At 43.3% G+C, this 144,179-nt stretch overlaps 3 protein-coding genes across 5 annotated transcripts; 2 read left to right on the top strand and 1 right to left on the bottom strand.

Moving 5' to 3' along the window:
• Positions 1-32,296: 32,296 nt before the first annotated feature.
• On the bottom strand, positions 32,297-94,662 carry Cds2 (CDP-diacylglycerol synthase 2). Of its 2 annotated transcripts, XM_004661495.2 has the most exons (13): positions 94,463-94,660; positions 50,085-50,218; positions 49,099-49,195; positions 47,815-47,912; positions 45,070-45,209; positions 44,402-44,460; positions 42,903-42,985; positions 40,496-40,583; positions 39,308-39,376; positions 38,156-38,308; positions 35,964-36,083; positions 35,238-35,341; positions 32,297-34,659 (listed from the first exon to the last, which is right to left on the bottom strand). In XM_004661495.2, the coding sequence occupies exons 1-13, from the start codon at positions 94,517-94,519 to the stop codon at positions 34,527-34,529; spliced, it is 1,335 nt and encodes a 444-aa protein (XP_004661552.1). In that variant the 5' UTR covers positions 94,520-94,660; the 3' UTR covers positions 32,297-34,526. The 2 variants fall into 2 exon arrangements, with proteins under 2 accessions (XP_004661552.1, XP_045013114.1); XM_045157179.1 differs by lacking the exon at positions 39,308-39,376 and having other exon boundaries at positions 94,463-94,662.
• Positions 94,663-110,695: 16,033 nt separating this feature from the next.
• Positions 110,696-118,371, top strand: Pcna (proliferating cell nuclear antigen). Its single transcript, XM_004661494.2, has 6 exons — positions 110,696-111,073; positions 111,815-111,912; positions 112,068-112,135; positions 113,411-113,605; positions 117,809-117,932; positions 118,011-118,371. Exons 1-6 carry the CDS (start codon positions 110,853-110,855, stop codon positions 118,088-118,090), a joined length of 786 nt encoding a protein of 261 aa, XP_004661551.1. The 5' UTR covers positions 110,696-110,852; the 3' UTR covers positions 118,091-118,371.
• Positions 118,372-119,621: 1,250 nt separating this feature from the next.
• Positions 119,622-127,902, top strand: Tmem230 (transmembrane protein 230). 2 transcript variants are annotated; one of them, XM_045156938.1, is made up of 4 exons: positions 119,622-119,815; positions 121,585-121,700; positions 125,609-125,731; positions 127,200-127,902. In XM_045156938.1, exons 2-4 carry the CDS (start codon positions 121,602-121,604, stop codon positions 127,338-127,340), a joined length of 363 nt encoding a protein of 120 aa, XP_045012873.1. In that variant the 5' UTR covers positions 119,622-119,815; positions 121,585-121,601; the 3' UTR covers positions 127,341-127,902. The 2 variants fall into 2 exon arrangements, with proteins under 2 accessions (XP_045012873.1, XP_045012874.1); XM_045156939.1 differs by lacking the exon at positions 119,622-119,815 and adding an exon at positions 119,863-119,929.
• Positions 127,903-144,179: the final 16,277 nt, after the last annotated feature.

Here is a 144,179-nt window from a genome sequence, read left to right as displayed (position 1 = left end):
AAAGATAAACAATTTAAAAATGGGATTCAAAACAGCTGGTGTGGTGGTGCACGCCTTTAATCCCAGCACTCGGGAGGCAAAGGTAGGAGGATCACTGTGAGTTCAAGGCCATCCTGAGACTCCATAGTGAATTCCAGGTCAGCCTGAGCTAGAGTGAGACCCTACCTCGAAAAACCAAAAAAAAAAAAAAAAGAAAAGAAAAGAAAAGAAAAGCGATTCAAGCCCAAACCTGAGTCAGAAGCTCATGAACATGACCATAAATTAGAGTCTGTCCTATAAACTAGCTCAAAGATCACCAAGTGAAGACCTAGACCCTGGAGGCCATTCTCTTGACCCCCAGTAGGCCCTGCTCCTAACATCTTCCCTTACTCCCCAGAGGTAAGTCTGGGGTCTTTTCTAAATTACAATTCTGCTATTGGCCATGACTGATTAAAGTTGATGTCCCTCCAATTGTCTACCTTCCTGAAATCCCTGGGCTGTCAGCCAGAATGCCTTCCTGGAGTTAACCCTCCATTGTAATTGTCAGAATCTGACCTGTGAAAGGGATTGAGTGTAAGTGGCCAGTTATGTAATAATAAATTCCTTAATAAAGACATGATTAACTAAAGAGAAACCAGTCCCAAAAAGTGGAAAGGCAAGATACAGAGGAGAGGCTATGCAAGGGAGACATTTTAGGTGAAGCTCCAGGGTCATTCTGCTCTTACAGGGAAATTCTGGAACATACACACTATGCATCCCACATTGTCTTGAGACAATGGCCCTAGAGTCTTAGGGGCTCCAAAATGTCAGGTACCCCAAAATGACAGAATAGCATAACATTTTTCCCCAAAGGTGTAGGTTTCCACTGCCCCAAGATGACATCAGGTCCAGCTGTCCAGCCTCCTTGCATGGACCACAGAGGGGAAATACAATCTCAAGTCCAGAAATAGCCTGCAAGCAGAACCTGCAGTCCCTGAAGACCAATCCAAGAATAAGGAAGGGAAATAGGAAAGGCATCCCAAAGAAAACAAAATTTTCTCATATTCAGTGAAAACTCCTTGGGGACTCCTCCCTATTCTCAAAGGAGTTTTTTTTTTTTTTTTTTTTAGAATATTTAGTTAGTTAGTTGAGAGAGGGAGAATGGGCATGCTAGGGCCTGTAGCCACTGCAAATGAACTCCAGATGCATATACCACCTTGTGTATCTGGCTTTACATGGATACTGGAGAATTAAACCTGGGTCCTTAGGCTTTGCAGGTAAGCACCTTAACTGCTGAGCCATCTCTCCAGCCCCCGAAGGAACTTTTCTACCAATAAAAGCCTTGAAACACTTTGCTGCACCTCCATTTTCTGGCCTCTTCATTCTTTACATTAGCCGGGAACAGTCTCACCTTGGGCAACTAAGTACTTATACTCCCTTATCTGTCCTAGGCTAGAAAGAGAGGAGTTTGGTTGTAGCAGTGTGAAACTCTAGCTCCCTGGCTTGCAAGGTAAGGTGACTCCACTCAAAACAATCTTCCAAAAGGCACAGATATCAGCACTAATGATAAACCACAAGGAGCTGTGGGTTGGGGAAACACACAAAGAATAAATGAAGTGATCCCCAGGGACCCCATGGCACAAAAGCAGTGCCCACCTCTGCTGTGATCTGAGTGTGTCCCCAAAATTTATATGTAGAGACTTGCTGACCAAGATGGGAGTATGAAGAGGCAGGGCTATTATGAAGTCAGTTAGTCATGAGGACAAAGTATGCATGGATGAGCTTAGAGGCTTTATAAACAGACTTAAATGATTTGCTCTCTTTTACTCTGCCACCTATTTTAGATGTCATCTTGGAAGCAAAGACAACATGCCAACACTTTGTTTTGGACCTCAAAGCCTTCAAATTTGTGAGAAATAAATTCTTATTGTTTATAAATTACCCAGACTGTGGCATTTTGTTATAGCAACACAAAGAAAGTCAATACACATACCAGTTTCTTTCCTAAAGCTGAGCCAACACTTCTGCCTTCAAGGCAAGGAATACCTTGATCTTCCAGGTGCTCAGTCTTTTGGTCCAGCTCTGAGGGCCTTCTGACCTGTCCTGCTGACCTGTCCCTCAGCCCTGGTGTGAGCTTTTGTCTAACCCTTCAGAGTCGGCTCCCTTCTATCCTGCAAATAGTCCATAATCCTAGAAAAATTCTTTTGTACCTAACCCCAGGGTCCTCTACAAATGGCTGTTTCTCTCTAGTTCCCTCAGGAGTCTACAGCTTTCCCCCTCCTTGACCTGAGCTGCAGAACAAAGCTGAATGAATGAACAGCCAGGAGCAGCTCCCAGACCCAGCTGGTGGCCTGAATCCAGGCTCTCAGCCCCCTGCCGCTGAACCTTTTCAATCTCATCTCAACAACAAACCACTGAGCCTTGGTTTCCTTTGGCCAGCCTACTGTATGCTAGAAATAAAGAAGTTTTGCTTCTTCCAGGGGGTGAGGACAAATGTACAGAGTGAGGGTCATTCTGGGCAAGTTAAAGACAGAAATGGGACAGGACATCTAAAATGTTTCTGCATCCGCCGACTTCCACAATCAGCACAGTTTTCTTTCTATACTACAAAATTGAAATGCATAGCAGTTAGCTCTTAATAAGCCATTTCCTGTTTAACCTCTCATCCATTTCCCCCAACGTGCACACATACGGCCCTGAGGGGCACAGAGTGGACAGAGGACCAAGTGTTCCTATTTCAAAGCTGAATCCACGTGTTGTGTCTGAATGATGATTTTCTAAGTTAGAAAACCAGGCACAGAGAAGCAAGTCTCCCTGTGCAGGTCACAGACCATGTTGCTGGCTGAGGATAGTCTGGAATCCAAGTCTCCTGATTGTCCATTAAAAGACTTCATGGGAACTAGAGAGATGGCTTAGTGATTAAGGTGTTTGCTGGCAAAGCCAAAGGATCAGGTTCAATTCCCCAGGACCCATGTAAACCAGATGTACAAGGAATGCATGTGTCTGGAGTTTGTTTGCAGGGCTAGAGGGCCTGGCGCTCTCCCTTCCCCCCTACACACACCTGCTTCCTTCTCTCCCACCTCTCTCAAATAAATAAAATATTTTTTAAAAACGACTTCATGGTGGGTGATCATGATGTTTTACAGCATTCCTCAAGGGCTAGTGAGAAGGGTCAACAGCAAGCACCAGCTGGGCCCCATCTGTCAGGTTAGAATGAGATTTGTAGGGGAAAGAGCTCTGAAAACCTGGGATCCAGGTGTGGTGGCACACACCTGTCATTGCCACATTTAGGAAGGGGAAGCAGAAAGATGAGGAGTTCAAACCCAGGCTTGGTTCTATAGTGACTTTGAAGCCAGCCTCAGCTACATAAGATCTCATCAAAAACAAAAAATAAATGAAAATCTGGGTGATAATTGAGCACTGTGGTACATACCTCCAGTACTCAGGTAGCAGAGTCAGAAGGATCATAAGTTCAAGCCTAGACTGTGCAACATAAGGAAACTCTATCTCATAGTTAAAAAGAAAAATCCCAGGATATACCTCACTGGTAGAATTCTTGCCTAAATGCACAAATGCACAAGGTTCTGAGTTTGATACCTAGCACCACAGAAAGAAAAAGAAATAGGGTGACTGAAGAGATGGCTTAACAGTTAAGGCACGTGCCTGCAAAGCCAAAGGACCCAGGTTCAATTCCCCAGGATCCATATAAGCCAGATGTACAGGGTAGCACATGCATCTGGAGTTCATTTGCTGTGACTATAGGCCCTGGTGTGCCCATTCTCTCTATATGTGCCTCTCTCTCTCCCTCTCTCTCTCTCAAATAGATAAATTAAAATTAAATACATAAAAAAGAAATAAAGAAAGAAGGGATGGACAGAAGGAACAAAAGAATGAAGGAAGAGAGCTGAAGGGATGGCTTAGCACTTGCCTGCAAAGCCAAAGGACCCAGGTTCAATTCTCCAGTACCCACATAAGGTGGCGCATGCATCTGGTGTTCATTTACAGTGGCTGAAGGCCCTGGCTTGCCCATTCTCTCTCTTTCTCTCTCTCTCCCTTTCCCTCTCCCTCTCTCTCTCTCTCAAATAATAAAATAAAATAGATGCAATAAAAAAACTAGACTAAGCTGGGCATAGTGGTACATGCCTTTAATCCCAGCACTTGGGAGGCAGAGGTAGGTGGATTGCAAAGAGTTCAAGGCCAGCCTGAGACTACATAGTGAATTCCAGGTCAGCCTGGGCTAGAGTGAGACCCTACCTTGAAAAGCCAAAGAAACAAAAGCAAAAAAATAAAACTAGACTAGTTGTGGTGGGTTGATTCAGGTGCCCCCATAAACTTATGTGTTCTGAATGCTAGGTTCCCAGCTGATAGAGATTTGGGAATTAATGCCTTCTAGAGGCAGTGTATTACTGGGGGCAGGCTTATGGGTATAATAGCCAGTGACCACTTGTCAGTGTTAGGCACACTCTCCTATTCCTGTTGTGCACCTGATGTTGGCCAGAAAGTAATGTCCACCCACTGGTCATGCCATCATTTTCCCCTGCCATCATGAAGCTTCCCTCTCAAGCCTGTAAGCCAGAATAAACCCTTTTTTCCCCCAAAAAACTGCTCTTGGTTGGGTGATTTCTATCAGCAATGTGAACCTGACTGCAGCAGTAATGTTGGTACTGAGGGTGAGGTTGCTGACTGTGTGGCTTGGGCCTTTTGGAGCTGATTTTCAAGAGGAATGTGGAAGGATTTGAAACCTTGACCTTAACAATGCCTTGCAGTGCTGTAAGTGCAGCTTGATGGACTATTCTGGTCAGAATTAAAAGACCTGAATGCAGTAAGAACTATGGACTGTAAGGTTTGGTTTATGAGGGTGAGAAAGAGCTTTGCTTGGACTGGGCTAAAAGCTGTTTGTGTGAGAGGCTTGCTGTTATGGCTATGTCCTGAGAAGTTATGCAGGGTTGCATTGCATAGAAATGGACTAGTATGAACAGAGGGATATGGCACAGGAAAAAATGAAATCTTTGGTCCTAAACTGCTGCCCATTCACCTGCAATTGTTTGAAGGATTACAGCCCATTGAGATTGGGCCAGTTGACCAATATTGGGACAACAGAAAGAATGTAGTTTTTAAAGGGGCCTGAATGCTCAAGGAGTATCCTGTTCTTCAAAGTCCGCTTATTCCCCCCTGGATTAACAAATTGGCACCCTACCTGGTATTATGGAGTATAATAAATGCAGGAAAGAGAGGGTCATTAACTTTGTAACATGCTCTTGTGTGTTGGAAATAGTCATGGCCAGTATGAAGCAGGTTTCTTGGATACCTGCATGGAGACCAGATGGAGCCATGAGGATGAACTGTGGGTTGCAGTGAGACCCAGTGGAGATAGTGGGACCATGAGATGGCTGCTAAGGAAAGCTGCCAGCCCCAGGATAAAGTTTTCCAGGACTGTGAGTAATCTAGCTGAAGGAGTAGAATTAGAATTCCAGAGACTTGTTGCTGGTTGGAATTAACAGATTTGGAGATTTTTCACTGACTAGAGCTACAGATTTTGATGTTTGCTTTGTTTAAATTTTGTATTGGTTAAATATTTCTTTGCTGTTCCCAATGCCGTCTTTTGCAGTGTGTTTATTCTGTGCCCTTATGGGCTTTGTGGGGGGAGTGGATTTTTTGGTATTATGGCTCAGTTAAAAGGCCTTGTACTATGGGAGTGTTTGAGCATCATTAGGATTGATAAAAACTATGGGGACTCTTAAAGTCATACTGAATGCATTGCAATTTACATAGTGTATAGATATCAGTTTATGGGGGCCAGAGGCAGAATGTAGTGGTTTGACTCAGGTGTCCTCCCTAAACTTAAGTGTTCTGAATGCAAGGTTCCCAGCTGATGGATATTTGGTAATTAATACCTCCTAGAGGCAGTGTATTGTTGGGGACAGGCTTATGGGTATTATAGCCAATATCCCCTTGCCAGTGTTTATACTGTCCTGCTAATGTTGTCCATCTGATGTAGGCCAGGAAGTGATGTCCACCCTCTGGTCATGCCATCATTTTCCCTGCCATCCTATAGTACCCCCTTGAGTCTATAAGCCAAAATGAACCCTTTTTTTTTTCCCAAAAGCTGCTCTTGGTTGGATGATTTCCCAGCAATGTAAACCGGACTACAACATTAGTCTTTAAAGAGACCAAGTTTCAGGCCTTACAGGTCTCCCCATTTAGCTCTGAGTATTAAAGGGCTCTTCATGCCTTTCCCAGCTGTAAGCAAAATGTTGCATATATGTAAACTCCAGGTAATTCTATTAATGTCTCCTATGCTTTACAAGATCTACAACATTAGATGCAAGCCATGTCAGATACCATCAGTTTTTGTGAAAAGTCTATGTAAGATTTTTTGTTTTTGCTTTTCAAGGTAGGGTTTCACTCTAGTCCAGGCAAACCTGGAATTCACTATGTAGTCTCAGGGTGGCCTTGAACTCACAGTGATCCTCCTACCTCTGACTCCTAAGTGCTGGGATTAAAGGCATGAGCCACCATGCCCGACTCTTTTTAGTGATTTCTAGAGATATCACTTGTGACTTCTGGATATATCACATGAGACTTCTGGAGGTATCACTGTGACTTCTGGTGTTGCCATCAGATTCTGCTTCATCCAAACCTGGACATGCCTGGTTCTAGCCCTGTTAAGTCAGGATATATAATTGAAACTCTTAGCCATATGAGAACCCCATTCAACGACAGCTCATCCTACCTGTTGAAATAATTGATGCTCTTGATAAGAACCCTGTGAGGGCTGGAGAGATAGCTTAGTGGTTAAGGTGCTTATCTGCAAAGCCAAAGGGCCCAGGTTCAATTTCCAGTACCCAAATAAAGCCAAATGCACAAGGTGGTGCATGTGTCTGCAGTTCGTTTGCAGTGGCCAGAGACCTTGGTAAACCCATTCTCCCTCTCTCTCTCTTCTCTCCCTCTCAAATAAATAAATAAAACACTAAAAAAAGAACCTAGTGACTCTACATGGTCTAGGAGTATAATCTGAATCAACAAAGAACTCAACTATTTTCTGAGAAGCAATCCTGTTAAACGCATTTGAATCCATATTGTTAGGTAAAGTTCGTTCAAAGCAAGGATTGAGACAGGGCTCACGGACCTGTGATTTATTCAGAATGACTCTCAGGAACACTGGATGACAGAAATGGGAGGGGATGAGGGAGGAGCTGAGCAAGGATGAGCCACAGCTGGAGTCTAATCTTACTGATGGCTGTGTAATAATGAGAGAAATACTCTAACCTAAGCCTGACCAATAGGGCATGGTGGTTCATAGCATGAACTGCATGACAATGTCACTCCATCTTAAGGCAAGGGGACTGACCCTTTGTACTCCCATGTCAGGAGCATAGGGGCAGAACTTCCTGGGAAAGGAAGATCCTGGGCAAGAAAAAATACACACAGGGACCTGTTACCTGCTAATACCCATATCACCTGGAGGTGGCTGCCCCAGCTTATAAGGGGGATCACTGACACCAATGGCCTGAGCAAACCTCCTCCCAGCTGCCACTCAAATGGAGCATGTGTCAGCATCTACAGTCAATGACATGTATACAGAAGAAAACTATATCAGGTACGAATGGCCCATGCTCACTAGTTTTCCAAAGACTAAGATGCTTACTTAGCTGAAAGACTCCTTTTATAACCCTGCTGGAAAATTCTTCCCTGTTTTCTCTTATTCCCCATGTCCAGAGGCCATCAGTACAAACAAGTTGCCCAAGTGCTCTCTGACTACTAGAAACTCTTACACATTCAGATATCTCATTAGTTCATTTCCCACACCATCTCAGGATGGCTTATGGAGAAGAGAAGCAGACTCTGTTTTGCTGATGATTATAAATTTGTATTTTTCCTCATGAGGGGTGGTTTAAATAACAATGGGAGAGAAAAGCTATTAGACTAGGCATGCTTGTTGTCTTGTTTATAGAACATCTTCCCTCTGTAATGGTATTGAGAGATACTAAAACATAATTGATGGGCAAATGCTTTGTAACAAAATCTTAGTCAGAGACTTACTGATGGTTGGTATAACAGCTATACTCAAATAACTATTGATTTCTGTTTTGTTGTGAGGGGAGAAGATATATTGCTATGATTTGAACATTCTGTCCTAAACAATTTGCAGAACTTGCTCTTTGGTAGCAAACACCTGGGCCCTTGTTGGAACATTAGGTGGCCCTATCACTGTAGTGGAGTGGGGAGATGTTGCAGTTAACTGGGACCATCCTGAAGTAAAAGGAATTCCCTGGGACACAGGACAGAGACAAAACCCTACACAACTACCATCAGGGTGGGCCTGATGGGATTAACAGGTCACACAGAGCTCTTCAAAGCAGGGTCAGGGTAAGGACCCAAATCTCAGGTCCACTGATCTCTTATCAGCCACTCCACCGTTTGATCACCACTCAGAAGAGAAATACATTAATAGGAATGATGGAGCCACATCTAAAGTGGAAGGAAAAGTAGCTAGGAGAGGGAGTTTTACTTCAGACCATCTGCATCAGTACTCAGGAAAAACATTGTTGCTGTGTCTTTAATCCATTGTTCTATTTACAAAGATATAGGTGATGAAGTATCGTGGCACACACACCTGTAATCCCAGCATTTAGGGAGTGGAGTCAAGGGGATTGTCAGTTCAAAACTGGCCTGGAACTACCTAGCTAATTCTAGGCCAACTTGGGCTCTGTAGTGAAACTCTATCTCCACAAAAAAGTGATATGATTTAATTAAAATAGTATGAAAACACAAATATATCTCCCCCAAGTCTCATATTAACCTGTATCTAGAATGAATAGTCATGTCTACTCTTCCCATATTTATGTGTATATGATTTACATCTGTAAGTAATTTATGTAAGTGTAATACACACATGTTATTTCCAAATATAGTTATAATTTGCATCTATCTATTGAAAGATTACTTGTTGGCCATTTGGCTAAGCTCAGATGTAATTTACTGAGAGGCTGAGCGTGTAGTTCAGGGGTAGAGTGCATGTGTAAGACCCTGGGCTCTATCCTCAACATCCTTCAACAAAGGAACTGGGAACTGCTGTAAATCTTGCTTCCTAGTCCACTGTGAACACTTCTCCCTGTAAGTCAATAATCTTGGGAATTTGGCTGAAAGGCTGTGATGGAATCTATCCCACTGTCATAATCTGGCTACTAGCTGGATCCCAGGAGTGGACACTTATGTGGTCAGAGTGCCATCAGCTGCTTTTTGTCTTGTATCTGAGGCAAAAAGATGGTCTATGTGATCAAGTGGATTGAGGATTGAGAAGAGAGGCAAACCTCTGATTTGTGCTCAGTTCCATGAGGACCCTACTGGGGGAGCCCTCTGTGATACAGCACATGGAGCCTCTCCAGGCTCAAAACACATGATGCTGTGGGATTGGAGAAGACATTATTTACTTGAAACTCAACCTACCTCCAGGCAGGCAACTCATTTCCATGGACTCTCCTCACTGCTGTCAGTCAAAACATAAAGGCTAGCATTTGCATGCAGGAAAGTCAAGAAAAATTACAAAGTTAAGTGGATGTTTGAGTTTATTGACAATCTGAAGCTATATGCCAATTTTTTAAATAATAAGATCTAGAGACTTCTTTGTCCTATTCTTTTAGGAAATTTCCAAAGAAAAGGAACATTATTTGCTTGTATTATTATTGTTTTTTTTTTTTTTTTTAGAGAGAAAGGGTCAGAGAAAGGAGAGAGAGAATTGGTACTCCAGGGCCTCAGCCACTGAAATAGAACTCCAGATGCTTGTGCCATCTAGTGGGTATGTGAAACCTTGCATTTGCCTCACCTTTGTGCATTTCGCTAATGTGGGAATTGTGTCGAACATGGGTCCTTAGGCTTTGCAGGCAAGCACCTTAACCATTAAGCCATCTCTCCAGCCCTGCTTGTATTATTTGCCTGTATCTCTGCTTGTCATCACTCATGTGGCCAACAGTGTACCTTATCTGAATGAAGAGCACTTTCCAACAGTGCCATTCAGACTTCTTAGCAAATCTCTTGCTTTTGGAGTCAGATGTGATAAGGAAAATATATTTTTAACTGCTTGCTATCTGCGCAACCACTCAAACTCATATAAGGAAGAAAACTGCACAGACTGCCATTTTGCTTAGACAAGCTTCTTGTTCTTATGTTTTGTTTTTCAAGGTAGGGTCTCATTCTGGCTCAGGCTGACCTGGAATTAACTATGTAGTCTCAGGGTGGCCTTGAACTCATGACAATCCTACTACCTGAGTGCTAGGATTAAAGGTGTGCCACCACGCCTGGCTTAAACAAGCTTCTTCATGAATGGTGTTAAGACAAGGTAGAAATCTCTGGACATAGCTTAGGTGACAGAAGAGAAAATAAAGAGCAATTAAATTGTTCTGCATAATGATTTTGGTTTTGTTTGTTGGGTCTTGGGGAATAAACAATGGAAGCTATAGAAAGGGGAGTGGGAGGAAAGGGAACCCAGCAACATGGAGGAGCAAAAGGTCTGTAGGACATGTCTAACAGTAGATGGGAAAGTGGTGCCACTATTATGTCCTAGCCTGGAGAGAGGAATCCATTCAGAAAATTCAGGAGGTGCTTAGTAGATGACTGCAGAAGGCTAGTGGCTACATCTTCGATGAGTTTCCCGTAAGCTTTGCATATAAGAAATTGGTTAGGGAAGTGGCCCCAAGGACTGGGAAGAGCATATGTGATGACAGAAAGTATGAATAAGAGATGGCTTAGCCATTAAGGTGCTTGCCTGCAAAACCTAAGGCTCTAGATTCAGGCTTGATTCCCCAGAATGCACATAAGCCAGATGCACATGGTGGCACAGGCGTCTGGAGCTGAAGGCCTTGGCATGCCCATTTTTTCTCTATCTGGCTGTTTCATTCACTGTCTTTCAGATAAATAAAAATAAAAATATTAATAAAAGTGGGCTGGAGGGATGGCTTAGTGATTAAGGCACTTGTCTGCAAAGCCAAAGGACCCAGGTTCAACTCCCCAGGACCCACATAAGCCAGATGCAAGATGGTGCATGCATCTGGAGTTCAGTTGGAGTGGCTGGAGGCCCTGGCGTGCCCATTCTCTCCCTCTCCCTCTCTCCTTATTTCTGTATCTCTCTCTCAGAGATAGTCATCATAACATGAAGGAACTGGAATATTTATCCATCATTTTTTTATTTTTCATCCTATGGGACAATATCTACTTATTTATTATGAATTCTTTAAATTAGCATATAAATTAATGTGTTTCATTATGGCATTTTCTTTCTTTGATTGTATTTGGTTTTTTGAGGTAGGGTTTCACTCTGGTCCAGGCTGACCTGGAATTCACTATGTAGTCTCAGGGTGGCCTCAAACTTACAGCAATCCTCCTACTTCTGCCTCCTGAATGCTGGGATTTAGGGTGTATACCACCACACCTGGCATTTTCATACATGTTCTTATTCACTTCTCCCACTGCCCTCTCCTTTATCCACCAGTTCTTAGGCATCACTGGCTGAAGGCCAGTCCCTGGGCTACTTAATGAGTTGGTTTAAATGCATGCCCCCCCATAGTCTCAGGGATTTTTTATTAAGATTAAGCTTCCTACTTAAGTCTCTGGTGGACAGAACCCTTCTGGAGGAGGCATGTCACTAGGCACAGATCTTGAGCACAGCCCTAAGGTGTGTGGAGCCAGTTTGAGCTCTGGCTCTGTGCTTGCTGGCTATTGGTGGTACCTCTCTGCTATGCATCTGTGGAAACGAGCCAGCTTCCTCTGCCATGATGCAGCTTCCTCTGGAATCAATGAGCCTGAAATAAGCCCTTTCCTCCCACAAGCTGTTTCTGATAGCATGTTTGTCCCAGCAATGAGAAGGTAACTGCAATACGTATTCTTTAGTGCTTCCAGCCTGTCTATCACTGATGGAGAGAAACCTCAAGGCAGAAAGGCACAGGTACATGCAGTGGGATGCAAATGGTAAATTTGGAAAGTGAATTCCAGTATCAGCTGGTCACTGATGGTGTCCTTTATAAGTAGCTGAGACAGACTGTGGTGGTTTGATTCAGGTGTCACCCATAAACTTACCGTGTTCTGAGTGTTAGATTCCCAGCTGATGGAGATTTGGGAATTAACACCTCCTGGAGGCAGTGTATTGTTGGGAATGGACTTGTGGGTGTTATAGACAGTTTCCCCATGCAAGTGTTTGGCACACTCTCCTGTTGCTGTTGTCCACTATAAGTTAGCCAGGGGGTGATGTCCACTCTCTGCTCATGCTATCGTTTCCACCTGCCATTATGGAGCTTTCCCTCAGCCAAAAGGCATTGCTAATTATTCTGATACTATAGCCTAGCTTTGATAAAAATCTAGTTGCAAGTAGAACTTTTAAAAAATTTAAAAAGTAGGGCTGGAAAGATGGCTTAATAGTTAAGGGGCTTGCCTGAAGAGCCAAAGGACCCACATTTGATTCCCTAGGATCCATATAAGCCAGATGCATAAGGTGGCAGATACATCTGGAGTTTGTTTGTGGTTGTTGGAGGCCCTGGTGTACCCATTCTCTCTCTCTCTCAAATAAATAAATATAAATATAAATGCTTTGAAAAAAATAAAGAGTTAGAAGATGAAATTTAGGAAACTTAAATGATCAGTTCAAACCTATTATTTTATTGGAAACCTTGGCCCAGAGGGTTTGATGGCACCTTTTTGTGCATAGCAGAAGAAGCAGGAGAATGAGATGGGGGCCAGAAAGCCTGAGCGTCCACACACCCGAAACTTCATGAGGGAAATGATCTCATTAGCCATTCAGGATGGTTGATGATACATTCATGAGGAGCACTTCCAGGTCTCTACTTCTCAGATGTACTCACTAGCATGTATTTTTATGATAGTTACTATGGCCCAGGCATCTAGTAAATGAGGTACAACTATGAACAAAACAAACAAAGTCATCCCATCAGGAATCTTCCCTTCTAGAGGGAGACACCAACAACAAACCAAAGCTAAGTAAGGGCTGAGAGATGGCTTAGCATTTAAGGAGATTGCCTGTGAAGCCTAAGACCCATGTTCAACTCTCCAGATCCCATGCTAGCCAGATGCAAGCATGCAAGGTTGCACATGCGCACAAGGTGGCGGACATGGTCTGGAGTTCGATTGCAGTGGCCAGAGGCCCTGGCATCCTGGCAAGCCTTCTCTCTCTCTCTCTCTCTCTCTCTCTCTCTCTCTCTCACATACACACACACACACCAAAAAAAAAAAAAAAAAAGCTAAGTAAGGGCTGGAGAGATGGCTTAGCTGTTAAGTGCTTGCCTGTGAGGCCTAAGGACCCTGGTTTGAGGCTCGATTCCCCAGGATCCATGTTAGCCAGATGCACAAGGGGGCACACGCATCTAGAGTTCGTTTGCAGTGGCTGGAGGCCCTGGTGCATCCATTCTCTCTCTCTATCTGCCTTTCTATCTCTGTCTGTTGCTCTTAAATAAGTAAATAAAAATAAACAAAAAATAATTTTTTAAAAAAAGCTAGGTAAAATGCATAGTATGTTAGTAACAAGCACTAAGGGAACAAAGCCAGGAAGGGGGACAGGGAGACTGGGGATACCAATGTTTGCACATTAAATAGGTAGCCTAGTGAAGCCTGCTAAGAAAGAGATGTTTGAGTAAAGACTTGAAGAAGGGAAGGGAGCAGCCAGGTAGACACTGGAGGTAAAGGTGGTGTGGGCAGGGGAACAGCACATGCAGAGCTCAGAGATCGGTCAGTGTGGCTGGTCCCTAATGAAGGAAACACAAGGAGGAAATGAAGCCAGATCTTGCAGGCAACATATAGATTCCAGCTCTTACCAGCAGGCTCTAGACAGAGAAGGCCATATAGGAATTGAGGGACTGGATCACTCTGGTATATGAAGACAAAGGTAGAAGAGGTGAAGCCAATTAGGACGCTGGTACCATAAACCAACTGTAAGATAACAGAGGTACATTAAGGTCGTAGCAAAGGCAGGGATGAGAAGAGACCAAATAAAGCATGTTACATGTGACAGAAAGAAACCGGAGCAGAGTGTGGTGGCACACACCTTTAATCCCAGCACTCAGGATGGCAGAGGTAGGAGGATCACTGTGAATTCAAGGCCAGCCTGTGCTTGGGTGAGACCCTATGTTGAAAAAACAAAATGCCAGTCATTGGCCTGGGGAAATGGCTCAGCAGTTAAAGGCACTTGTTTGCAAACCCTGCTAGCCTCGGTTCAATTCCCTAGTACCCACATAAAACCAGATGCACAGTGCACATGTCAGGAGTTCATTTGTAGTAGCAGGATGCCCTGACATGCCCATATTCTCTCTCTTTCTTTCTCTGTGCTCACAAATTCATAAAAATTTTTTAGATGTTTGGCATTATTTTCTACTTAGTCCTTTTCAGGTTAATAGTTAAATGTCCTCAAAAGGACCAGTCTGGGGCTGGAGAGATGGTTTAACAGTTAAGGCATTTGCCTGAAAAGCCTAAGGACCCAGGTTTGATTCTCCATTACCCACATAAACCAGATGTACAAGGTGATACATGTGTCTGGAGTTTGTTTGTAATAGCTAAAGGCCCTGGTGCACCCATTCTCTCTCTCCCTCTTTCTCTATCTGCCTTTCTCTCTCTCTAATAAATAAAATATTTTAAAATTTTTTTCAGAAGGCTGCAGGGCATAGTGGTGCACGCCTTTAATCCCAGCACTTGGGAGGCAAAGGTAGGAGGATCACTGTGAGTTTGAGGCCACTCCAAGACTACATAGTGAATTCCAGGTCATCCTGGGCTAAAACAAGACCCTACCTCAAAAAAAAAAAAAAAATCAAAAAGGACCAATCCGTGTTTGGAAGCTATCTGGCAGCTTCTGGGACTAACCATAACTCTGGTATTTCCATATACATACAAAATACCAACACAGTGCCTTTATGATGCCCAACAATTGTCCTAGTGACATACTGTGGCTATAAATCATTCTTTCCTACATTTATTTTCCTGTCTGGCATGTTGACTACACTTCAGCCTCCACATCCCCAGGCCCTGGCACTTGTGTAACACGTGATCTGCACCAAAGTTCTCCGGTTGCACTCATATGAGCCAGGTATCCACAAGTAACTAAAGCCAGTCAATTTCTAGAAAATTACATTTATCAATTATTGAAAGAGTTTATAAGTTGTGAGGTTCTCAAGCCACGAAAATGCCACAGGCAACAATGGCAACCTTTGCATGAAGCTTAGGACAATAGTCTGCATGGCCCCCAAATACTGCCTGTGTCCAACAGCCTATGTCTTCCTCAAAAGCTGTTGTAATAGCAGCCAGTGCCATGACCACACACACACACCCCAACCCTGGCTCTCCCCATTCCTGTGCGTGCATTGTCTTAGGACTCACTACCTGAGAAGTACGTCTGGCTGAATGAGTGCTCTCAGCCTGCCAGGGCAGTGGGTAAACTCTCCTCAGCCAAGGACAGCAGCAGGTTGGAGGAACTGCCTCATCCTTGGTGGTGGCAATGCAGAGGAGGGCTCTTTTCAGTGTCTCACCTACAAAGACTCCTCTCTAATCTGCAAACTCAGGCCTTCTAATGGCCCCTTAGACCGGGCAAGCCAAGACTTTGAATCCCTGGATAGGCAGGATCTACATCCCTGCTGAGGAGAGAAGAAATCACAGAAAACAGAACTTCAGCTTTTGGAAACCCTGAATTTTAAGGGATCAAGTCTCAAAGGGAGAGATTGAGGCAGAATCATAGGAAGACAAGGAAAAGCATGGGCGCATGGGATAGGGAAGGAAGGGAGCCCATCCCCGGGAAGTCTGACTGAAGTAAGCCTTCTAGCACAATTAACATTTGTTCTGAAGGCTGTTGACATAGAATGTTCCTTTCACATGTAGATATTTTATGTTAAAACAGCAGTGAGCCAGCCTTATGGACTGAATGTATATGACCTTGGACAGCATTTCATTCCTTTTCTGGGACATTTTCAAGGAATCTCAAAAAAGACTATCTTACTTTTCTGTTTAAAAAAAAAAAAAAAGACTCAGGCTGGAGAGATGGCTTAGTGGTTAAGTGTTTGCCTATGAAGACTGGGCTACAAAACGAGTTCCAGGTCAGGTCAGTTAGTCTGGGGTTAGAATGAAACCCTTCCTCAAGGAAAAAAAAAAAAAATATATATATATATATATATATATATATATATACATACACACACACATACATACACACATACATACATACATACATACATACATACATACGGTGGGGTTATGGTTTGAATGTGAAATGCACCCCACACTGTTTTGAGCACTTGGCCCCCAACTGGTAACATGGCTTGGGAGGGTGGTGGAACCTTTGGGACACAGCTGGTACACTCAGCCACTGGAGGTGGCCTTTAAGGGCTATATGTAGCTCAACTGTTGTCTGCTTCCTGACCTGTCAAGACGTGAGGACCAGAATTCAAACTCGGGCACTCCCCAATTGCAACAGAAAAGACCAGCTATTCCACCTTTGTGGACTTGGTAGGAGGTCTTTGGGGGAAGGGCAGATCCATCATTGACCAAAAGCTGGAAAATATCCATCAAATGTTCAGCCAACATTCTAGTGTGCTTTTTTGTTTCAGCTGGCTCTGGGGTACCCAGAGTGAGTAAACTGTTACAGTTGTAACTCTGCCACCCTGCCCTTAATGCCCAAGAGTGCCCTTTCTTGCCTACAGCCCCATCATCCAATGCAGCTCTTGGCTTTCCTAGAATATGGATGCCAGTTTCTTCCTGGTATCCCTGAGAAATTCACTTCTCGGGCCACAGTGGTGACGTTTCTGATGGATGAGTATCAGTCATCAGGAACTATGCAAGCACCTCGTACCTTTTCTCAGTTACCCCCACTTGAGTGGTTGAGCGTTTTAGTGAAGGTCACTAAGCTAGAGAAGGCTGGGCCACAATCCCACCCTTGGTTCCTGCTCCAAAGTTCCTGAGCTTCACTCCCAGTTCACCACTGCCCTCTGCTGGACTTGTGGCAGCGCTGCCTGGCTGTAGTGGGCACTACCTGGCTGTAGTGGGCACTGCATTTTATATAGGCCTCTGGAAGTGTACAGTCCATCAGAGGGACAGGACAAGCAGAGACGAGGCTGGAAAAGTATTATCTGCCTCTACAAATCCCCCATCTGCATCACACAAGATTGCACATAGGACTGAGAATATATCCAGCAGAGCGCCTGCCTAGCATGCACAAGGCCGTCAGAACTGCAGCATTTCCCCCCCACACACACAATCACATACACACACAAATACATCTTACCACTCAATATGTCCTTTAGCAATAAGCAGGATTAGTTTTTTCATTTCTTAGGAAGAGTTCTGTGTGGCAAGGACTCAATGCAAAGAAAAATGACAATTCCTTATTGTTACAGTATATCTATGCAAATTATTAAATGAGTATGATAGTGTAAACCTAGCCCTTTTATCATATAAAAGGGGACCACCCCAGGTTTGTTCATTTTTTCTATAGTTAATAAGATATAATTTGTATTAAAAAATTATATCAACCAGAGGCAAACATTTAGAGCAAGATTCCAGATGCTTCTGAAGTCCATGCTAACTTCCGGGTCTATTTCATATATATGAAAGTCACATGTCTGTTGACTGGAAAGCTCCTTTTCTAAGCTGCTGCTCCTGCTTTCTTTATTTCTGTTTAGATTGTTAGGAAAAAGTTCACATTTAAACTAAATATTTAATATCAACACACTAAAATTACTCAAACATCAACTCACTGAGATCAGTTGGAAACCAGCTAGCAGATTTTTAATCTCTGAGAAAAATGGAAATTACATTCTGTGGAAATGTGCAAGAGTTTGATTTATGCCACTGGAAAATACCTTGCCTTAAGATCATTGTTTAATGGGTCCAACTTGCAAGATTTGTAGCCTTAAAGAAATCTTCATGATTAAAGTTTGGTTTAGGTCAACTCAAAATCATTAAGGGACTAATGCAGTGATACAGGAAACTGAGGCACACAGAACTGGCACCAGAGGCTGAGTGGAGAGTCAGGATGTTTATTTTTATGCTAGTGTGGGCCCAAGGGAATCTCTTCTAAAGCCTGCACCTTGATTCTTGGTGGTTCAGAGCTTATGTACCTTAACTACTCTCATTAAGTCTAAGAGTTCAGAGCCCTTGCCTGGTAACAGAACTTCAGTATGCGATATGCACGTTTTACAGAAGACAGAAAAACTGGTTAATTAGTAGACAGGTGCCTGCAGCTGTGCTATGGACATAAAAGGATGATTTTCAGTACACATCAGAAGCTGCAATGCAAATCATGGCCCTGAAACAATTAAAAAGACCAGAGTGTTAGGAAAAAAGGCTATACAGTACAACATAACCACTACAAAAGTCTAGAAACTACAGGACATAACTTTAGGGCAGGAGCTTCTGATTTAAATTTCCTAGCCAGGAACGGTGGTGCACACCTTTAATCCCAGCACTTGGGAGGCAGAGATAGGAGGATAGTCATGAGTTCAAGGCCACCCTGAGATTGCATAGTGAACTACGGGTCAACCTGGGCTAGAATGAAACCCTACTTCGGGAAAAAAAATAAATAAATAAAAATAAAAAATAAATTAAATAAATTTCCTTTCTCCAATTTCCATCTCAGGAGACTGGAATTGATACCAGTGTTAGGGTAGAGAAGGAGATACAACTTTTCAGAAAAAGACCCTGATACACACACACACACACTCACACACAAGATTATCTTCTACAGTAACTATCAGATAGGCCTCTGCTCAACAGTCTATGGTATGAGAACTGGTAAGTGTAGAATTAGGATTGTTCATTAAAATCCCAAAAGAACATTACTTCTCCAGTGGATGTTTAATGTTCTGCTTGTTTTGAGAAAGGGTCTCATTGTGAAACTGCCGGTCCTTCGCCTCTGCCTCCAGAGTGTGTGGTTAGCACCACTACTGGAGACTGCTGTCATGCCTAACTGCGTGCTTGATTATGGGCACAGCCCCTCAAATCAAGAACGCCTACTGTGAGGGGAAATAAGAATGCCTACTGTGTAATGTGTGCTTAGACAGATAAAGGAATGTTGTTACCCTTACCCCACATTAGATAAAGGAGTGGAATCTTAATCACAGGCCCATGCTCTGCTAACCTTAGCCAAACTCCTTCCTAGCAAACAAACCCCTTATCTTAAAACAACATTCCTGTAAAACCAAAGAGTTTTCTTAAGAGGTTGAATTATGTATCAGTCATTATTTGTGATGCACAGATTGAATAATACACACAGGTCTAACCTCTCTCATCCCAGCTGAATGTGCCCTGGGGTCCCCCTTTTGTGTTTCTGATTGAGCACAGGCCTCACCACCTCTGTCAGGATCCCAGAACTGTGCTGCGCGCTCAGCACATCACCACCCAGCCTTGACGCTCTTTCTTGGACTTTTTTTCTTGGACTTTTTTTTTTTTTGTCAACCTGTCTTCTTCATCCTTGTTGGGCTTCTTTATGAGAGCCCACACCACATGCCCAGTGCCTTTGCGTGTTATGCTTTTCTTTTGTAGTAACAGGATTTACGTTTTTGTTTTGTTTTGTTTTGTTTTTTGAGGTAGGGTCTCACTCTGGTTCAGGCTGACCTGGAATTAACTCTGTCATCTCAGGGTGGCCTTGAACTCATGGCGATCCTCCTACCTCTGCCTCCCGAGTGCTGGGATTAAAGGCATGCGCCACCACGCCCGGCTCAGGATTTACTTTTTAAAAAAAAAAATTTTTTTTAATTTGCTTGTGAGAGTATGGGACACACCAGGGCCTTTGAATTCCAGACCCATGTGCCCCTTTGCGCATTTGGCTTTACATGGGTACTGTGGAATTAGACCCAGGCTGGCAGGCTTTGCAACTGCCTTTAACCACTGAGCCATCTCCCCTGACCTTACTTTTTCAAAAATACTTGTTTATTAGGAGAAGGGCACATCAGGGCCTCTTACTGCTGCAAATAAACTCCCAGACACATGTGCATCTGGGTTTATATGGATACTGGGGAACTGATCCTGGGCCATCAGGCTTTGCAAGCAAGTGCCTTTAATTTCTGAGCCATCTCCACAGCCCTCAGGATTTTATTTCTGCCTCCTTTTTTTTTTCAGGGAATTAACAGGTCTTAACATCGTGCAGTTTTTAGCATGGATCAAACATTGGCTTGATATACTCAAGTATAAAGACAAAAGTAAAGCAGATAAGCATTAATGAATAAATTATATTTTCTTTGGCTTGCAAACACTTATGCTTATGCCCATATATTGGTGATACTCTCACTTTTGATTTGAGAAGCTTCCCCTTTCATATAGCAGTGACCCCTGGGATGACTCAAAATTCACTAAAATGCTGAGAAGTGACAGTAGAGTGTTCAGCACTGACACATCTCTATCACACCCACCAAGGCTCAAGAACCACTGTGGAAGAGGTGCAGGAAAAACAGTAAAAGCCAAAGGAAGGCAAGGAGTGCTTGCAATACTGTCTTTTCGATACCGAATAGTCATGGAATTCATGGCTTCACTGTAGCTGGCACTATCTACACAAGACCTGTAAAATAGGAGAAAAACAATGATGACATCAACTAGAAGACAGATTAATTGGAAAGAAAAGATTCAGTGGAGGGGGGATTCAGGAGGAGAAAAAGGATGGGTAGTGGAATGGGACTATAACTATGGTATATTAGCTATATTATGGAAATTGTCAATAAAAAGTAAAAGATAAAATAAAACCAGGAAAAAAAAGTTTTTCTGGGGTTGGGAAAATGGCTCAGGGGTTAAAGGCATTTGTTTGCAAAGTCTACCAGTCCAGGTCCAATTCTCAAGCCACCCATGTAAACCAGACATCAAAAAGTGGTACAAGCATCCAGTGTTCATCCAGAGTCCCTAGAGACCAAAATTATAGACTCCAACAAGAAGCTTCCACTAGCCAAAAGACAGACTACACTCACCTAAATCTCTCTTAATTCATTGAATCTCTGCTGACTTCAGTCACCTTTGGAGAATCTGTTTTTCTTTTTCAGAAGGCAGCTAAAATGAGGAAATAACCCCCGCCCCCACATCAGCTAGGGCCCAGGAGAAACTACAGAGGAACTGGTGAGATGAACAAGAGTACTGCTCCTGTAGCAAGCCTGCCAACCCACACCAGGCTGAAGGAGACAGACACTGAGGATACTCAATACCTACCCAAGGAGAGATCCAGAAGCTCTTAAGAGCTCAACACTGAAGTAGACTTAAAACACACCCAGTATGGCTCAGGGAATTTTGTACAAAAGGGGACAGAAAGATTGTAAGAACCACAGAGTGGAAGGGAATGTCCAGGGGCATTGCTCCCTTCACAATGACTGTCATGCTCTCACATCTCATAATCTGCAAACCTGGGAGAAATACCAGCAATCCCACTGAGGAGAGCCCTCAGCCCAACATGGGTAGAGAGGAGGAAAATGATGGTACTAACATGATGTATCCATATAATTTTCTACTTATTTAATAAAAAAGGAGTCCCTGGTGTGGCCCCAACACACATACATGTACAACTAAATAAATACAAATTTTTAAGTGTTACTATTAAAAAAAACACATTTTAAGCCAGGTGTTGTGGCAAACATCTTTAATCCCAGCACTTAGGAGGCAGAGGTAGGAGAATTGCCATGAGTTTGAGGCCAGCCTGGGACTACAGTGAGATCCAAGTCAGTCTGGGCTAGAGTGAAATCCTACCTCAAAAAAAAAAAAAAAAAAAAAGCATACTTTTTTAGTTAAAAGTAGCATCTCACTATATAGCCCAATTTGGCCTGAAACTCATAATCCTTTTGCTTCAGACTTCTGAATACTGGAATTACATGTACATATCATCACACCCAGCAAATAGAAATTTCTAATTATATACATTTCATAGTGAATGGCATTATTAGAATAATGTGAAAATCAAATAAGATTACATAATAAAAAGACATCACGTCTACAATTAACAAATGATTCAGAAAATGTGTAAAGAGAATGTGCATAAAAAACACAGTTATACATATAGGGTAAAATGTTAACATTTGGAAAATTTGGAAAAAATATATAGGGAATTCTTTGTACTATTCTTCCTACTTTTCTGTAAGTCTGAAGCTATGTCAAAATATAAACTTAAAAGCCAGGCATGGTGGCACATGCCTTTAATCCCACTCGGGAGAAAGAGGTAGGAGGATCACTGTGAGTTCGAGGCCACCCTGAGACTACATACTGAGTAAGTCAGCCTGGGCTAGAGTGAGACCCTACCTCGAAAAAAAAAAAAAAAATACGTGTGTGTGTGTGTGTGTGTGTGTGTGTGTGTGTTTTAAAGTCCTTGCACCTTCAAGAAGGTACTAGCCAAAATTTTCATGTAACCAGAGGCATCTACAGGAACATGCAGGTGTGATAGCTCCCCTCCTTGGCATCTCTCCAATACCACGTCAAGTAGGCAGTGCAAGAACCCTTGAGAGTCCTCTTGACGGTGGCTCCCAGGAATCCTCAGTGCACATGGTCCCATGCACACACATGTACAGGCAGTAAGAGGGCGGGAGGGACCCCTAAAACAGCAGCACATGCATTGAGACACTGGCCAAATAGTGAAAGGGGGCATCTAAGATGGGAAACTTGGCACAAGAGGACTAGTTAGCTAGAGGAGACAGGAAGCTCACAAGGAACATTGTAGATATTTGTGGTGTCACAGAGGAATTGATTCCATCTAAGAGATACAAGACATGATGAGGACTGGGAAAGGGGCTGGAGGCACACATTATTCTAGACCATGACTCAGCATTGAATCAAGAGTATCATTACACTAGAAGGGCCAGGACATCCTGGGGATTAGCCCTGGGGATGCTTCCAGAGGCTTCCCGTGGGGGAACTGGCAGTGTTCTTTCTCAGGAAACTCTTAAGTGGTGCTTGTAGTTCAGCATGCCATGGCTGGGCCAGTAGCCCTTCCTCCAAAGGTCCCTCTTCCCACATGCTTGGCCTCTGCATAATCACACAGGATAACACTCACTTTGTTTCCTTCTCTTCTTCCCAGAACACCAGTGGTCATGTTGTTCTTCCTCCTCAAGGAGAGGAAAAGACACCCCGGCTTCTAAAATCCTGTCCCATGCAGGCCTGAGAGCAGGATAGCCCAAGGCAGAAAAGACATAATTGGAAGGAAGGAACTGGTTGTCCTTGAAAAGGGCATCCCTGCCGGGTAGTGGCACATGCCTTTAATCCCAGCACTCGGGAGGCAGAGGTAGGAGAAGCACTGTGAGTTCGAGGCCACCCTGTGACTTCCAGGTCAGCCTGGGCTAGAATAAGACCCTACCTCCAGAAAAATAGAAAGAAAAAAGAAGGGAGGGAGGGAGGGAGGGAGGGAGGGAGGGAGGGAGGGAGGGAGGGAGAAAAGAACATCCCCAAGTCCAGAACAATGAACAGAAGGGTCAGCCTTTAAGCTTCAGTTCTTCCCCACTGGTGATGGCATCCAGCCTGGCTCTTGGTGCAGAATTCTGTCCACACACTGACAGCTTTCACGTTGTTTCCATCCCAGGCTGCTCCTCTGGGATAGGCATCCCCATTTTACAAACCTACTATGCCCAAAGTCAAACTCCTGATCTTCATTCACTCATCCCTCCTACCCCAGATCCATTGTCCACGGCCTCTGTGCCCGGAACAATCAGCTGGTGACCATTCTTCTATGGCCAAAAATCAGCCTTCGCTCTCTCCCCCACGCCCTGTCTAACCCTCTTACTCTGTGAGCCCTGTCATCTAAGCCTCCATCCTCTTTTTTGGACTGTTACCATTCCCTCCTCTCTTCCTGGGTTTCTGCAGCCTGTTCTTAATCCAGCAGATAAGGAATCATTTGAAAACAAACATCGGATCAAGTGACTCCTTGAGTCTCTTTCTCCAACAGTATCTAATCTTGCCTAGAGTAAAACCCATGGCCTTGGCCCTATGTAATTACCTACTCAATTTCCTGACCCTGTCCCCTCCACATTTACCACACACCTCTGAAGTTCCTCCTTGAGATGTTTTTAAAATTTTTTAAGGCAGGGGTCTTTCTCTTTCTAGTCCAGGTTAACCTGAAGCTCTCTCTGTAGCCCAGGCTGGCCTTGAACTCACAGTGGTCCTACTTCAGCCTCTAGAGTACTGGGATTAAAGTTCCAGCTTTTAAAATTTTTTGTATTTATGTGTATGTATGTTAATAGGATGCAGGTGAAGGTCGCAGGACAGCTTCAAGGTGTCTAGACTTCACAGACGTCTTCTTGCCACTACAAATGAACTATCAGACTGAAAATGAAAGACGAGCTGGTCCATGAGCTTCAGATTCTCTGGGCACCACCACCCATCGTCATAGGTTTGTTGAGAGCAGAGATGCATATGCTGCTTTGCATCTGGCTTTATTCTGGTGCTGGGGAGCTGAACCTGGACTGGCAAGCTTTGCAAGAAAGCACCTCTAACCACTGAGAAACCTCTCCAACCCTTCAAGCGTCTCTGCACTTGCTGTGCACCTGCCTGGAAGGCCAAGGGTAGGTGTCTCTGTGAGGAAGGAGTGGTCAGTGGCTCTGCTGGCTCGTGCACACCAGTGCCTACTTCTCCAGCCCCACACCAGGTCACCATTCTCCTGCTGCATCTTCCAAATCTACTTCTCACCTGCGGTGGTAGCACACTCTTGTTATCTCAGCATTCCAAAAGCAGAGGCAAGAGGATCAGGAGTTCAAAGCCAGCCTGGGTTATACAGTAAGACCTTGTCTCAAAACAAAACCAAAAACCAACCCACCCCATCAGAAAGCACACACAATCTAGAATTTAATATATGTTTATTTGTGCAGTAGGAACATTCAGGTATATAAATAAGGTAAATAATTTCCAATATACAATATATTGCATTCTTACACTGCTAAGAAGAATCTATATGTGCTATTCAACACTGGCTGTAAGTGCACAGAGAGATCAGCCACAGCAAAAACACTTAGTGAGACCCAAGAAAGAGAAATGCCACAGCAGGAATGTACAAGCACACGCCTATCTGGGAGACCTGAAGGACTGTCATGTGGACTCCACACACCCAAGCACTGCCTCCAGGTCCTCTATGTCTGAAGGCAGGAAAGCAGCCCGTCCTGTGAGACAACTGAATTCAACACCAAGGGAAAAGGCCAAGAAACTGCTCTTCTGTTCTGTTTCTAATACTATGACCTTCCACTCCTGTAGGACTTGAACATCAGTGAAGTTAAGATTTGGTATTAGCCTCAACTCTAGAAGATAATCAGTGAGATGTAGATCTCCCAGGAGGGGTTTTCTGACCCATTTTCAGGTCCCATGACCATGAGAGACATGGGCTAGGGAGTACCCATCTGGCCTCTTTAAGTCCATCTTGGGCTATAGGTCTCCAGACTCCCAGCCTTGCTCCCCAGTCTTTCTCCTCCTACTCCCCACGGCTACTCCAGAATTGCATAGCTGAACTGCTGCCTCCCAGCCCCTAACTTATTCTTTTGCCTCCTAGTCCTTGGTTTTCTTGTTCCCTGATGTCTGCTCACCTCTTTGCCTTTCAAATCGAGCCGATACCTAGCCAGTGTGACTGAAGACAGAAACAAGGACTTCAAAGAAACACCACACAAAGGACTCTTACAGTATGTGTGCACATTCGGCCCATAGAGAGAACATTCTTAACCCTTCTCTACACTGGCATTCCTTTGACAAAAGCCAGCAACCAGTACATGAACCTAGTAGTAGGTGGTTGAAAAAAAAGGGGCTCTAGTAACTGAGGACAGAGATGGCTGTGAGGATATGAATTGGAAACACAAGTCAGCTGAGACAACCGGGACAGGCCACCCAATGGCAAGCCCTCTGAGCACTGTACTCAAGTACAGTCTTCTAGGGGCTGCTGAGCCTATGACCCACAGCAGGGTCGGCCAGTGACCTAGTGGTCTCCTCCAGTGCTAAGCCTCCCTGTCTGGCTGAAGGGCTGTGTGGTGGTTTGGTTCAGGTGTCCCCCATAAACTTCGGTGTTCTGGATGCTAGGTTCCCAGCTGATGGAGATTTGGGAATTAACACATCCTGGAGGGAGTATACTGTTGGGGGCAGGTTTGTGGATGTTATAGCCAGTTTCCCCATGCCAGTGTTTGGCACATACTCCTGTTGCTATGGTCCACCTTATGTCGGCCAGGGTTGATGTCCACCCTTTGCTCATGCTGTTGTTTTCCCTATCATCATGGAGCTTCCCCTTGAGCCTGTAAGCCAAAATAAACCTTTTATTTTCCCACAAGCTGCTCTTGATTGGGTGATTTCTACCAGCAATGTGAACCTGACTGCAACAGTAAAGTGGTACCGAGGAATGGAGTTGCTGCTAGATGCATGACTGTGTGGCTTTGACCTTTTGGAACTGATTTTCAAGAGGAATGTGGAAAGACTTGAAACCTTGGCCTAAGAGATGCCTTGCAGTGCTATAATTACAGCTTGATGGGCTATTCTGGTCAGAGTTGAAAGACTTGAATGTAGTAAGAACTATGGACTGTGAGGTTTGGCTTGTGAGGGTGAGAAAGAGCTTTGCTTGGACGGAGCTAGCAGTTTGTGTGAGAAGGTTGCTGTTATGCTCGTGTCCTGAGAAGTTGTGCAGGGTTGCTTTGCACTGTATGAACTGTTTGAACTGTTGTGAGCAGAGGGATATGGCACAGAAAAAATGAAATCTTTGGCCCTAAATTGCTGCCCATTCGTCTGCAAATTGTTTGAGAGATTACAACCTTTCAGAATAGGCTAGCTGACCTGCACTGGGGCAACAGGAAGAATGTAGACTCTTTTGGAGGGGTCTGAGTATTCAAGAAGTGGCCTGCTCTTCAAAGTCTGCTTAATCCCCCCCCTGAATTAACAAATTGGCACCCTACCTGGTACTGTGGAATATAAGAAATGCAGGAAAGAGAGACATCATTGAGTTTGCAACACAGTCTTGTATTCTGGAAATGGCCATGGGCAGTGTGAAGTGGGTTTACTGGATGCCTGCATGGAGACCCCATGGGGCAATGAGAATGGACTGTAGGTTGCAGTGGAGACCCAGTGGAGATACCAGGACCACAAGATGGCTGCCAAGGAGAGCTGCCAGCCCAGATGAAGTTTTCCAGGACTGTGAGTAGCCTAGCTGGAGGGGTGGAATTGGAACTCCAGAGAGTTGTTGCTGGTTAGAATTATCAGACTGGAAGATTTGTCATTAACTAGAGTTGTTGGATTTGGAGCTACAGAGTTTGGTATTTGCCCTGTTTAAATCATGTATTGCCCAATGCCATCTTTTGCAGTGTGAATGTTTATTCCGTGCCATTACAGGTTTTTCTGGGGATTTTTTTGGTAACATGGTTCAGTTAAAAGACCTGAGACTATAGGGATGTATGACCATCACTCGAATTGATAAAAAACTATGGGGACTTTGAAAGTTGGACTGAATGCATTTTATTTTATATCATGTATGGATATCAGTTTATGGGGGCCAGGCGCAGAATGTGGTGGTTTGATTCAGGTGTCCCCCATAAATTTAGGTGTTCTGAATGCTAGGTTCCCAGCTGATGGAGAATTGGGAATTAACACGTCCTGGAGGGAGTGTATTGTTGGGGGTGGGCTTATGGGTGTTATAAATCCAGTTTCCCCTTGCCAGTGTTTGGCACACTCTCCTGTTGCTATGGCCCACCTTCGTTGGCCAGGGTGTGATGTCCACCCTCTGCTCATGCTGTCACTTTCCCTACCATCATGGAGCTTCCCCTTGAGCCAAAATAAACCTCTTTTTCCCCACAAGCTGCTCTTGGTTGGGTGATGTCTACCAGCAATGCAAACCTGACTGCAACAAGCCGCTTGGACCCATTAGATGGCACAATGATGGAGAAGTTCCAGGGCTGGAAAACACAAGTCCAAATGGGCACGGTAGCAAGACTCTCCCAGATTGAGGTTCCAGTCAGTATCAGGCTGTCAGGACAGCCACTTACAAAAACTTTCACAATCACCTTCTCCTGATTTCTACATTATCACTACAGTCTATAATTAGGTGAATGGGAATAGCAAGATCATTACTTAACATTCAAAAATGTACACTTCTGGAAATACTCCAGTCAAGCTAGAACTCTAAATATTCAGCTGACCTGAGAATTCCCTGGGCCTTGTTAGCCCATATCATTTATTAAAAGTGAAGACTTGGGCTGGAGAGATGGCTTAGTGGTTAAGGTGCTTAACGGCAAAGCATAAGGACCCAAGTTCTATTCTTTAGTTCCTATGTAAGCCAGATGCACAAGGGGGCACATGTATCTGGAGTTCGTTTGCAGTGGCTGGAGGCCCTGGCATGCCCATTCTCTTTCTCTCCCTCTGTCTCTAATAAATAAGTAAAAATAAATTTTAAACAAGACTCATCCAGCTCATACTCCCAACTTCCTGTGTCCATGCAGAAAACTAAAGCATTTTTCCTAAATCTAGTAGTCACCCTTCCTTCATGAATCATCCATCTGATCACTTGCTAATCTACAGCCCAGCAGAAAATCCCCCATCACCAGCCCTCGGTGGTCCCCCACTCTATCTCATCTCCACTTTGAAGGAAGAATGGAAGGTAGAGCAGGCAGAATGGTTATGGTGTCTGTGAGGGCAAGGCTTTGCACTTCTGCTTCTGAGCAGGTTTGTTTTCCTCACTCATCTCTGCTCCTGAAAACAATCACCTCTAGAGGGAAGTGCAGGTTCCTGAGCTGCAGAGTGTGGCCCCTGGCTGGGTGAAGTGGGGTCCAGAGCAAGGCAGGCACTCACAGAATGTTGATACACCGGGCTAGGGGGAGCCACCTCCTTCCTGAGGGACATCCAGACCACGCACATAGAAAGTGGGCAAAACACACGGGCCAGCCACCAACTAAGGACAAAAGGCTTCTAAGACCCTCCCATCATCTTCCCTGGTCAGTCAGGCTGGCCACCTCACTGACCAAGAAGCTGTGGGAGGGGCAGAAGAGGAGTTACCACCCAACTGCTGAACTGCTTCTCTTGGAAGGACAGTGTGGTCACTTTACAGGACATGCACACAAAGTTATGTGTAGGGTGGCGGCTGAAAACTGTCTTGGCATTTTACTGCTCAACAAAAACAGCTACCATTTACTGAGTGCTTACTATGTGCCAGGCACCATGCTGAATGCTTACAAGTACTAGCTCATTAAATATCCACAACCATCCCCGCAGCCTGCTGGTCAGACACAGAGGTGGCCAGCAGCCCAGTAACCTGCCCAGACCTGGGCTTATGTGAGCCCAAGGTCTGTCTTTTCCCATTTGCCCTCAGCTTCCAGCCCAGTGTCAGTTTCTCATCTTTAAAGTGGGGACAATATCACCTAATTTATCCAGGCATGGTGGCACACGTCTTTAAGCTCAGCATCAGGAGGCAGAGGTTGGAGGATCGCCGTGAGTTCAAGGCCACCCTGAGACTCCATAGTGAATTCCAGGTCAGCCTGAGCTAGAGTGAGACCCTACCTCGAAAAAAAAAATCACCTAATTTGAGGATGTTTGGGGGGCTGAAAGGATAAACTATGAGAACCCTTAGCATTTTGTCTGGCGTACATTAAGCATGTGTGACTGCAATTATTAGTAACACACTGCCGGTCTCTATTCATCTGGAGAAAAAAATAAAGGGGCTTTTAAGACATATATTTGATGAAGGGAAAGGGGAAGAAAAAGCTTCCAATAGCCAGTGGACTTGAAGCCTACTAGCACAAAAACCTGGTTTCCACATATCTGCCCTCTAGCCTCACAAACCACCCAGGTGTCCTAAAATCCAACACCAGTATCCAAAGCACACCTTCTAAACTGCCCTAAAGCTGGGATCTTTTGGCCTTTATAAACACCACCTCCATACCAGCAGGTGAATGTCTTACCCAATGAAGGGGCAGCTCAAGTGAGAAGGGCCCAGGTAAGAAACACTGCTGATCAACCTGAGGGGAGGTGGAAGGGACAGAAAGACAGGCTACATTCAGACAGAATCAGTCAGCTGAAGATTGCTCCTGAGCATGGGCTACCCTGGAGAAACAGGGGTGAGGAGGGTCCAAGACATGGCAAATGGGCCTAGGTTCCCTGTACTACCAATTGATCCAAACCCCATAAGGTCCTCTACTCACAAAGGAAACTGAGGAAAGAAATGGAAACTGATAATCTCTTTAACAGCTGGCCACTAGGGAACTGTGTGAAAAGTTGATTAAAAGAAAAAAAAAAAAAGGAAATTTTTATGTTTTGTTTTATGGGCTTCTTTTTTTATCCTTGTCTGAAAGTGACTAACAGCAGTGGCTAAATTAAGTCATGATGCTAAATGACCTCCAAAGGTCTGCTTAGCACATCAAAATTATCTTTTCTGGGCTGGCAAGATGGCTTAGTGGTTAAGTGCTTACCTGTGAAGCCTAAGGACCCCAATTCAAGGCTCAATTCCCCAGGACCCACGTTAGCCAGATGCACAAGGAGGTGCACGCATCTGGAGTTCATTTGCAGTGGCTGGAGGCCCTGGCATGCCTTTCTCTCTCTCTTTCTCTCTGCCTCTTTCTCTCTCTGTTGCTCTGAAATAAATAAATAAATAAAAGCAAACAAAAAAAAATTCTTTTAAGCATCTTTTCCGTTGATATGAAGAAAAACAGACAATGAAATGTGCACTGAAGTTTGGTTTAACCAAAGTAAGGAAGACACTGAGGCTCTGCCAAGCATTGGCTTCCTCTTCTCAAGACCTGACAGCAGTTTGTTCTGGCTGTGCTCCTGGTGAGCGCCCCCCCCCCCCATTTAACTATCTTGTGATATGCATATGACAGTCACAGATGTCCTCCCTGCTCCCTCCTCTCTACCATGACCTGGGAAAAACAGGAACTCTGGGTCAATATGAAACTGCCCCCTCCACAAGCCACTCTATTTTCTACACATAAGCAAAACACGCAAGAAAGGCAGGCCCAGACATGAGTTGCTCTGACAAAAAAAAGACAAGACCTAAGACATTATCAACACAAGAAGATGTTTTAGCAGTGATATGCCATATTTGGTAGTGAGGAAACACCTCTTGGGAACCCACCAAAGCTGACTTCATAAAAAAACATGGTGACTGCTGTAGTCTTCTGTGCGCTCAGTCTCCCCACCAACCCCACCAACAGCAGACATAAGCCTGCCAGCAGCCCACTGAACCCAGGGACCCTCGTAAATCAGGTTCCTGTCAACCCAGCAACTAGCCTAGACCCAATCATAGGCTCCATGTGGTTTCCCTAAATATATTGTTGGAATCTTACATAATATAGATCATATTAAAAGGCCAGGGGGAGGGCTGGAGAGATGGCGTAGCGGTTAAGCGCTTGCCTGTGAAGCCTAAGGACCCCGGTTCGAGGCTCGGTTCCCCAGGTCCCACGTTAGCCAGATGCACAAGGGGGCACACGCGTCTGGAGTTCGTCTGCAGAGGCTGGAGGCCCTGGCGCGCCCATTCTCTCTCTCTCTACCTGTCTTTCTCTCTGTGTCTGTCGCTCTCAAATAAATAAATAAAATTTTAAAAATAAATAAATAAATAAAATAAAAGGCCAGGGGGAAATTCTATAAAAACTGTTTCCAAGTCCACTTTTATAAGATTAAGTTACAGTTCATGCCACTGCAGAAAAAGTTCACATACATTATAGAACTATGCAACTTTAAAAAGAAATACAGTTTACATGTGGTAATATGAAATAGGCAAAAAGAAATATATGGAATTGCCCATTTCTTCACAAGGCTTCACTTGCAGGAGTAAAAGACAAATGTGCACTTTTGGACACTGAAGTGGTCAGGAGGGTGGGACATGCACACATAAAGGGAGAACTTGATTTCCCTGTGAGAAGTATGAGCAGAACTTACCAGGTGACAGCCTGGCTCCCTGTTTCTATGGGGCCCTCTAGTTCATTTACTCCTTATTTCACCGGTTATGCAACAGCTCAGGCAACGGTGGGGCTATGGGACTCATCCTTGTCCTGCAGGCAGAGTAACATGACAAGTATTTCGCCATTCCATTTCATGCCCTGGGGAAGCTCTGCCAGGTACACAGCTAGTGGATCTCATGTGGACCTCAGAAGCCTGTTCAAAATGGATGAGATACAAACCAAAAAGAAAAAATAAAACTGGGCATGGTGGCACACACCTTTAATCCCAGCACTTGGAAGGCAGAGGTAGGAGGATCACCATGAGTTCAAGGCCAATCTGAGACTACATAGTGAATTCCAGGTCAGCCTGGGCTAGAGTGAGACCCTACCTCAAAAAAAAAAAAAGAAAAGAAAAGAAAAGAAAAACAAAAATGTGTAATTCTGAACTACACAGAATGTATAACCACATAACCACACCAGGTGGGAAATATCAGCCTACACACGAAAGTTACAAAACTGAATCATAATGAGGGAGGGCACAAAGATTTAGTCATTTTATTTCCAACAAAACCAAACCGGGTCTTAAGCAAGGTATGAACACAATTAAGATCAGCATGGTGCATGTTAAGATCCTGCAATCCTGTCAAAATGGAACACAGAAACAGTGCGCTACATAGCCACAAGGTGGCGTTGCTCTCCTGGTTACTTGACTGGGAAATTCCTCCTCTTAGTTTCTACCAGAAAAAATTAAACCCAAGCTGTGCCTTTGGCCTCCTGCTGACAACTCTAGTGTGCACCCATTTTGGTTTTCCACCCACACCATCAAGACTCACACAGAAACACCAGCCTCAGCTGTTTCTGCCAAATTCACCCACGAAGGATTCTATAAGCCCCAGCTCCCCAACTAAAAGGCCTGTGCTCAAGAACCCCACCAAATACCCACAATGGACAATGTGAGAGAAATGAGGTGTCCTTCTATCAGAAGGCATTCTTCCGTCAGAAAGCTGCAGTCTCACTCCTAGTCACCATGGGCTCATCTTGGGCAGCATTTGGCAAGTGCCTGAGTGCACTTCATTCCAGGTATCCAGGACATGGCTCAAGAGCCACTGGTGGTATGAGCTTCTTTGCAGACTCACAGAATTAGTGGGCTTAGGAGACAGGTCAGAAGATGAGCCTTGAGAGCAATGCTTCCTACTCAGAGCCACACAGCCAAAACTGAAACCTCTGACAGTAACTCTTTCTTTTAAGGGGCACTTGGACCTGAAACAGGAAAGCCTCAAAGCGGAGATGGAGGTAAAAGTTCACAGAGAAGCTGTTGCAATGCTGTGCCCTGGCGAAAGGCCAGAGAGGAACATGTGAACCGAGACACTGCCAGGGCTCTGACTGCTCAACAACGCTCAACGGACAACAGTGAGCTCTCAGGGAGGCAGTGAGGCCAACTTGGAAACAAAACATTACAGAGCAAGGTGCCGAAGCAAGTCTTCAGGCCCTCGTTGGCAAGGGAAACCACCATGACATGGGATAATTTAGCATGCTTGAGCCATGTTCTCTCGCCTGTGCTCTTCCCAAGTCAATGTCAATCTATAAGATCAGGAATGAATGAATCACAGTTTATACAAACAGCAGGTCCCCAGTAAAATACAAACTACACTTTAAACTTGTCAGATTATGTAAAAACTGTACATTTAATCTTCAGAACAGCCAAGCCTCTCATTATGTTGGGTTTGCCACAATTTTAATTCTATGAAGAAGTCATGGTACAACTGAAATCACCATAAGAAACAAGTGACTTAAAACAAACACACATACATACACTTACCTCAAGAGTACTAAGCACACAACACAGCAGCGACATGGGCATTCAGGCAAAAAGTATGAACAAAAAGCCCTCTGTTCCCTGCCTCCCAGGAGAAGTCTCCAGGAAGGATTCAACAGCAGCAAGCCTACAGCATAAACATGAACAGCCTTATCCCTGAAAAGATACAGTCTGCTGCGCCACCCTCCAAGAGCCATGGGAGCATAGGGGCTAGGGCTCAGTTACAGTACATTCCACTGCATACCCCACACTATTACAGTAGGGTTTTTCTCTAGACTATTGTAAATAGTTTTCTTACTCCCTGAAAACAGTAGAATTTGAACCCTTCTTCCAGTTCATGAAGGTGAGACCATACCATGTGGCCTCGGGCAGGATCTCAATGTGACTAGAATGCTCACCTGATCAAGCTGTCCCTCAGACCCACAGAAGACAGCTCTCCATAGCTCCCAGGGAGACAGAGCTGAAGAAGCCCCAGTGAAAGGTGTCCAACACAGCAGAGGCAAACATCCATGCACTCCAGCCCAGGTGAGGAAACCCTCTGAACCAGTCACACAAAGATGATGTCCACTCTCTCACACAGCCCAGAAATAAATAGCTTGATTGAGGGGGATAGGCAAGAACCACCAGACAAACATCCTGAGCTGGTGTGTTACTCTCTTCCCTGCTACTTAATACTGATGTTGTAAAAACACAAATAGTTCTTCTATCCCTGTGACTTCTTTCAACTCAGTTTACTCACAACCCAAATGACAAACAGACCATATATACAGATTCTTTTAAACTCACAAATAAAAAATATACTTTACCAAAAGAAAAAAAAAAAAAAGACAGTGAGTTGAAGCTTGTCATTGTTGAAGTCACAGCAGCTGGGCTGGTCTTGGAGACCTGGCCCCCACTCAGTCCTGCTCTAGCTCTCTGGCCCTCCTGGCCCTGGGTGGCCCCTACTCATCCTCGATGGCAGATGTCAGAATTCCCTTGTCAGTCAGGTGGGACTTGAGTGTGTTAAAAATGTGCAGCTGCTGATCTGGCCGCAAGGTCAGGAACTGCTGAATCAGTTTACTTGGGTTAGGGCCCCTACAACAGAACACAAAGAAGCACTCTTGAGCAAGGTCCAGCTGCCCTGTGAAACCAGTTACCCAAATGGCTACTCTGATCTCTAATGGGGGTAAAGGATCTAAGAGAATCTGTAAAAACTCAAAACTGTGTTTGTATTTAAAATGTTTTTCAGAATGCAGGTGTAGACAAAATTCTAGGATTGCGCTAGGCATGGTGGCGCACACCTTTAATGCCAGCATTTAGGAGGCAGAGGTAGGAGGATCATTTGAGGCCGGCCTAAGACTACATAGTGAATTCCAGGTCAACCTGGACTAGAGTGAGGACCTATCTCAAAAAAATAAAATAAAAAATAAAACAAAACCAAAAAAATCTAGGATTGCATCATCCTTAAAAACCCAGCACCTGCCGGGCATGGTGGCGCACGCCTTTAATCCCAGCACTCAGGAGGCAGTGGTAGAAGGATCACTATGAGTTCAAGGCCACTCTGAGACTACATAATAAATTCCAGGTCAGCCTGAGCCAGAGTGAGACCCTACCTCAAAAAACAAAACAACAACAACAAAAAAAAGTTTTATTCAGGTGGAATGGCACTGTACCTGATAAAACTGGCAATGTATACGTTCACAAATGTAGCCATCAAGTACTGACAGTCAAAGCGATCCATGATGCCTCCGTGGCCAGGAATGGTGTTGGCAAAATCCTGTTATAGGAAGAGAAAGGATGGATGAGGCAGCCAAGTCCCAAACAGATCCACCCCAATGTCCAACTACTGTACTGAGGAGCTGAGGGTAATGGAAAAAAAGGACTGATTCAAATGCTCAGATCACAGCACATAATCTTAAATTACAAAGTGTTCTTTTGGGGCTGGAGAGATGGCTTAGCGGTTAAGCGCTTGCCTGTGAAGCCTAAGGACCCCGGTTCGAGGCTCAGTTCCCCAGGCCCCACGTTAGCCAGATGCACAAGGGGGCGCATGCGTCTGGAGTTCGTTTGCAGAGGCTGGAAGCCCTGGCATGTCCATTCTCTCTCTCTCCCTCTACCTGTCTTTCTCTCTGTGTCTGTCTCTCTCAAATAAATAAATAAAAAATTTTTAAAAAAAAGTGTTCTTTTGTTGAAACAGAATTAAAAAACTGAAGAACAACTTTAAATTTTCTCAGAAGAAAGTTCGTTTACCGACCCCTCTTGATTTGCCACATGGGTCAAGCAAAGCACACATCAACTGCATAACCTGGTAAGGGGGTGGCAGCTGATGAGGTAGGGAAGGAGAGATAAGAGCAGAAGAGAGACAAGCAGGGGTGAGGTATGAGGACATAAGTATTCCCTACTTTGATTTTAAAGGCTCGTTTGAATCCACTTGCAAAGAAACCTCCAAAGGGGCCAATGAGCGAAGCAAACGTGGAGAGGGCGATGCTGTGGATCTGAAAGGGATACATCCGGACTGTTTTCTAAGGAAAACAAACAAAGTAAGAGTCAAGGTGTGTACAAATCCAGCTTTATTACACGTTATTAGAAATAACTCAATAATACTAGCTCATATGTTCTAAATCAGTAAGGAGACTGGACACTCCCCCATTCTTGTACATTTCTAACACTGGCCTAACAGAAGATATTAATATATTCTGGCATGGCACAGTGCTGCAGGCCTGTAATCCCAGCACTTGGGCAGGACATGCAGAAGAATCCGATGTTCAAGATCAGCTACATACGAGGTTTGAGGTCAGCTGGGGTGACATGAGACCCTATCTCAAACAAAAAGAAACATTCTGTAATCAACCTGTTATGATATTTTGGTGGAAATACATGAAGAAAATTTAGCCTTGGCCTTACACAGATTTATAATTTAAAAGTATTTTAGTAGTCTTTGCAAATAATTATGGCATTCTTTGTCATTAAACCAGAAATTGACAGGTGGTTGCTTCTTAAGAGTCAGGTACAACCCCAGTATGGTGGCACATGCCTATAATCCCAGTATGGGAGAGGCTGAGGCAGGAGGATTCCAAGTTCAAAGCTACACTAGGCTACATAGTAAGACCTTGTCTTAAAAAATCAAAAGCCAAAAGGAAATTAGATGCAATGAGGAATGTAAAATCCTACTACCGAACCTACACTTCCTCACACTGAAGTCCACTTGTCTACACACATTGAGGATGTGTTACCCAGGCATAGCTGTGCAACACCACACACTGACCATTTACAAAACACTGGTCAAAACAAGCACAGCAGCACATGCCTTTAATCCCAGCATGGGGAAAGCTGAGGTGGGAGGATTGTGTGAGTTTAAGGACAACCTGGGCTACACAATGATAGCTTGCCTCAAAAATGCAAGTTAGAGGCTCAATTAAGGTATTTGCCCATGAAGCCATAAGGACCCAGGCTCAATTCCCCTGTACCCACAAAATGCTAGAAGCACAAGGTGGCATGCATCTGGAGTTTGCGGTGGCTGGAGGCTCTGGTGTGCCCATTCTCTCTCTGCTTCTTCCTCCCTCTCTCTCAAATACATATTTTAAAGCAAGCAAACAAACAAACAAAACTAACAAAAAATAAATAAATACTGGGCTAGGCATGGTAGCACACACCTTTAATCCCAGCACTGGGAAGGCAGAAGCAGGATAACCATGAGCTCGAGGCCACACTGAGACTACATGGTGAATTCCAGGTCAGCCTGGGCTAGAGTGACACCCTACCTTGGAAAACCAAAAACAAACAAACAAAAATTGGTCACTAAGCTATGCGAATCTTCGAACTGTAGCACACTTGTACCATCTAATGTTGACTATCTCTGGAGAAATCATCATGCTTCCCTAAACTCTGTCACTTGAAACAACTGCTGTCAGTTATTTGCTTTGAAGGAACCAACTCCATTCTTTTCAAGTAAACTGTCTATCTTATACCCAAGTCTGAAAAATTAGTTCTTTTCAATGAAAATTATGTTTCCAGAACAAAGAAGCTAGTCAGCTGACAACTTAAACAACTGTACAAACATGTCTTTTGAGCACACATTGTATGTCAGTATTCAACAGAAATATTTTTGTGTACTTTCCATTTTGGTGGAAATTAAATTTGAAGTATATGCACGGGTCAAGACTTAGTAAATTTACAATATCATCAAGGACAAGATCAATTGTCTCGCCTGCTTCCGACGGTATAGTATAAAGCAGGCAATGACCTGCTGGTCTAGGCAGTGTGGTAACTTTAACTCATATCCCATGCCAGAAGTTTTACACATCATTAATTCTGCACTATCAAAGCAAATGTTAGCAGAGCAAACTAGGTCCATGAAAATAATTGGGACCTCGTCAAATCTTCTAAAGAGATCTTAAGATTCTCAGGGAACATACAAAACATACTTTTAAAACCACTGAGCCAAATGATGTGAAGTTGAGAGGGAAAAGGCTCATCTTGCCCTCACATCCTGACTTGACTAAAACAATTCTCCTTCACCCTACAACTCTCATTTTGGAGAAAGGAGTCACTGTCCCACTATCCCAACTGCTCACCCCATGTGAGTGGTACATACCCAGCCAATGATAGACTGGATCACCCCCGGAATGTTGTACTCCTGCAGACGGAACAGATCAGATGGTTCACAGTCCACAGTGAAGCTGTTGGTATCATTGTTGTACTCCACAGGACAGACAAAGCATCTGTATCCGGACATCACATAGGAGAGCTGAGGATGAAGAGCAGAGATACAGGCAGACAGACCAGTTGTACCCATCCAACCTGGATGGCCAACACCTAGTTGGACAGTATCCTCCACCTCCCGCCTTGCACAATTGCTCACAGGCTATGCCAGAGGTTCATGTTTCATCACATATGTATTTTACTTGAACTTTTTAATTAAAAAGGTTCATATGTTCGAGTGGGGTCCCACACATGCACTCAAACACACAGGTCCTGAAAGACCTTGGGAAACATTTCAAAGGATCTGAGCAAAGAACTACAACACATTTCTTCCCACTTGGAAGAGTCCTTTTGCTTAGGATCCCGTAACTCGCTGATTTCTGGAGGAAGGTCATAGAGAGAAAATATACGGAGAAGCCACCAGCCAGCACTAAAGGAGCAACTGGCCTGGAGATCAGAAGCAGGGAATGATGTCCTCAAAGGGCTAGAAGATGGGCCCCTCCAGGCAGGTCACATGCAGAAAGTCTGGGTTAAAGAAGTATATCTCACCTCACCCCTTACTCTTACCAGTCGTCACCCTAATCTTAAAATACCAAATGCAGCCAGGCGTGGTGGCATACACCTTTAATCCCAGCACTTGAGAGGCACAGGTAGGAGGATTGCTGTGAGTTTGAGACCTGAGACCTGAGACTACATAGCAAATTTCAGGTCAGCCTGGGCTACAAGACCTTACCTCGGGGGAGTAAGAAAAAATGCCTAGCCAGTGACACTGCCTGCTAGTGTCATGATGCCTGGGCATGAGAAGACATACAAGGTACACATATGTGGCCCCTGTAGCCAAGACCCCATTTGAAAACTGGTGCATAAAGGACTGATGGTGCTGCCATGCCAGTTATACAGTGTGCTGTGCTCCTGCTCATTGTTGGGGCAAGGCTGTCCTTGGCAAGAAAGTCCATGGCCTGGGACTCTCTACTCTCCTGCTCAGGCCTTTAAGGATGACATGAGGCCTTGTCCACTCCCCACCTGGCTAGCTGCTACCACCTACCAGAAGACCAAACACCACAGTAGCAAAGAAGCCTCCGATAAAGCCTTCCCAAGTTTTCTTTGGAGAGAGCTGCAGACAGAAAGAACACTATTAGCAAACTCTGGCTGGGAGATAATTACTTGTTAAGAGTATGTTTACGTAAAATCCCCACGTGGTTTATCATGACAGCTTCTAAAACTTCCACAATCTTTTTTTCTCTACCCTATATGCTTCAGTTTTCTTTCTCATTCAATTGGTCACTCAATTTTTCTCTGGAGGGGGTTCAAGGTATGGTCTCACTCTGGCCCAGGCTGACCTGGGATTCACTATGTAATCTCATGGTGGCCTCAAACTCATGGCGATCCTCCTACCTCTGCCTCCTGAGTGCTGGGACTAAAGGCGTGAACCACTATGGCCAGCTCAAATATTTTATTTATTTATTTGAGAGAGAGAATAAATAGGCACACCAAACCCTCCAGCCACTGCAAACAAACTCCAGATGCATGTGCCCCTTTGTGCATCTGGTTTACATGGGTCCAGGAGAATCGAAAGGGATCCTTTGGCTTTGCAGGCAAATGCCTTAACTGCTAAGCCATCTCTCCAACCTTCAAATATTTTTTCCCAAATCTTTATATATTACAAAACTATACACTAATTTAATGACAATACTCATATCCAGATCAAAGCCTCAGAAGTATGACTAGCTTATTAAAAATTTCATTAGAATTTTTAAGGCATGTGTGTGTGCTCATGCATGTGGAGGCCACAGGACAACCTCAGTTGTTATTTCCCACAAATACTATCTAGTGTGTTTGTGACAGAGTCTCTCATTGGCCTGGAGCTCACCAATTAGACTAGACTGACTGGCTATTGAACTCCGGTGATCTCTGGGTCTCCTCCTCCCTAACTCTAGGACTGCAAATGCACACCATGATACCCAGCATTTTTCCATAGGTTCTGGGGACTGAACTCAGGTCCTCATGCTGACAAGGCAAGCACTTTAGCAATTATCTTCCCAGCCCTAGATTGTTTTTAATGAATAATTATCAATGTTTCCTTTGGATTTCCCTTCTTACATATCCCCAGGATAACATGAAAACAAGACCACAGTGCATACCAGCTGGACTTCCTCCCTCAAAATGACCTGCTCATATAGAACATGTTACCATGCCCTCACAGTGACATTTCATGTTGAGGTGATCCACATACCTTGATGAGTGGGGTCCGGCCAAAGAAAAACCCAAACATATAGGCCATGATGTCATTACAGATGACACAAGAAATAGGAACAATGAACCTAGAAAATGAATCCAAGTGAGGATCAACTCTACCGAGATGACAGGACCTCAGATGCCCACCACACAGACAGTCATAAATTTCAGCACCAAAGTAACTCATGTTATACTTGTAGCTCATAAGGTTTAAGTTGAAAAGAAAGAAAATAAGTCAGTTAAGGTTGCAAAAGCTTGTAACTCAAGCACTGGGAGGCTGAGGAAAGAAGATTCAAGGGTGGCTGGAAGGGGAGGAGAGGGGAGTGGAGGGGAGTGGAGGGGAGGGGAGGGGAGGGGAGGAGAAGAGAGGGGAGGGGAGGGGAGGAGAAGGGAGGGGAGGGGAGGGGAGGGGAGCAGAAAAGAAGGGGAGGGGAGAAGCCATACCTAGTACCTGATACTTGACAGGCATTTAGATAATCATTGAATGATGGACAAATACATGGACATAACATTTTATAAACATCATTTGTTCCTTTTTCATTACAAAGTAGTACACAATAAAATATAAAGGTATTTTAATTACCTCCATTTCCCAAAATAAACTTTTTAAAATTTTTTTTTGTTTATTTATGAGTGACAGACAAAGAGGCAGATAGAGAGAGGGGGAGAAAGAGAGAGAGAATAGGCGCACCAGGGCTTCCAGCCACTGCAAATGAACTCCAGATGTATGCGCCCCCTTGTACATCTGGCTTATGTAGGTCCTGGGGAATCAAGCCTCGAACCGGCATCCTTAGTCTTCATAGGCAAGTGATTAACCGCCAAGCCATCTCTCCAGCCCCCAAAATAAACTCTTAAAATCATTTCTAATTTTCCCTCTAATAATCTACCTTCATACACACATACACACACAGATATACACATATATGTATATGTATACACACACACATATACATACATACACACACACGTTTTTTGAGGTAGGGTCTCACTCTAGCTCAGGCTGACCTGGAACTCACTATGTCGTCTCAGGGTGGCCTTGAACTCACAGTGATCCCTCCTCCCGAGTGCTGGGATTAAAGGTGTGCAACACCATGCCAAGCTTCACCTTCATATTTTTAAGGATCTGTTTTATATCTATTTCATAGCTGAAATTTTTCACTGTTTGTTACTAGCACTAGCACACCTTGTCTTTCCCTTAGGATGACACTGACAAAATCCCCAAGGTGAAAAGCTACATTTCTTCTCTATCAGCCCCAATGCCAATCTGGTAACGTCCACCAGGAAGAGGAGCAGTTTTCACACTTATACCAATTTGCTCCTCTCATCACTCTGACACTTTATGAAGTTCCTCTATGCCAGTCTAACACAACATAAACCTCAACTTCCTAGCCCAGCAAGTAGAGGTGGCATGTCCCAACTTCCTATTTGAGGGAGGGGTTTAAAGCATCTGTAGCCTTCTTACTCTGTTTACCAACCAACTTCTACAGTATCAACTTCATTAAGGCTTTTAGCACACTCTCTGTTCTATAACTATTATTCAGTCTTCATTAAAATTTTTGTATTAAGTCACTCATGATCCAAGTGGTATACTTGGCCCTAAAAAAGGACTTAGTACTGTAGCACTCTTGGCATTATTTTAAATGTAGTAATGCATAAGGCAAAGATATGAAAAAGCTCTTTAAAGAGGAGGCAGACTCTGCGGTCTGGAAATGAGGAGTGTGGGATTGTCAACTGTACTATTCGGCTCCTCTCTCATCATATCAGGGTGTGGGCCTTTCCCCTCCCACTAAGATCACCTTCACAGTTGACCTGCTAACTTCTACCAACATTGCCATTTCCTGGAGAAACCAATGCACTTCTGAAATAAAATCCACTTGGTGGCAGCATGTCATTCTTTTGGTTCACTGCCAGATACTATTTGCTAATATTTATCTATATTCATAAAGGAAATCCATTTCTCCTCTCTATAAGCTTTGTTATAAGAATTAGATAATACCCAACAGTGTTTGGTCCAGTTTCTTTTTCTAAGTATTTCTTTCTAAAATCACCTGTATAATAATTCAACTATTCAAGTTTGGGACTTTGTTATTTTTAAGTTTGTAATTTATGAGGAAATCATGAATTATTTCCTCTATGTTTTCAAATCTGTTGCCACAGTTGTTTACCTGTGATGCTTAACTAGACTACTGGTTCTAGTAGGGCAGTTAAAGCAGTATCAAGTCACTTGGAAATGTACTAGAAATTCAAACCAGGCTCCACAATCAGCAGCTAATGCTGTAACTAGCCAGCAGGGAGTGCTAGTGGGCTCTAGGTAAGAAACACTTGGAAGGTGAGGCAGGGTTCCTAGCTGCCTGTGTGCGAGTAACAAAATAAAAAGGGAAATTCTTCCTACTGCCATTACTCACCAGATCATTCCTTCAAACAGGTTGTGGATAACAAGATGTGACTGGGTTACAACTATCAGTAATGTCACATGCGTCCACCCAAACTGCAAAAGAAGCAAAATCAACTTACTAAAAGGTTCTCCTCCAAAATAACTTCAAAGAACAATCATTAACACATAGAAAGTTACCTAGAAATAAGAAAAACACCTGCTTTTGTACCTGGCTTATTGGAAGTGAAAAGGTATTAGAAAGGGCCTCTGGGAGCAACACATTGTCCTTCCCTGATTAAGTCTCACCAAAAGGAGGGACTGATGTCCAGCATGGTGGTGCATGCCTTTAATCCCAGACCTGGGGAGGCTAAGGTAGGAGGATCACTGTGAGGTGAAGACCACCCTGAGACTACATAGTGAATTCCAGGTCAGCCTGGGCAAGAGTGAAACCCTACCTCAGAAAACCAAAATCTCAGAAGACAGGAAGATTGTAAATAGGTCATCCTGAGCTACCTAGCAATATCCTATGAGAAGAAAGAGAACATGAGAGGGGAGGGGAGGAGGAAGAGAGAGAGGGGAGAGGAGGGGAGGGAAAAAGAAGGGAAGGGAGGGAAAGAAGAGGGAAGAGGATAGGAGGGGAAGGGAGGAAAAAGGAGGGAAGGGGAGAGGAGAGAAGAAGAGGAGAAGGGAGGGAAAAGGAAGGGAAAGGGAGGGAAATGGAAAGGAGAGGAAGGAAAAGGAAGGGGAGGGGAAGGGAGGAGAAGGGAGGGGGGAAAGGAAGGGAAGGGGAGAGAAAAGGGGGAGGGGAAGGGAGAGAAAAGGAAGGGGAGAGGAAAAGAGGGGAGGGGAGGGGAGAGAAGAGGAGGGGAAGGGAAAGGATGGGAGGGAAAGGGGAGGGAGGGAATAGAAAAGAAAGGGAAGGGGAGGGAAAAGTTTGGGAAAGGGAGGGAAGGGAAAAGTGAAGGGGAAAGAAAAGGAGGGGAGGGGGAGGGAGGGGGAGGGAAAGGAAGGAAAAGGGAAGGGGAGGGAAAAGGAGGGGAAGGGAAGGGAGGGGAGAGGAGTGGAAAGCCTCTAATATACTAGGAGCCTTCCAAGCCCTGAAGCCTGGGTACGTTTTCTTTTCACATTCAGCGAGATATTCCCAAGTTGAGGAAGGGAATGATCAGCACTAAGTGAAGAATCTGTCTCTTACAGCAAGGACTCTAAAGTTGCAGCTTGGACCTTGCCTGAAGCCTAGCTTCAAGGGCCTGGCCAAGAGGAAAAATTACTCAGGTGTGAGTTAAATAACAGTGACTGGGTCTAAGAAGAAGAACTGCAGAGGCACTACTCATTCCTGTTCTAGTTTCTATACTCACACACAAACAACTTATCTAAATTTTGATCTGTCACACAAAGTAGGAAAGGCCTGTTTAGTTTCTACAGATCATCTGACCAGCTTGTTAGTTTCTGTAGAGCTTCCAGTAAACCAACAAATTTCCACTCCCCCACCAGCGCACGCACATGCGCACATACACACTCCCCTTCCCTTACCATGTAGAACTGCAGTCGATAATGCTTCTTGACCAGACTCAGTACAAACATGCAGAATCCTGGTTGGAAGGAGGTGGAAGGAGAAAAAAAAAAAAAATCACTCAGCATTTCTCTTCCTCCTACGCATTTAACTATGTTAAGTAGTCCATTGGCTAATTTTGCAGCTGTTAAACTATATATAATTTCAAAGCCTAGAGGAGAAAAAGTAGTTTGCAGTCAGAAGGAAAAACTATCACAATAGCAAAGCCCTTCAGTTTTAGCTCTAAAAGTTGAATTTCAGAAAAATGAAGTTCCTATCTCACCTCTCTAAGGTCAGTCTTTCAAACCCAAATCCAGGAAAACTTCTACCACACTACAATCACTCCCATAAAGATGGTGCCCAGATGGTTATTTTTCAGTCACACTGCAGAATCTTTGCCAGCAAGAGCTGGAACAAGTCCACACTCTGCTAACCTCCTAGAAATGTTGCAATCCAAGGATAGGTGACATAGGCAAGTGTTCCCCACAACGCAAACATTCTGGGTTTTTGCTGTTTAGAGCTGCTACAGTCAGTGTAATACAGAACCACAAGCTCCCTCCCTAGTGGCCAGTAACATCACAAAAATTTAACCAACTTCTACACAAGAACAGAGGAACACAAGGGAAATGGTGAAGCATGTAATACATACCTGTCAGGTACAGGGTAAAGGAAATAAACCGGTGGTATTTGCTGAGAATCCGCAAAGGCTCCTCTCTCTGAACCAGAGTGAAGAAGTAATCGGTCACTGTCTCACCATAGAAGAAATAGTTTACACACAGGAGAAAATACCTGGAAATGAAGACAGAGCAGTGCCACGGGAGCACGTGCAGGTTCTCATCATGAGGTTGTCAGTTCTAAGGACAAGACAGAGAAACAGCCCACCCCACCTCAAGACCTGGGAATACCTTAAAGAGGGACAAATGAACCATGATTCTCAGCTCCCCTCTGACATCTTTCATTCCTTCTCCATCACAAATGTGGGACTCAGTTTAGTCTTTTTGCAGGATTTCCATACTTAACCTCAGGACCCTCCAGGTCCTGCTCCAGGCAGAACCAGCCTCATCTTGTCTGTGTAGGCACATTCCCACTCTTTCCACAGGAACTCAACACTCCCATCAAAAATGGCTCTGGCTTCACTGGCCTGCTCTGCTCTACCTCTTCCTTGCCCACAACATCCTCTTCACTTACCTGTTTTTGTAAAATAAATAAAAATTTTAAAAAGTTATTTCTTTGTGTGGTGGTTTGATTCGGGTGTCCCCCATAAACTTAGGTATTCTGAATGTTAAGTTCCCAGCTGATGGAGATTTGGGAATTAATGCCTCCTGGAGGTAGTATGTTGTTGGGGGGGGGCAGGCTTATAGGTATTATAGCCAGTGACCCCTTGCCAGTGTTTGGCACACTCTCCTGTTGCTACTATCTACCTTATGTTGACCAAGAAGTGATGTCCACCCTCTGCTCATGCCATCATTTCCCCTCCCATCATGGAGCTTCCCCTCAAGTCTGTAAGCCAAAATAAACCTTTTTTCCCCACAAGCTGCTCTTGCTCGGGTGATTTCTGCCAGCAATGCAAACCTGACTGCAACATTTTGAGAGATAGCTGGAGAGAGTATGGGTGTGTCTGTGCCTCTTGCAGCTACACATGAACTGTGGACAATTATGCCATATTGTGCATCTGGCTTTAAGTGGGTACTGGGGAACTGAACCTGGACCAGCAGGCTTTTGCATGCAAGCACCTTTAACTACTGAGTCATCTCCCCAGGCCCCCCTATTTTCATCTGTTGCTCAAACACTATTTTCTTTAAGAAACTTTATATGATAACTAACATGCTATCTACCACCCACATTTATTTCTATAGCAAGTAGTACTTGAACATTTCCTTAAGCAATTAGCTGGGCTCTATCTCAGAGCCTCTCCTCCTTGGAAGCCTGGCTCTTCTGCTAGCATCAATTCTGCACTTAAATTCTTTTCTCAACTGGAGGAAGGGCGGGGGGGGGGGGGGCGAGGCCACAACTCATATCCCTTTGCACTATCTATGATGCTTCTGAGTATGGGACCATGCCATACCATCCCAACTCTCAAAAGGGATGCTCTTTTCTTAGTTGTAAAACTCAAGCTGAGAGTAGTGGCTCACACCTTAATCCCAGCATTCTGGAGGCTGAGGTAGAAGGATTTCTGTGAGCTCCAGGTCAACCTAGGTTAGGATAAGACCCTGACTCAGAAAAACAAAAAATAAATTGTGAAATTCAAAAACTCCCACATTGGGTTTATTTTCATTATATGAAAAATGTTTCCTTTGGTAAGTAACCACAGCCAGGATGTGGACCTCCTGAATACATTAACAAAATCCAAAACCCAAAGCCAGGTGTGGTGGTACAGACTTTTAATCCCAGCACTCAGGAGGCAGAGGTAGGAGGATCATTTTGAGTTCAAGGCTGCCAGAAGAAAAAAAAAAAAATCAAAACCCAACTGCCCAGCTATAGAACAGCCATGTAAGTGGACCTGCATCTTTACATAGAGGACAAACAAAGGTCAGATGTCAGCTTGAACTACTAGGTAAGAGGAAGACACATGGGAAAGGTGTCAGCTCCCTTGGCCATGACCAAGTTTCTAAGGTACAAAACACTAGTGTCTTGTCCACTAAGCCACAGGCCAATCCCTATGCCCCCAGCCAACAGGAGGCTCTGTATTTGCCTGAAATCTTATCAGCACTAGGCAGTGTTGTGCTCAGCTATTACCATCCAAGAACAGTGTGGCCAACAAAGCAAAGCTCAGGTCAGGAAGGGTCATAGACATCCTCAGTTCTTTTTTTTTTTTTTTTTTTCTATTAACTTTGGATCATCAATTCTTGATTGTGCTTTTGCTTATGGCATCACAGGCCTTTCCTAAGAGAAAGAGAAAACAGAGTTTCTCTGGAGGCCTAAATCCTGCCCATGATGGCACCCTGAGTGCCTCAGGAGAAGCAGGGCTCCCACATCACAGTTTAAAACTATGACACCTCAACAATCTGTTTTAGTGATAAGGAAATAAAGTTGCAGAGCTAGCAACACCAACACCAGAACCTGACAACTTCTCAGGTGACTCTAGAGGGATGCAGGCTATTTCAGCATATAAAAGACACTGCTCTAGATGGGAGAGGGAGCCAAATACCTCAGAAGCCTAAGGAATCCTAATAGCAAGGCATGCCCTGTCACAAACACTAGGGAAGACTCCAGACTCTCAAGCCTACAAAGGCAGCCCAGCCATACAACCCTATCTATGAAAGACTCAGTCTCAACTGTACTGTTCAAGTCTGCAATGATCACTTTATTTCTGCCCACCATCACTGCAAAATACCTGCCATAAAACACATCATCCAAATCAGGTTATGGCACCCTGTGGAGACAGAGAGCTTACCAGCTGAGGGTCCTGAACCAGGGCAGGTCATAGGAGTGGTACACATTATAGCCAATAGTGATTATCTCATGGAAACACTTTATCTGAACACACATCACCTGGAAAGCACAGAAGAGTTAGAGAACTCACCTTAGGATCTTTGGAAAGCGGAAAAAAATAAGTCACAGGCTGTGTAGTTTGAATAGATGCCCCCCAATATATTCAGTGTTTTATTAGTTTGTAATTTGGATCTACGGCCACCTGGCTAGAGGCAGTTTAGGGTCCAGCCCTAAGGTGTGGTGGTGGGTTTGAGATTTTAATCTAAAGATATGCAAAGTGTGCCTAGCTGGAGTTCCTGAAGTGTGCTGTGTGGTATGGCTTTTGGCTTGTACTTCTCTATCTCTGCTTGGACCTGTGAAGACATGCCAGCTTCTTCTGCCATTATGGAACTTCCCCTGGATCTGCATGCTTCAGTAAATATCCCTTCCTCCATAACTGTGCCTGGTCTGGAAATTCATCTGAGCAAACCTGAAGCTGTCTGCTACACAGGCCTTTAAGAAAAAATATATTAAAGAAATTTTCAGTCTTAACTCTTCCTTCTTTCTCTCTCATATCATTTGACAGCAAAACACATCTCTTTACATCACAGAGTACGGATCCAATTTTTCATAATAAAACAAACAGTCCCAATTAATGTGTCCCAATTAATCGTTTGTCCTAGAACCTCCAAAACCTCACCCAGTTCCCTAACCCTTCTAACTCTGGTTTAAAAATATTGTGACAGCTAGAAGTGATGGTATACGCCTTTAATCCCAACACTCAGGAGGCAGAAGTAGGAGGATCTCTATAAATTCAATGCCAGCCTGAGACATAATGAATTCTAGGTCAACTTGGGGCTAGAGTGTGATCCTACCTTGAAAAATAAATTATACATACATACATACACACACACACACACACACACACACACACACACAGCCTCAAATCCTTTGCTCAGCATTAGCTGCCATCAACTGGCCCTGGCCCTGCCCCTAACGGCAGAAAGACAAAAACAGCTCTGTGGAGTAGAACTACTTAATGGAAGTTCTAAGCCCAGTACTGAGGCCCCAGGACAATAATAAACAAATCTAAGGGATACACAGACACAGCCAGACTAAGAGGGGAGGGTATTAACCTTACTCAAAGATGGGAGTCATAGATGATCTAAGACAAAAGGGCTCTGAGGCTCCTGGGGCTGTGCATTCCCAGAACCAACCAGTTCAGGAGAAGCTGGAGGCAAAACTCAAAGTGCACAATGGTACTTACAATCATCATTAAAACCATTGGTCCCAGGTAAATGATGATGAAGAAAAATGCAATCATGGCCAAAGTCAGGATTCCTCTCACCCACCAGTTCTTCCATCTATGGGACAAAGTAGAGAAGGAGAAAACACCATTTAGGAGCCCAGAAAGAACCAAAACACAAACCCAAGGGAAATGGGCTTTTTCTGAAGCACAGGGCCTTCAACTTAGTCCTTTCAAGAGCACCTCCTGCACCTCAACAGAGGCACTTGCCCCATGCTGGTGGGAACAAGCCCACAAGCACCAAGGCCTCACTCACAATCAAACTCCGCAGGTGCAGAAAAACACCCAGAACACATCATAAGGATATTGTCGGGGAAAAACAACTAGGAAGATGTAGTGTCCTCTGCTTCTGGCTTCCATGGCTGTTCCCATTTGGAAAAATGACAATGAGCATCTTTCCTGAAGGTGGCTTCTACATGGCACAGCCCTGCATCACAGTGAAAATAACATTATCACAAGGCACTTTTATAAGCACCTTATATATTAACTAGCTCAATCCTCAACACAGTTTAATAAATTTTAATTCAAATGGCATATTTAAAATCAATAAATATATGTGATGAAATGGAAGCACAGGTCCTATAGAAAGCAAATGGTGAGGACAGGATTTGAATCTAGCAGCCATGTCTTTACCCACTGTAAAGTATAGTGTCACAAAAGGACAGCCGGGGAGCACACATGGAATCCTTTCGGATAATCCTTTGGGGACTTAAAATTTTTGTTTCTCATCTACCCACACAGCTGGTATTGGAGTTTTATCCCTGGAGTCACCAAAGTTAGATGTTTCCTATTTCTTCCTGTGGAACTAAAGGAATTATTTGCAATGGGTAAATGTGAAAGAGAGGAAGGATTCATTGAATTAGAAACTCCAAGAGCCTAAGTCTCCCATGGCATTGGAACACAGTGCCAAGCCCCTCACAAGCACTTGCATCACTAAGCCAGGTTACCTCGAGGACAAGTTGGAAAGGGCTCTGTTGAGGACCTCTGGTGTATCATCGGAGGTTGGCAGGGGAGCAGGTTCCACTCTGCTCTCACTGTCTGATGCAGTCTCTCCATCTACCTTTGCTTCTGATTCTGACTCCTATATAGCAAAAACACAGAAAAGGAAAACATGAAAAATGCAGAGTAAACTATTGAAGTGTGAGACTGGCATGGGAGCTCTGTAGAAAAAGATCCCCAAAACTGCCTGACACAGTCAGAGAAGAACCAGATGGAAAGCAGTGTCCTGACAACATGCCCAGACATCTGAACCTCGCAATCTGTTTACTTAGGGGGAGGAGGGGCTATGAAATAGACAGAAATAGCTCATTTGTATCCAAAGAAGGCAAAAGGGAAGTAATGACTGTTTCCTACAGGCTTATCCCTGAGCCTGCCCTTGCTTGGACCAGGCTCATCTGCCTGTCAGGCCTTAAGTACCCAGGAATATCCATCACTTGTACAGGCAAGAACCTTTAATTGCTGAGCCATCTATCTCCCCAGCTCCAGTCATCCACTTGCGAAAACTCCACTAGCACTTGAGCCTCAAGGTGTGGCCTCTGCTCTGCCACCGTATGCTATGGACTCTCACAGCTTCCACAGTGTCCAACTAGCACCGACCAGGCTCTCTCAGGATGAATCAGTGAATGCCACCATACCCAAAAGCCAGAATATGACTCTGTACATCATATGAGTACACTATGAAAAGGCTGCCAAAATCTATAGCGGCCGCACCTCTGTTCCATTCAAGTTAATGGTCTAGCCAGAACAGCTGCTGTCCAGGCCCTATCCTTGAAGGAAACATCTGCAAAAACTGAGCTTGTTCCCAGCCTGGAAGAGGGGGAGGCTATGCTGTACCAAGCGACAGGCTCTTCTGAAGCCTATAAATCATCTTATTTCTTAGGTCTTTTATGACTTAAAGGAATTTGGAAGAGTTGCTGTGAGAAGTAGAGGGAAAAGTCCAATCACTTACAATTTGAGCAATAATTGCTCCAGTAGGGAGAGCATGCCCACTACCTATGAGTTTCCAAACAGAACTGGAGACAAAAACAGCCCTGTCTACAAACAAAAAACTGCAGCTCTGAGAAGTTAAAGTGTCTAACCCAATGTCCCATATTAATCCACGTCATCTGATTCCAGTATGTTCAGCCTGCTACATTTTCTTTTATTTAAACATTTTGGAACCTGCTAAGAAATTCAAAACAGGGACTGGGGAGATTGCTCGATGGTTAAAGGTGCTTGCTTGCTTGCAAAGCCTGCCAGCCTGGATTGGCCCAGGTTCGATTACCTAGTACCCACATAAAGCCAGGTGCACAAAACAGCACATACATCTGGAGTTAATTTGCAGTGGCAAGAGGCCCTGGTATGCCTGTTCATTCTCATTCTCATTCTCATTCTCATTCTCATTCTCATTCTCATTCTGTGTCTCTCTCTCTCTCTCTCTCTCTCTCTCTCTCTCTCTCTCTCTCTCAAACCAGGAAATTCAAAACAAAGTAAACTAGAAATAGTAAACAGATGTTTTTCCATACCTTCAAAGATTTTTTGAAATATGTATAAATACTGAAAGTCATTTTTTAAAAGTTGAATAAGTCTGAATTTCCTTCATGACTAATTTCATGTTTGCTGGTCATTTGGATGTCTTCGTCTGTGAAGTGTTTGTCTATCTATTGATCAGGTTTTTCATTTTACTTAGCCTTCTCCCTTTCTTTTTATGACGTTACAATTTTTACAATGTACTACACTTTTAAGACCTTTGTGTCACAAACGTGTCCTGCTAGCTTCATATTCTCGTAGACTCAGGCTTTTTCTCTCTCCTCTCTCCTTTGCGATGACCACATGGAGACTTTTTTTTCCCTTTTTTTGGTTTTTCCAAGGTGGGATCTTACTCTAGCCCAGGGTGACTGGGAACTCACTCCATAGTTCCAAGCTGGCCTGGACCTCCAGTGATCATCCTACCTCAGACTCTCAAGTGCTGGGATTAAAGGTGTACACCACCATACCAGGCAGTTTTTCTGTGTGTGTTTTCAGATTCTGGTGCTGGGGCGGAAACCCAGGGCTCTGAGTAAACTAGTTAAGCACTCTGCCACTGAGCTAAATACGAGTCCCAACCACAATGGAGACGTTTTAACTGTCTACCAGACTGACCATAAACTTCCTAAAGACTAGACTATGGCATCTTGTTCTCATTTCCTCATGCCTGACCAACAGCAAAATGCCTTCTAATGGGTAGAAGGGTGAAGGGTGGAAGACAGGAATTAATTCCAGGTGTGGTAAAGAGAGACCAACATGATGCCCTCATTGAGATGGCTATTTCTAGTTTCTTTACAATGTTGAGAGACTCAACAAAGAGGACGTTAGCCAAGATGGACTGCCGGTGCAAGAGGATTTGGTAAAGGACCCAAGGATGGTCTACAATAGAGAAAAGCTTCAGTTTCTACCACAGCAGCACCAGAGGGCTCTGAATACTTCTGGTGCCCTCACTTTATCAACGGGGCCAAGTAAGGACCACTGCTCCGGTAGGAATTCCTTTTTTCTTTTGCATTGCGTTTATTTTGCTTTACAGTACTGGGAATTATAGCTGGGGACTCCAATAGCTCTCTTAGGCACTTAGGGTGACTGGGCCCCTGAAAATAAGAAATAAGAATGTCTTTGGGCCTATCCTTGCTAGAGATCAAAGGGTGATCTGGACTCTTATCTCCTGTCTAAAGATCTGTTTTTCCACAAACAACCCGGGACCCTCCTGGGAGGAAGGTCTCTCCTAGGATTTAAAATCTAGCCCTATGCAATTGTTTGAATCTTATTCTCTAGTCTTACCTACTCCTATAGATTGAAGCTGGAATTTTCCCTTTTGATAAAGGAACAAAAAAGCACATAGTATTTGTACATTAATGTTTAATAACTAATAATAAACTTGAAATGGTAGAATATGTTATCAGCCTAATCCTAGGTAGTCTTATGAAAATGTATCTCTTAATTATTTTTGAACCTGTATTCACATTGTTTTTCAAGATATCTTAAGTTATATTTTTTCTTTTTTTTTTTTGGTTTTTCGAGGTAGGGTCTCACTCTGGTCCAGGCTGACCTGGAATTAACTCGTGTCATCTCAGGGTGGCCTTGAACTCATGGGCAATCCTCCTACCTCTGCCTCCCGAGTGCTGGGATTAAAGGTGTGCGCCACCACACCTAGCTTTAAGTTATATTTTTTCTTTTTTTTCCAGAGCTGCTTCTTATTTTGGGGCTGTTTTTTTTTTTTTTTTTTTTTTTTTTTTTTGCATGGCTTAATTTGTCAGGGTCTGCATCCTTCTGATGAGACTTCTGACAACTATAGCAGATGTTTTGCTTTAGTCTTCCAAGGGTCATTTTGTTCACATCTAAAGTCATGTGCTCATTAACTTTGGGGACTATTTTGCATGAGTGTTAGTACAATTTAAAACCCAGTTGACCTCATTGCATGTCACCCTATGAATGTTGACAATGGAAGGAATGCCTTGCCTGTAGTATACTGTTACTTCTGGACTGAAAAGCTAGAAGAGAAACTTACTTTTCTTCTCTGTGTAAATCAAGATGGTCTAGAGTGTCCTGGATGACCTTGGCAGATGCAGTGAGCTGATAGTGTTGGGATCTCCATTTGGGTAGATTTACAATCTACAAGCAATATTAACTAGACCAGACAGCTTTCACAGTTCCACAAGTACACATAGGCTTCCCCACCTCCTTGCACACTCACTGGTTACTGAACTTTTAAACTGGTATTGTAACATTACAACAATGTTTGTGCGCCAATTTTATAAACTTTTACAGTGCAATATGTTACTTTTCTGGGGCAAACCAAAGGTCTATTTCTCAAGGTTCTTGCTGCATATTTGGCAGCATTTGATGGAGGATCTTTTATACACTTGTAATAGATAAAATAAATAAATAAACCAGATTGCAGTTTTTGTTTTTTAATCGTAAACCATGTACCAAGTTTCTGGTCAAAATTATGTAGGGTAAGTTAAACTTAATTGCATTCTGTTAACCAATATGAGTGTATTTCTTGTGCATAGTTATGTTGAAATAAAGTTTGAAAAGCAATAAATAAATAAATAAATAAATAAAATCTAGCCCTAACATTAGGGTTGGTAAAGTTCAACCCCCAGAACTGGGTGTCATGTCTAGCCTCTTCCTGAGACAGCCCCTAGCCCAAACCAACCATCTGTCCCTCAGCTCATCTGAGTCAGAAGGTAGAGCCCACCACCATAGGTTAAAATACATTTGCAAGGGGAGGACAAGGTCTCTGTGCACCTGACCTCTCCTGAACCTCGAGCTGGTGCTGAGTTTCCCCTTGGTTCAGCCCAGTAAGACCAAGTGGAGGGGACAGCCCCCAAGCCCTAACTTTCCACATGGGCTCTTTCTCCACGTAGCAAGAGCTCTTTGTACTTTTTTAAAGTCCTTTCTACAGTCTTCCCAGGCCCATCACATGGACTCTCAAGCCATTTGTGTGTATTCATTTTTCTTTCCTTAGTTGTATACTTCCCTCAATAAATATAATAATTTAATAATTATCCTTCTCAGTCTTATTTTATTCAATTCTTTGATTAAAATTAGATATGAACCTAGGGTTTGGGGTTCAAGGACTTTCCTGAACCCCTAGCACCCTGTGACACACCCAGTCTTGTGTATGTTAGGCCAGCATGCTAACACTGATCCATACCACCTAGCCCCATGTAGGGATTTCCTGAAGAGAGATAACCAGCTCTCCCAGGGCCGTGTCCTACTCCACTGTCCCAGAGGATCTGAAATGTATCAACACCTCCAGGATTGCCCTCTCCAGCTAAATGAAATGAAGACATTCAGAATGGCTTTACATTCTTTGCCATTTACACTCACACCTCACGGACAGCCACCCATAAGGTAATAAAGCAACATGATTATCTAGCTCTGCCCCTAAAACTCAAGGCTTCAAAGCATCTATACCACACCCCTCCCCATAAGCTGCCTACAGATACCCCAGGGCATCTACAAGCCCAGGAACTGAGCCAAGCACTGCAGAAGGCCAGAACAAGGTTATTTTTAACTTAACCATCCTGTTGTCAAGGAGACTCACAAAGACTGCTGGATCCCTAGACAAGAAGGGCAGGAACAGAGCCTGGGAATGATAGAGTTAGAGGGGAGAATGCTGAAAGTCTCCCTGGTTGGGCATGGTGGCACACATCACTGGGAGGGTGGCCATGAGTCTGAGGCCTTCTTTGTGTTCCACAGTGAGTTCCAAGCTAATCACGCTACATACTGAAACCCTGTCTCAATATAAATTAAAAGTCTGGGCTGGAGAGATGGCTTAGCGGTTAAGCGCTTGCCTGTGAAGCCTAAGGACCCCGGTTCGAGGCTCAGTTCCCCAGGTCCCACGTTAGCCAGATGCACAAGGGGGCGCATGCGTCTGGAGTTCATTTGCAGAGGCTGGAAGCCCTGGCGCGCCCATTCTCTCTCTCCTCCTCTATCTGTCTTTCTCTCTGTGTCTGTCGCTCTCAAATAAATAAATAAATAAATAAATGTCTCTCTAGACTGTTTATAAACTTTTTGTGACCCTTAAGCCCAGCACTACATCCCCCAAAATCTTGATTCTGCTTCCTCCTAAAGAAGTGTAGAGAGTATACGGAGGCGCAAAGCAGGAAAAGTTAATAATGAGCACTCACAAGGACCCTGAGACAGTTGTCATTACCAAGACCTCAGTGAGTTGGTTAAGGGCTAAGATATGAAGCAAAGGTTCTGAAGGATAAAGCCTGAAAAAAAAATGACTCCCAGGTTTTACCTGCCTCCAACAATTAACTTCAGGTTCTCACAGAAATAAGCATTCTTGCTGGGCATGGTGGCACATGCCTTTAATCCCAGAACTCGAGGGGCAGAGGTAGGAGAACTGCCGTGAGTTCAAGGCCACCCTGAGACTCCATAGTGAATTCCAGGTCAGCCTGAGCTACAGCAAGACCTTACCTCAAAAAAAAAAAAAAAAGAAAAAGAAAAAAAGAAAAAGAAAAGAAAAGAAAAATAAGCATCCTTGGAGCCCCTACCTGGAGGCACCTCTGGGCAAGAAACCAAGACCTATCTCATTATCCCACCAAACATGTGGGAAAGGTGAACCCTGTGAAGGGAAGAGCCAGCTAGTTCACTAGCTCCTAACCCCTAAGCCCATGTTGGGAGATCACAAGGAAACAAGCCATGGGAACAGAAACCTAAGAGAGCCTGAAGGCCTGTGATTTTCTGGTCTCTACCTGAAAGGGAGTCAGGTAACTTTGTTAGGTAGTTTAGAGTGACTGGGCCCCAAAATGATTGTCTTCACAATCTTCACTTTGCTGGAGATCAAAGAATGATGTGACTTATCTCTTGTCTAAAAAAGTTCCCTAGATCTTGGGCTGGAGAGATGGCTTAGCGGTTAAGCGCTTGCCTGTGAAGCCTAAGGACCCCGGTTCGAGGCTCAGTTCCCCAGGTCCCACGTTAGCCAGATGCACAAGGGGCGCACGCATCTGGAGTTTGTTTGCAGAGGCTGGAAGCCCTGGCGCGCCCATTCTCTCTCTCTCCCTCTATCTGTCTTTCTCTCTGTGTCTGTCACTCTCAAATAATAAATAAATAAAAAATCGACAAAATATATTTAAAAAAAAAAAGTTCCCTAGATCTGTTTTTCTGCAAACAACCTGAACCTATCCTGGGAGGGAATTTCCCTTTCCTAGAATTTAAATCTCAATCTCATCCTGACATTGTGGCTGATCAAATTCAGCCCCCAAAACTTCCAGTGCCTCTTCCTGAGGCAGCCCTTAGCCCAGACAAATCAGCCCTCACTCTGGCTCACCTGAGCTGGAAGGTGAAACCCACTTCAATAAGGTTATAAATGGATGCATGCCAGGAAACAAGCCTCTACTCTCCTTTGGCTGACTGAACTCTGAGGTTCAGGTAAGCTTCCCTCATCTCCCCCCATTTCCCCCCACCCCTTACTCCCACATGGGCTCTCTACCCCTTCCTGCCTTCCACATGGCAGGAGCTCTCTGTGCTTTCTCCTCTTTCCTACTTTTTGTTTTCTATTCTTTCCTACTCTTAAATCTAAATCTAATAAAGTCTCTCTAAACCTTACCCTCTGGTCTATGGATTTTAATTCTTTAAATTCATAAGACAAGAATCTGGGGTACTCTGAATTTATTGATGCACTGACGGATTGGTATATTGGCAAGAAACCCCTAAATTCCAGCTTCATCCCTGGTCCTCAGGCAAAGACCTTCCACTTGGGGAAGGAGCTGCTCGTGTCTGGATAAAGGTAAATGAGTGGCGCAGAAGTTTCCACACTGGGCCCAGAAGTCAGGGCTCTGGAACCCAAGTTCCTGGCCCCAAGAAAAGCAGTACATTCTGGACCATGAATCAGAGGCACTGGGCCTATCCATCAGTTTACTGTTTCTGGAGATAGCAAGACAGAAAGATGCAGGAAAGGAGAGATAGCTTAGTGTTTAAGGTGCTTGCTTGCAAAGATTAACAACGTGGGTTCAGTTCCCCAGTACCCATGTAAAGCCAGATGCACAGAGCGGCACATGCATCTGGAATTTGTCTGCAGTAGCTGGAAGCCCAGCACTCCCATTCTCTCTGCTTGCAAATAAATAAAAATATTCTGGAGATGGAGAGATGACTTAGCATTAAGGCACTTGTTTGTGATTCTCCAGTACCCACATAAGTCAGATGAACAAGGTGGCACATGAGTCTGGAGTTTGACTGAAGTGGCTAGAAGCCTTGTTGCACCCATTCTCTCCCCCCCCCTCCCTCTCCCTCCCTCTCTCTCCCTAATAAATAATTTAAAAAAAAAGAAAGCCAGACATACCTTTAATACCAGCACTTGGGAGACAGAGGTAAAGGATCGCTGTGAATTCAAGGCCACTCTGAGACTACATACATAGTGAATTCCAGGTCAGCCTGGGCCAGACTAAGACCCTACCTCGAAAAACCAAAAAAAAAAAAAAAAAAAAAAAAAAGTCATTAAGATGCCCAGGCAACCTTTTGCAGGAGGAGCAGCTTCAGTCTGGGAAACAAGACTGGCTCATGCTCACTACACTAGCACATGTATCTCTATCTCCAGTCTTTTTGGTAGAGGACAGACTTCCTATCTATAATGTTGCTGGGGGCACCAAATAGCCTGGATGGAAGTCTGTGAAACTGTATGAAGGGACCGAGTTACCAGCAGGTACCTGCCCTGCCAGCCTCCCCCATATCCACCTCTCAGTAACCTGTTCCCATCGCACAGGTCAGGGCCAAGAGAAGCTTAAACATTCACCTCAGACAATCTGGGTGCCTCTCCCAAGGAAGGCAGAGTGGAGGGAAGAAGCAGACTGGGCAACTAATAAATTAATCAAGCTGGGTGTGGCGGCGCACACTTTTAATGCCAGCACTCAGGAGGCCAAAGTAGGAGGATAGCTGTGAGTTCGAGGCTGTCCTGAGACTACACAGTGAATTCCAAGTCAGCCTAGGCTTGAGCAAGATCCTACTTCAAAAATAGAAAGAAAAAAAAAACAGTCTCAATCCCAGCACTTCCCCACCTGGCTTCCTCATTTCACATAGGCAGTCCAGCTCAAAAAATGACCTCTGAGCCAATATGTGACAAACACAGGCTACCTAATAAAGCAGCAGTGTACTGCATGTTCTCACCACTAGGATGTGCACAACTCCTTTCTACGTATTTTCATTTTCTTTCCCTTGTATGCTTTGTCACGGGCCTGTCAGTACACACATACACCTCAGAAAGTATGTATAGAGGAAGGCACGCGGTAAAAACATCACATACATGTAGGGCACAGTAATTTTTCCTAGGGTCACAGGCTTCTTGTCCATCACAGCACTGGGTAGTATCTGGAACGTAGCAAACACCTAAATATTTGTTGAACTAAAATGAACAAACGAATCCTACGTTACCTATCATGTACCCAACAATTCAGACTGTATTGAATATTTCAGCATCTACACAAACTCCTAGCTCACGTGCATGGGCACACGCCCTGCCTACTCTGTTCCTCAGTGGTCCAGATGGTAGGACCAGATGGGGCCCGTTCCTGTCTCCCTCCTTGATGGGTGCAGGCTCAGTAGGAGGCTCGGCTTTGGCACAGCAGAGTGCAGAAAGGAGAGGTCACCTTCCCACTCTACTGCCTCAGCACAGCTCCCAGGGCCCCTCCTCTTTCCTTCCTTTCCAGTCCCCAGAGCAGAGACTGACCCTCTTGGAGTCCATCTCCACCACAGCCCTTCCTCCTACAGTTCCTGAGCCGGTCCCAGAAGGGATGGTGAGGCGATGTAAACAGGAAACAGCACTGCTCTAAAAGGAAGGAGCAAACAACTAACTCCTTTAAGACCAGCTTCCTTCCAGTTCACACAGACTAAGGAAAGGCTGCCGAACCTAGGGTGAGAGCATGGGGTGCTGCATACCAATGACCAGCGCTGCAGCCCCTCAACCCAGTGCCACACAGGGCTCAGAACTGCACAAAAGCAGAGAAGCAGTGGAGAAGAAAGAAGAGGACAGCAAGTGGGACAAGTCCCTGTGTCAACGTCTGACTCACCCCACTAATTACCCTCCATCCTCTCTCACCACTTCTCCTCAAAGGCCCTTCCTGACAGCTATTGAAGCAGGCTCAACAACATGCAACTTCTGGCATCTCATCCAATTAATGTACTTTCCTCCCCACTTCACAGAAAACCTTCCAGAAGAGCTGTCAACACCCAGTCCCTGATGGTCCACACTCCTCAGACCATCAACTTCAGCCCAGCCCATTCCACTGAAGAGGCTCCCCCATCAACAATGACCGCATCACTAATCAACTCTCAGTCTTCATCTCCATCTGTTGGCTGATTTTGATGCTACTATCAAAAACCATTCTTAGGGAAGGGAATTACCATGGTTTGTTTTCTATAATTATTGAAGCTGTCAATAAGAAGTTAACAAATAAATTAATTAAAATATGAAATTTTAAAAAACTACTCTTAGCCAGGTATGGTGGCACATACCTTTAATCCCAGCACTCAGTAAGCAGAGGTAGGATGACTGCCATGAGTTCAAGACCGCCCTGAGACTACGTAGTGAATTCCAGGTCAGCCTGGGCTACAGCAAGTCCCTACCTCAAAACCCAAAAAAGCTACTCTCAGTCAGGCATGGTGGTTCACGCCTTTAGTCCCAGCACTCAGGAAACAGAGGAAGGAGGATCAATGTGAGTTTGAGGCCTTTCTGAGACTGCAGAGTGAGTTCCAGGTCAGCTGGGCTACAGTGAGACCGTACCTCAAAAAACAAAAAAACAAAACAACAACAAAATGCAACACTCTTACTTTGGCTTCTATGCAGCACAGACTCCTGGCTTTTTGGCTGCCTCTGGGGCAGGGCCATCTTTACCTGACTTTCTGATTAGCAGCTAAGTCAGCTTCAACTTGTTGCTTTAAAAATATATATATTTTTTTAGCCGGGCGTGGTGGCACAGCCTTTAATCCCAGCACTCGGGAGGCAGAGGTAGGAGGATCACCATGAGTTCAAGGCCACCCTGAGATGACAGAGTTAATTCCAGATCAGCCTGGACCAGAGTGACACCCTACCTCGAAAAACAAAACAAAAAAAAAAATTTTTTTTTTTAATTTATGAGAGAGAGAGAGAGAAAGAGACTGAGCATGAGTGTGCCACGGCCTTCAGCCACTGCAAACAAATTCCAGATGCATGCACCACTTTGTGTTCTGGCTTTTGGGGGTGCTAGGCCATCAGGCTTTGCAAGCAAGTGCCTTTAACTAACCTCAGTCTGTCCTTTTTTTTTTTTTTTTCTTTTTTTTCTTTTTGGTTTTTTTGAGGTAGGGTCTCATTCCAGCCCAGGCTGACCTGGAATTCACTCTGTATTCTCAGAGTGGCCTGGAATTCATGGCAATCTCTGCCTCCCAAGTGCTGGGATTAAAGGAGTACACTACCACACCTGGCACCTGTCCCTTTTTTTTTCTTTTTCTAAAAATAATTTCATGTGTTTATTTACTTGGAAGAGGGACAATAGACACACTAGGGCCTCTAGCTACTGCAAATAAACTCCAAACACATGTGCCACTTGGTACATCTGGCTTTACATAGGTACTAGGGAATCAAAACCAGGCTGGTAGGTTTTTCCAGAAAGCACATTTAACCACTCTCCAGCCCAGCATGTCCCTTTTTGAGAACTGGGCCTGGAGAAATGGCTTAGCGGTTAAGGCATTTGCCTGCAAAGCCAAAAGACTTCGGTTTGATTCCCCAGAACCCACGTAAGCCAGGTGCACAACAGGGGGCACATGCATCTGGAGTTCGTTTACAGGGCTGGAGGCCCTGGGGTGCCCATTCTCTCCCTCCCTCTCTCTCCCTCTCTCTCCCTCTCTCTCCCTCTCCCCCCTCTCTCTCTTTCCACCTGCCTATTTCTATATCTATCGCTTCCTCTCAAATAAAAAAAAGTAAAAAAAAAAAAAAAAGAAGAAGAAGAAAGAAAAACTCAGAGTTGTGGGTATTGTGAGAAGACCAAATAGGTCTGATACTGGCTCCTGATGAGTTCTTTTTTTTTTTTTTTTTTTTTTTTTTGTGGGTGGTGCTGAGGATCAAACCTAGGGTCCTGCACATGCTAGGCAAGCTACCTCGAGCTAGATTCCTGCTTCAAGTACCTCTTCTTGAGCTGAGAATCATCTATCCAAATGCCTTCTAGAGGTCTCCACTGGCTCCTAAAACTCTCCACACATCCAAAACCAAATTTACCAGCTCTTGCAAATGACATACTCTGTCCTCAAGTTTCAAGTGACAAACGGTGGCCATTACCCCCAGTGGTTCCTACCTTATCCCTCACATCTGCCTGTCACAAATGCCACCTACAAAACTTCTTCAGTTTTACCCACTCCTTCCCATCACCTCTTTGACTGGCTCAACTCAAACCAACATTACCCACCCTCTGGAGGACTGCCACAGCCAGCTGACTACCTTCTTCTAGCCTCCAATCCACCCTCACATACATTTTCTAAAAAGATTTTATTCATTTGAGGGAGAGGGAAGAAGAGATGAATGAGAATGAATTGTGTGCCAGGGCCTCTTGCCACTGAAAATAAACTCCAGATGCATGTGCCTACCACTTTGTGTGTCTGGCTTTATGTGGATACTGGGGAACTAAACTCGGTCCATCAGACTTTGCAAGCAAGTGCCTTTAACCATTGAGCCATCTCTCCAGCACTTACATACTTTTTTTTTCTTTACTTACGTACTTTTGATGCTATAGTAAAAGGACGTGCCCCAAGAGAACATTTAGATCTTGTAACTCCCCATCCTGAACCTCTTTAAGAGAATAGGTCTAAACTCTGCTCAATGCCAAACAAACACTTTTGGGATCAGAGTCTGGTCTAACTTTCTAGTTCTGTCACATGTAGCTAGCCATTCTGGATGAGAACCAGTATCCCTTAAGACTTCTGCTCATGGGTACCTAACCCAAAACAATCTGCAAACCACTCTCTTCACTCTCCTTGTATATAAATAAAACAAAATAAAATACCCAGGAGGGACAGATTTTCCAGTTCCATCCCAGTTTGATTTCTCCATGTCAGCAGCTAAAGTCTATATGATCTGTATGATCTGCAGGATCTGGAATGGAACCAGCAGCAGTGGAGACAGTCTTTATAGCATGTGAGAACTTGGAGGCCTCCCTGCCAGCATCTCACAGGGAGATAGCTCACTCATGGTACTAGGATTTTTACCCACTCATGCAGGTTGCCTTTCTTTAGAATTTAGCTGCTATCTTTACTGTTCTTCCAGATGCTTTTTACAAGTTTGTAAGACAATCAAGGGTTAGCATATGTAACAAACATTCTTACAGAGTTACCAGCTATTTTTGTTATTCGAACTGTAATTCATTTGTCAAATAAAGGTCTTAAGTCCTAGGTGTATGTATTACTATTAAACTGTTTCCCTTCATTTGTGCTTGTGCACTGGTCAGTAATGTGTAATGTTAACTACTTCCTAATTTTACATTTGTAGAATCAGCTTATTTTCCTGGCACGCTGCTGTTGGTATGCTTTCCCAGCTTCTCGTGTACTTACCTGTCTGAGCTTTGTCTCCTGCACCCTTTCTCCGCATGTGTTCAAGAACGCTGTCTAAGTCACTGACGTCAGGCACGAACAGTAAAACAGAAACGGTAAACTGTGCTTGATTACAACTATGTCCTCCCTACACACACTAAGTGGGAATACACAGAAAAGAGTAGAATGAAATACACCAGAAGGTCTATTATTGGGTGTCAGGACTGTGGGAGGTTTTAAAGATACCTATCTCCATTAAAGATGGTATATTACATTCATAGAACATTTACCAGGAGCAGAAGAGAGTGCAGGCCTCTATGCTCCCAAAGGGCCTTCCCTCCAAACTGATAATGAGAGCTTTCATGCAGAGGTAAGTGCTATAAAGAACAGAGAGCATTGTAAGGTGATAAAGAATGCCAGCAGTAGCCGGGTGTGGTGGCGCATGCCTTTAATCCCAGCACTCGGGAGGCAGAGGTAGGAGGATCACCGTGAGTTCAAGGCCACCCTGAGACTCCATAGTGAATTCCAGGTCAGCCTGAGCTAGAGTGAGACCCTACCTCAAAAAACCAAAAAAAAAAAAACAAAAACAAAAAAAAAGAATGCCAGCAGTGGATCAAGGCCATTATTCTCAGTGAGAAGAATCCTCTGGGGAGCATCCATCAGAATCATTGAATGAGGGGGGTGGCTGAGGGCCTCATAGCAGGAGTGAGCTGGGTGGCAATAGGAAAGCCATGTGGCTCACGTCTCCCAGAGACTGGTGGGTACAAAAGGAGAGGAAGGTAAACTGGGATTTTCTTTCTCCTTTCTTTTCTTTTATTTCATTTCATTTGAAACATGGTCTTGTTATTTATCTGGTCTGCCTTTTCTTGCAGGCTGGGATCTTTTTTGTGTAGCTTGTTTTTTTTGAGGTAGTCTCAGGGTAACCTCAAACTTACAGCAATCCTCCTACCTCTGCCTCCCCAGTGCTGGGATTAAAGGTATATGCCACCACACCCGGCCCATTTAAAACCTTTTACTACAAGAAAAATGGTAAAAATAAATACAAACCTTTCAATAGTAACTCTTAATATCAATGCCTCAATATCCCAACAAAAAGACATAGGTTTGCAGACTGGGTTAAAAAGCAGTATCCTTCAATTTGTTGCCTCCAAGAAATTCACCTTTATACAAAGGATGGACACTATCTTAGGGTGAAAGGTTGGAAAATGGTGTTTCAAGCAAATAGGCCTAGAAAACAAGCAGGGGTCGCTATTCTAATATCTAACAAGGCAGATTTCAGTTAGCTAGGAAAGATAAGGAAGGTCACTTTATATTGATTAAAGGAACACTCCAACAGGAGGACATTACAATCCTAAACATATATGCACCTAACATGGGAGCTCCCAAGTTCATCAAACAATTGCTATTAGAACTAAAGTCACAGAGAACACCAAACACAGTTGTAGTGGGTGATTTCAACACCTCACTCTCATCATCAATTAACAGGTCATCCTGGCAAAAAAATAAACAGAGATGCACCTAGATTAAATGAGATCATAGAACAAATGGGCCAAACAGATATCTACAGGACATTTTATCCAAATTCTACAGAATACACATTCCTTTCAGCAACACAGGGAACATTCTCTAAAATAGACCATATAGCCGGGCATGGTGGCGCACGCCTTTAATCCCAGCACTCGGGAAGAAGAGGTAGGAGGATTGACATGATTCTATACATAAAAGACCCTAAAGACTCTACCAGCAAACTGTTTCAGCTGATAAGCACTTAGTGAGGTAACCCAGGCCAGAACACCAAACATGACATGTTCTCTCTCATATGTGGATCCTAGCTACAAATGATTACACTTTTATGTGAGTAGGAAGAAAACTCAGTAGCAGAGACCAGTAAGCTAGGAAGGAGATAAAAAGGGAATAGAAAAGGAGGAGGGGAGGTGACTTAATAGGATGGTATTGTATATATGTAAGTAGAAGAAAGGAAAGAGGAAAGGAAAGAAAAAGGAAAAGGACAGGAAAAGGAAAAGGAAAAGGAAAAGGGAAAGGGAAAGGGAAAGGGAAAGGGAAAGGGAAAGGGAAAGGGAAAGGGAAAGGGAAAGGGAAAGGGAAAGGGAAAGGGAAAGGGAAAGGGAAAGGGAAAGGGAAAGGGAAAGGGAAAGGGAAAGGAAAGGAAAGGAAAGGAAAGGAAAGGAAAGGAAAGGAAAGGAAAGGAAGAAAGGAGAGAGGGAGGGAGGGAGGATTTTTTTTAATTTAAAAAAAGAAAGAAAATTAGACCTGGGTGGGGTGGCACACGCCTTTAATCCCAGCACTCTGGAGGCAGAGGCAGGAGGATCTCCATGAGTTCAAGGCCACCCTGATACTACCAAGTGAATTCCAGTTCCAGGTCAGCTGGCACTAGAACAAGATCCTACCTCCTCTAAAAACCAAAACAAGGGCTGGAGAAGATGGCTTAGCAGTTAAGGCATTTGTCTGCAAAACCAAAGGACTCCAGTTCAATTCCCCATGACCCACATAAGCCAGATGCACAAGGGGGCACATGTGTCTAGAGTTCGTTTGCAGTGGCTGGAAGCCCTTGTGTACCCATTCTCTCTCTCTACTTCTGCCTCTTTCTCAAATAAATAAATAAATAAAATATATTTTTTAAAAAACTTGTGGGGGGGAGGGAATTCACACAGGATTTTTTTATAATCATGGAAAATGCTAATAAAAATTAAAAAAAAAAAAAACTTTAGGGTGACTTAAGATCCCAGCCTGAGATAGTCATGGTGACAAGAGGGAGATGCTACCTCAAAAAGAAAAATTTAAATGGGGACATATGAAGACACATGAATCAAAGTGGAAGTATCACTGGCTAGTTGTAAGGAAAATTGGGGGGACTTCATTCCTTCCTCCCTTCCTCCCCCCTCTCTGTTTTTCTCTCTCAAATAAATAAATATTTTCAAAAAGGACAGCTTAACAAAAACAAAGCTAGAGAGATGGCTTAACGGTTAAGGTGTTTGCCTGTAAAGCCAAGAATCCCGATTCGACTCTCCTGGACTCACCTAAGCCAGATGCACAAGGGAGAGGGAGCATGCATCTGGAGTTCATTTGCAGTGGCTGGTGGCCCTGGCATGCCCATTCATATTCCCCCCCCTCTCAAATAAATTATATATTTTAAAGGCAGCTTAACAAAAATGGAGGGACTGTGAGAGGAATGGCACCATCAGGAGGCCATTGTAGGTTTAAAAAAAATGATGGAGTCAGGCATGATGGCATACACCTTTAATCACAGCACTCGGGAGGCAGAGGTAGGAGGATCACTGTGAGTTCGAGGCCACCCTGAGAATAAAGAGTGAATTCCAGGTCAGCCTAGACTAGAGTGAAACCCTACCTCTAAAAAAGAAAAGATGAGAACTGGTATACACCTAGTGATTGAAGAGGTAGAGACTGAAGATGTATTTTGGTTGTAGAACCAAGATGACTCGTATCAGTTGTTCCAACTGTAAGTAAGAGATCACACAACTTATTTACTGAGATATTATCTGAAAGCTCCTGTGGAGGTGCAGGCCAGCATCAGAAATATCTAGGGACCCTCTTCTCTCAGGATGATGGAGGACAGACAATACAAGTGTTTCCACAATCATCTAAACAGAAGGTATAGCTCCAATTTGATTATTTTATCTTAGGTCAAGGGCACACTGGCCTCAGCTGGGGTTAAATGCCTATTCATGAACCTGTTACTCCCCCTGGTCTACTGCAGTAAAGCATAGGTTAACATACAGCTTCTTTACATCAAATGTTTCAGCCACCTGGGTTAAGGTAACAGTGTGTACCAGTCAGCTTCAGGTTCACCTAGATGAACTTCCAGACCAGGCACAGTTATAGAGGAAGGGATATTTATTGAAACTTACAGATCCAGGGAAGTTCCATTATGGCAGAAAATGCTGGCCTGCCTTCACAGCAGACAGAGAGAAGCCACAAGCCAAAAGCCACATGACACACTTAAAGGACTCCAGGTGGAAGTAGGCACTTTGCATATCTTTAGATTGGAATTTCAAACCCACCACCACAAACTGAGTGTGGTGTACACTTGTAATCCCAACTAGTCTGGAGACTGAAGCAGGACACAGGAGGTAAGGGAAAAGGAAAACACTTCATGACACCACCATCTGACACACCAGTCATTAGCATTCGTGGATGTATCTCATGAGAGGGGAGGATTATCCAAGTACTAGATTGTTGGCTGCAAACAGCCAGTTGCTCAGAAACTGGCTGGTTCTCATGCACTTATGAAAACAGAATTGGGAAATACACTGGTGGTTCTGTTTGTATACTCCATTTAAAGTACAAAAGCTTAATTATTCATTGAAAAGTCTACTATAGCTTTATAGCCTGAAAACATTTCATATGATGATCTGGACACAGTTCAAATAAAAACCTCTGCGGATTCCATGCTAACCTAGAACTCATTGAAGAATCTTGGTGTGAAATTTTAGATTTCCTTTTAAAACAATTAGCTACAAACTGACAATTAATAACTACCTTTGGGGAAGTAAACTGTTGGTTCCAAGGGCCTGTACTCCACCACATTTAAAGTCCTGGCTTGCGATGGTACCCCAAGAAGTCATATGCTAAAATTTTAACCCCCAAGGTGGTGGTATTCAGACAAGGCTACTGGGAGATGAGTTTCCTTATAATTGAAGTTCAGGGATTCAACACCATGTGAAAACAGTGAGCAGCCATCTATGCACCAAATCTACCTGCTGGCACCCTGACCTTAGGCCCCCCAGGCTCCAGAATCATGACAAATGAAGTTTTGTTTAAACCACCCAATTTGTTACAGCAACCCCTGGAAATATTACAACATTCTTTGCATCAACTCTCTTTTCTAATAAAGCTACCACAGGAGGCCAGACATGGCCTTTAATCCCAGCACTCAGGAAGCAGAGGTAGGAAAATCAGTGTGAGTTCGAGGACACCCTGAGATGACATAGTGAATTCCAGGTCATCCTGGGCTAGTGGAAGACCCTACCTAGAGAAACCAAAACAAACAAACAAACAAAAAAAAAAGGCAATCACAGGATGTGCACTTCACGCTCACAATTTGTTGTACTTCATACTTACATTAACAGGGCACTTTAGGGTTGGAGGGATGGCTTAGCAGTTAAGGCATTTGCCTGTAAAGCCAAAGGACCCAGGTTTGATTGCCCAGGACCCATGTTAGCCAGATGCATAAGGGGGCGCAAGCATCTGGAGTTCATTTGCAATGGCTGGAGACCCTGGTGCACCCATATTTGTTCATTCTCTCCCTCTCCCTTTCTCTCCCCCCTCCCTCCTTCCTTCCCTCCCTTTTTCTCTGTCAAATAAATAAATACTTTTTTAAAAAAAGAGGGTACTTTACATAATTTAGTTTTTTGATATTTTTGGTTTTTCGAGGTAGTGTCTCACTCTAGCTCAGGCTGACCTGGAATTCACTATGTCGTCTCAGGGTGGGCCTCAAACTCATGGCAATTCTCCTACCTCTGCCTCCCGAGTGCTGAGATTAAAGGTGTGCACCACCATGACCAGCATAAAATATTTTTTTAAATTAAAAAAAGAAAGAAAGAAAACTGGAAGCCAGGCATGGTAGCATACACCTTAGGCAGAGGTAGGCTGATCACTGAGTTCAAAGCCAGCCTGAGACGACACAGTCAATTCCAGGTCAGCCTGGGCTAGAGTGAGACACTACCTTGAAAAACCAATTAAAAAATAAAAATAACCCTGGCATGGTGGCTCACGCCTTTAATCCCAGCACTCAGGAGGCAGAGGTAGGAGGATTGCCATGAGTTCAAGGCCACCCTGAGACTACATAGTGAATTCCAGGTCAGCCTGAGCTAGAGTGAGACCCTACCTCGAAAAACCAAAATAAATAAATAAAAATAAAAATAAATAAAAAGAGGAAACTGGAGAATAACGGTTACATAAATATTCCTAATAGCTAAAAGCACTCAGTGCACAGTAGTTCTCCTAAAGGTTAAAGATTGGGGTGGGAGGAGCCCCCAGTGACAACCATGAAATCTAGGGTAACAAGTGAACTGTGCTTCCTAACAGCACTTAATATATTGTCAGGAGTGTTAAGTAGACAAAGTGAAGTCCTTTAGAATTCTAAGTGGCTTGATTCTACCTTACAGAACATATAGGTCTATGTACATTTCTACTTGTTTCCTTTGGATAATGGAAAATATTCCAGGCAGGAGAAGAAACATCTGCCAAACTTAAGCCAACTGAAGTGTCCCCCCTTCAGATGCTCACATCTAAAAATGCTACCCACAAAATAGGAAACACCTAGCCAGTCAGACAGCTTTACTGAAACTGAATTTACTGGGGGAGATCCATTCAAACTACCACAGCTTCTCAAGCAGAAAAGCTTAGGGGTGATAGCCAGGCGTGGTGGTGCACACCTTTAATCCCAGCATTTGGAAGGCAGAAGTAGGAGGGACGGTTGTGAGTTCAAGGCTACCCTGAGACTACATAGAGAATTCCAGGTCAGCCTGGACTAGAGTGAAACCCTACCTCAAAAAGCCAAAAACGAAGGAAAGGAAGGAAGGGAGGGAGGGAGGGGGAAGGGGAAGAGGAAGGGGAAGGAAAAGAGGAGAGGAAAGGGGAGGGGAAGGAAGAAGGAGAAGGAGAAGAGAAGAGAATAAAAGCTTAGGGATGATGGGACAATAGGTCACTGAAGCCTTCAGGTGGGTATGCTGGGACCTATAACATGGAGTGGGCAGAAATTGCTCCAGTGGGGGCTGGAAAAATGGCTAAGTGGTTAAAGGTGCTTGCTTGGAAAGCCTTTCAGCCCAGGTTCATTTTCCCAGCACTCATGTAAAGCCAAATAGGCATCCATTTGCAGTGACAAGAGACTCTGACATGCTGATACATATACATACACACACAAATATATAATCTTTAAAAAAGAAAGGAATGTCTCCAGCAAGCAAAGCCTAGAGGAGGCAGGGGCATTGCATGGGGAGAGAGGGTAACTCTACATACCACCTACACCCCTGCAATTTCATTCCACCAGGAGACCAGAGGAGGGATGCCATAAAAGCCTCTAAGCCACACACATTTTTATGAATTTAGGTTTTTAGCTTCTATTTCATTTTGTAGTCTGTCCAAATACAGAACATTTGAACTATTCACCTTTACTGTCTTGTTGATTTCTTAAATCCTAAGCACTTTCTAATAAACTATTGAGACTGCTACTAAGCACCTCATGGGTTAATATAACTCACGTACACATGGTACTTCAGTACTAAAGTAAAACACTGACATTTTAATTGTCTTAGTGCTGTGCAATACTAGTCATTATGCATAACAAATTCCTCCAGAAATCAAAGGCCTGTTTCCTGCCACCCAAGCAGATGTTAATCTTCACAGCTGATTTAGCACTAGCTCAACCTCCTGACAAGCCACATGTGTTAGGATCAGTCAAGTCTAGCCATACAAAGAGTTCATGACCAAGTCTGCATGAAAGCCGAGCCTGTGAATTCAACATGCCTGTATATGAGGGAGCTGCAGAAATCCAACTCCAGAAGCCACCTGGGGAGGAGACGGAACCTAAGGATGATGGGATAGTGATTTCCATAGAAGCAGGAGTGATGGAGGGAGATGAACAGATGAGGTAAAAAAAAAGTCCATAGGATCCACAGAGGAGGCTAGGGCTGATCTCAGACTCAGGAGTGTTCTATGCTATGATGTGGCCCCATACTGCTCTAGGATGCACTTGCTTCCAACATGCAGGCCACAAGGAACTCTGGGTATTGTCGCCACTTCTGCTCTTCAAAACTGAGAACAAAGAAAGGCAAGGTTCTCCCTGAGAAGATCACCAGGCTCCCTGTTTTAGGAGAGCTCCAGAAGGCCAGGAGGCTAGGGAGGAGGAATGCCTAAGGCAAAGAGCTTGACCCTCAAAGTCAGCCTACCTGGGTTCAAATTGTAACTTGTCAAGTTACTGAACTTCAAGCTTGTTTGCTCATCCATGTAAAATAATTCTAACCACTCATCAAGCCCATTTCTAGAAATGGATTCAGATGGAAAGCGTGTCACTTCAAGCTCAGGCATGCCACAATATCACAATCCTGCTGAGCACAAAGCACACCCTGACCCAAATCCTCCTTGGGTACCACAGTAGCACAACTATGAAAAGAGGGATCATTTTGTAAACCCCTGTACGTGCAAATATACAGTTCAGAATGCTACTCCATGCAATTCATTCAACTATATCCCAGAACTCTCCCCTTCCAGCAAGGGAGTCCTCTTTGCTTGGGAAGTTTCACACTTTTTTCCTCTTATCCCAACTCTTCCTTAAAGGATCCTTCATAATTTAAACAAATGAAAAAAAAATGTGCCCCAGACATATTAAAGATTTCAAGATCAAACTCAAACTATAAAAACATAAAGAGTAATATAGGTTAAGTGCCTTTAACCACTGAGCCAATCTCCAGCCCCAGGAGCACCATTCTGATTCTCTTCAACAGGGCATTTCCACACAATTTGGTAAGAATTCAAGATTATCACTTTAGGTAACAAATACTGCTCTGTTTTACAAAGGCCAAAAGATGCAAATCAGACTATGTGAAACATGGCACTGAAAGTGGGGCTAAGCATTTAAGGAGGGACTGAGATGGGGGAGTGTACTGCTTATTTATTCCCTGGTTGACCAAACACTAAGGTGCTACACACCAAAAGACCTTGTGCTTTCCTGGGCTCCACTGAAAATCCGACAGTACCTGTATATAAGCCCCTATTTCCAAACCTGCAAAACAGTCTCCCTGTTCTTTCTGCCTTTCAATCAGCCCTGGCCCCCATTAATGAAGAGCTTTGGTGACCACAACTGTCTCATCCAATCCACAGCTCTGTTATTCTTCATTAGATCTCCTGTCAGGATTTCTTCTGGGTTTTGCTGCTGCAGCTTCTGTCTGTCTGTCTGTCTGTATGTATGTATGTTTAGGTAGGAGACAGGAACTCACTTTGAAACTCAAGCTAACCCAGACCAATTATTTGTTCCATTGTTTGTTTTTTCCAGAAAGGCTCTGATATGAGCCAAGATGGCCTCCAACTCCCCATGTAGTCAAAGATAACCTTTAACTCCTGGTCATGGTCTTCCTGCTTTCATGGCCCCAGGGCTGGGATTACAGGTGTGCACCACCACACTAGCTTCTGTCATTTTTTTATATTTTTCTTTTTATTTTTTATTTACTCATTGAGAGATAAAGAGAGGCAGGCAGAGAAAGAGTGGGTACACCAGGGTCTCCAGCCACTGCAAACGAACTCCAGACACATGCACCACCCCATGCATCTGGCTTACGTGGGTCCTGGGGAATCAAACCTGGGTCCTTTGGCTTTGTGGGCAAGTGCTTTAACCACTAAGTCATATCTCCAGGCCAATTTTTTAATATTTTACTTATTTATTTGCAGGGACAGAGAGAGAATATGGGTGCACCAGGGCCTCCAGCCACTGCAAACAAACTCCAGATTCATGTGGCACTTTGTGCTTCTGGTTTTATGTGGATACTGGAGAACCAACCCAGGATGTTAGGCTTTGCAGGCAAGTGCCTTAACCACTGAGCAATCTCTCCAGCCCTGGCTTCTGTTAATTATTTTTGCATTTTTTTTTCAAGGTAGGGTCTCACTCGGGAATTCACTATGTTGTCTCAGGGTGGCCTTGAACTCATGGTGATCCTCTTACCTCTGCCTCCCAAGTACTGGGATTAAAGGCATGTGCCACCACGCCCAGCTCTGTCAATTTTTAAAAGGCATCTTCAGGCCTTTGGAAGTTTCTAGAGACAGCTGTCCACAAAAATTCATTCTATTATAAGAATTCCAATGCTTAGCCAAGCTCATGGCTGTCTAGGAAGAACATTTCCCCTTGTAGCTAAGGGATAAGTAACTGAGACTCTACCAATGGGATGTAAACAGAAAGAACAAACTTTTTTTTGTTGTTGTTGTTGTTTTTCAAGGTATGTCTCACTCTAGCCCAGCCTGGCTTGGAACTCACTCTGTAGTCCAGGCTAGCTTGAATTCACAGTGATGCACCTACCTCAGCCAGCGCTGGGAACTAAAGGTGTGCACCACCTCATTAAGCCTCCTGCACACATTTTCATTGTTCGTTTGTTTGTTTACTTGTTTGTTTGTAGGTAGGGTCTCACTCTAGCCTAGACTGACTAGGAACTCACTCTGTAATCCCAGTCTGGCTTCAGACTCACGGTGATCCTCCTACCACTGCCTCACAAAGGCCGAGACTAAAGGCATGCACCACCACGCCCAGCCTCTTGCACACATTTTTCTAACTGAAATTTTAAAAAATAAAATTTTGTAATGCTAAGGAATGAGATCAAGGCTCAACATGTTAGGCAAGTTCTCTATGACAGCCCTGAAATGGCATATTTTAGGAGGTGACCTTATAAAGCTCCTCCTTTCTCCCTAACTCACTTAATGAAATAGATGTGATGGCTGGGATTCCAGAAGCTAGTCTACACTTAAACAGAAGCCACACACCAAAGGTTATGGGAAAAGCAAGAAGGATAACTTGCCCATGGTGAAGCTGCTGGAATCCATCCTCAGGAAAATATAAATATAAATATATATATATTAGTATTTTATTAACTTATTTGAGAGAAAGAGATAATAGGCGCAGGCACACCAGAGCCTCCAGTCACTGCAAATGAATTCCAGATGCATGTGCCCCCTTGTGCATCTGGCTTACGTGGGTCCTGTAAAGTTGAACCAGGATCCTTTGGCTTCGCAGGAAAACATCTTAACTGCTAAGCCATCTCTCCAACCCCATCCTCAGGATTCTTTTACATGAAAAAAAACACACTTCTACCTTGTTTATAATTGATTTTTTTTTTGTCACTTGCAGTTAATCAATTGAGTATTTTTGATACAGAAGCTTGAAATTTTCCTCTGATGTTCAAAGAAACAGGTTATAAACACATAATACTTAGTTACTTCACAAAGGGAATAGAGGCTTAGATATACAGATATGAGCTTAGCAGTATCAATAAAATAGAAAATAAACATACAAACGGCGGGGGGGGGGGGTCACTAATTAAAAAACCTTAGGTCCCACCACCTTCTGAGATGACAACTTCTTCCATAAGATGAACTCTAAGTCAGTGTGGAAAACGCAGCTTGATGGAGTTAAACTGTGTCCACTCCTTACCCTAAATTATATCCCCATGGCATGTGACACTATCTTTGTCTCTTCTCAAAAACATCCTCCAGGGCTGGAGAGATGGCTTAGCGGTTAAGCGCTTGCCTGTGAAGCCTAAGGATCCCGGTTCGAGGCACGCGTCTGGAGTTTGTTTGCAGAGGCTGGAGGCCCTGGCGCGCCCATTCTCTCTCTCTCCCTCTATCTGTCTTTCTCTCTGTGTCTGTCGCTCTCAAATAAATAAATAAATAAAAATTTTTAAAAAATTAAAAAAAAAAACATCCTCCAGCTTCTTTTTTTTTTTTTGAGGTAGGATCTCACTCTAGCCCAGGCTAACATGGAATTTACTACGTAGTCTCCGGGTGGCCTCAAACTCATGGCAATCCTCCTACCTCTTCCTCCCAAGTGCTGGGATTAAAGGCGTGCGGCACCACGCCCAGATAACATCCTCCAGCTTTAACAACACACACACGGTCCTGGCTGTCCTCAAGCTCTACCCACCTCCAAGCAGTCACTTTCCAGACAATCACGAGCTCTGTCTCATCTTAAAGTCAAGAACAGGTGCCCAGAACTCACAAGTGTAGTCAAAAGGAACCATTTCCATCCTTCACCACGTATACACAAACCAAGCAACAACAACAGAACAGAAAATGCAGCAACTACCTGCTTCTATGTTGTAACACCAGCTAGCCTCTCTAAACTTATGAGCTTCCTCTTGAGAGCAGATACCCCCAGTCTCCGTGGAAATGAGTGTCAATGAGTAGTCAGGAAAGATGCCCTGGACTCAGAAACAGTAGGGGACATAGGTATCAATGGATGTGAAAGTTCAAAAAACTTCTTGATGACAAAATATGCTAAAGATTAGCCAGGCAAGGTAGCACAGAGTGAGTTCCAGGTCAACCTAAGCTAGAGTCAGACGCTACCTCAAAAAAAATTTATACATTTTTTAAAAATTTTTTTGTTGCTTTTTTTTTTATTTGAGAGTAACAGACAGAGAGAGAAAGAGGCAGAGAGAGAGAGAGAGAGAGAGAGAGAGAGAGAGAGCGCGCGCGCGCGCATGCCAGGGCTGTTTAGCCACTGCAAACGAACTCCAGACACGTGCACCCCCTTGTGCATCTGGCTAACGTGGGTCCTGGGGAATCGAGCCTTGAACCGTGGTCCTCAGGCTTCACAGGCAAGCACTTAACCACTAAGCCATCTCTCCAGCCCAAATTTATATATATTATACATACATATATATATACACACACATACACATACACATACATCTGATGCAGCCAAGCATATGCTTCATGAAGACTCAAGGGGAAATACAGCCTCTGTCCTCTGAACTCTTAGGGAAGCTTTGGACCAATGACTGACATATGGGTTGGTGCAGGAAAACAAGGCATAGGGGTTGTAATAAAAACTAAAGATCAGGGGCTTGGGAAATGGTTCAGTAGTTAAGGCACTTGCTTGCAAAACCTAAAGGTCTGGATTCAATTCCCCAGTACATAAAGCCAGATGCAGAATGGCGTATGCATCTGGAGTTTGTTTGCAGTGACAAAAGGCCCTGGTGTGCTCGCTCTCCCTTTCTCTCTAAGTAAAAATTGAGGGGCTAGGGAGTTAAAAAAAAAAAAAACAAAAAAAAAAAAACCTGAAAATCAGTAAAGTGAAAACAATTATGCAAGTTATATACTCACTCCCAGGCTCATCTACAGAGAGCCTGGTCATCCTAACAACCTAAAATCTGTAAAATTTCCTTGTAGATATTCCTTGTCAGAATGGGAAAGCCTATTTTGGTCACCCTACCCCAACCTCTCTCTTTCTCTCAAATAATAATAAATAAAATTTTTTAAAGGTCCAGTGGCTAGAGATGGCTCATGGGTTAAAGGCACTTGCTTGCAAAGCCTGATGGCCAGGGTTTGATTCCCCAGTACCCACATAAAGCCAGATGCACAAAATGACACATGCATCTGGGGAATATTCTGGTATACCATTTCTCTTCTCTACTCTCTCTCTTTCTTTACAACTAACATTTTTAAATTTAAAATAAAATAAAAATAGGGGCTGGTAGGCCAGCAAAATGGCACTCACCTACAAAGCCAAAGGACCCAGGTTCCCTTCCCAAAACCCCACATAAGCCAGATAGATACACAAGGTGGCGCATGCATCTGGAGTTCACTTACCGTAACTGGAGGCCCTGGCACACCCATTCTCTGTCTGCCTCTTTCTCTCTTTCTAATAAATAAGTAAGGATTTTTTTTGTTCAATAAATCATAGAGAAGCCATCAATCATGGGCTACAAGAGGGCCTATACCTATTAAACTCTCTATAAAAAAAGTAAAGGTTATCTCATTTGTCCTGGTGCTAACTTACTCTCCGTTGGAGAATCTGCTTCTCTTTTTCAGATAGATGCAGATCCTAAGGAGAGCCACCCCATCATACCTCAAAAGGGCCCTGGCTGAAACTAAGGAAAATTGGCAAAACAAGCAAGGGCGCTGTTTTCCTGACGAACCGGATACCAGCACAAGGGGGCAGGAGACCAACACAGAAAATTCAACTCCTACCAAATCAGAGAGCCACAGCCTCAGAGGCCCCCAACACCTCATCACTGAAGCAGACCAAAAATGAAACCAACATGGTTCAGGGAAATCTTGCGGAAGAGGGGGCGGAAAGAATGTCAGAGCCACATGTTGGGTCATGATATGCAGAGACATTTATCTTACCCATAACTGTGGGCTAACTCCACAATACACGACCCATTTACCTCAACAAGGAGGGGCCAATGGGGAGGGGGTAGGTCATGGATGACCCTAATAATGGTACCAAACTGTCTGTATTTGCTGGAAACAAAACTAATAAAAAAAAAAAATCATAGGGTAGCTTCAGAAATGCTAGAATACAATAGTAATACAAAACTAATAAAAAAAATCATAGGGTAGCTTCAGAAATGCTAGAAGATGGAAAGACAGATGGTACTGAGAGCAAATTCTGACAAGCAAGAGGATGCTCTTTATAACAGAACAGGCATCAAGCACTATGCTGGGAAATCTACAAGGGCAACATGTAAGAAATTTAGGTAACCCCTGGTTAGAACCTGCATCCTGGGCTGGACAGAGGAGCAGAGATACATGGGTCCACCAGAAATCCAGGTAACTAGCCAGATATGGTGACACCACCTTTAATCCCAGCACTCAGGAGGCAAAAATAGGAGGATCCCTATGAGTTCAAGGCCACTGTGAGACCACATAGCTAATCATAGTTAATTCCAGGTCAGCCAGGGCTTGGTGGGGAGAGAAGGGAGGGGGAGAGGGAAGGAGAGAGGGGGGAGGGAAGAAGAAGGGAGGGAGGGGAGGAAGGTAGAGAGGGAAGGGAAGGTAGAGAGGGAAGGAAGAGGGAAGGAAGGAATCTAAGTAATCCCTGGTTAGAACAAGTGTGCTGCGCTGGACCAGAAGAGCAGAGACACAAGGGCCTAGCAGATTTCAAGCCTGAGGTACTTACGGATTTGCGGTTCTATTACAGGGAAGAAAGGAAAGGAGAGGAAAAAGGTCAGCATGGAGAGCAAGGCAGTTTTGAGACAAAGTTGAGTGTGCACTGGCTGAAGGACCTGGAAATGCTTATGGAAAACCACAGACTAGCAGGACAGAGGAAGGGGTACAACTCTCAGAGTCACCAAGGTAGGAGAGGGTCTCATGTTCATGATAGGCATCCCCTCAATGTCAGGGGCTCAGAACAAAGAGGGCTGCCTGCTTGGTCCCAAAGGCTCTATCTATCAAAAGATCAACAAAGGCCTGGAGAGATGGCTTAGTGGTTAAGGCATATGCCTGCAAAGCCAGAGGATCCAGGTTCAACTCTCCAGGACCCACATAAGTCAGATGGACCAGGTGGTGCATGCATCTGGAGTTTATTTGCAGTGGCTAGAGACCCTGGCGAGAGGCCCTGGGCGCACCCATATTCATTCTCTCTCTCTCTCTCTCTCTATCTATCTATCTACCTCTTTCTCTCTCTCAAATAAATTTTAAAAAATTATATATAAATATAGCTCAACAAAGTCTATAAGAAGGCTCAAGGTGGCCTTGTGAGAACCCTATTGCAAAGGAATTGATGCCACAGGCCCCAGGTCAAAAGGACAATGTCAGGTCCTTCCACACAGACACCAGCATCCAGAAGCACCACAGCTGGCACAGAGGCTGCCTCTGTGGAGAAGGAGGCATCACAGTGTACCCTTTGCTCCCTTCAGGTCCTGAGCCAGGTACTGCCTAGTTAAAATAACATTGTAAAGTTTAACTTTCTTCAGAAAGCCCAATGCCATCCCTACTGCTAGGCAAACAACGTGAGGACAAAGATCAGTGGTAAGCACCGGGAGCTAGCTGGCTACTGGAGGCTATGAGGGGTGCCTGACTACTTCCAACCAAGTAGCTACCATATGACAAGACCTAGAGAGGAGAACCTCTAACAAATGCTAGGAATGTATTCATTCAACAAGACTAGCAAATCTGGGAGTGGTGGTGCACGCCTTTAAACCCAGCACTCGGGAGGCAGGAGTACAAGGATCACTGAGAGTTTGAGGCCACCCTGAGACTACATAATGAGTTCCAGAATAGCCTGGACTAGAGCAATACCCTACATCGAAAAAACAAAACAAAAAAAAAAGGACTAGCAAAATCAACAGTCGGGGGGTCTCTTTTTTAAACTGGAGGAATAGCTGTGCTTTTTCACAACTCCCCAGCCTGCAGTGCCAGTCAAGGCCTAGGACAGCAGTACAGCACAGTTGTAGGGTTAACAAGCTGGTGAGGAATATACGTGACCTCAGAAACAATAACCCACAATAATATGAAGAATGATTATCTGCACTGTGAAATGTGTTACAAGATTCACTTTAAGAGTTTCTCTCAGTGGAGGGGGCTGGAGAGATTGCTCAGTGGTTAAGGTACTTGCCTGAAAAGCCTAATGACCTAGGTTCAATTCCCCAGTAAATAAAGCCAGATGCACAATGTGGCACATGCATCTGGAATTCATGCAGCTGGAGGCCTGACACACGTATTCTCTCTTTCCTCTTTCTGTCTGCAAATAAATAAATAAAAATATATTTTAATGAAGTTATGAAATTTGCATAAAAATGGATGGATCTGGAAAGGATTATACTAAGTGAGGTAACCCAGGCCCAGAAAGCCAAGCGCCACATGTTCTCCCTCATATGTGGATCCTAGCTACAGATGATTGGGCTTCTGCGTGAGAAGGAAAAAACTCAGTAGCAGAGGCCAGTAAATTAAAAAGGAGATATAAAGGGAAGAGAAAGGAAGGGAGGAGGGTACTTAATAGGTTGGTATGATATATATGTAAGTAGAATGATTGAGATGGGGAGGGGATATGATGGAGAATAGAATTTCAAAGGGGAAAGAGGGGGGAGGGTACTACCATGGGATATTTTTTATAATCATGGAAAATGTTAATAAAAATTGAGAAAAATATGCACAGACATACATATATATATATATATATATATTTTTTTTTTAATTTCTTAAAAAGAGTTTCTCAGTTGAGCAAGGTGACACAGCTTCTAATCTCAGCACTTAAGAGGCAGAAGCAGGAGGACCAAAAGTTCAAGGCCAATTTGAGTTACAAGAGCAAGAGACACTGGCTAAAATAAAGAAAGGAAAAAAAAAAGGGCTAATCACTTGGGTGGCAAGCATGAAGGCAGAGCCGCAAGCATGAAGGCCTCAGGTTTGATCCCCAGCAACAATTTCTTACAATGTGCAAACTTGTGCTTGCCCTCACACCTCCAAGCTCAGGGACCATTGAGAAAGAAGTGACAGAAAAAATGTAAAAGCCAAAGGAAGGCAAGAGTGCTTAAAATAGTGTCTTCCAGACACAAAGTGGCCTTGATATTCATGACCTCACAATGGCTGGTGCTATCAATACAAGACCTGCAAAATATGAAAAAAAAAATGACAACAACAAAATAGAAGAAAGACTAGTTGGAAAAACAGAATTCAGTGGAAGGGGGACTCAAAAGGGGGGATTCAAAGGGTTGTAAAAGGGAGGTGGTAGGATGGGAGTATGGTAATGGAGTAGTATCTATACATATGAAAGTTGTCAAAAAGCTTTAAAAAAAAACCATTTAATTATTCATGAGAGTCTTGAAGTATATTCCAGATAATGCTACATAAGAAGATAATTATTCCAAAAATTCATTTGGAATCACAAAAAACCTCGAATATCTAAAATAATACTGAGCAACAAAAAAGAGGCTGGTGGTATCACCATATCTGATTTTAACCTATACTATAGAGCCATAGTAACAAAAACAGCATGGTACTGAAACAAAAACAGACATGTAGATCAGTGGAACAGAATAGAGGACCCAGATGTAAGCCCAAGTAGCTATAGCCACCTGATATTTGATAAAAATGCCAAAAATACTCATTGGAGAAGAGACAGCCTCTTCAGCAAATGGTGTTTTGAAAAATGGATAAATATCTGCAGAAGGATGAAAATAGATTCTTCTCTCTTGCCATTCACAAGAATTAAGTCCAAATGGATTAAAGACCTTAACATCAGACTGGAAACTTTGAAACTGCTAGAGGAAAAAGTAGGGGAAACCCTTCAACATATTGGTCTTGGCAAAGACTTTCTGAATACAACCCCAATTGCTCAGGCAATAAAACCACAGATTAACCACTGGGACCTAACGAAATTACAAAGATTTTGCACCGCAAAGGACACAGTGAAAAAAGCAAAGAGGCAACCTACAGAATGGGAAAAAATCTTCACCAGCTATATATCTGATAGAGGATTAATATCTAGGATATACAAAGAACTCAAAAAGTTAAATAATAAGGAATCAAACAAGCCAATCAAAAAATGGGCTATCAAGCGCCACATGTTCTCCCTCATATGGGGATCCTAGCTACAGATGACTGGGCTTCTGTGTGAGAATGAAAATACTTAGTAGCAGAGGCCAGTAAGTTGAAAAGGAGACATAAAGGGTGGAGAAAGGAAGGGAGGAGGATACTTAATAGGTTGATATTGTATATATGTAATTACAATGATTGTAATGGGGAGGTAATATGATTGAGAATGGAATTTCAAACCGGAAAGTGTGGGGGTGGGGAGGGAGGGAATTACCATGGGATATATTTTATAATCATGGAAAATGTTAATAAAAATTAAAAAAAAAAAAAAAGGGCTATGGAGCTAAATGGAGAGTTCTCAAAGGAAGAAATACGAATGGCATATAAGCATCTAAAAAAATGTTCTACGTCACTACTCATCAGGGAAATGCAGATTAAAACTACATTGAGATTCCAATTCACTCCTGTCAGATTGGCCACCATCACGAAAAGAAATGATCATAAATGTTGGCGGGGATGTGGAAAAAAAGGAACCCTTCTGCACTGCTGGTGGGAATGTAATCTGGTCCAGCCATTGTGGAAAACAGTGTGGAGGTTCCTAAAACAGCTAGAGATTGATCTACCATATGACCCAGCGATAGCACTCCTAGGCATATATCCAAAGGACTCATCTCATTTCCTTAGAAGTACATGCTCAACCATGTTTATTGCTGCTCAATTTATAATAGCTGGGAAATGGAACCAGCCTAGATGTCCCTCAACAGATGAGTGGATAATGAAGATGTGGCACATTTATACAATGGAGTTCTACTCAGCGGTAAAGAAAAATGAAGTTATGAAATTTGCAGAAAAATGGATGGACCTGGAAAGTATTATACTAAGTCAGGTAACCCAAGCCCAGAAAGCCAAGCGCCACATGTTCTCTCTCATATGTGGATCCTAGCTACAGATGACTGGGCTTCTGTGTGAGAATGAAAATACTTAGTAGCAGAGGCCAGTAAGTTGAAAAGGAGACATAAAGGGTGGAGAAAGGAAGGGAGGAGGATACTTAAAAGGCTGATATTGTATATATGTAATTACAATGATTGTAATGGGGAGGCAATATGATGGAGAATGGAATTTTAAATGGGAAAGTGTGGGGGTGGGGAAGGAGGGAATTACCATGGGATATATTTTATAATCATGGAAAATGTTAATAAAAATTAAAAAAAAAAGAAGATTATTATAAACTAGGCCTGGTAGTACAAGCCTGTAAGCCTAGCTACTCAAGAGGTTCAGGTAAGACCCTATCTCAAAGAAAAGGTAAGGGCTTAGCAATTACGGGCCTTGCCTATAAAGCCTAAGGACCCAGGTTCGATCTCCCAGAACCAACGTAAGCCAGATGCACAAGGTGGCATGTACATCTAGAACTCATTTGCAGTGGCTGGAGGCTCTGGAACACCCATTTTCTCCCCCCCCCCCTTCAAATAAATAAAATGTACTTTTAAAACTTTTTTAGCTTTTGTGTGTGTGTGTGTGTGTGTGTGTGTGTGTGTGTGTGTGTTTTAATTGACAACTTCTATACTTACAGACAACAAATCATGGTTTTTCCTTCCCTCCCCCGCTTTCCCCTTCATAACTCTGCTCCCTGTCATATCCCCTCCCTCTCTCCATTAGTCTCTTTTAATTTGATGTCATCATCTTTTTCTCCTATTATGAGGGCTTTGTATGGGTATTGGTAGGCACTGCAAGGTCTTGGATATCAATGCCAATTTCTGTCCAGACAGTTGTATGTAAGGAGTGGTACCCTTCCTTTGGCTCTTACATTCTTTCCACCACCTCTTCTGCAATGTTTAAAACTTTTTTATTGACAATTTTCATAATTATAGACAATAAACCATAATAATTCTCTGCCCCCCCCCCACTTTACTCTTCACAAATCCACTCTCCATCATATTCCCTCCCTCTCAGTCTCTCTTTTATTTTGATGGCATGATCTTTTCCTCCTATTATGAGGGTCTTGTGTGGGTAGTACTAGGCACTGTGAGGTCATAGATACCAAGTACAATTTGTGGCTGAACGACTGCACTGTAAGAAGTCCTATCATTCCTTTGGCTCCTCCATTCTTTCCACCACCTCTTGGTGCTTGGATCTCCATACTTGTTATAGGTTTATTTAAATGGTTTATCTTATCTTGATTTAATTTTGATAGGTCATATAAATCAAGGAAATCATCCATTTCTTTCAGATTTTCACTTAGTGGATCAGAGTATATGTTCTTCTTTTTTAAATGGATTATTTTTTATTTATTTTTGTTTTTATTTATTTATTTGAGAGCGAAAGAGAGAGAAAGAGGGAGAGAGAGAGAGAAGAGAATGGGCACACCAGGGCCTCCAGCCACTGCAAACGAACACCAGACGTGTGCGCCCCCTTGTGTATCTGGCTAACGTGGGTCCTGGGGAATCCAGCCATCTCTCTAGCCCAGTGTATATGTTCTTAAAGTGTGTCCCTATGCTTTTCTGAGTTTCTTTGGTATCTGTTGAAATGGTGACTTTTTTATCTCTAATTTTATTAATTTGTATCTCTTCTCTCTTTCTCTTGGTCATATGTGCTAAGGGTTTATCAGCCTTTTGTTAAGTTTTTTTTTTAATATTTTTTCCTTTTTTTTCAAGGTAGGGCTTCACTCTAGCTCAGATTGACCTGGAATTTACTATGTAGTCTCAGGGTAACCTCGAACTTGTGCTGATCCTCCTACCTCTGCCTCCCGAGTGCTGAGATTAAAGTTCACCTGGCTTTTAAAAATATTTTTTATTTGTTAGAGAGACAGACAGTGAGTGTGCACACATGCACCAGGACCTGTAGCTACTGCAAACGAATTCCATATGTATGTGCCACCTTGTGCATCTGGCTTACATGGGTTCTGAGGAGTTGAACCTGGGTCCTTAGACTTTGCAGGCAAGCACCTTAACCACTAAGCCATCCCTCCAGCCCAAGGTTTATCAATCTCATTTATCCTTTCAAAGAACCAACTCTTTGTTTCATTGATTCTTTGGATTGTTTGTTTGTTTTTTGGTTTCTATTTCATTAATTTCTAATCTTTATTATTTCTTCCTGTCTACTGAATTTTGGTTTGCCTTGTTCTTCTTTTTCCAAGGTCTTAAGGTGAAATATTAAGTTGTTTACCTGTAATCTTTCTGATTTTTAATATAGGCACTTAAAGCTATAAATTTCTCTCTTATGACTGCCTTCATTGTGTTCCAAAGGTTTTAGAATACTGAATTCTCATTATCATGAGCCTATGAATATTTTATTTCCTTTTTGATTTCTTCAATGACTCATTCAGTAATGTACTATTTAGTTTCCATGATTTTGTGTATGCTCTATTGTTTTTGCCTATTGTTGATTTGTAATTTAACCCTGCTGTGATCAGAGAGTACAAGGAATTATTTCAATTTTCCTGTGTTTGTAAAAATTTGCCTTGTGACCTAATATATGGTCTATTTTAGAGAATGTTCCATGTGATGCTGAAAAGAATGTGTATTCTGCAGCATTTGGACTGAATGTTCTATAGATATGTGTTAGGTCCATTTATTCTATCATTTAATCCAGATGTCTGTTTACTTTTTGCTGGGATGACCTGTCAATTGATGAGAGTATTGAAGTCACCAACTACAACTGTGCTTGGAGTTATCTGTGACCTTGAGTCTAACAGTGTTTGTTTGATGAAACTGAGAGCTCCCATATTAGGTGAATATATGTTGAGAATTGTAATATCCTCCTATTGAATTATTCCTTTAATCAATATAAAATGACCTTCTTTATCTTTCCTAACCAATGCTGGTTTGAAGTCTATCCTTTCAAATATTAGGATAGCAATACCTGCTTGTTTTCTAGGCCCATTTGCTTAAAATACAATTTTCCAACCGTTCACCCTAAAAGTGCCTTTTGTGGAGAGAAGGAGCCTGCCTTTTAATCCAGTCTGCAAGCCTATGTCTTTTGGTTGGGGCATTGAAGCCGTTGATATTAAGAGTTATTATTGAGGGCTGGAGAGATGGCTTAGAGGTTAAGGCACTTGCCTGCAAAGCCTAAGGACTCGTGTTCAACTCTGCAGATCCCATGTAAGCCAGATATAGTGACACAAGTGCACAAGGTTGTACATGCACATGAGGAGGTGCATGCATCTGGAGTTCAACTGCAGTAGCTAGAGGCCTTGGCACTCCAATGTTCATTCTCATCCCCCCCCTTACATAAAGAAAAAAGCCAGTCTGTTGGGCTTGCCTCAAAAAAAGAAAAAAAAGTTATTTAAAGATACATATTTATTCTTGCTATTATTCTTGTTTTGTAGTGCTTTCCTGCGGGGTTTTTTCTGTAGTTTCTTGTATTCTTTGAGTATGGTTTATTTTTTCCTGTTTCCTCATGTGTGTGCTTTCTCTTTAGCATGAAGGATTCCTTCAAGTATTTTCTGTAGAGCTGGTTTAATGGTCATATATTCCCTTAGCCTGTTTTTGTTGTGGAATGTCCTTATTTCTCTGTTAATTTGGATAGATAGCTTTGCTGGATAAACTATTCTTAGTTGACAGTTGTTATCTTTTAGAACTTGGAATACATCATTTCAAACCCTTTCGGCTTTTAAAGTTTGTGCTGAGTAATGTGCTGTTACCCTGATGAGCTTGCCTTTTAGGTGACTTGATGCTTCTTCTTAACTGCTTTCAATATATTATCTTTGGTTTGTGGGTTTAGTAGTTCAATTTTAATATAGTGAGTTACTTCCCAGTTTTGTCTGTTTAGTGTTCTAAAGGCTTCCTGTATCTGTATTGGCATCTCTTTCCATATTTGTGGGAAATTTTCTTTTATGATTTTGTTGAAAACATCTACTACGCCTTTAGAGTGAAATTCTTCTCTTGCTACTATAATCTGAATTCTTTGTTTGATCTCTTCATAGTGTCCTGAATGTCTTAAAATCCCCATTTACACCTTACAATTAATTTGTCTTACTCTGTGTTGGACTGTATTAGATCTGTCACCTTCTGCTCTCTCCTTGACCCATTGTACTGGTGAGACTTTCTACAGTTTTCTGTTTGATTTATACTGTTTTATATTTCTAGTATTTCTGATTGGTCTTTCTTTAGTATTTCTATTTCCTTACTCATGACTTGTATTGAATTCCTTATTTCATTAAGTTGTTTTCCTGTAATCTCCTCAAGGAGTTTATTTCTTTCTTTGATTTCTTTTTTAAAATATTTTATTTATTTACTTATTTGAGAGAGGTAAGTAATTAAAGATATGTATTTCTTCTAGCTATTATTCTTGTTTTGTAGTGCTTTCCTATTTTTCTTTTAGAGGAACAGTCAGAAAGAAAGAGACAATGGGCACACCAGGGCCTCCAGCCATTGCAAACGAACTCCAGACGCATGAGCCCCCTTGTGCATCTAGCTTACACAGGTCCTGGGGAATTGAACTGGAGTCTTTAGGCTTTGCAGGCAAACGCCTTAACCACTAAGCAATTCCTTCAGCCCCTTTCTTTGATTCCTTTGATAGCTTCTGTGATTTCTTTGAACATAGTTATAATCAACTTTTGAAATCTTTGTCAGACTGCAAGCCTTATAATTGGCCAGCCAGGCCAAATGAGCCAACAGGTACAATAGTGGCATGTCTGTCATGGTGGAAACCAACTGCCCTCCAATTGGACTGGAGGCCTGCTCCATGGGGAAAACACATCCCTGATACTGAAAACTTAAAACAGGGGTAGTCAGGAGCCCTAGGGGTGTAACATCTGCTGATGTCTGGATAAATGTATATACTATGCTTATCAAACTGCCCAGTAAGCACTTCTCGTAATATTTATACCCTTATATTAACACTACTCGCACTTTGGGTAAAGAATCTTCTCTTTTCAGATGGCCATGGCTTTGGGATGACTCAGAAGGTATCATAGTGCTGGAAAGAAGTGACAGGAGTACTGAGTAATATCTCAATCACACCTTCCAAGGCTCAGGGTCTAATGCAGAAGAGGTGGCAGAAAGAATGTAAGAGCTAAAGGAAGGGTAGGACTCCTTACAACGTGCTCCCTCCAGACATAAAATGGCCTGGATATCCATGACCTCATAGTGCCTGACACTACCTACACAAGACCATCATAAAAGGAGGAAAAGACCATGACATCAAAATAAAAGAGACTGATTGAGATGGGAAGAGGATATGATGGAGAATGGAATTTCAAAGGGGAAAGTCGGGGGGGGGGGGTTATTACCATGGGATACTTTTTATAATCATGGAAAATGTTAATAAAAATTGAGAAAAAAAGAAATCTTTGTCAGTGTTTCATCTAAATCAATCTCACTGGAGGTCATTTCTGATGGTTTTGTCATTTTTGGTGGAATTATAATCTACAGTATTCTTAGAAATGTAAATCTGACCTTATAGTATCTTCAGGGTAGGAGCTTAAGGTACCAGGTGTGGCTCTCATATCCCTCCCACAGAAACAGCATGATCTTAGGTGCTGGGTTTGCCTGCTATGTAAGTATTCCAGTAGGCTGGGTGGAGCAAAACAGAGGCAAAATCTAAAATTCAACCCAATCAAAATCAGCATGGAGTACTTATGTAAACATGGGTATTAAAGCCCTAAGGGTATATGACCCCACTCCCTTAATCCTATCAACTGAGAGACTGAGATTTCTGGTCTTTAAAGGGTTCCAGGTCAGCCTGGTGCTAAGTCAGACCCTGCTCCCAAGAATGACTGATGACGACGACAAAAGTACTATAAATCAGGAAGCAACAAAGGATAACCTCAAACTACAACTTACTTAAGAATGGCAGGGCTGAAGAGATGGCTTAGTGGTTAAGGCACTTGCCTGCAAAGCCAAAGGTCCTAGGTTCAATTTCCCAGGACCCATGTGAGCCAGATGCACAAGGTGGTGCATGTGTCTGGAGTTTGTTTACAGCAACTGGAGGCCCTGGCGTGCCCATTCTCTATCTGCCTTTCTCTCTTAAATAAACAAACAAAAATGAAGTCTTTTTTAAAAATTGGAAAGCCAACTATCAATCAAATCTAACACATAACCTGCCCTGACATTGTAAGCGTGATTAGTACTTCCAGTGCAGGCCTACAAACCAAGTTTGGGGCAGGTACTGACCTAGTGTAAGTACCTTTTGGGATGGCTTGTCTCACTTATGCGACTTGGCTGCCTAGAGTCCCTCTTTACTGCTCTGTGGGCTCAGGTAGGCTGACTCGGTCAGTTCGTCCGCTGCTCTGATTGCCTGTGCTGAGTGCTGTGTATCTGAGTTCCCTTCCCAGATTTCCAGTGGTTGCCAGGGCTGGTGGTTGGGGGAGGGGAGGGGAGGCTGTGGAGGGTGCCTGAAGTTATACCAAAGTTGTGTAACTGGTCTCCATGATCTTCTTACTCATGAACCACTCAGCTGATCCCTGCTGTCTTCTTCCAGTTTTTGACAATGCAAGGAGGCTGGTGTTAGTAGAATCTCCCAACCTGGGTTCTGCTCCTATGGCTCAGGCGTAAGCGGTGGCCGGAGCCAATTCTGGCTGGTTGACTGCTTGCTAAGCTCCAGGTCTCTCCTGCTTCTCTGCTGTGGTTGATAATTTCTTATACACTTTCACTTTTTGGTAAAAGTGTACTGTGGTATTTTTCTGCTTATTTTTCTCCATAGGCTGCTTTGGTGTGGCTACTACACAGCCATCTTACCAGGAAGTGCTTAAATAGATTTTTTTAATCTATTTTAGCCAGCAGCAACAATAGCCTGAATGTCCATACAATGTAACATGCTCTGTCTTCGGTATCTGCCATACTCACTGAATGCACTCAATGATCTAGGAAGCATGATATTTTATTATTCCTAATGTAGAAATAGACAAACTGTTACTTACATAACTTAAGTGACTCGTTCAAAGTTATACAGATGGTAAGTGGCAAGCCCAGGCTCAAAGTAGGTCTAGCTGACAGTGAAGTCCTTGCTCTTAAACACTCTACAGTCAAAATGCAAATTCTTGAGCTGGAAAGATGGCTTAGCAGTTAAGATGCTTGCCTGCAAAGCCTAAGGACCCAGGTTTGATTCCACAGAACACACATAAGCAATATACACACAGTGGCACATGAATGTGGAGTTTTTTGCAATGGCTAGAGACCCTGGCCATACCCGTTTTCTTTCCCTCTCTCTCCCTCCTTCTTTCTAATAAATAAATAAAAATAAATAATTAAAACTTTTGCCCACACTTGGGAAGCAGAGGTAGGATCACTGTAAGTTTGAGGCCAGACTGAGACTACACAGGGAATTTCAGCCCAGGTTAGAGACAGACACTGCCTTGAAAAAAACAATTATTTTTTCTAGCCAGCTGTGGCAGCACATACCTATCTAATGCCAGTACTGAGGAGATGGAAGCAAGAGGATTTTAGGTTCAAGATCAGCCTGAGCTACATGTAAGGGTGCTCAAGATCAGCTTGAACTACATGGCCAATTTGAGGTTGAACTACATAGTTAAGACACTGTTTCAAAACAAATAACTAATTTACTTCCTATCTGTACTAGCTTCCTCCATGTAGAATGGAAGTCCCTGAAGCAAGGAAAGCTCTCATTTTAACAGCACTTCAGTATCTAGGTAAAGCAGAAAACCCCAGCACTTTAACTTCCCAACAAAATCTCCTGGAATATCAATTCTAATTTAACTTGTAGTTCACATTTCATGCCAGTTGATTCTTATTTTCATATCCATAAGTGAAGAAATTAGGAACTTTCCAGCTAAAGATGTTCTAATAATTTCAACTTTTTTTTCTTTTTTTGGTTTTTCAAGGTGGGGTCTCACTGTAAGCCCAGGCTGACCTGAAATTCATTGTGTAGTCTCAGGCTGGCCTAGAACTCACATCAGTCCTCCTACCTCTGCCTCCCAAGTGCTGGGATTAAAGGCGTGTGCCACCAAGCCCAGCTCAACTGCTCTGTTTGAGATTTAATTTATTTATTGGATAGAGAGGCAGATAGAGACAAAGTTTTCTAAACTGCACTGGAAAAACATGGTAGGATAGAGGGAGGATCATTCCCAAAGCTTAAATTCTGATTCTTAGTTTGGCAACCATGCTGTGCTTTGGGACTTTAAAATTATAAGCACATGTCCCAGAGGAAAACATTTCCTTTATTAGCAATTGGCTTTGAAATTTCCATTCTAGGATGCTAAATATAACAAAATACCTCCTGACTTTTATAAATAAACACATTCTCCAGATTATTTTGATATTAGTGATTATCTATGACAAGACATTTTGCCACAGTAGTTAAACAACATTTTGAGGAATCTTTCAAATTTGTTCTTTACAGAATTGATCTGAGATTGTTCCCTGGATTTTTATACTATGAAATAATAGAGTTCACATTTCACAATTCATTCCCTAAAAAGACATCCTTGCTTTGTTATTCCCAACATCCCTGGATTGTAACACAATATTAGCAAAGCCAGAATTGTGAAAGTAGGTCTTTTTCTAAACTATAAAACATAATAAATCTGGATTTTTTTTAATTTTGGTACATATATTCATCAAAGGCAAATAATAAGCCAGACATGTTGGCTCATATCCATACTCTGAGGTAGGAGGATCACTGTTGAGTTCAAGGCCAGCCTGGGCCACAGAGTGAGTTACAGGTCAGCCTGGGCTAGCATGAAGCCATGTCTCAAAACAAAAAGTCAAAGAATGCTTTTTATAGCTTTTAAAATATACTCTTATTAAAAATCCCCAGCCAGGCCAGGCCAGGCCAGGCGTGGTGGCACACACCTTTAATCCCAGCACTCTAGAGGCAGAGGTAGGAGGATCACCATGAGTTCAAGGCCACCCTGAGACTCTCCATAGTGAATTCCAGGTCAGCTTGGGCTAGAGTGAGTCCCTACCTCAAAACAACAACACAAAATCCCCTAAATATGGGTTGGGAAGATGGCCCAACAGTAAGAGCACTTGCTGTGCAAGCCAGAGGACCCAAATTCAATCCCTAGCACCCACACTAAAAGCCAGACATGGTCCCATGTCTATAACCCACAGTATGGAGGGAGGGGAAGAGACAGAAGGATCGCTGGAGCTCCCTAGTAAATAAGCCAGCCTAATTAAAACATGGAAAAGGGAGCTGGGGAGATGGCTCAATGGTTAAACACACTACTTGCAAAGCCCATATGTCTGGGTTCAATTCCATAGTACCCATGTAAAGCCAGATACAGAATTCAAATTCAGTTCATCTGGAATTCATCTGCAGTGGCAAGAAGCCCTGGTGTGCCCATTCTGTTTATCTCTCTGTGTGTGTTTACAAAATAATTTTTTTTAATGCTGGAGAGAGAGCTCAGCTGTTAAGGCACTTGCCTGCAAAGCCTAACAACCAGAGTTTGATTGCCCAGTACCCATGTAAGGCCAGATGCACAAAGTGGTGCATGAATCTGGAGTCCGTTTGTAGTGGCTGGAGGCCCTGTAGCACCCATTCTCTCTATCTGTCTCTCTTCTATCTCTCTCTGCTTGCAAATAAGTAAAAATGTTTTTAAAAGGGCTGGAGAGATGGCTTAGCTGTTAAGGCACCTGCGAAGACTAAGGACCCAGGTTCAATTCCCTAGTACCCACATAAGCCAGATGCACATGGTGGCACATGCATCTGGAGTTCTTTTGCAGAGGCTAGAGACCCTGGTGCCCACATTTCCTCTCCCATCCCCCACCTCTTTCTCTTTCAAATAAATAAATAAGACATTTTTTTAAAAATGGAAGCTCCAAGTTCTGTAAGATATTGTCTCAGACAAGAAAAACAAGCAGCAGAGGACATCCAATATCTTCCTGCATCCTCCACACATGGGCACAGGCACACACATATACCACATTTACTACATACACACCAAAAATAAGTAAAAATATATAATCCCATCAATGACAATTGAGAAATACTCAATAATGAGGTGAGGAGTTAATTGCCTTGTCCAGGGTAACAGCCTACAACAAGCCTTTAACAGAATGTGTATCTGACAACCACACACATTCTTTCAGTGCTTAAGTGGTTCAAGTAAGTTGAGACCTAGAGAGCTGGCTTAGCAGTTAAGATGCTTGCCTGTGAAATGTAAGGACCCAGGTTTTGATTCCTCAGTACCCACATAAGCCAGATGCACAAGGTAGCGCATGTGTCTGGAGTTCATCTGCAGTAACTGGAGGCCCTGGTGTGCCCACTTTGTCTCTATCTGCCTCTCTCTCCAATAAATAAATAAATGAAATTTAAAACAGAGCAGTTGAGCTGGGCTTGGCAGCACTTGCGCCTTTAACCCCAGCACTTGGGAGGCAGAGGTAGGAGGAGTGTTGTGAGTTCAAGGCCAGCCTGAGACTATACAGCAAATTCCAGGTCAGCCTGGGCTTACAGTAAGCCCCACCTTGAAAAACCAAAAGAAAAGAAAGAAAAAGTTGAAATTATAAAAACATCTTTAGCTAGACAGTTCCTCAAGGCTTCTCTACCCAACATATGGATGTGAAAGTAAGAATTGACTGGCATTTTACCTATGGGGGATGGATTCAAAGGCTGTTTTGCTTTGCTCTGTTTACTAATACTTTGTCTACTTACTATAGTTAATTTTTCTTTCTTTTTTTTTTTTCTTTTTCGAGGTAGGGTCCATCCCTAGCCCAGGGTGACCTGAAATTCACTATGTAGTCTCAGTCTGTCTCATAGCACTCCTGCTACCTCTGCCTCCCAAGAGCTGGGATTAAAGGCATGAGCCACCATTCTCACAGCTTCTTGGTTTACAGAGTCCCACTAACTTCAAACTGATCTCATCCGTAAAGAGGGTTAGAGCCTTCAAACTAGGAGTAGTAGTAGTCAGGGTGAATATAGTGTTCTTCTAGGACAACCTAGGATACTTAAGGGGAGGATTAGAGGATTAATTTGCTCTAAAACATATTCTAAAGATCAATGCATACAGTTCTTGGGTGATTCACTATCAATAGTAGTAACAAAATTACTTAAAACCTCATTATTATTCATGCAAAACATTCCTCCTACTAAAAGAGCTCGATTGGCATACTATTACCAAATTCTGTATTTGCTTCATGCCTTAGGACGTCCTAATGTCCCTTTAACAGTAATTAAAGTGTATGCTGTAGGGCTGGTGTGTAAGGCAACAGGACGGCTGGGAAAAGATGATGCTGAGTTCCAGCCAACCTTTAATAAAGTGAAATGTTAAATGTTACCGCAGATCCTCCAATATCCAAGAAATTCAGGCGGTTAGAACTCTCATTTTACTGTATATATGTATATATGCATGTATGTATGTATGTATGTATGTATTTGAGACACATAGAGAGAAAAAGAGGCAAATCGAGAAAGAAAGAGAGAGAGAATGGACACGCCAGGGCCTCCACTACCAATGAACTCCAGACGCCTGGCTAACATGGGTATTGGGGAATCGAACCTGGGTACTTAGGCTTCGCAGGCAAGTGCCTTCACAGGTAAGCCATCTCTCTAGTTCAGGACTCTTTATTTTTAAGATTACATGTGGGTCAAAATAAAGTATCTGCAGGTCACCAATTAACCCCTGAGTTAACCATCTCCATCATTCTGGTGCAGACTCCCTGTCTATCCTACACATCACTAATAGTCCGAATTTGCTCCTGACCATGCAAGCTCGAAAAGTACAATAATCACAGTGTCAAAGCTTAATGCTGTCACTCAAGTCCCACAGTAACACAACCACTGTCCTTTTCCTCAACTTCCCTACACAAACCTCGTACTTTCAACTAAGATAGTCCACCAACACCCCGCCCCAACTGGCTGTGTCCCTGCCAAGATGGCCTCCTCGGTACCTTCCTCCGTTAGCCCATCAGTGCCCACACTTAGCACAGGGCACAAGCCCACCATCGGAATCAGCCCCTGCAACACCTGCTGATTAACATGCTGGTTCACCGCGAAGTCAAGATGTCTCTATGACCAAAGCTAACGGATGTAGTGTCTTAATAAGCCTCACGAATGATTTGAAATCCCTCAGCAGTGAAATGCCCGTGGCCAGGATCCCCGTTCCGCCCCCCCAACGACTGTAAAAGGCAGCGGTGAGCCCCCAGGCGCTCAGCGGAGGGTCCCCGAGCTCTGCAGCGTCTCCAGCTTTCAGCCCAGCTCTGCAAAGCCGCGCGCAGCCTCAGCACGCTCCTTCCTGCACCCCGGGGGCCAGCCCCGACCCGACCCCCACGTGCGGCGCGGGCGCGGGCGCGGGCGGACACCGAGGCGCCCCTGCGCAGCCCAGGTCTGGGCCGCCGGCGGCGCGACAAAGGGTCCGGGGAGACGACGGCGCGAGCCGCGCTGCCCCGCCGCGCCCACCCGGACTCCACTCGGCAGATGCCGCTACCTTGTCCTCCGGCGGGGTATCGGGCTCGCGGACAGCCCTCTGCCTCAGCTCAGTCATTCTGGTGAGTTCGGCGTGACGTCGCCGCGAGCGAGCAGCGCGGCCGCGGGAGCGGTCAGCTCAGCGCGCGCACCGACTCTCCGACCGGGTCCCAGCGACTCAAGGGCCTCTCTGCAGCCGGGTCGCCAGCCCCGTAGCCGGCCCCGCCCAGCGCCTCGGCTCTTAGCTGTCTTCTCCAAACCCCGGCCGCTGGCTCCTCCTCCTCCTGGAAAGAGGCTACAGAGCGAGCGCGCACGCGCACCACCTTCAAGTTCCCCCCCAGGGATCCTCCAATGGAACACGTACATCCGGGAGGCGGGGCCTCGGAGGCGGAGCTGAACAGAGTGTGGAGACGCACATTGGACACCAGGGAGAGGGGGCGGGAGAAGGCTACGATTTAGAGCAAGATGAGCCAATGAGAGCTGCCTTCCGCCTTGTGTGGCTGGCGCTGCAGTCCTGAGTCCCGGGTCCTGGAACCTGGGTCCTGGTTACTGGGACTAGAGGCGCCCCCTGCAGTCGAGTTTGGCGAGCGCTTGCTGCCGGACTCCTCCCTCGCGCTCTTGAGAAGACTGACTCCAGAGAGCCCACCTGACTGGGAGGAGGGGCTACAGAAGAGCTGAAACCCAAACTTCAGTCCACGTCGTCTTGCCAAGAAGTGTTCTCAAGCCGGGCGTGGTGGCGCACGCCTTTAATCCCAGCACTCGGGAGGCAGAGGTAGGAGGATTGCCATGAGTTCAAGGCCACCCTGAGATGACATAGTTAATTCCAGGTCAGCCTGGACCAGAGTGAGACTCTACCTCGAAAAAAAAAAAAAAAAAAAGAAGTGGTCTCGAGTGATTACACTAATTGTTTTAATCACGGAGCAGAATGACTTATTTGATTGGTTTGTCTAATCAGTCCACACATCAAATGGATGTGATTTTCGTTTGCAAGGAAAATCATCACAATTTTTCAAATTTCTTGTCTTCTGGAGCTATGGTGCGGATTGTTTTTAGGGTGGCCTTGAACTCATGGTGATCCTCCTGCCTGTGCCTCCCGGGTGCTGGGATTAAAGACGTGCGCTACACTTTTGTAAATAAAAAAATAAAATAAAATTTTTAAAAAGAAGAAACCTAATTTTCTAAAACCATCTCTGTATAGAAAATGGAATGGAAGCCGATGGTGGTGACGCATGCCTTTAATCCCAGCACTCAAGAGGCAGAGGTAGGAGGATCTCTGCGAGTTCGAGGCCACTCTGAAACTCCGTAGTGAATTCCAGGTCAGCCCGGACTAGAGTGAGACCTTGCCTTAAAAAAAAAAAAAAAAAAATAAGAAAGAGAGAAAATGGGCATACCAGGGACTCTAACCACTGTAAACAAACTCCACAGATACATGTGCCATTATGTATGTGCATCTGGTTTATATGGGTTCTGGGAATCAAATCTCAGCTCTGAAGTTTCACAGGCAAACGCCTTAATTGCTAAGCCATATCCCCAGCTCCAAGGGGGGGGGGGGATAATAAATATGTGTGTGTGTGTGTGTGTGTGTGTATTTTAGAGAGAGATAAGAGGAGAGACAAAAAGTAAGACCTCCAGATGGATGCATCACTTTGTGCATCTGGCTTTATGTGGGTACTGAGGAGTCAAGCCTGGACTTTTCAAGCAAGCACCTTTAACTGCTGAGCCATCTCCCAAGATCTAGGATATCTTTTATAGTGTTTTATAATCTTATTTTTCTTCTTAAAATGCTTGTTGAGAATAGTATTCATTTTTTAACTTTTTATTAACTTCCAAAATTATAGACAATAACATGTGGTAATTCCCTCCCTCCCCTCACTTTCCCCTTTGCAATTCCACTGTCTATCATAACCTGTACCCCTCTCAATTAAGTCTTTTATTTTTATGCTATGATCTTTTCCTCCTATTATGATGGTCTTGTGTATGTAGTGTCAGGCACTGTGAGGTCATGGATATCCAGACCATTTTGTATCTAGAGGAACACATTGTAAGGAGTCCTGACATTCCTGTGGCTCTTAACGTTCTTTCTGCCACCTCTTCTACAATGGACCCTGAGCTTTAAAAGGTGTGATAGAGAGGTTTCAGTTCTAAGACTCCTCTGTCACTTCTTCTCAGCACTATGGTACCTTCTGAGTCATCCCAAGGTCATCACCATCTGAAAAGAGAAGCTTCTCTAACCAAAAGTGAGAGTAGCATTAATATATGGGTATGAACATTAACAGAAGTACATACCAGGCAGTTTGGTGAGCATAGTATATACATTTAGTCAGACACCAGAAGACATTACACCCCTAGGACTCATGACTATTTCTGTTTTAGGTTTTCAGTATCAGGGATGTATTCCCTCCTATGGAGCAGGCCTCCAGTCCAATTAGAAAGTGGTGGGTTTCCCCCATAACAGACATGCCACTATTGCACCCATTGGCATATTTGGCCTAGAAGGCAAATATAAGGGTTCCAGTGTCCACTGTTGAGTATCTCCACTGGTGATTTTGCTCTCCCATTGAACTGCCTGCAGCATAGCTTTTTCTAGCTTTCTGTCAGCTGGTCTATAGGTAGGAGATTATCAGCTCAGCTTCAGCAGGATGTATCAGTGCTCTTGCAGTCCAAGTATGTGGAGTCTTCAGCAATAGGATCTTACCATCTATTCCTGGGAGGAAACCAAGAGCCTCAGCAATGGCCTGTAATGTTTTGAGGACAACAACTGGCCAATAACTCACTGGAAGGTGTCCCATCCCTGGCACTGAAAATTTCTAGTAACAATCTATGGCGTCTGGGGGTTCCATTATCCAAAAAAGTAGGTTTCCATATAACTTATTCATACCCTCTTAGATTCTGATTAGCCCTTCCCCCACCTTTCCTTCTTTCAATCTCTTCTCTTGACTTCACTTAGGCCTTTCCACCCCCATTAATCTGTTCTTCTACTTACATATATACAATACCATCCTATTAAGTCCCCCCTCCTTCCCTTACTATTCCCTTTATGTCCCCTTTCTAGCTTACTGGCCTCTGCTACAGGGTTTTATTCCAACTCACATAGAAGTCCAATCATTTGTAGGTAGGATCCACATATTAGAACATGTGACGTTTGACTTTTGGGGCTGGGTTACCTCACTTAGTATAATCCTTTCCAGATCCATCCATTTTCCTGCAACTTTCATAATTTCATCTTTCGTTGCTGCTAAGTAGAAGTCCAATGTATAAATGTACAACATCTTCATTATCCACTCATCAGTTGAGGGACATCTAGGCTGGTTCCATTTCCTAGCTATTGTGAATGGAGTGGCAATAAACATGGTTGAGCAAGTATCTCTAAGGTAGTGAGATAAGTCCTTAGGATATATGCCTAGGAGTGGTATAGCTGGGTCATATGATGACTCTATTTTTAGCTGTCTCAGCAACCTCCACACTGATTTCCACAATAGCTGGACCACATTGCATTCCTACCAACAGTTTAGAAGGGCTCCTCTTTTTCCACATCCTCACCAGCATTTATGGTCATTTCTTTTCAGAATGGTAGCCATTCTGACAGGAATAAGATGGAATCTCAAAGTAGTTTTAATTTGCATTTCCCTGATGGTTAGAGATGTAGAACATTCTTTTAGATGTTTATATGCCATCTGTATTTCTTTTTTTTTTTTTAAAGAATTCTCTATTTAGTTCCATAGCCCATTTTTTAAAATTTTTTTAAGTTTTATTTATTTATTTAAGGGAGTCAGACAGAGAGAATGGGCATGCTAGGGTCTCCAGATGCATGTGCCACCTTGTACAAAAGTTTTGTAATTTCATGAGATCCCAGCAGTTGATCAGTTGCTTTATTTCCTGAGCAACTGTGGTTATATTCAGAACCTCTTTGCCAATACCAATATGTTGAAGGTTTTTCCCTACTTTTTTCTCTAGCAGTTTCAGAGTTTCAGGACTTTGATCCATTTGGACTTAACTCTAGTACATGAGAGGGATAAGAATCTAGTTTCATCCTTCTACAGATACATATCCAGTTTCTCCAGTACCATTTGCTGAAGAGGCTATCTTTTCTCCAATGAGTATTTTTGACATTTTTGTCGAAGATAAGGTGGCTGTAGCTACCCAGACTTACATCTTGGTCATCTGTTCCGTTCCATTGTTCTACATGTCTATTTTTGTGCCAGTGCCATGATATTTTTGTTAGTATGGCTCTGTAATACAGGTTAAAATCAGGTATGGTGAAACCACTAAACTTATTTTTGTTGCTCAAAATTGTTTTAGATATTCAAGGGTTTTTGTGCTTCCAAAGAAATTTGAGGATTTTTTTTTTTTTTCTATTTCTGTGAAGAATGCCATGGGGATTTTGATGGGGATTGCATTAAATGTGTAGATTGCTTTTGGTAAGATTGCCATTTTCTTTTTTTTTTCTTTTCTTTTCTTTTCTTTCTTTCTTTCTTTTTTTTTTTTTTTTTGTTTTTGTTTTTGTTTTTTGGGTTTTTTGTTGTTGTTGTTGTTGTTTTGAGGCAGGGTCTCGTTCAAACCCAGGCTGACCTGGAAGTCACTATGGAGTCTCAGGGTGGCCTCGAACTCACGGCAATCCTCCTACCTCTGCCTAGGATTAAAGGCATGTGCCACCATGCCTAGTTTAAGATTGCCATTTTCATTCATATTGATTCTTCCAATCCAAGAACATGGGATGCTTTTCAATTTCCTAGTGTCTTCTGCAATTCTTTGCTTGAGTGTTTTAAAGATTTCATTGTAGAGATCCTTCACACCTTGGCTAGGTTTATCCCAAGGCATTTTTTAATGCAATTTTGAGTGGGAATGATTCTCTGATTTCATCCTCTGTGTGTTTATTATTAGCATATAGAAAGGCTACTGATTTCTGTGTATTTATTTTGTATCCTGCTACATGGCTATAAGTGCTTATCAGCTGAAACAGTTTGCTGGTAGATTCATTAGGGTCCTTTATGTATAGAATCATGTCACCTGCAAATAATGATAACTTGATCTCTTCCTCTCCAATTTGTATCCCTTTTATGTGTGTCTCTTGCCTTACTGCTATGGCTAAGACTTTCAGTACTATACTAAATAAAAGTGGGGACAGTTGACATCCTTGTCTTGTTCCTGATTTTAATGGAAAAGCATCCAGTTTTTCTCCATTTAGTATTATGTTGACTGTAGGTTTGTCATAAATAGCCTTTATTTTCTTGAGATATGCTCCTTCTATTCCCAGTCTCTGTAGGACTTTTATCATGAAGGAATGTTGGATTTTTCAAATGCTTTTTCTGCATCTAATGAGATGGTCATGTGAATTTTGTCCTTCAGTCCATTTATATAATATATTACATTTATTGATTTGCATATGTTGAACCAACCATGCATCTCTGGGATAAAGCTTACTGGTTGGGGTGAATGATCTTTCTGATATATTCTTGTATTCTGTTTACCAAATATTTTGTTGATACCTTTTACATCTATGTTCATGAGGGAGATTGGTCTGTAACTTTCTTTTTTTGTTCTATCTTTGCCCAGTTTTGGTATCAGGGAGATTCTGGCTTCACAGGAGGAGTTTGGTAGGATTACTTCCTTTTCTATTTTTTTTTTTAAATATTTATTTATTTATTTGAGAGAGACAGACACAGAGAGAAAGACAGATAGAGGGAGAGATAGAGAATGGGCGCGCCAGGGCTTCCAGCCTCTGCAAACGAACTCCAGACGCGTGCGCCCCCTTGTGCATCTGGCTAACGTGGGACCTGGGGAACCAAGCCTCGAACCGGGGTCCGTAGGCTTCACAGGCAAGCGCTTAACCGCTAAGCCATCTCTCCAGCCCTTCCTTTTCTATTTTATGGAAAAGTGTAAGAAGGATTGGTGTTAGTTCTTCTATGAAGGTCTGGTAAAATTCAACAGTGAATCCATCTGGGCCTGGGCTTTTTTTAGTTGGGAGATCTTTGATAACTGTTCAGATCTCCATGCTTGTTATAGGTCTATTTAAGTGATTAATCTCATCTTGATTTCATTTAGGTAGGTCATATAAATCAAGGAAATCATCCATTTCTTTCAGATTGTCACACTTTGTGGAGTATATGTTTTTATAGTATGTCCCTATGATTTTTTTAATTTCTCTGGAATCTGTTGTGATGTTACCTTTTTCATCTCTGATTTCATTAATTTGTGTTTCTTCTCTTTCTTTGGTCAGATTTCCTAAGGGTTTATCAATCTTGTTTATCCTTTCAAAGAACCAACACTTTGTTTCATTAATTCTTTGGATTTTTTTTTGTTGTTGTTGTTGTTTCTATTTCATTAATTTCTGCCCTAATCTTTATTATTTCTTCCCATCTACTGATTTTTGATTTGCCTTGTTCTTCTTTTTCCAACACTTTAAGGTGAAGCATTAGGTCGCTTACTTGCAAGCTTTCTAATTTCTTAACATAGGCACTTAAAGCTATAAATTTACCTCTTAAGACTGCCTTCATTGTGTCCCAGGGATTTTGGTGTGTTGTGTTCTCATTATCATTTGACTCTATAAATTTTTTGATTTCCTTCTTGATTTCTTCATTGACCCATTCATCATTGAGTAGTGTATTGTTTAGTTTCCATGATTTTGTGTATGCTCTATAGCCTTTATTGCTGTTGATTTATGGATTGATTCCATTATGGTCAGATAGAATGCAAGGAATTATTTCAATTTTCCTGAATGTGTTAAGATTTGCTTTCAGTCATAATATATGGTCTATTTTAGAGAATGTTCCATGTGCTGCTGAAAAGAGTGTGTATTCTGCAGCATTTGGATGAAATGTCCTGTATGTATCTGTTAGGTCCATTTGTTCTATGACCTCCTCTTATGCAGATCCATCTCTATTTATTTGTTCCTGGGATGACCTGTCAATTGATGAGAGTGGGGTGTTGAAGTCACCCACTACCACTATGTTTGGTGTTATCTGTGACCTTAGTTCTAATAGTGTTGGTTTGATGAATTTGGTAGCCCCCATGTTAGTTGCATATATGTTTAGGATTGTAATGTCCTCCTGTTGGAGTGTGCCCTTAATTAATATAAAGTGACCTTCCTTATCTTTCTTGACTAACATTAGACTGAAGCCTACCTTGTCAGATATTAGGATAGCAACCCCTGCTTGTTTTCTAGGCTCATTTGCTTGAAACACCATTTTCCAACCTTTCACCCTAAGATAATGTCCATCTTTTGTAGAAAGGTGAGTTTCTTGGAGACAAGAAATTGTAGGATCCTGCTTTTTAACCCAGTCTACAAACCTATGCCTTTTGGTTGGGGCATTGAGGTTGTTGATATTAAGTGATATTATTGAAAGGTGTGTATTTATGTTTGCCTTTTTTTTTTTTTTTTTTTTGTGGTTCCGGTTCTACCTTTGCTCTCTTGTGTTAACTAGTATTTGAGTATTGTTTGTTTTCTCCAGGTTCCTTATATGTGTGCTTTTCCTTCTCTTCAGCATGGAGGATTCTTTCAAGTATTTTCTGTAGAGCTGGTTTTGTCTTCAAATACTCCTTTAACCTGATTTTGTCATGGAATGTCCTTATTTCTCCATCTATTTGAATGGATAGCTTTGCAGGATAAAGTAACCTTGGTTGACAGTTGTTATCTTTCAGAATCTGGAATACAACACTCCATGCCCTTCTGGCTTTTAAAGTTTGTATTGAGTAATCTGCTGTAATCCTGATGGGCTTGCCTTTGTAGGTAACTTGATTTTTCTCTCTAATTGCTTTCAATATTTTTTCCTTGGATTGTGTGTTTGGAAGTTTGATTATAATATGGTGAAAAGAGGTTCTTTCCAGGTTTTGTCTGACTGGTGTTCTAACAGCTTTCTGTATCTGCATTGGCACCTCTTTCCCAATTTCGGGGAAGTTTTCTTCTGTGATTTTGTTGAGAATGCCTACTATGCCTTTGGAGTGAAATTCTTCTCCTTCTACTATGCCCTGAATTCTTATGTTTGATCTTTTCATAGTGTCCCGAATATCTTGAAATTCCCATTCATACTTTTCTATTAGTTTGTCTTTCCCTTTGTTGGAGTGCATTAGATCTGCCACCTGGTCTTCTAGCTTAGATATTTTGTCCTCTCCTTCATCCATTCTAGTGGTGAGATTTTCTACAGAGTTTTTTATTTCATTAACTGTGTTCTTATTCTTCATTGCTAGTAATTTTGACTGATTTTTCTTTATTATTTCTATTTCCTTATTTATGTCTTGTATTGACTTCTTTATTTTGTTAAATTGGTGTCCTGTGTCTACTTTTATTCCTTTGATTTCCTCTTTGATTCTTTTGATTTCTTCTTTGACTTCTTTGAACATATTTACAATTATTCTTTTGAAATCTTTCTCAGGCATTTCCTCTAATTCATTCTCACTGGAGGTCATTTCTGATGCATTAATACTTTTTGGTGGATTTATATTGTCTTGATTTTGGGTGTTTCTTATGTCATAATGCATATATTTTTGCATCTTGGATTAAGTTAATGCTTCAATTTTCTAGTTAGCTGGGTATTTTTCGCTGTATCAATTGATCTGATGTTATATAGCTTCAGTGTAGGAGATTAAGATGTTAGGTGTGGCTCCTAACACTCTTAAAGAGTATCTAGAAAAATATTCCTAGAGGTTGAGTTTGCCTGCTATGGGAGTATTCAAGTAGGCTACGTGGTACAAAATAAGGTAGATTCTAAAATTTAACTAAACACTGTACACATTCAATCAACAACAGCACTGAGTATTTATGCAAGAGTATGTATTATAACAACCAGATCCTCTATCAACAAAGAGGTTAAGATTTCTGGTTTGTTGAGGGTTCCAAGTCAGCTTGTTACCAAGTGAGATCCTTCCTTCATGCAATCCCAGTTACCTTATTGGATGATTTTGGTCTTAGTCAAGTAGGCTGGCTGGGTCGCTGGACCACTGTTCTGTTTTCTGGAGCTGGACACTGGCTTTTCCTGCTGTGCAAACCGAGCTTGGCAACTATGGCCCTGCAGATTGGCACACCCGCTGCTGGAACCACTGCTGTCGCTGCTGAAGCTGCCGCTGCTCGGTCCACCACTGCTGTTGCTGAAGCTGCTGCTGTTGGGCCCGCTGCTGCTGCTGCTGAAGCTGCCGCTGCTAGAGCCTCTGTTGCCGGTGCTGGAGCCACTGCTGTTGCTGCCAGAGCTGGAGGCACGGCTTTCACCACTGCTTCTGCTGCTGGAACCTAGGCCACCACTGCTGGAGCTGCTTCAGCCTGCCTGTGTGGGCTTTGGATGCTCTGGATCTCTCCTACTTCTCTGCTGCCATTTTAATTTCTTATACACCTCACTTTTTAGTAAAAGTGTGTATTTTGCTGGGTTTTCTTTGGCTTTTTCTCCCCTAGGCTGCTTTGACGTGGTTCCTATGCTGCCATCTTAACTAGAAGTCCTTCGCTCTTTTCTTGTATTTAATTTTTATTTATGTATTTGAGAAAGGCAGACAGTGAGAGGGAGAGAAAGAGAGAGAATGGGCATGCCAGATCCTCTGGCCACTGCAAATGAATTCCAGATACGTGCACCACCTTGTGCAGCTGGCTTACATAGGTCCTAGGGAATGGAACCTGGGTCCTTTGGCTTTGCAGACAAGTGCCTTAACCACTAAGCCATCTCTCCACCCCTCCTCTGGCTTTTTAAAGTAAATTTCCTTTTGTCTTATTGAAAGGAAAACTCCAGAGGTGGCCAATGAGCTCTTGATGGTATAGCTTATTCCTCGCTTCCCTGAGGAGCTATATTCAATCCCAGCACTAAAATTAAAGTAAAATAAGGCTGTAGTTCATTTACAGTGGTGAGAGGCCCTGATATGCTCATGTTCTCTCTCTCTCTCTCTCTCTCTCTCTCTCTCTCTCTCTCTCTCTCTCTCCCTCCCTTTCTCCCTCCCTCCCTCCCTCCCTCCCTCTGCCTTTACCTCTCATGGGAAAAAAAAATAAAGAATTCCAAAACAAAATAAGAGACCCTGTTTTGAAAATTCCATAAAATTAAATTAAATTTAAAAGGGGGGTGGGGCTGGAAAGATGACTCCGTAGTTAAGGCACTAGCCAGCAAAACCTAATCACCTAGTATACACATAAAGCCAGATGCACAAAGAGGTATATATATCTGGAATTTATTTTCTCTGTCTCTGCTGGAAAATAAATAAAAATATTTAAAAACTAAAATAAAAATTTCCTTAGACCAATTAAAATTGGTAAGGTTTATTTAAGCAAAAAATTACAAAACAAAACACCATTCAAGAATCAACCAGCTCCCAAACCCAAGTTCAACTTCCCCAAGCAAGTTTTGAGAATGAAGGCTAACAAAGTGATCAGACAGCATTTTTTGGTTTATTTATTTATTTGTTTGAGAAAGAGAGAAAGAAAGAATGGGTGTGGCCTCCAGCCACTGCAAACAAACTCCAGATGTGTGCACCACCTTGTGCGTCTGGCTTACATGGGTTCTGGGGGAATCAAACCTTGCTCTTTTGGCTTTGCAAGCAAGTGCCTTAACTGCTAAAACATCTTTCCAGCACCCCTCCCTTTTTTTGTGGCGGGGGGGGGGTGGTTCAAGGTACAGTCTCACTCTAGCTCAGGCTGACCTGGAATTTACTATGTAGTCTCAGGGTGGCCTCAAACTCACGGAGATCCTCCTACCTCTGCCTCCCAAGTGCTGGGATTAAAGGTGTGTGCCACCACTCCTGGCTTCAGACAGCATTTATAGGAAACCACAGATGAGAACTAGAAAAGAACTCAATTGTCTACAACTTAGTCAATCAACTGTCAATTGGTTGTAGTTGAACTAGTTAATTGTATAACCACCTAAAGCTTAGTTTCTGTGATTAATCAGTGTAGGTTTGGTCGCAGCACAGTGCCAGTGCCTTGTCCAACTATTCTATGGCCTTCAGCAATATCTTAAACACTCTTAGCTAGAGGGGCTCACATTTGTAATCCTAGCATCCAGGAGACTGAGGCTGGACTTCCTTGAGTTCAAGGTCATCCTGTACTACACATAGTGAGTTCCATACCAGCCTGAGCTGCATAGTGAGACCCTGTGTGTGGATGGGGGGGCCAGGATTGTAACTTCACTTACAGAGTTCTTACAGTCCTGTATGATTTGAGAGAGAGAATGTGTGCGTGTGTGGGGGGGCATTGTAACTTTCCTTTTCACTTATACAGGACCTACACAGTCCTGTATGACCTGCCTCTGCCTTTCTTTGCAACATCAACTGCCTGTTCATTACATCTTGAATATGTCAACATTTAGTTCTACAAAAACTACTATGCATGTGTGTGCATGTGCATGTTGCTGGGGATGGAACTCAGGCCTTGTGCATGTTCTGAAAGCACTTTGCCATTGAGCTACATCACTAGCTCTAATGCCCACCTCTTTAAAATATCTTATTTTTATCTATTTGACAGAGAAAGAGGAAGAGAGAGAGAGAAAGAGAATGGGCACACCAGGGCTTCCAGGCATTGCAAATGAACTCCAGATGCTTGTGCCCCCTTATGCATCTGGCTAACATGCGTCCTGGGGAATTGAACCTGGGTCCTTTGGCTTTGCAGGCAAACACGTTAACCGCTAAGCCATCCCTCCAGCCCTAATGCCCACCTTTTAAATGCTATTGTCTCAGCCTAGAATGCTCTTTCTTCCACTTTCCATACACCTAGTTTCTAATAAAATGCTACCTCCTCAGCCAGGTGTAGTGGTGTGTGCCCTTAATCCCAGCACCTGGGAGGCAGAGGTAGGAGGATCACTATGAGTTTGAGGCTACCATAAGACTACATAGTAAATTTCAGGCCAGCTTAGGATAGAGCAAGACCCTACTTCAAAAGACAAAAAAAAAGCTACCTCCTCAAAGAGGTCTTCTCCAACCATAGGTTATAAGCATGTATACTGCAACCAGTGTGATTTAACTGACATTTAAAAGATCTTACCGGGCGTGGTGGCGCACGCCTTTAATCCCAGCCCTCGGGAGGCAGAGGTAGGAGGATCGCCATGAGTTCAAGGCCACCCTGAGACTACAGAGTTAATTCCAGGTCAGCCTGGACCAGAGTGAGACCCAACCTTGAAAAACCAACAACAAAAAAAGTTCAAAGTGGGGCTGAAGAGATGGCTCAGCAGTTAAAAGATGGCTCAGCAAAACCTGAAAGCCTGACATCCTAGGTTCAATTCCCCAGAACCCACATAAAGCCAGATGTACAGAGCAGCACATGCATCTGGAGTTCCTTTGCAGTGGTGGGAGGCCCTGGCATGCCCATACTTGCTCTCTTTCTGACTTTCTACCTGTCTCTTTCTCTCTTAAATAAATAAATAATAATGCAAAAATACTTTAAAAATTTACAAATAAATTTAAATTTGTAAATTTAAAATTTACAAATTAAAAGAACAATTTACAAATGTATGGCAAGGGGTTTAAAAGAAACTCTGGAGACAACAGAGTCACTCTTGAAAAATGCTGGCTAAAAGTGCTTTTAATAGTTACAAAATCAGCTGGGTGTGGTGACACACTCCTTTAATCCCAGCATTTAGGAGGCAGAGGTAAGAGGATCACTGTGAGTTCAAGGCCACCCTGAGATTACATAGTGAATTCCAGGTCAGCCTGGGCTAGAGTGAGACCCTACCTTGAAAAAAAAAAAAAAAAAAAAAGGAATAATAATAATTACAAAATCGAAACAAAATTTATTTTTTCGAAGTAAGGTCTCACTCTAACCTAGGCTGACCTGGAATTCACTATCTAGTCTCAGGGTGGCCTTGAATACTTGGCAATCCTCTTACCTCTGCCTCCTGTGTGCTGTGATTAAAGGCATGTGCCACCACACCAGGCCCAAAATAAAAATTTTCAGTGATAAAGCACTGTGTGATAATTTGACAGTTTCCCTCTCTTATGCTACATAAAACAATGATGCAGCATACAAATTGAACCTCTTCCACAATGGCCCCTGAGCTTTAAAAGGTGTGATACAGATATTTCAGTGCTGAGCACTCCTCTGTCACTTATTCTCAGCTCCTTGGTGCCTTCTGAGTCATCCCAAGGTCACTGCCATCTGATAAGAGAAGGTTCTTTAACCAAAAGTGAGAGTAGCATTGATATAAGGGTATGAACATTAAGAGAAGTGCTTACTGGGCAGTTTGGTGAACATAGTGTATATACACTTAGTCAGACACCAGCAGACGTTACACCCCTAGGGCTCATGACTACCCCTGTTGTAGGTTTTCAGTATTGGGGATGTATTCCCTGCCATGGAGTGGGCCTCCAGTCCAATTAGAGAGAGGTTGGTTTCTCCCATACCAGACATGCCATTATTGCACCTGTTGGCTCATTTGGCTGACTGGCCAAATATAAGGCTTGTAGTGTCCACTGTTGAGTATCTTCACTGGTGATTTCTCTCTCTTCCATTGAACTGCATGCCATGTGGCTTTTTCCAGCTTTCTGTCAGCTGGTCTACATGGAGGAGGTTTTCAGCTCAGCTCCAGCAGGATTTCTCAGTGCTCTTATAGCCCAAGTTATGTGGAGTCTTCAGCAATAGGGTCTTGCCATCCATTCCTGGTGCTTCCCCCATTCTTGATTTCTCTCTGTGCTTAATACATACATACACACACACATGTGTGTGTGTTTCATATATATTGTATATTTTATACATAAATTATGTACATATACACAAAAATGCCAAAGGAAAAAATACAATAGGGAAAGTCAACATTTATTTATTTAATTTTTGTTTATTTCGAGGTAGGGTCACTCTAGACCAGGCTGACCTGGAATTCACTATGTTGTCTCAGGGTGACCTCAAACTCTCAGTGGTCCTTCTACCTCTACCTCCCCAGTGCAGGGATTAAAGATATGTGCCACCATGCCTGGCTGAAAGTCAACATTTAGAATCATGGTGGTTGAGGATAATCTAGACTTGATTTAATAAAGTGAAGTTTTAATTCCCTGAGCAGGATAAATAAAACTACATCCATAACTCTCCGTACTTAAATACATGTAGAAAAGCTGAAAAATTCTACAGACCAAAAGAAGATATTGACAGCAACTAAAGAGCTGGGTCTGTTGGCCCAACCTGTAATCCCTGCTGATCAGCTCCAGAGGCTGAGGTGCGAGGATTGTGAGCTAAAGGACAACCTGAGTAACCCTGTCTCAATAAATAAATAAACAAGGTGGTGTGGGCTGGCCAGGGCTAGAGCTCAGTAGTTGAGTTCTTGAATGGTTAGATTTCCAACACCAGAAAAACAAATAAGCAAAACCAAGAGAAAAATGTAAACAAAATAATTGAAAAATACACACACACACATATATATATACATATATAAAATATATGTTTATATATATGCATATATATATGATTAATATAATGATAATAGTATATAAAATGATAATATAAAACTTTTGGGGGGCTTTTTTTTTCTTTGCATCAATCTTGGCATATAGACAAGCTGCTCTTAAACTGAAAGTCCTATCTCAGCCTCCCACCTGCTGGGATCACAGATGTGTACCACTCCACCCTGCTAAAACACTCCTTTTAATCAAAAAGAAAAAGACACTTTAGTAAAACGAAATGCAGTACTCCAGAAATATATGAAAGATGTCCTACCTGTAACAACTGAAATTTTCACACAAATAGGCACAAATTTTCAAATGAGATTATTGGGGCTCATGTAGCTCAATGGTAAAGCTGTGTCCTAGTAATTAAAAAAGGGCTAGGTCCCTTCCCAACATCACAAAAAATAAAGATTAAAAGGAAATTACTAATATCTACAATTAGGAAAATAAGGAGAACTGCTCATAGTCATAAGAAATATTGAGTGGTGTGTAAATTTCAACCTTTTAGAGATCTAAACATATCTATCCAAAATTTCAATGTTTCAGTTGATTCAGCAATACTACTTTACACAGAAAGCACATAAATGCTCAGAGATTTTTATTTTTTTTGTTTTTCAAGATGGGGTTTCGTTTCAGCCCAGGGTGACCTGGAATTCACTCTGTGGCCTAGAACTCATGGCGATCCTTCTACCTCTGCCTCTCAAGTGGAGTACTGGGATTAAAGGTGTGCACCAACCATGATCAGCTCTGATGTTTTAAGCATAAGAGGAACTTGATTAATTGGGTCAAATATATGGGCTTTTAATCTTGAGAAGTATTAATGCACCTCTGTGACATAAGATTGCTCAGTGAGGGTGGGCATGGTGTCTCATGCCTTTTACATCAGCACTTGGGAGGCAGAGGTAGGAGGCTCACCATTGAGTTAGAGGCCAGCCTGAGACTACATAGTGAATTCCAGGTCAGCCTGAGCTAGAGTGAAAGCCTACCTTGAAAAACCAGGAAAAAAAAAAACAAAAAACAAAAACAAAAACAAAAAAAACACTGCTCAGTGATTAAGGGTGCTTGCTGGAAGAGGGGCAGGCCCAGGTTAATTCTCTAGCCACCTAGGAAAAGGAGGATATAAAAAGTGGTGAGTCTGCCTTTGGTTTGCCTCAATAAGTGACCTAAGTGTGCCCATACAAACACACACACACACACACACACACACACACGTGCAAAAATATTTAAAACATTAAAATGTATTTCTCAGAAGTGTTTGCTATGGTTTGAAAATATATGTTAACCTGTACAAAAAGTTCAGTGATACACATAGCAACTTTTTAAAAATTTTTATTAACATTTTCCATGATTATACAAAAATCCCATGGTAATTCCCTCCCCCCCCCCCACTTTCCCCTTTGAAATTCCATTCATAGCAAATTTTTAATTGCAGTGATGGGATGTTAAGATACAGTAGCGAGGATATTTGTACACCTCTTTCTCGCTTGGTATTTCACAGACTGCTTCACTTCGTTAACAAAATTTTTTTTTCAAAAAACAGCTATATTCTTCGGATTACAGAGCAGGTTTCTCAGGATAGCCTTGATTTGCACTTCACTTTCTCTTTCAAGGCCAAACTTTCTGTTTCCGAAGATGCTGAGGCAGCATACACAGCTGGGGCTGAGAGGCAGGTCCTGCCGCCGCCGGGATAGTCTCGAACCCACGGCAACAAAGACACACTGGGGAGGAAGAGCCGAGGCCAGGGCTCACACCTCCCCAGGGCTCCCGTCTCCCGCCCCGCGCAGCGCGCAGTCCGCCCCGCACACGCGCCGTCCAATAGCTACTCGGCGGGCCGGTCTCTGCGCCCGCGGCGGGTCCCGATTGGTCCTAGCCTGCTCCCGGAAGTGGGCGGGATACGTGGTGACGTCGTCAGGGAGTGGCGCGGACCGCGCGCTGTAGACGCGGCAGCATTAAACGGTTGCAGGCGCAGTGCGCGAGCGGTCGTCGGCAGAGTTTGGTCCTCGTCGCCCTGTCCCTTGAGGAACTAAGGACGCCAAAGCCCTCTCCTTTCTCCTCCCGCCCGTCTTGCGAGCGACTCCGTCACCATGTTCGAGGCGCGCCTGGTCCAGGGCTCTATCCTGAAGAAGGTGCTGGAGGCGCTCAAGGACCTCATCAACGAGGCCTGCTGGGACATCAGCTCGGGCGGCGTGAACCTGCAGAGCATGGACTCGTCGCACGTCTCCTTGGTGCAGCTCACCCTGCGCTCCGAAGGCTTCGACACCTACCGCTGCGACCGTAACCTGGCCATGGGCGTGAACCTCACCAGGTGAGTGTAGGGCCGCGGGGTGCCCGGCCCTGGCGCGCCGCCAACTTCGGCTCTTGGCGGGAGCGCCGGCGGCCCGGCTCTTGTTGGCTGGCGCGGGCCCGACGCGCCTTCTCATTGGCCGGCGGCGCGGGGTAGAGCGCAGTGGAGCGCGCGGTTCCGAAAAGCGCGCGCTGGCAGCCGCGCGAGCCTGCTTTTTCCGCGCCAAAGTCACAAAGCGGATGGTGGCGGGAAAAGACTGCTTTTAAGGACCCGGGCATGTTAGGTCATGCCTCTTTATAACCTTAGGATCGCAGAGGTGATCAAGCTGTACAAACAAACCAAAGCTTCTTATATCAAAAAATGATCATCACTTGCATTTAATTTACTCCACCCTCCGGAATTTGATATTCTGAAGATATTTTTACTTTTGTAAAAAGTGAAGTTGCCGCTGGTAGGGAGTTCGAATAGTGCCGGCTTGCATTACAAAATGCCTGGGCTAGGCCCGAGTATGGTAGCGCATGACTAGGCCCAGCTTTCCGGATGCTGAGGTAGAATTTGAGTTGACCGGGACTATAGAGTGACACCCTTTCGGAGTAAAAAAGACTAGGCCATTATACATCTCTCTCCAAAAGGCATGTTTGGTTTTCTTACAAGTAGTTCTTGGCAGCTGACGTGTAAAAATGACAGCTACCTTTAATTACCTTAGAGATCTAGATGTTGAGTGCTTGGTGTTGATTTCAAGTCTTGTGTCTTGTGTTCCAGCATGTCCAAAATATTAAAGTGTGCTGGCAATGAAGACATCATTACACTAAGGGCTGAAGATAACGCCGATACTTTGGCACTAGTATTTGAAGCACCAAGTAAGTTACACACTTTTAACTAACTAAGTTATCTTAGAAAAAATTAGAGTGTAACATTAATTTTCAAAACTGAATTTTAAGAGAATGTGATGCAGGTGGTAAAACTTACATCGTAATTACAAACATGTGCTTCAGTAACATCTTTCTTTTGGTAGATCAAGAGAAAGTTTCAGACTATGAAATGAAGTTAATGGACTTAGATGTTGAGCAACTTGGAATTCCAGTGAGTACCTGTTTCTTCTAGTTTTTTTTTCTTTGCAGTCCATGCATGGTCCAAGGTGGAATATATATATTTCATTTGTTTGTAAGCAGAGGGGGTGGGAATGGACATGCCAGGGCCTCTTCTGTAATTTTAGCTTTAAACATTTATCTATTTATTTGAGACAGAGAGATAGAGAGTGAGAGTGAGAAATGGGCACGCCAGGGCCTCCAGCCACTGCAAACGAACTCCAGACGCATGCAACACCTTTTGCAGATGGCATACATGGGACCTGGAGAATCGAACCTGGGTCCTTAGGCTTCACAGGCATACGCCTTAACTGCTAAGCCATCTCTCCAGCCCTGGAATTTTAGTATTTGGGATGACAGCTGTCACTTTAATAAACCACAGTAGTCTAGAATTCATCATTGGTTGAATTATTATTTTTTTTTGCCATGCATTTATTTGCATTAACCCTCCATGTACTGTCTCCCCCTTAATTCTTAGTATGCTTCCCCCCCCCCCCCCGGTTTTTTTCTTTGAGGTAGGGTTTCACACTAGCCCAGCTGACTTGGAACTTGCTATGTAGTGTCAGGGTAGCCTCAAACTCACAGCAGTCCTACCTCTGCCTCCTGAGTGCTGGGATTAAAGGTGTGTGCCACCACGCCCAGTTGTTAATTTGCTTTTCAAAGGTAAGATTTATTAACATCAAGGGAGAAATGTTGAGATGTTTAAAATTGCCTAGTCAGGGGCTGGAGAGATGGCTCAGTGGTTAAGGCTCTTGTCTGCAAAGCCTAAAGACTGGGTTCCATTTCCCAGTATCCATGTAAAGCCAGATGTGCATGTGTCTGGAGTTCATTTGCAGCAGCTGAAGGTCCTGATGCACCCATTCTTTCTGTCTCATGTCTGTCTCTCTGCTTGTAAATACATTTAAAGTATTTTTTAAAAAATTGCTGGGCATGGAGCACATGCCTTTTAATCCTAGTACTTGGGAGGCAGAGGTAGGAGGATTGCTGTGAGTTTGAGGCCAACCTGAGACTACATAGTGAATTCCAGGTGAGACCCTACCTTGAAAACCAAAACCTAGTCGGTACTGGGGAGATGGCTGAGTGGTTAAAGGTGTTTACTTGCAAAGCCTACTGGCTCAGGTTCAGTTTCACAGTACCCACACGAAGCCAAATGCACAAACAGGTGCATGTGTCTGGAGATCTTACACAGTGTTAAGAGGCCTTTGTTGAAAAAAGGGATTCCAAATCTTGACATTGTATTTAGCCTTTAATTTTTTATTTTATTTTGTAGGAACAAGAGTATAGCTGTGTCGTCAAGATGCCTTCTGGTGAATTTGCACGTATATGCCGAGATCTCAGCCATATTGGAGATGCTGTTGTAATATCCTGTGCAAAAGATGGAGTGAAGTTTTCTGCAAGTGGAGAACTTGGAAATGGAAACATCAAGTTGTCACAAACAAGTAATGTTGATAAAGAGGATGAAGCTGTAAGTAATAAAATCAAGTTTTCTATATAGTTAGAAACTACTTGGGGTGGGGGAGTTGGGTCATTGTTTAAATGTGCTTGCCTAGAAACTAGCTTGCCAGCCTGGGTTCAACTCTCCAACTCCCCACATATAAGGCCGGACAGCTGCTCATCACTTTCACTAACCACAAAACTATAAGCTTGTGAATTAAACCTATGTATCCTATTCGGTTTATCAAGATACACAATAGCCAAGGCTGGCGGGGCTTGCATTAACAGCAATACTCTTGCCTCAGCCTTCCAAACGCTGAGATTATAGATGTATCCCACCATACCCAGCTTCCAAATAGATTTTTTTGAGGCAGTCTCATTCTAACTCAGATTTCCTTGGAACTTGTTCTCCCAAGTGGTGAGATTATAGGCATGAGCCACAGCCCTGAGCTCCACATGGACTCCTTTATATACACAAACCTACATACTCTTTTCTTTATCTTGGAATAGAGAGAGAATGGGCACACCAGGATGTCTTGCCAGTGGCAAATGAACTCCAGATAAATGAGCCACTTAGTGTATCTGGCTTTATGTCATTGCTGAGGAATTGAACCCAGGCCAGTAAGTTTTACAAGCAAAGGGCTTATAGAGCCATCTCCCCAGCCCCTCCATATGGGCTCTTTGATGGTGTTGGTGACGGGAGGGGGGTTCTGGAATTCACCCTGTAGTCTCAAGCTGGTCTCAAACTCAAAGTGATCCTCCTACCTCTGCCTCCCAAGTGGAAGGATTAAAAGTATGTGCCACCACACCCAGCCATATGGACTCTTTAATTGAGAAGTGAGGTATCTAACATAGCTTTTTGGAGTTAACTCTGCTTTTGCTAAGTAAAAGTAAGTGAGCATTAAATGAAGGTACTCTTCACTGAGGCTAGAAAGTAGGTTCCATGCAACTTGGAAAGAATTGCACTAAATGCTAGATCTTGTTTTGTTTTTGAAGCAGGATCTTACCCTAGCCCAAGCTGGCCTTGAACTTTATAGCAGTCCTCCTACCTCTGCCTCCCAAGTGCTGGGATCCAAGGCATGCATCACTATGCCCAGCTAAGTACTAGATACTGACTGGCATGTAAAGAAACTTTATTTTGGGGACTGGAGCAATAGCTTAGAAGTTAAAAGTGCCTGCTTGCAAAGCCTGACAGCCTGGGTTCAATTCTCTAGTACCCATGTAAAGCCAGAGGCACAAAATGGCACATGTATTTGGAGTTTGTAGCAGCAAGAATCCTTGCTGTGCCCATTCTCTCAATATCTCCTATGTCTTTCTACTTAACCTATGAATAAATAAAATATTTGTAAGCCAGATGAATGTGGTGGTGCAGGCATCTGGAGTTCATTTGCAGTGGCTTAAAGGCCCTCATGTTCTCTCCTATTCTCTCCTCCCCCTTCAAATAAATAAAAATATTAAAAAAATTTCTTTTTGAGGTGGTCTCATATTGTTTGGCCTCAAATTCACTATGTAGCTGAGGATAACCTGCTTCTGATTCTCCTGTCTCTACTTCCCAAGTGCTGGGATTACAGGAGTATACAAATGCAAAAGTGTATAGGCTGTGGTGGGAGGACCACAAGTTTGAGCCCAACCTGGGCTGCATAACAAGAACCTGATTCAAAGAAAACCTGTCTAGAGAGCCTTCATTTAACAAAGCTAATTCCTAACTCTGTTTTCCTGAAATCAAGCATTTCTTGGTAATTTAAAAATTAAGGGCAGGAGAGATGGCTTAGCTGTTACGGTGCTTCCCTGGGAAACCTAAAGATCAAGGTTTGATTCCCAGTACCCATGTATGCCAGATGCACAAGGTGGCACATGTGCCTGAAGTTCATTTGCACTGACTAGAAACCCTGGTGTGCCCCATATTCTGTCTCTCTCTTCCTCTCTCTCAAATAAGAGTAAAATTGTTTTTTAAAAAATCTTTAAAGTTGGCCCCACATTCTGAGTATCATAATAAACTGCAGACAATAATTTCATGAGATCTTTAGAATATAGTGGCATTCAAAGTGTTTGCCACACTGTTTGGCATGTAATAAGAATGCAGTAAAAAATAAGTACTTGGTACTCTCTTCTTGACCCAGTGTGATTTTAAATATTTTATCTGAAATGTAAACATCACAGCCAAGGGAATCATTGGGTTGTGAGGAATTTCTCAATATTCAAATTCATTTCAGATGGTTATTTGGATGTGTGTGTGTGTGTGTGTGTGTGTCTGGGGGTGGGGTGTTGGCAAACCTGGAACTCTCTATGTTCAGGCTGGTCTCAAACTCTTGGTGATACTACCTCAGCCTCCCGCATGTAGAGATTAAAGGCATGTGCCACCATGCTCTGTTTGAATTGGAATTTTAATAAAGTCTATATGCTTATTTCAACCTAGTAATTACCTCTTTTTTGGTTTTTTGAGGTAGGGTCTCACTTTAGCTCAGGCTGACCTGGAATTCACTCTTTAGTCTCAGGGTGGCCTCGGACTCACAGCATTCTTCCTTCCTCTGCCTCCTAAGTGTTTGGATTAAAGGCGTGTACCACTATGCCCAACATGATTACCTCGTTTTAAAATAAACTTTTATGAATGAGAGGGAGAATGGGTGTGCCAGGGCCTCTTGCCACTGCAACTGAACTCCACACACATATGCCACTTTGTGCATCCGGCTTTGCAAGGGTGCTGGAGATTCAAACCCAGGACTTTACAAGCAAATACTTTTAATCGCTGAGCCATCTTTTTAGCCCTAGTAATAACTTCTTGGCTTTATTTTGTTTTTGTGGTAATTGGGCCTCACGTGCTAGGCCTTGCTACAGACTTGTATTGTTTCTCCTCCCTTCAGTGTGTTTTTTTCCTTCCTCTATTATACTCTTACTCTTTCCAGTTGAAGCAACTGGGTTATTTGTCCTCCTTTTTTCGGTTTGGATTTTGTTAATTTCATCCCTATGTGTCAGCCTCTACCTTGAAATTCTTCCAAACTGGAAGCTATAGGTGTAGGGGCTTGATGATCTTTGCAAAGTTTGTTTCATTCCTTCATTTAGTAGCTGGTTTGCTTATTTAGAAGATTTTCTTAGCAGGGCATGGTGGTGCAAGCCTTTAATCCCAGCACTCAGAGAGGTAGGAGGATCTCCATGAGTTCAAGGCCACCCTGAGACTATGTCGTGAATTCCAGGTCAGCCTGGGCTAGAGTGACACCCTACCTAGAAAAAAACAAACAAAAAAACCCTTCCCTATATATTGCCTTAGTCAGTTTACATAGGTAAACACAGCCTAAATGCTTGTTGGTTTTGCTTTATTAACTTAAAAACTAGCTTCAGGGCAGTAGAGATTGTTTAGTGGTTAAGGCACTTGCCTGTGGAGCCTAAGGACCCAGGCTCAGTACCCCAGAAAGCACATAACCAGGTGCACAAGGTGGCACAGGCACATATGTCTGGAATTTCTTTGCAGCAGCTAGAGGCCCTGATGCACCCATTCTGTCTCTCAAATAAAATAAAAAATATATGTTTTTTAATTTTTATTAGCATTTTCCATGATTATAAAAAAAATCCCATGGTAATTCCCTCCCTCCCCCCCCACTTTCCCCTTTGAAATTCCATTCTCCATCATATTACCTCCCCATCTCAATCATTATACTTACATATATACAATATCAACCTATTGAGTACCCTCCTCCCTTCCTTTCTCTTCCCTTTATGTCTCCTTTTTAACTTACTGGCCTCTGCTACTAAGTATTTTCATTCTCACACAGAAGCCCAATCATCTGTAGCTAGGATCCACATATGAGAGAACATGTGGCACTTGGCTTTCTCGGCCTGGGTTACCTCACTTAGTATAATCCTTTCCAGGACCATCCATAAAATAAAATATTTTTTAAAAATATTTTTGTAGCATCCGCCAAAGTGACCAATAAAGTCATTTCCTGGGCTGGAGAGATGGCTTAGCGGTTAAGCACTTGCCTGTGAAGCCTATGGACCCCGGTTCCAGGCTCGATTCCCCAGGACCCACGTTAGCATGAGGGGGCACACGCGTCTGGAGTTCGTTTGCAGTGGCTGGAAGCCCTGGCGCACCCATTTTTTTTTTCTCCCCTTCTTTCTCTCTCTGTCTGTTGCTCTCAAATAAACAAAATAATAATAATAATAATAATAAAGTCATTTCCTAATAATTAATGGATTGTAACTCTGGAGTTCCTCAATATAACTTTTTTTTGTCCTACAGGTTACCATAGAAATGAATGAGCCAGTTCAGCTAACGTTTGCACTGCGGTACCTGAACTTTTTTACAAAAGCCACTCCACTTTCTCCTACAGTAACACTCAGTATGTCTGCAGATGTCCCCCTTGGTAAGATGATAAATGATAAGAACACTTGTACAATGGTTTCTGTGTAGTACTCCTTAATAATGAACTTCTGCCTTTCAGTTGTGGAGTATAAAATTGCTGACATGGGACACTTAAAGTACTACTTGGCTCCCAAGATTGAAGATGAAGAAGGATCTTAGATGTTGATAGAACTGAGGAAACAGCCTTTGAAGAACTGCTTCTGAGATGCCAGCACGTTCTGAGGTCTTCTGTCACCAAATCTGTACCTTTGGGTACATGTGTAGATAATGTTTTCTGTAAATAACCTGTTTTTTTTTCTTTACGTTTCCTACAATTTGTCAACTGATCTTGATAACATATTTCTGCCTTAAAAATATTCTTGATTTTTATAACAAACTTCTTGACTTATATACATCTCAAGAAATCTTTCTCAATTTAAATAAAGTTTACTGAAGTCTCAGTGCCTTGTGTAAATTTTTTTTTTCCAATTTAGAGCAGCTGGCATAAATTATGGAGATAGCAACTGGAAATATTTTGAGTACAATAGGTGACTGGGAATTCATTGTCAAATTTACTTTTGTATGGTAACAAACATGCAATGAACAAGAAAAATAGAACACAGCTACGTACTGAGAAATAAAAGCTTTAATGTACCCAAAATTATGTCATCTTTTGCCCCCCTTCCCTCCCCAGGTAGGTTCTCATTCTAGCCTAGGCTGACTTGGGATTCAAGTCTTGGGGTTTGGAGACATGTGATGGTACCTAATGAGTTCTGGGTTGTGTAAAAATTTCTTTATCCTATTTTTGAGACTTGAGGATGAAGGCTTAAATGCTATGGACATTGGGTTCAAGCAAGGCAAGAGACCTTATAGTTCTGAAGGAATTGGATGAAAATTCCTTGGTAACTGCTATGAGGTCGTTTGCACCCCACAGGTTGAAAGTTTCTCCAGGGACTGGAGAGAGGGTTCAGCTGTTCAAGGCCCTTGATTGGAAAGCCCCATGGCCCGGAATTAAATTTCTGTGCCCATGTAAAGCCGAGATGAACAAAGTGTAGCATATATCTGGAGTTCGTTTGTAGTGATAGTAGGCCTCGTGCACACCATACTCTTTTTGCCTCTCTATATAAAACTTCTTCCAGTGTATCTTCTGTTTGGTAAAAGCTGGTTTTTGTTATGGTATAACTGGACCACATTCTAGTTGGAGGTTAGAGCTCCTAATCAGTAGTTAAGTATTCATTACTGTGCCCAGGGGCGGGATAGGTGGCTGCAGAGGTGCCGCAATAATAGTAACGGTTCCACAACGATGGGTTTTACAACTCATTCTATTGATCTTGATGTCACTGTCCCTTAAACATGACTTCAAAACGTCCTTGGTGGGCAGACCTTTTTTACCTGTCCCAGAGCCCCAGAAAAGGCTGCTTTCAGGTCTGGCAATTTTGATGGCCTCCATCTCCGCCTCTCCGAAACTACAGTGCTTCGTTGTAGCCTAGAGGGGCTTAGGCAGGAACTGTAGCGTGAGTTTGCCTGGGACCCGCTGGACGGGGACTCCTACGTTGCGGCCCTTCGGGCCGGGGCACCTTCCGAAACCACGGGCCCGAGACTCGAGGCGCGCCCGGGACGCTGGATGAGACGTTTCCTGTTCCGGTGCGCCTCCGTCCGGCACGGCACTTCCGGCGGCGAGCGGGCGTGGCCCGCAGTTTGGCGGCTGGCTCCGGCGTTGCTATGGCGGCTCATTGAGAGTGGGAAGCCGCGGGCGCGCGCTCCCTCCCGAGGCCTCCGCTAGCCGTTCAGCCGCCCTGGACGGTTGGCCTCGGACCTGAAGCCAGCGTTACTGGTTTTACGCCCAAGTTCGCAGCGGTCCAGATTTCTCTCGGCGGCGACGGCCGGAGGCCGGCGGGAAATAGTGTACGTACCGGCGCTGTGCGCAGCCCGATGAGGCTTCCGGGATGGGATAACGCTCCTCTGCTGGGGGTGAAGGCCCGGGCGGGGCGGAAAAAAGCCGATGGGAAACTTGGGCTGGTAATTTGAAATCAGTCTTGTCAGCTTAGTTTGGGACTTTGCCCCTTCTTTGCCAAGAAAAACCATGCGTCTCCTCCCTCAGGTCCCGCAAGATTTTGTTTTTGTTTTTGCCCGTTGAGTTTGTAAATTAGTGAAGAAGTGTGTAACTTACAAAAAACAAACAAACAAAAAAATCAGCTGAGGTTGAATGTTCTCAAAACAACCGGTTACTGAACTTTTTTAAAAAATAGAATTAGGTAATCATGTCATTGGGATCACAGGACAAGACCTAGTATTTAACACTTGGTCTAACCCTTTCAGAAGAATGTGGATTCGCATTACTCTTTATTTTTTCAATACTCTCCATTGATGACCAGTATGTAATTAACAAAAAGACAGGAGCATTTGGCTTCAACTAACATCAATAACTAATGCTAGTTACTTTAGGTTGATTGTAATAGCTTGTTGATCTTCATAGTTAATTATCATCAAAGCACAGCAGTGTCTGGCACCTAACCAAGAGTAAAATAAATAACTGGCTGTCATTATTATCAAAATGATTATGGTGATGACTTGCAAAATATTATACCAGAGGAAGGTCAGTCTTTGTTTTATTTTGCCTTTGTTGAAAACCATAGTTTTCTCCTTAAAAATAAGCTTCCACATTTCTAATTCAAATACCCTTGTGATTAATATTCTTTGTTTTGCTCTCATAACTGACTTTATGAAGAAAAAAATGATAGCTGGGTGTGGTGGCTCACCTTTAATGCCAGTGGGCAGAGGTAAGAGGATCTCTGTGAGTTCCAGGCTACCCTGAGACTACATGGTGAATTCCAGGTCAGCCTGGACTAGAGAATGAGACTCTACCTCAAAAAACCAAAAAGAAAAAAACGATACAGATTTCAGTTTGTGGCCCAAGGTGCCTCCTTATCACTCTTAGCCTCCCAAGTGGCTGGAATTATAGTCATATGCCAGAACCCAGCTCAAATTTTAAAGTTTTGGTTTCGTTGTTCATTTTTAAACAGAAATAACTATTATTTCCATTACTTCTATTTATGAGTATTTTGAACAACAAAACATTTTTATTCAGGGTTTTTAGGTAGTTACACAATGTGAGACGTGAATTCATTTGTTTCATTTGAAGTCTGTAGCAAGTAGTTTTCCAAGTGTATAAGAGGTTTTGCAGATCATTTGCATTGGGGATGACATCCACCATCAAGGAGAAATAGGTGACATCCTCGTGAATAATTCTGTCCTTTGTCCTCTCTTCCTTCCCTAGCACACAAGAAGTTGGTGCTCCTAAAGAGGGGCAAGGGTGGGCAATTCTATAATGAAGTAATTGAGAAAGTGGACAGAGGTCTCAGTTGTATCTGGATTGGAGCTTTCAGAAGCTCTTACTATTCTCACTGATTTTGGAAAAGCTAAGAGGTTGGGAACATTGGTGGCCAAATAAATGGCTGATTCTTGGTTTTGTTTTGTGGAAACAAGCCAAAATAGATATATAATATATAATGAAGATAATTTCACTGTGTCCAAGGAATATCATGTCTTAAGAGCAGTGAAACGTAAGTACAACATGACATGGCAGCTCAGGACTCCAAAAAATAGCATCTGATATCCTTAGCTATAATGTACTACTATTACCTACAGACAATAACAATCTTTTTTTGTTTTAGACTCTTAACAACGTGTTATGATGCCGTCTCGTACCAACTTGGCTACTGGAATTCCCAGTAGTAAAGTAAAATACTCAAGGCTTTCCAGTACAGATGATGGCTACATTGACCTTCAGGTAAATACAGAAAGAACATGACAAAACTGGCTAGCTGTATTTATGATCAGTTAGCAGAAAGACCTTCCCAGGTGGAGCCTTTTGCTAATTGACCCTGGAAGTTAGAGCAGCAAGAAGTATGAGCATCTCTGAGATTCCTTCAGCCTTAGCTTGGGGAAGGGGAGAACCAGGACAGCTTCAAACAATTGCAATATTGTCTGTTTCCAGTAGTTAGTTATGCCAGAGTCCTATACTTGCAAGTTTTACATAGTTTATCCAGAAAAGAATCCAGTTTTGCTTAGGAGAAGGACTATGTTTGTTTATATTTAGGTGAAGTTCCTCTTTTAAGGGAGAACTGTTTTTTGTTTGTTTATTAGTTTGTTTTTTGGTTTTTAGAGGTAGGGTCTCGCTCTAGCCCAGGCTGACCTGGAATTCACTTGGTAGTCTCAGGGTGGCCTCGAACTCACAGTGATCCTCCTGCCTCTGCCTCCTGAGTACTGGGATTAAAGGTGTGCTCCACTATGCCATGGGAGAAACTAACTTCTAAAGCCAAATGACTCTGAGATACTTCCTTTTCCCTTTATGTGATGCCATGAGATCTAATTTGTTAAAGGTGTTTTGTATGACAAACAGTAAAACAGAACATTTATTAACTTTGTGTTCTGTCCTGGCCATTATTTTTAAAATAACATAGCATCTCCTTTTGCCCACTTCCCCTTAGAATAGAATATTCTAGGTAGACCTGGAGCCAAGGAAGAAGTACCAGGAATTTATCCTTTTAAATATAAATAAACCAATTTTTCTTTAGCCTCACACTTGGAGAAGTGGTAAAATTAGATCTGGAAAGCATGCAGATGGTTAGGTAATATTCAACAATGAGTCAAACCTTAGGGAGTGTGTCTTTGAATCTTAACCTTAAATTGAACTTGCTGGTGAGGTAGTGCTTTAAAAAGCTGATATTGTGTTTCTAAGATTGGTTATATAGTAAGTTAACTTTCAGTGCCAGAGTCTCCCCACCCCCGTTAAATATTATTTACTTATTTGCAAGCAGAGAGAGAGAAAATCAGGGCACTTGGGCCTCTAGTCACTGTAAATGAACTCCAGATGCATGTACCACTTTGTCCATCTGGCTTTATGTGGGTACTGGGGAAATGAACCCTGGTCTTTAGGCTTTGCAGTCATGTGCCTTAACCACTAGGCTATCTCTCCAGCTCCAGAGGTCAACTTCTTTACTTTTCCATCTCATAGTTTAAAGTCCCCATAGGTTAGTATAGCCATCCATTTTCCAGGCACTTAACAAATATATGTAATGTGGACTGGAAATGGCTGAACAGGTAAAGTGCCACTATGAGGACCTGAGTTTGCATCACCAGCACCCATGTAAAATGCATGCATATAATCTCAGTACTGGGGAGGTAGAGACAGAATCCTTGGGACTCATTGTCCTGTCTAGCTGAGTCATTTGTTTGTAGGTTCAGCAAGAGTCTCTGTCTCAAAGAATAAGGTGGAGGGCAATCAAGACAGTTGATCTTGACCCCTGGACTCCACACATATGCATGTGCATCTGCACACATACAAATATTTGTACATACATGCAATTATTCCACACATGCTTGCACAAAAAGTTAAATAAAAAGTACATATATGTGTGATGAGCAAGTGACAATGGTCTCTACTTACTTTCTGTTGTTGTTGCTGCTGCTGTTTTTGAGGCAGAGTCTCTACCTAGACTCAGGCCGACCTGGAATTTGCTCTGTAGCCCAGGCTAGCCTTGAACTCACAGTGATCCCCCTACCTTAGCATACTGAATTCTGGGTAAAGGTGTACATCACCACATCTGGTTTGCCTTAGTTCTAAAGAAAAAGTTGGGCTGGGTATGGTGGCTCACGCCTTTAATCCCAGCACTTGGGAAGCAGAGGTAGGAGGATCACTGTGAGTTTGAGGCCAGCCTGAGACTACATAATGAATTTCAGGTCAGCCTGGGCTAGAGTGAGACCCAAACTCAAAAAACCAAACCAAAACAACAACAAAGTTGGGAGCTGGGGAAGATGGCTCACTTATAAAATCACTTCATAAGTAGGAGTTCCAAAATGCAGATCCCAGCTGACCATGGTGACATGCCTTTAGGCCCAGAATAGGTAGGAGGATCACTGTGAGTGTGAGGCCAGCCAGGAATACAGAATGAGTTTCAGGTCAGCCTGGGCTAGAGTGAGACCCTGTCTCCCCCCTCCCCCCCAAAAAATTCAGTTTCCCACCATCTGCCAATCAGAATGCAAAGATGGGCTCAGTAATTAAATTGTAAGGGCTGGGGAGATGGCTCAGCAGTTAAAGACGCTTGCTGGTAAAACATGCTGGCCCAGGTTCAATTCCTCAGTACCCATATGAAGCCAGATGCACAAAGTGGCATATGCCTCTGTAGTTCATTTGCTAGGAGGCCCTGGCATGCCCATACTCATTCTGTCTCCCTCTCTTCCTCATTTTCTCAAATAATATTTATTTATTCTTTTTTTTGAGGGGTTTTGATATAATTTTAAAAAGTTAAAGTTAATAAAATAGAGAGCAATCAAAGAAGACACCTGATATTACCTCTGGTCTCTAGGCACACACATGCACCAATACATATATGTACATGTACATCACACATGCATACAGCATATGCATGCCAAACTCTTCTTTTTTTTCCTTTTTTGGTTTTTGTTTCCAAGGTAGGGGTCTCACTCTAACTCAGGCTGGCCTTGAACTCATGGCAATCTTCCTACCTCTGCCTCCCAAGTGCTGAGATTAAAGGTGTGTACCACCATGCTAATTAAAAAAAATTTAAAAAACCACTTTTATTTATTTGAGAGAGAGGGGGCCAGATAGAAAATGGGTGTGCCAGGCATTCAGCTACTGCAAACGAACTCCAGACGCATGCACTGGTTTACATGGGTCCTGGGGAATCAAACCTAGGTCCTTTGGCTTTGCAGGCAAGTGCCATAACCACTAAGCAGTTTCTCCAGCTTGCAGCTTTTCTTTCTGTTTTGTTTTTTTCGAAGTAGGGTCTCACTCTAGCCCAGGCTAACCTGGAATTCACTATATTGTCTCAGGGTGGCTTCAAACTCATGGTGATTCTCCTGCTTCTGCCTCCTAAGTGCTAGGATTAAAGGCATGCACCACCATGCCCAGCACCAAATTTTCTTTCTTAATGGATTGATTCTTTTGTTTCTTTATTTTTCGAAGTAGGGTCTCACTCACTCTATCGCAGGCTGACCTGGAATTCATTATGTTGTCCCAGGGTGGCCTCAAACTCACAACGATCCTCCTCCCTCTGCCTTCCAAGTGCTGGAATTAAAGGCATGCACCACCACGGCTTGCTAATGGATTAATTTTTAAAATTCTAACCAGGCATGGTAACTTACATCTTTAATCCTAGCACTCAGGAGGCAGAGGGAGGAGGACAGCCATGTGTTTGAGGCTACCCTGAGACTACATAGTGAATTCCAGGTCAGCCTGGGTTAGAGAGAGACCATACATGAAAAAAAAAGAAGAAAAAAGGTTTTTTGAGTGGTATATGGAATGAGATACCCAGTGCTGCACTGGCTGATAGAGCACCCATTTTGGTTCTTAATTATCCTTCCTGATTTAAAGTGTGTTAGCTGGGCTGGAGAGATGGCTTAGCAGTTAAGGTGCTTGCCTGCAAAGCCTAAGGACCCAGGTTTGGTTCCCCAGTACCCACATAAGCCAGATGTACAAGGTGGCACATGCATCTGGAGTTTGTTTGCAGTGGCTAGAGGCCCTGGTGTGCCCATTCTCTGTCTCTCACAAATAAATAAATAAATAAATAAATAAATAAATAAATAAATAAATAAATAAATAAATAAAATATTTAAAGTGTGTTAGTGTAGTATTTTCTTAATGTTCTGTGTTTTTTGTTTTTGTTTCTCTTCTAGTTTAAGAAAAGCCCTCCTAAGATCCCGTATAAAGCCATTGCACTTGCCACTGTGCTGTTTTTGATTGGCGCCTTTCTCATTATCATAGGCTCTCTCTTGCTGTCAGGATATATTAGCAAAGGGGTAAGCTAATATGCATGTATGTTATGAGATCTTTAAAATGTAAGCTAGAGCTCTATTATTTTGTTATCTGATAATATATGTTTTCCTTTAAACAACAAGTATCTCTCATACTTTGTATAAGCAAAGGTAGACAAGCAGACAGGTAAACTTGGCTCCAGTATTAAAGTTTGGAACAGCATGGCTGTGCTTGGCTCAGGATTCCTGATGGGCAAGGGGCTGTAGCAAGAGTAGTATGCTGTCATTGTAGGCTTGCAGCAATGTAGAATATTGGTCATTGGACAGAAGCAGTGAGTTGAATACAAATGAGGCCACTGAGTTTTAAAACTCAGTTCCTGCTGGGCATGGTGGCACACATCTTTAATCCCAGCACTTGGAGGCAGAGGTAGGTGGATGTCTATGATTTTGAGACAACCCTGAGACTACATAGTGAATTCCAGATCAGCCTGGCTAGAGAGTGAGAGAGACCTTGCCTCGGGGGGAAAAAAAAAATCAGTTCCTTCTTAAATTAGTTTGCTCAGTTTTTGTTGAGCTTTAAACTGATAACTTCAGAAACCTAAAGTCATGTTCTTTCTTTTGGTTATGCCCATAGATAATGTTATCTTAAGTTATCCTGAACTGATTCTTGTAACTTATACTAGGAAAAAGTAGTTTATTGTGGTATTCTATACAATTACAAAAAGTGAACACCAGACTGTCCAATAGTTTGGAGGTAGGGGGTAGGGAGCATTAAGTAAAATGGGGTATACTCCATTGTTGCATACCATGGCAATTTAAATATATGAAGAGGGTTTTTGTTGTTGTTGTTTTTGGTTTTTTGAGGTAGGGTCTCACTCTAGCCCAGGCTAACCTGGAACTCACCATGTAGTGTCAGGGTGGCCTCAATCTCACAGCAATCCTCCTGTCTGTGCCTCCTGAGTGCTGGGATTAAAGGTGTACACTGCTATGCCTGGCTCTGTATGATGAGTTTTAAATGATATTGGCAAATGCAAGTCAAAGAGACAGGACACAAGTGTGGAATGTTTACAACTCCATCTTCAAAACAGGAACATAAGGAAAATAAGCCAAATATCTACGGATAAAAACGGATAGTTTTCGCTGGGCAAGGTGGTGTCGCATGCCTTTAATCCCAGCACTCAGGAGGCAGAGGTAGGAGGATCGCCATGAGAATGAGGCCACCCTGAGACTACAAGGTGAGTTCCAGGTCAGCCTGGGCTAGAGCGAGATCCTACCTTGAAAAACCAATTAAAAAAGAAAAGCCGGGCGTGGTGGTGCACGCCTTTAATCCCAGCACTTGGGAGGCAGAGGTAGGAGGATCACTATGAGTTCAAGGCTACCCTGAGATTACATAGTGAGTTCCAGGTCAGCCTGGGCTGGAGTGAGACTCTACCTTGAAAAAACAAACAAACAAACAAACAAAAACAAAAATGTATATAATTGACACTAATGTTTTTCCTTCTTCTGCCACCAGGGGGCAGACCGTGCTGTTCCTGTCCTCATCATTGGCATTTTGGTGTTCCTGCCAGGATTTTACCATTTGCGCATTGCCTATTATGCATCCAAAGGCTATCGGGGTTACTCCTATGATGACATTCCAGACTTTGATGACTAACAGTCACCTCAGCCCTGGGGAAGAGTCCCAGTGCGCCCAGACTTAATACATCAAGAAGGAACTATGGCTAAGGGCTGAGGAATTCTACATTTTACAGATATTAGCAAAGCAATGGCTAGATTTTGTTGGTTCATCCCCAAAATGCTGATTGTTACAGTTAGCTAATTAGGATGTACTCTGTTTTCCACCTCCTGGTCCTGGCAATGCTTGACAGATTTTTGCATGTGAGTATTGTGCAGGAATCGTGAAGTCATTGTCTGGGGAGCAGGAGTTATTCTGCAGTGGAGAGTGCTACCCTCTTTAGAGGCAAACATTTCTTTTAAGTAGCCTTCATTGCTACTTTTTTGTAGCCAATGAAAGAAGGCAGTATTGCTAAAGTTATTTTTGAAATGTATACATATCCTTTATGCATCTCTACCTTCATGTTCTGATAAAAGCAGGTTTGGGGCTGGAGAGATGGCTTAGCAGTTAAGGTACTTGCCTGCAAAGACAAAGGAACCAGGTTCGATTCTCCAGTACCCATGTAAGCCAGATGCATAAGGTGACACATACATCTGGACTTGTTTGCAGCAGCTGAAGGCCCTGGCATGCCCATTCTCTCTCTTATCTGCCTGCCCCTCCCTCCCATCCTCCCTCCTTCTTTCCCTCCCTTCCTCTTCCCCCTCTCTCAAATAAATAGAACAGGTTTATCTGTGGAGATTATATATGTATGTGTGTGTGTGTGTGTGTGTGTATTTTTGTGCAGGATCTCACAATAGCCCAGACTGACCTTGAACTTACTCTGTAGCCCATGCTGGCCTCAAACTTAATGGTGATCCTCTTACCTTAGCATTCCTGAGCTGAGATTAAAGGTGTGCACCACCACACTGGCTTTACTTGCTTTCTTATTGAACCGACAGTATGTTTTCAACATGTAAAGCACTTTCTCCACTTGTCTGGTAGGTTGTCCATCATATAATTCAGGTCATTTTGTCTGTTGTAGATAAGGGATTCTGTGTACCATAACTTTGAGAACTGCACTTTGACTGATTTTTAGTGAAAAATATAGGTAAGTGGTTATCACTTAAGAGTTTATAACCCTACTGCTGGCATCCAGTACTGTGATACCATTCTGCTAAAGATTACAAGAGTTGGGCTATATCCCTGGGATTGTATTGCCTTTTTTATTTAAAAAAATTAAAATGACAAGATCCAAATCCTAGATTTAAAATTTGACTTAGCAGGTATATTTCAGAAAACAATGATTTTATCATACTTTTCATTCCAATACCCAGGAGTGCCTCTGTTTTTAGATAACTGATATTATGAGTCAAGATTCTATTTTCTAATCAGTTTTTGAGTTTTGGACTTGGACACCTAGAAGCCTGGGCATGCTATCAGGTGAGATTTGGAAAGCTGTGAATTGGGCAAGTTTAGAGGGGACAATAAGTTGACTTTTGGATGTGTCTAACTAGAATACTTTTTTGTTTTTAACACATGGGAGGGGTGGTTGGCATTGCCTCTTGCCCTTACAAATGAGTACCAGACAGATATTTATTTTAATTACGTGGGTGGTTTGGGAATTGAACCCAGGCCAGTAGGCTTTGCAAGCAAGCACCTTTAGCTACTGAGACATTTCCCCACAAAGCTGTATCTGCTTGACATCCAAGGAGAGCAATGGAAGAGAAATGTGCAGTGCATCGGGTTTAGGATTGGATCTTGGCTAGAGATAGACAGGTTGGAAGCCATGGGGCTGGATAAGATCACCAGTGGAGTGAGTGTATGTGGACAAGGAAACAAGGTTTTTTTTTCCCCCTCAATTTTTGTTAACATTTTCCATGATTATAAAAAGTATCCCATGGTAATACCCTCCCCTCCTCCCCACTTTCCCCTTTGAAAATCCATTCTCCATCATATCCCCTCCCCATCTCAATCAATCTCTCTTTTATTTTTATGTCATGGTCTTTTCCTCCTCTTATGATGGTCTTGTGTAGGTAGTGTCAGGCACTATGAGGTCATGGATATCCAGGCTGTTTTATGTCTGGAGGGAGCACGTTGTAAGGAATCCTACCCTTTGGCTCTTACATTCTTTCCGCCACCTCTTCTGCATTAGACCCTGAGCCTTGGAGGTATGATTGAGATGTTACTCAGTACTCCAGTCACTTCTTTCCAGCACTATGATACCTTCTGAGTCATCCCAAAGTCACTGCCATCAGAAAGGAAGATTCTCTACCCAAAGTGCGAGTAGCATTAATATAAGGGTATAAATATTAAGAGAAGTGCTTACTCGGCAATTTGATAAGCATAGTATATACATTTTTCCAGACATCAGCAGATGTTACACCCCTAGGACTCATGAATACCCCTGTTTTAAATTTTCAGTATCAGGGATATGTTTCCCCCCATGGAGTGGGCCTCCAGTCCAATTGGAGGGCAGTTGGTTTCCACCATGACAGCCGTGCCACTATCACACCCTTTGGCTCATTTGGGCTGGCTGGCCAATCGTAAGGCTTGCAGTGTTCACTGTTGAGTATCTTCACTGGTGGTATCTCTTTCTTCCATTGAACTACATGTAGAATGGCTTCTTCCAGCTTTCTGTCAGCTGCTCTACATGGAGGAGATTATCAGCTCAGTTCCAGCAGGATTTCTCAGTGTTCTTGCAGCCCAAGTATGTGGAGTCCACAGCAATAGGGTCTTACCATCTATTCCTGGTGGGCAACCATTTGGGGGCATCAGGGACCTCCCTGGCCAACAACTCGCTGGAGGTATCCCATCCCTGGCACTGAAAATTGTCTAAAAATGATCTATGGCACCTGAGTGTTCCATTGTCTGAAACTGGAGGATTCCATATGATTTATTTGCATCTTCTCAGACAAGACACTTCTTGAGGACAGTGACTAGACGAGCCTCGTAGTCTGAGTGGATGTGGAAGTAGGAAGAGGAGCCTGAGGCCTACAGTGCTCTAAAGTTCTTGGTCCATGACAATGACAATATAAGGTGACATGTAGTACATACAGCTTTGTGTTGGGCATTACTTGCAAAACTCAGACCAGTTAGTTCAGCCGATCCAAGGAGTTTGGCCCTTTTCATCAAGGTAATGATGCTACTAGTAAAAAAAATGTTACAAGGATATAAAATGAAAAGTTAACATTTACCCCTCCCTGTTCACCTCTCAAGGTTGCCCAGTTAAGTTCATTGTATTACTTTCCAGAAATGTTCTGAACATATAAACATACATTAAAAAAAAAACAACAAACTGGGCATGGTGGTGTATGCCTTTAATCTCACCACTAGGGAGAGGCAGAGATAGGATTGTTGTGAGTTTATGGTCAGCGTAGAAATACAGGAGTTCCAGGTCAGCCTGAGCTAGAGTGAGACCCTGCCGGGGGGGGGGGGGGATTGGGAGATAATTCCGCAGTTAAAGGTGCTTGCTTTCATAGCCTACTAGCCTGGGTTCAATTCCTCAAAGTGGCACATGCATCTGGAGTACATCAGCAGTGAGAGGCTTCGGTGTGATGATATTCTTCCTGCTTGCTAATAAAATTTAAAAACAGCAACATGGATCTTTGTGTGTTTCTATTTTATTTTATTTATTTTGTTTTTATTTATGTTATTTATTTTTGAGAGAGAGAATGGGCATGCCAGGGCCTCTAGTCGCTGCAAACAAACTCCAGATGCATGCACCACCTTGTGCATCTGCCTTATGTGGGACCTGGAGCATTGAACGTGGGCTTTGGAGGCAAGCATCTGCTTAGCCATCTCTCCTGCCCTTTTTGTTTTAAAGTGGGGCTTCACTCTGATGACCTGAAACTCATTCTGTAGCCCAGGTTGGCCATTTGTATTTCAGCCTCACAAGTGCTGGGATTAAAGGTGTGGGCTGTAGTGGGCTCAGAAGTACCTTTCGTTAAACCAAAATCAGACTCCTAGCTTGTAACTTGTATGCATTTTTATAATTGTATCTAAATCTCCATAATGATGGTCAACATTTCAAGACCTTGTGCAAAGTACTAACACTGCATATTCTATATAATTTTTAGTCCTTGGGAAAATCCTTTGTTAAGAAAGATTACTAGGTAATAGGTGGGTTTTTAAACACTAAGCCTAAATTAATGCCCTTAGGGACCTGGCACGTAAAAACGTGGAGGAGGGCTATGGGCAGTAGGAGTAGGGGATCAAAGCCAATTATCAGATGGAACTTTCCCCTTTTAAACTGTTGGGCCAAATGGGTGGTGTAAATACTCTTCTCTGTTTTCCAGTAGTGATTTCCAGGGCTAAAATTCAACCCCATTACCCAGCTGTTGTGCTTGTGATGGAGATTTCAGAGAATCTGGAGATTGCTTCACATGGTCAGCACCTCAGACAGGAGATGACCACTTCCATCAGGATCACTAAGTTCTGGGACACAGGTAAAGATGCAGTTCACCATAGCCCCTAGTACTTAGCTACTTTCATACGCAATGTGTCAGTTACTTTCTAATTGCTGTGAACAAATCTGAAAAAAGGGTAGAATTTATTTTGGCTTACATTTCCAGAGAGTAGAGTACTTCATAGTGGGGAAGGCAGACAAGAGCTGAAACAGTTCCTCACAATCTATAGATAGGAAGCAGAAGGCAGACAGGAAGTGGGGCCAGGCCACAAAACCTTAAGGCCGCCTCCAGTGATCTATTTCCTCTAACAAAGCACCACCTCCTAAAGGGTCCACCTTCCCAAACAGCACCACTGACTGGGGACCAGGTGTTCAAACACAGGAGCCTATGAGGCATTTTACAGTCGAGCCACAATACCCAACCTGCGAAATTTCCTGAAACAACTGCTTGTAGGTGCTTGGGTTTGTCAAGTGAAGAGCCAAACCCTGGGGGCACTCTGTCTGCAGTATCTGCAGGTGGGCTGCCTCCATTTGATCCAGACTCACATGGCCTTCCACCAGCCAGTCAACTGCTCTTCAAACAGTTGGCACTACCTGGTGAGGTAATCACCCCACTTGGCACCCTCTTCTGCTCCACCAAGTGGGTCTATAATCCATACCCAGCAGTTGGCATAGAAAAGCATCCTTTTGGTCTATGAAAAAGGAGCCTAGTAAAAGGACAATAAAGGGCTGGGAAATGGCTCAGTGGTTAAGGGAACTTGTTTGCAAAGTCTGACAGCCTGGGTTCTATTCCCCAGGACCCACATAAAGCCAGGTATACAGAGTAGCACATGTATCTGGAGTTTATTTACAGTGGCAGGAGACCCTGGTGCACCCACACTATCTGTATCCATCTCTTTCCCTCAAGTAAATAAAAAAAATTTGTTTTCAAAGTAGGGTCTCACTCAAGCCCAGGCCAACCTGGAATTAACTCTGTAGTCTTAAGGTGGCCTTCAACTCATGGCAATCCCCATACCTCTGCCTCCTGAGTGCTGGGACTAAAGACATGTGCCACTATGCCTGGCTAAATAAAAAATTCAAAACACAATAAGAATGTGACCTTTGTTGTCCCTGAAGGGTCACTTCTTAGGTCACTGCCCTTAACCTCATCAACTCTTGAGACTTCTCACCCCAGTGGTGACAGTGGTGACACATGACATGGTGTCATGTGTGGGTAGGAGGAGCAGACTCATTAGCTATGAGGTTCATTTATTTACTTATGAGAGAGAAAGAGGCAGATTGAAAGGGGGTACCAGAATCTGGAGAGATGCCTAAGCCATTAAGCACTTGCCTGTGAAGCCTAAGGACCCCAGTTCAAGGTTTGAGTCCCCAGGACTCATGTAAACCAGATATACAAGGTGGTGCATGCATCTGGAGTTTGTTTGTAGTGGCTGGAGGCCCTGGAGTGCCCATTCTCTCCCTCTCTCTCTCTCTCTCTCTCTCTCTCTCTCTCTCTCTCTCTCTCTCTCTCTCTCTCCCTCTTTCTCTCACTGTCTGTTGCTCTCAAATAAATAAAAATAAACAAGAAAGGGGATTCCAGGGCCTCCAGCCACCGCAAACAATCCCCACATGCATATGCCACCTTGTGCATCTGGCTTACATGGGTCCTGGTGAATTAACTACTAAGTCATCTATCCAGCCCAGTTGTGAGGTATTGAACAAATTACCTTTGGAGCCTCAGTTGCTCTATCAAGTGGTGATAAACCAGTTTCTACCTTACGGGGAAGCTGGGAGGATTCTGTGAAGTGATTCTGGAGTGGCTTCTGTACAAAGCTGCCACATCAGTGCTCAGTAAATGAAGCTGCTACTGGAGAGCAAAGGTCACCCCTTCTGGGCTGGAGAGATGGTTTAGCTGTTAAGGTGCTTTCCTGCAAAGCTAAAGGACCTTGGTTCAATTCTCCAGGGCCCACATAAGCCAGATGCCCAAGGTAGCACATGTGTCTGGAGTTCGTTTGCAGTGACTAGAGGCCCTGGCATGCCCATTCTCTTTTTCTCTCTGCCCCCTTCTGTCTTTCAAATAAATAAAATATTTGAAAAGCCTGACAGTCCAGGTTTGATTCCCCAGGACCCACATAAAGCCCAATGCACAAAGTTGCACATGCACCTGGAGTTTGTTTGCAGCAGGAGGCCCTGGCATGCCCATACTCACTCTATCAAATAAAGACACTCTCTCTCTCTCTGTCTCTCTCTCTCTCTGTCTCTCTGTGTGTGTGTATTTGTTGTTTTGTTTTTCGAGGTAGGGTCTCACTCTAGCTCAGGCTGACCCGGAATTCACTATGTAATCTCAGGGTGGCCTCGAACTCATGTGATCCTCCTACCTCTGCCTCCTGAGTGCTGTGATTAAAGGTGTGTGCCACCACACCCAGCCATAATACATATTTTTAAGATCACTCATTTTACTTCAGGGATAGGGCCTGGTGTGGGACAGAGAGAGCCCACCTGCCACCCCTCCCTTCCAGAGGAACCTACTGTTCATGGCTCCCTTTCCAAATGGAACTATAGGAGAGTGTGAGGAGGCCCTTTGGCCAGCAAGTAGCTTACCTGGGCATCTGTGTGTATGCCAGTACTCAGAAAGGCAGGTGATGGACAGGGCCTTGCTGAGAAGCCTGGAAGATGAGGTGGAACATCAGCAGACAGCTGAGCATGCCATTTCCACCGTGTTGCTGTTCTGCAGTTTCCATCCACAGGAAAGGGCAAGAAAGTCATCTGTCCAAAGTCATATCAGACTGGCAGTAAGAAAAAAAAAAACCTCAGTTTGCTGGGATTGTGGTTTCACTGTCTAGGAAACCAGAGGAGGCAAGTACAGGGTCTGTAAAATTTCAGTATGGGCAAACTGGACTTCTACTTATCTACCAAACCCTGGGTCACTGAACATGAAACTAGAGAGTACATTGGAAGCAAAATATCTCTCTAGTAAAACAACTCAATTTAAACATTAACCAAAAAGGTACACCACAGAACTTTGAAGTCAGCTGTATCATGACACAAGTCAGTCCTTTACATGTCTTAACCATTATCAGTCACAGTATTAATCTAACCTTGCTTTTTATCTCCTGACTGTGATCTAGAATGGCATAGTAATTCACCTTGACTTACATCTAAGTTTATCCAGGAATATTTTGAGCACCTAATGTGGACATAGCACTTAGCTAGGAATCAGAAAGGAAGCATTTATGGCTGGGCATGGCAGCTCTCACCTGCTATCAGTACTTGAGACGCTAGGTAGGACTATCAGAAGTTTAAGGCCAGTCTTGGTGGCATAGCAAGTTTGAAGCCATTTTGGGCTACATGAGTCACCATCTCAAACCACCATATCCAAAACAAACCCCCACAAACAAAGGAATCCAGTACACTCATTCTCCAGAGGTTTGGCTAGCTGGACAAATACAAAGATTTATGTTAATAAATGAATAACCTGGGCACACCCTCCTGTTGCTGTGTCCCACCTTATGTTGGCCAGGGGGTGATGTCCACCCTCTGCTCATGCCATCATTTTCCCCTGCCATCGTGGAGCTTCCCCTCGAGCCTGTAAGCCAAAATAAATCTCTTTTTCCCAGAAGCTGCTCTTGGTTAGGTGATTTCTACCAGCAATGCAACCCGGACTGCAACAGTAAAGTGGTACCGAGGAGTGGGATTGCTGCTAGACACCTGACTGTGTGGCTTTGGCCTTTTGGAGTTGATTTTCAAGAGGAATGTGGAAGGAGTTGAAACCTTGGCCTAAGAGATGCCTTGCAGTGCTGTAAGTACAGCTTGATGGACTATTCTGGTCAGAGCTGAAAGACCTGAAGGCAGTAAGAACTATGGACTGTGAGGTTTGGCTTATGAGGGTGAGAAAGAGCTTTGCTTGGACTGGGCTAGCAGTTTGTGTGAGAAGCTTGCTCTTGTGCCCATGTCCTGAGAAGTCGTGCAGGGTTGCTTTGCGTAGAAATGAACTGGTGTGTGCAGAGGGATATGGCACAGAAAGAAAAATCTTTGGGTGAACTGTTGCCCGTTCAGCTGAAACTGAGAAATGACAACCTTTGAGACTGGGCTAAGTGACCTGTGCTGGGGCAACAAGAAGAATGTAGACTCTTTTGAAGGGGCCTGAGTGCTCAAGGAGTGTCCTGTTCTTCAAAGCCTGCTTTATTCCCCGCTGGATTAACAAATTGGCACCTACCTGGTATCATGGAGTATAGGAAATGCTGGAAAGAGGGTGATTGAGTTTGCAACATGGTCTTGTGTTTTGGAAATGGCCATGGGCAGTGTGAAGCAGGTTTGCTGGTTGCCTGCATAGAGACCCCATGGGGTCATGAGGATGAACCGTGGCTTGCAGTGGAGGAGACCCAGTGGAGATGCTGGGACCATGAGATGGCTGCCGAGGAGCTGCCGGCCCAGATGAAATTTTCCAGGACCGGAGTAGCCTAGCTGGAGGGGCGGAATTGGAATGCCAGAGACTCGTTGCTGGTTAGAATTGTCAGACTTGAAGATTTGTCACTGGCTAGCGGTGCTGTACTTGAAGCTACAGAGTTTGATGTTTGCCCTGGTTGTTTTAAATCTTGTATTGGTTGAATGTTTCTTTGCTATGCCCAATGCCATCTTTTGCAGTGTGAATATTTATTCTGTGCCATTATGGGTTTTTTGAGGTTATATTTTGGTATTATGGCTCAGTTAAAAGATCTTGGACTATGGGGATGTATGAACATCATTGGAATTGATAAAAACTATGGGGACTTTTAAAGTCAGACTAAATGCATTGTATTTTACATCATGTATGGATATCAGTTTATGGGGGCCAGGGGCAGAATGTGGTGGTTTGATGCAGGTGTCCCCCATAAACTTAGGTGTTCTGAATGCTAGGTTCCCAGCTGATGGATATTTGGGAATTAATGCCTCCTGGAGGGAGTGTATTGTTGGGGGCGGGCTTATGGGCTTTATAGCCAGTTTCCCCATGCCAGTGTTTGGCACACCCTCCTGTTGCTGTGTCCCACCTTATCACCTTACCTTAGAGGGTGATGTCCACCCTCTGCTCATGCCATCATTTTCCCCTGGCATCGTGGAGCTTCCCCTTGAGCCTGTAAGCCAAAATAAATCTCTTTTTCACAGAAAAAAAATAATATAAAAAATAAAAAAAAATAAATGAATAACCTAAAAGTACTGATTAGAAGATGGGCGTGGTGGCACACGCCTTGAAACCCAACACTCAGGAGGCTGAGGAGAGAGGGTCACTGAATTTGAGGTCAGCCTGGGACTACAGAGTGAGTTCCAGGTTATCCTGGACTAGTGTGAGATTGCTTCAAAAACGGATGGGGCTGCAGAGATGACTTAGTGGTTAAGATGCTTGTCTGCAAAGCCCAAGGACCCAGTTCAATTCCCCAGTAAGCCAGATGCACAAGGTGATGCATACATCTGGAGTTCATTTGCAGTGGCTAGAGCCCCTGGTGCACCCATTCTCTTATCTGCCCTTTTTCTCTCTCCCTCCCTCTCTCAAATAAATAAATATGTTTTTAAAAGGGCTGGAGAAATGGGTCAGTGGTTAATGTACTTGCTGTAAAGCCTAATGACCTGAGTTCAGTTCTCCAGCATCCATGTAAAGCCAGATACACAAAGTGGCATCTGGAGTTTGTTTGCAACAGCTTGAGGCCCTGGTGTGTCCATTTTGTCTGTCACTCTCCCTCTCTATCTTTTTTTATTCTGTGTATTATTGTTTTTGTTTTTGTTTGGTTTGGGTTTTGATCTTTTGAGGTAGGGTTTCACTCTACCCGGGCTGACTTGGAATTTATTATATAGTCCCAGGTTGACCTCAAATTCATGGCAATCCTCCTACCTTTGCCTCCTGAGTATACCACTATGCCTGGCACATATAGTTTTTGTAATCACCATGTCATCTCTCCAGCCCACATAAAGTTTTTTAAGTTCCACAAGTTTCATCCTGAAAGTAATCTACAACCCTTTCTCCCTCTGAGAGGCACCCAGCTCTTCCAACTGAATCTCAGTGTTATGTTCCATCTATTCACCAGAAATATTTGTATATCTTTTAAAAATATTTACTTATTTGAGAGAGAGAAACAGGCAGTAGGGAATAGGCACACCAGGGCCTCTAGGCACTGAAAATGAACTTAAGATGCATGTGCCACCTTGTGCATCTGGCTTTCATGGGTCCTGGGGAATTGAACCTGGTCCTTAGGCTTCACAGGCAAGCACCTTAACCACTAAGTCATCTCTCCAGCCCTTTCCACCTGAGATGTTTGTATTGCCATGATTCATGATATTTCAGTGTTAGACTTTTCAATTTATGCTATCTGATGGAAGATGGGCCCTTTTCCACACTTCAATCCCTCAACTTTGTCCATATCATTGTCATTTGGGTTGGATCAGTATTGCTGCTAACATTACTTAGACTGGATGTACCTTATTCCACAGCTAAGCCAGGGCTTAAGGCCTTTTCTTCTGACACCATCTTTAGTTTTCCTGTGAATTAACAATCCTGCTTCATTATTATCTATGTGTCTATCACTATTTATACCCAAATTGATTCTATCTATATCTCTTCACTTCCATTTCATCTTTTTTGTGATTGCTGTTGTTTTGAGACAGGATCACACTGTGTAGCCCAAGCTGACCTGGAGCTCACTGTAGCACAGGCCTACCCCAACCTCATGACAGTCCTACTTTCACCCTCCCAAATTCTGGGATTACTGGCTTCTATGCCTGGCTCATCCACCTCACCATGTGTGTGTGTGTGTGGAAGGAGAGGGAGAATGTAGGTATATGCATGCCATAGTATACTACAGTGAGCATGTGGAGGTCAGGACAACCTTGAGTGTCAGTCCTTGCCTTCCACCTTGTTTGTGACAAGATCTCTCATTCACCAGGCTATCTGGGCCACAAGTCTCATGTCTCTGCCTCCTATCTCACTGTAGGTATGTTGAGATCACAGATGTTTGCACTGTATATCCAACTTTACATGAGCTTTGAGAAGCCAAATGGCTACTCATACTTGCATAGCAATCTCTTATATCCTCAATGCCTTCATATTTTAAATTTAATTTTATTATTTTATTTATTTGGGGTTTCAAGGTAGGGTCTCGCTCTAGCCAAGGCTGACTGGAATTCACTATGTAGTCTCAGGGTGGCCTTGAACTCATGGTGATCCTCCCACCTCTGCCTTCTGAGTTGGGATTAAAGACATATGTCACCACATCAGACCCTTCATCTTTTCTAAATGTGTGTCTGTGTGTGTGTGCAGGTAGAAGCCAGAGGACAACTGTGAGTGTCATCTCCAGGAACACCATCCACCCCTTTTGAGACAATATCTCCTTGGCCTGTCACTCATCAATTAGATCAGATTGAATGGCCAGTGAGCCCCAGGGTTCTCCTGTCTGCACTTCCTTACCATGTCTGGCATTTGTCTTGAGTTCTGGGGATCAAACTTAGGCGCTTATGCTTGCAAGGCAATCACTTTACCAACTGAGCCCCAATTTCATCTTGAAGAATTCCTTTTATAATGGAACCTGCCATTCTGTCCTCTGGCTTTACCATATGATAACCATGGAGATTTCTAGATGCCACTTTGATTTGTGACTCTTTTTAATGTCATTTTGCTTTCTGGCAAGCACCTTAACTGTTGAGCCATCTCTCTAGCCCCCATTTTGCTCTCTGGATGCTTGTAACATTATTTTCAGTGTTCTGAAATTTCAGTGATGTGTCTTCTTGACTTATTTTTATCCAGCACCCACTATTCACTGTGATGGACCCTCTGTATCCCTTCAGTTTGGAAGCTCATGTCCTGTAGTGGTAGGGAACTTCCTGAAATCAATTTCTTTGATAGTTTCCTTCATATATGCCTTTCTAATTCCTATTTCTGGAATTGCTACTGCTGCTCCTCCTCCTCCTCCTCTTTTTTTAAAAATTATTTTTATATATTTATTTGAGAGTGACAGACAGAGAGAGAGAGAGAAAGAGGCAAAGAGAGAGAGTGAATGGGTGTGCCAGGGCCTCTAACCACTGCAAATGAACTCCAGATGCATGTGCCACCTTATGCATCTGGCTTATGTGGGTCCTGGAGAATTGAGCCTCGAACTGGGATCCTTAGGCTTCATAGGCAAGCACTTAACTGCTAAGCTATCTCTCCAGCCCTGTTTTGTTTTTTTTGAGATAGGGTTTCACTCTAGTCTCGGCTGACTTGGAATTCACTATGTAGTTTCAGGGTGGCCTCAAACACCTGGCAATCCTCCTACTTCTACCTCCCAAGTGCTAGGATTAAAGACGTGCACCACCATGCCTGGCGTTCTTTTGTTTTTTTGAGGTTGGGTCTCAGTCTAGCACAGGCTGACCTGGAATTCAGTATGTAGTCTCAGGGTAGCCTCAAACACAGCAATCCTCCTACCTCTGCCTTCTGTGTGCTGGGATTAAAGGCATGTGCCACCATGCCTGGCTACAGAAATTACACAGAACTATATTTATTTGAGAGGGAGAGAGCACTGCAAATGAACTCCGGATGTGTGCGCCCTCTTGTGCATCTGGCTTACATGGGTCCTGGGGAATTGAATCTGGGTCGTTTGGCAAATGCCTTAACTGCTAATCCATCTCTTTAGCCCATGGAATTGCTTCTTTTGATGTTAGCTTTTTTTTTTTTTCTCTCCTTTCCATATTTTGGTCTTTCCTTACATTTTTTTCTTTTCGATTTTTTGAATGGAAGATCTTTTTAGTTTTGCCTTTCAAATCTTCTGTTATACTCTCTAATGTCCAAGGGTTCCTTCATGTTTTATAACAACCAATTTTTATTTTATGACCATATTTTATTATCTCACATATCAGCATAAGATATTATCAATAGGGCAATCAGAGTGATCCCTTTTAAAAATGTCATGTAACTCTTCTCAAAGTCCTATCCTGATTGCACAGTGGATTCAGAAGCAGCCTGCACCATGCAGTGGCTGCCAGGGCCCACAGGTGTCTGTCTCCCTCCCTCTCTGGCACCATCTGCTCACTGTGTTTGCCCAGCTCCCACAGGCCTTCACCATGTTCCTTGACTTCTGGCCCACTCCCTCCCTATAGCCTTGGTGCACTGTGTCATTCACATGCATACCTTCACATGTTTACACACACATGAACCTAATGGAGGTTGAGGAGATAGCTCAGTCATTAAAGTACTTACCTTGTAAGCATGAGGACCTGAGTTCAATCCCAAGAACTCATGTAAAGAAGCTGGCCATGGAGCTGGAGAGATGGCTTAGTTAAGGCATTTACCTGCAAAGCCAAAGGACCCAGGTTCAATTCCCTAGGACCCACAGAAGCCAGATGCACAAGGCAGCACATGTGTCTGGAGTTTGTTTACAGTGGCTGAAAGCCCTGGTGCGTCCATTCTCTGTCTCTCTCTCTCTCTCTCTCTTTTTTTCTTTTTTGGTCTTTCAAGGTAGGGTCTCACTCTGGCTCAGGCTGACCTGGAATTCACTATGTAGTCTCAGGGTGGCCTCGAACTCATGGTGATTCTCCTACCTCTGCCTCCCGAGTGCTGGGATTAAAGGTGTGCGCCACCACGCCCGGCCATTTATGTCTCTCTCAAATAAATAAATAAATAAATATTTACCTTTAAAAGCTGGGCATGGTGACACACTTGTACTCCCAGCACTGGGGAGGTGGAGACGAGTAGATCACTGGGGCTTACTGGCCAGCCAGTCTAGCATGTGTGGCAAGTTCCAGGCCAATGAGAGACTCAGTTTCAAACAAAGGTAGAAACTCTTGAGGAACAGCACTCAAAGTTCTCCTCAGACCTCCACATGTGTGAGCAAACACGTGCCTCCACACCTCCAGACACTGAAACACACACACACACACACACACACACACACACACACACAGCCCAAAAAACACTAATGGAGCAGGCTGGGAGGGGGTTGTTACTTGCCTAGTGCATGCAAGCACTTTAAAAAATTCATGTTGGTCTCTGCTTCTCCCTTGCTACTGGGGTTCAGCTTTCTTCAGTAATCAGAAGTTCAGTCAGTAGACTGAATCTGTCTAGTCCATTTGATACTAAGCAGGTGAATCGCTGTCTTCAGTCTGCCCAACATCTGCATGAGCCCTGGGCTCAAGGACCGGTGGCACAGCAGTGAGACGCACTGGCACGGTTCACCTTCTTGGCTTTCTGCAGCACAAATGGGAGGGAAATGAGTTCTCCTACCAGTGTCCAAGTCTGATGCTGCCCCCTTTCCTGCTTAGTTCAGCTCTTGTGTTTTGGCCCTTTTCCTTTCTTTTCTTGTCCTTTCTCTTCTCCTTCCTTCCTTCCTCCCTCCCTCCCTCATTCCCTCCCTCCTTCTTTTTGCAGAATCTCACTGTAACCCAGGCTGACCTGGAACTCACTCTGTAACTTCAGGCTGTTCTCAAACTCAAGGCCATTGTGCCACCTCAGCCTCCTGAGTCCTGAGATTAAAACCATGTGTCATCATGCCCAGCTTGTTTTGGCGGTTTCCTTAACTAACTTTCCTTCCTGCTTTCCTGCCTGAACCCCCAGCACAGTCTTGTTGGTACCCATGTTACCTCCTCCCCAAGTCCTCATTTCTTCACTTCCCACTACCACACACAGACGGCTTGGGGTCGTGGGCAGTGTCATTTCACTTGCTGTCTGCACCTCCTATCGCTGGTACAGTATCAGACCTGCCATGGTGAGACCTTTGCCAGCATTCCTGCTCACCAGTGGATGCAGGCACTGCTTCATTGTGCAAACCTCTCTCTCCTTCAAAACTGAAAAAAATGTCCCTTTTCTTCTCTTTCCTTTTCTCTTCTCCTCTTCCTCCTCCTCCTCCTTCTCTCTCTGTCTCTTTTTCAGGAAGGGTCTTGCTCTAGCCCAGGCTGACTTGGAGTTCACTCTGTAGTCTCAGGCTGCCCTCAAACTCACAATAATCCTCCTATCTCACCCTCTGGAATTAAAGACATGTACCACCATGCCAACACCCCCTCTTTTTTTTTAAGAAAAAACTTTTTTTTAAAATTTATTTATTTATTTGAGAGAGACAGACACAGAGAGAAAGACAGATAGAGGGAGAGAGAGAGAATGGGCGAGCCAGGGCTTCCAGCCTCTGCAAACGAACTCCAGACGCGTGCGCCCCCTTGTGCATCTGGCTAATGTGGGACCTGGGGAACCGAGCCTCAAACCAGGGTCCTTAGGCTTCACAGGCAAGCACTTAACTGCTGAGCCATCTCTCCAGCCCAGAAAAAACTTTTAACAACTAATTGTGTTTGAGATTAAACATTTTTATTTCCTCTCTTTCTATCTCTGTGTGTTTGCTAGTAAGTAAATAAATAAGTATATTTTTATAAAAAAGGAAAGAAAAAGGGCTGGGAGATGGCTTAGTGGTTAAAGGCACTTGTTTACAAAGCCTACTGGTCCAGGTTCATTTCCCAGTACCCATATAAAGCCAGATGCACAAAGTAGCACATGCATCTGGCGTTTGTTTGTAGTGGCAGGAGGCTCAGGCATGCCCATACACACACAAACACATATACATGCTTCCTCTCTCTCTCTCTCTGTGTTTGCTAATAAATAAATAAAAATATTTTTTAAATTTTTATTAGCATTTTCCATGAATAAAAATATTTTTAAAATATTTAAGTTTTTATTTATTGGCAAGTAAAAAAATAGAAAGAGAGAATGGGCACAGCAGGGCTTCTTGCCACTGCAAATGAATCCAGATGCTTGTGCCACTTTGTGCATGTAGCTATACATGTGTACTGCGGAGCCAAACCCAGACTGTTAGGATTTATAAGCAGGCACCTCTAACCACTGAACAATATCTCCAGCCCCTGAGATTTATTTTTAAAGGGTATCCTTACTCCTTGAGATCTTTAGCTCCTGCAGTGTGCAAAGCCAGACCCAGCAAAGATTAGGTCCTGAGGTTCAAAACTCATGATAGTGTAGTGAACACAGAAGGAGTGGTGGATTGAATGTACAGTATCCCTCCCACTGCCTCAAGTGTTAATGATTAAGCCTCCAACTGAGTTCCCACTTAGTCTAGCCTTTGGGAGATGAAGCCTTGCTAAGGGGGGCTGTCTCTGGGGGCAGGCCTAGATGTTTATTAATGTAGCCCACTGAGTGTTCTGCACTGGCCCATTAAGACTGCTCCCACCCTGCTGCTGATGTATGAAGATGTGAGCCAGCTGCCTGGCCTGCCATGCTTTCTTTACCGCAATGAAACTTCCCCTTGAAACTACAAGCCTGACATAAATCCGTTCCTTTTATAAGGTACTTATTGTCTGGTGTTTTGTCCGAGTGACAAGAAAGTAACTGCTAGAGAAGGCATGATTCTGTTGTCCAGAAAGGAGATAGCTATGTGGTGAAGTCTCCGGACATAGCTAAGGCTGTGAGGGCAACTCTATCATCTGGAGTCAGTCCCTAGTTTTCTTGCTACTTTGACCATTTGCCAAACTTTGAAAAATAATAAGGGCTTGGAGAGATGGTTTAGTGGTTAAGGTGCTTGCCT

Source organism: Jaculus jaculus, chromosome 8 (assembly GCF_020740685.1).
Source record: "Jaculus jaculus isolate mJacJac1 chromosome 8, mJacJac1.mat.Y.cur, whole genome shotgun sequence".
In the NCBI taxonomy this organism is placed as follows: domain Eukaryota; kingdom Metazoa; phylum Chordata; class Mammalia; order Rodentia; family Dipodidae; genus Jaculus; species Jaculus jaculus.
The sequence above is the reverse complement of the archived record's forward strand: the minus strand, read 5'-3'. Positions and strand labels throughout refer to the sequence as shown.

Coding starts and splice junctions, on each gene's coding strand:
- Cds2 (XM_004661495.2), bottom strand. CDS start 94,519: ATGACTGAGCTGAGGCAGAGGGCTGTCCGCGAGCCCGATACCCCGCCG. Junction 40,584..42,902: donor CTGTTTGAAGGAATGATCTG/GTGAGTAATGGC, acceptor TTCATTTTCTAG/GTTCATTGTTCCTATTTCTT. Junction 36,084..38,155: donor TCCAGTCTATCATTGGCTGG/GTATGTACCACT, acceptor TGTTTTCCTTAG/AAAACAGTCCGGATGTATCC.
- Pcna (XM_004661494.2), top strand. CDS start 110,853: ATGTTCGAGGCGCGCCTGGTCCAGGGCTCTATCCTGAAGAAGGTGCTG. Junction 111,074..111,814: donor ATGGGCGTGAACCTCACCAG/GTGAGTGTAGGG, acceptor CTTGTGTTCCAG/CATGTCCAAAATATTAAAGT. Junction 117,933..118,010: donor GTCTGCAGATGTCCCCCTTG/GTAAGATGATAA, acceptor TCTGCCTTTCAG/TTGTGGAGTATAAAATTGCT.
- Tmem230 (XM_045156938.1), top strand. CDS start 121,602: ATGATGCCGTCTCGTACCAACTTGGCTACTGGAATTCCCAGTAGTAAA. Junction 121,701..125,608: donor ATGGCTACATTGACCTTCAG/GTAAATACAGAA, acceptor TTTCTCTTCTAG/TTTAAGAAAAGCCCTCCTAA. Junction 125,732..127,199: donor CAGGATATATTAGCAAAGGG/GTAAGCTAATAT, acceptor TTCTGCCACCAG/GGGGCAGACCGTGCTGTTCC.